General features: G+C 29.0%; 5 protein-coding genes across 5 annotated transcripts; all 5 read right to left on the reverse strand.

Moving 5' to 3' along the window:
* Window positions 1-3,982: 3,982 nt before the first annotated feature.
* LOC129287866 (disease resistance protein RPP4-like) lies at window positions 3,983-5,119 on the reverse strand. The gene is made up of 2 exons (XM_054924128.1): window positions 4,930-5,119; window positions 3,983-4,821 (listed from the first exon to the last, which is right to left on the reverse strand). Exons 1-2 carry the CDS (start codon window positions 4,969-4,971, stop codon window positions 4,462-4,464), a joined length of 402 nt encoding a protein of 133 aa, XP_054780103.1. The 5' UTR covers window positions 4,972-5,119; the 3' UTR covers window positions 3,983-4,461.
* On the reverse strand, window positions 5,107-61,027 carry LOC129287865 (TMV resistance protein N-like). The gene is made up of 3 exons (XM_054924126.1): window positions 60,877-61,027; window positions 6,573-7,056; window positions 5,107-5,237 (listed from the first exon to the last, which is right to left on the reverse strand). Exons 2-3 carry the CDS (start codon window positions 7,046-7,048, stop codon window positions 5,192-5,194), a joined length of 522 nt encoding a protein of 173 aa, XP_054780101.1. The 5' UTR covers window positions 7,049-7,056; window positions 60,877-61,027; the 3' UTR covers window positions 5,107-5,191.
* On the reverse strand, window positions 56,925-59,493 carry LOC129289245 (disease resistance-like protein DSC1). Its single transcript, XM_054926036.1, has 5 exons — window positions 59,326-59,493; window positions 59,011-59,232; window positions 58,421-58,510; window positions 57,598-57,804; window positions 56,925-57,500 (listed from the first exon to the last, which is right to left on the reverse strand). Exons 1-5 carry the CDS (start codon window positions 59,491-59,493, stop codon window positions 56,925-56,927), a joined length of 1,263 nt encoding a protein of 420 aa, XP_054782011.1.
* On the reverse strand, window positions 59,186-61,013 carry LOC129287864 (putative disease resistance protein At4g11170). Its single transcript, XM_054924125.1, has 2 exons — window positions 60,280-61,013; window positions 59,186-60,110 (listed from the first exon to the last, which is right to left on the reverse strand). Exons 1-2 carry the CDS (start codon window positions 60,558-60,560, stop codon window positions 59,705-59,707), a joined length of 687 nt encoding a protein of 228 aa, XP_054780100.1. The 5' UTR covers window positions 60,561-61,013; the 3' UTR covers window positions 59,186-59,704.
* Window positions 61,028-128,188: 67,161 nt separating the features above from the next.
* Window positions 128,189-132,177, reverse strand: LOC129289247 (disease resistance protein RPV1-like). The gene is made up of 6 exons (XM_054926037.1): window positions 132,074-132,177; window positions 131,476-131,959; window positions 130,209-131,304; window positions 129,821-130,129; window positions 129,364-129,708; window positions 128,189-129,259 (listed from the first exon to the last, which is right to left on the reverse strand). The coding sequence occupies exons 2-6, from the start codon at window positions 131,955-131,957 to the stop codon at window positions 128,189-128,191; spliced, it is 3,303 nt and encodes a 1,100-aa protein (XP_054782012.1). The 5' UTR covers window positions 131,958-131,959; window positions 132,074-132,177.
* Between the last annotated feature and the right edge of the window lie 12,002 nt (window positions 132,178-144,179).

Consider the following 144,179-nt stretch of genomic DNA (forward strand, 5'->3'; position numbering starts at 1 on the left):
AATGGTGGCTTGATTTCAAGCTTGATGTAATTTGTGGATGGCCAATTTTAAGGAGAAATGCTACCCAATTTTCTAAAGAATTAAGCAATTATTAGTTAAGCATTTAAGTTTATGAAATATGATTTCGAACCTAGCCTTGAGACACATACATATGAAGCATGAAAATAGCTTGAAAGAAACCATAATTTAAGATCACAAATACCCAGAGTTACTATCAAGGATGGTTCAAAAGGAAAGAGTTAGAATGGTCAAATTTGAACTTAAAAATGAGTTCCTTATGAAAAATTGAATAGGAAAATGTTGGTACAAGAATTTTATGTCAAAGAAAAAATAAAGTGAAAAAATTAAGATAATGAAAGCAATAATTAAATAAGAGTAAGTTGTCATTTATTGACAATGTAATTATTAGCTCTAATAATTATCATAAATATTCTATTGAAAATATTTAGGATCAATGAGTGTCATGGAAAAAAATTGGAGGTTTAATCATGGGGGATCAAATGGAAGCAAGGAAAACAAAGAAGAAATACTAAATCTAAAAGGTAGTAAACTTACCCTTCATTGCATGCTTGGTATTTATGCTTGCATGATGATATGTATGATTAGTTTCTTTGATTCTATGAATTATGAATGAATGTTTGAAACTTTGTTTTTAAGTGTTTCATGGTCCATGTATGATGTATGAGCATGTAACATGTCAATATGTTAGTTATGAAGTCATACAATGCAAATATATGTTATGTATGAAACTTTTACCTTGTATGCTTGAATGATATTATTTACTACTAAAGTTCTCTCGAATCTCACCCCTAATGACTCACCATGTTAGGTTATAAGCCTCCAAAGAAAGAGCTAGAGTAAGAAGCAAATGTAAGTAGAATAGGAAAAATATTTTTCCTATGGCATTACTTTTATAAAAATGAGAAATGTATAAATAAGTCCATAAGCTATGTAAATTTATGATGAGACTTTGGTATGCATAAGTGATATGTGCTGATGTATGATGACCAATATAGAGTCCTAAACTAGCTTTGAAATCATGATTTTAATATGTATGATTGTGATTGTTTAGCTTAAACTCTTTTTAGAGGAGGGTTACTATTTTATTATTTAATGTATAATAACCCATATTCAATGCTCATGAGAATTTTTATGATAAAACTTGATATATATAGATTTCTAAAAAGTCCTAAACCAGATCATTTGGACATGTACAACTTGAGTAATGAATTTTTCAAATTATGGCATAGATTCTGTCAAAGAAATAGAGCAAATTTAAAAAAAAATGAATAAAATGTACTATTTGAAACTAAAAAGGGTTTAAAATGTATTTTTATCACTTAAATGACTTTAATAGCTTTCAAGATATGAATTTTCTAGATTTGGTTATGAACTTTTAAAGTTTAGCAAAAATTCTAAACTTACCAAATAAGCAATAATCCGGTGAATAATTTGTGAATTTTAATTTATGATCTTTAATTTCCGTTTCTCCTGAACCATATCGCTCCCAATTGTATTGGGAAAGTTTTAAAAATTAGGATTTGACAATATATAAATCAAAACGAATCACTGGTTTATTCCATATAAAAGGCTATACAATACCCACATGCAACGGCTAGTTGAGGAAGCGAGATAATGATGTTTCTGCTATAAGGAAATTAAATATAAAATTGTCACAATAATGGTACCCTGTTACATATGATTCACATGTCAAAGACACCTCAATGATCATTAGCAAAAAGACTCTTCACCATTGCATTTTGGACTTGCTCTTGAGACAAGAAGCAACTGCATTGCACAAACAAAATCTATCCATGTCAGGGCTAAAAAACAATTGATGAAATGCACCAGATTTGCCAAGCCACACAAATTGATCAACAAACAAGGATTCAAGGAAGTTGACAGCACTGCATTACTAGACTACAAAAAAAGAGAGGCATTAAATATTATATCAAGGTAAGGATAAGGAGCAAAATAAATATTTTGAAACTTTCTTCATGATAATCAAAGCTGAAGAACAAAAATTGAAGAGATAATAAAATTGTTAATCCATTAAATTTGTCTCTATTATTGATTTAGGCTTTTTAAGTTTTATTTTGATTTATTTATTTTTTTTATATTTTTTAAATTATCATTTTATTAGTTACTTACGTTTTAAAACACAAATTTATTCTGTCAAAACATTAATGAAGTCTATGAACAAGGCGCAGCCCAACAAACTTAAGCCCAAGATAATAACACATGGACCAAAGGGTTGAGCCCACTAGAACTGAGAATCCATTTGATGGTATTCATTTGTTATTGTTCATTATTCATTGTACACATCGCCTCTGTATAAAGCTCTAGGGTTTTCAGTATCTCCTCTATATAAGGAATAATTAGCCTTGGGTTTTGTGAACAATATATTACACTTTCCTTCTTGATATTTTCTCATCCCAAATTAATATATGAAGTATTTTAATAACTCAATATGTATATGTTAGTAAATGAAAATAAGTTAACTTTTAAATTAGTTTAATTTTTATTAATCTAGTACCTCATACAACATTTTGTTCTTTTTTTCTTTAAATTTCTAAGTCTTTTTTTTTCTACCAAAATAATTTCGTTTTTTTAATTTTGTTATTTATGTCAGCAAAGTTTTACATTGTTACCTCCTATTTATACAATAAAGACTAAATCAATAATTAAAACAACTTAATGAACCAAATTCATAAAAATTAAACTTGAAAGATTAAATTGATAATAAAGCAAATTTGAAATATTAAAAATTTCATTATCCCAAAATTAAAACACAATTCTAGTGTTCAAAAAGGGCAGTTTTAGCCCAACAACATTTTAATCCACTTTACACTATGCAAAAGAATAATTAAAATTTCAGGCACATTGAATAGAATGAGCATTTTCACATGTTAGGGGAAAGAGCAAGACAACTTAGCACAAGGACAAAATCTCAATCAGGTCAGAAAATAAAATATTCAAAATATGTTAACTGACAAAAATCATAAAATTTCAGCAGTCATTTACAAACTCTCACTTATAAGTCATGCTCAGACTAACACACCTGTCAAAACAAAGCAAGGCAACAAAATTATACCGTAAAAAAATGATGAGATTTATTTATTAGTCATAAAGGAGACACTGTAAACAAGAAATGATAATGGACAAATTAGTTTAAGGTCAGCCTAGGGTGATCCATTAAGACTTCATATCTTACATAAATTAAAATACTATCAACAAGCTTTGTGTTTTTCTCTTTTACTTCCTCCAATCCTATATACAAGATCTTACCTATAACTTGTTTTTTTTTTTTTTGGCCTGAAAATGCACTTACTATATGTTGATAATATACTAGAGTTTTACGAAATTAAATGCAGCATTTGAATAATCTTTAAAAATACCTTTGTTTATTTCACTTTTGGTTTAACTAACAGATATAATTTGATTAAAGGTAATCTTCAAAAGTTGTAAAAAATTTTCGCATGTAAATAGCTTCATCAATTTCACAAAAGTTTCACATACTATAAATAAACAACAATTTATTTTATTCCAAAAACACACCTATTTTATAATCACACAAATTACGTTAGAATTTGTTATCAGAAGTATATGAAAATTATATAGAACAATTTGGTGATCCAAAAAATATTATCCTCACAAATAAAATGTAAATACAGGATCAATCAATAAATATAAAGTTTAAAACAAAGTAGATAGCAAAAGTACACTCTTAAAAAAAAATTACATCTATCTCCAACAAATATATGTGTGTGTGTTGTTTTGTATGTGTTGTCGGTATAATCTACAATAGTTATTATACACATTAGAGTACTATACTGTATAAAAACTATGTAGAGAAATAATAAACAAAACACACACACACACACACACCACATTAAAGAATTGTTAAAAAAAATTGGACGAAATTTGGAAGCCTCTGTCTGATGTTTATATTCCATCCATTTTGGAACTCTGCTTCCACGTAACAAGCCCCAACATTAGGAAGCCACTTAGCCTTGGCTGAAGTGAAAGAGAAATGAGTTAGTTTCTCAATGAAGCGAAGAGAACACTCATCCAACTTTATACACTCTTGGAAATCAAATCGACACTGATTTTGAACTAGAGAGTCAGACAATACGATCTCCAATGAAGTGCATCCTTCAGCATCTAAATCTTCAAGGAAGGGAGGAAGTCCAAGTATAGACTTAAGCATCTCACAGTCTCTCAGGGAAATGTGTTTTAAGCTTATTAAGGCCTTGATATTGTCAGGGATTTCCAGCAAGTAACTGCATCTTTCCAAACTTAGTATTTTTAAATTACGCCAAGCATCAAAAAGAGAGCTCAGCTCTGTTTTGTGAATCACCTGCTGGAAATCCCAAATTTCAAATGCCTCAAGATTTGTCAAGCCACATAGCTCACTTATCGGAAGGCTCCTTAATCTTTCACCAAAAATCTCAAGATCTCTCAGTTCCGTGAAACCTCCCATTGGTAGCAAATGCAATATTTCAACTCCAGTCCCATCGAAACACAAACTTCCCAATTTCTTTGATGATAAAGAGAATTTCTTGAGGCTTGACAATTATGAACACCAAGATCAGAGAGAGATTCTAAATGAGTCTCACTTTCAAGGCTCTCTAATTCCCTGCAATCAGAGACATCCAATCCAACGAGAGATTGGAGAGATAAAATAGATGGATGAACACTATGTAGACTTTCACAACCCTCGAGATTGACTTCTTCAAGATTGCATGCCATAGAGAAATCAGGCAGCTCCATCAATTGTCTGGACCTCCTCAAATCTAACATCTTTAAATTCACAAGATCCTGTGACAATGGAAACGGAAAAAAATTTTAAGCATAAAAGCCTAATAATTTAATTAAATTGAACACACACACACACACACACATCAATTAGTGTATATATATAAGTACCTGCACTCCATCCCAAAGCTTTTTAATATTGCTGTGTTGCATGCATAGCACAACAAGGTTCTCGAAACAATAGCCTTCTAATGGCAAAAACTCCAATGGATATAGATCCCAATAAAAATACCTTAATTTATTAGGAAAAGAGCCAAGATCAAAGGAAGTTCTACATTATTGTTCCCCTTGGACCAATACCAAGGATGACAAATTTTGAGAATTCTTAAATTTGTCATCTTTGTGAGGGCATTGGGGCTCCATCGTAAATGATTTATTCTATTCCAATCCAATATGATGCCTTCAATTTTATCAGTTCCCTGAAAAAATAATATTAATTATTTAAAAAAGTTATTCCAAAAAGATAAAAAGAAAAAATGATATATATTTCACTTACCTTGTTCCTTTGCAATACCTCACAAATTTCATTTGCATCATTTAATCGGCTACGTAATTCAAGATGTTTTGGATATTCCTCATGAACTATTTGCTTACCCATTTCTTGAAACAAATCATGCACTACAATTTTACCATCATGATTTGTTTTTATGAGAGCTTTATCTGTGAGATTCTCAATTCCACTTATTGCTCTAAAACCACAAGCCTCTAGTGTTTGAGTAACGTGATTTTTTGCCTTCTCCAGTTAAAAAAAATGCAATGTCTAAAAATATTTCCCTATCCATGACATCTAATCCATCATAACTAACCTTCAATATACTTTGTATTCCCGGATGGGGACAAGTTTTGAGTTTGTCAAGCTCACTCCCCCAATATTCTTTACTTCTCAAATGAAAATGGGAACCCAAAACTTCTAAAGCTAGAGGAATGCCTTTAGCATAGGCAACTGTCATTTTCGATAGCTCTTCATATCCAATATTAGGATGAGTTTGATTGAAGGCATGTACACAAAAAAGTTTTAGTGATTCTCCAAAATCCAACTCTTTGACTTCATGTATATATTCGCCATGAATCCCTCCACTCCTAAAAACATGCTTGTCTCTACTTGTAACAATTACTCTGCTGCAAAGCCCCAACTCAAGTTGTTGTATAGCAAGATCTTTTAATTGCTTTGAATTGGACACATCATCAAGCACAATCAAGACTTTTTTCCGTGACAACCTTTCATTGCATTTTTCATATTAATGGGAAGATCTTCAACTTGGTCTAATAGCTTAGAAAGAAGCTTTTGACGCAAATAACTCAAACCATTGATCCTTGTTGATTCCTCTCTCACATTTTCTATGAAGCAACAGCTTTCAAATTGAGAAGAGAATTTGTCAAATGTAGCTTGAGCCAGGGTTGTTTTGCCTATGCCACCAACACCCCAAATACCAATAACTCGAACTTCTTTTGATTTAATTTTCATTAATGATTCAACAATGTCGAGATTGTGATGAAATCCAACAAGCTGGGATTTTGGCATAACTAGGTTGTTATCTTCCAATTTTTTTAGGACATCACGGACTATTGCATTAATGAGCTGTGATTCATTTCTAGCATGTTGAAAATAAAAGAAAACAAAATTACAACCTACTCATGATATAAGAATAATAAATGCATAGACATAATTTGGTATTACCATATTCTAAATCATTTTGGGGGTGACTAAGAAAGGGCTTTTGGAAAACTATAAAATGATGATAACTAAAACTTACTGAAAATTTGATGAATGATAACCAGATAAGTCTGCGGTTTTCTTCAAGACAGATCTCCAATTTTTCAACTCGTTTGAGTTATCCATAAACTTCTGTTCAAGATGTGTAAATGCATCTGCATAAGTTCGTTTTTGACGCCTGACATCTGAAGGATCTACACAATAGAAAACTGGTAACACAATTTGTCCGCTTGCTTCCTTACATTCCATGATTTTGACAAGCTCTTGCAAGCACCACTTTGAAGAAGCATAATCTTTGGAGAATATGACCAACGCAATCATTGATCCTTCTATGGCTTCCTTAAGTGCCAATGATATTTCATCCCCTCTCTCAAGCCTGTCATCCACATAGACATCTATCTGCTTTCCACGCAATGACGTTGTCAAATGGCTGAGAAAACCAAATCTGATGTCTGAACCTCGAAAGCTGATGAAAACATCATATTTCACTCGGGAAGAAGAAGCAGAAGCAAACATAGCCACTGCTGAGGCACCAAAAACAAAAAAACAAAGTTTTATAGGTTGTTGATTTTAAAAAGACAAAGAAAGAAAAGCGTTTAAGTTGTTAGGGAAGGGGGGAGAAAGATCAGATGAATACCTTGGTGGGCGTGACTAAATCAAATCAAAGGTTGAAGACTTGAAGTTGATTGGGCGAATTTGCTAATCCTGGGAATGAGATCGACACAACAGAAAAATGAGTGAGTATGCCGAGCCTTTGTTCAAATTGAAGTTAACAGGGAAATTTCTAGGAAGTAGAAAAATGAGTCAATGAGCCTCGACTAGTGAGGCATTGTTTTTATTGCAAGTTAAAACTGTCGGTGGAAATTTCTTGTTTAAAATAAGAAGAAATTTCCACAAAATAATTTTGGTCCCCAGCTCTTTTTGACTACAAGTCAACAGCCCCTTCCCTTTTAAGTTTTTCTTGTTTAAAGTAATTAAAAAGTTTTAGGAAGTTTTGAAAATAAATTAATTAAAGAAGAAAGTGAGTAGAAATTTCAAAGAAATATGAAAATTTTTCTTTTCCTAATTCTTTTTGACTCAGTCAAAATGTGGTTCTTTCTGTTTTTTTTTGTTTACTTTTTTTTTTTCGTTTTCTAGTTTTCAGACACGGTTTATTGTACTATGAAGTAGGATTTTCCACAAAGGTGTAATAAAAATGGGTCTGTACAAAGATCGTTTATTTGTTTCTCACGTCCAAATAAGAAAAAAATATTTCTTTTTTGTTTGATTTTGAGGGGCTTTACCGCAAAACTTCTAAATTATTGTTCCCTCCAATTATAATATATGCCGTCTGCTAAAAATATTACTATATCTAAAATATAAGACATTAAATATTTTTTATAATTATTTTTAACTATATCCTTACTAATTCATTTATTATTTTTTTTAAAAAAATGATATATTGGAATTTAAATTTCTATTATCAAAACACTTATATATAATATTTAATAAGAATATGATTAAAAATGTAAAATTTTTTTAAGGTTTTACCTTAATTTTTTTGAGAACCATAAAGTAATTACTTATTAATATCTTATATGTGATTAAGAGAAAGTATGTGATGGTAATTAACTATTAACTATTGAGAATATATGACAATTGAATAAGTAAGGCTATAACTTTCTTGAAAAACCAAGGCCTTATCGTGAAATGACAAAATCAATCACAGAAGAATAAGAGTAAAGTTGTACTAGTACATATGATTTAGTACATTTCTAATGCTGTTACACACACACACACACAAAAAATTTAGAAGGCTTAATTTATATTATTTTTTAGAAAAAAATTAATCATTTTGATCTCTGTAATTTTGGCCTAATTATAACTCAATCTCTAAATTTTAACCCATTGTAATTCAGTCTTTATAATTTTAGCTTGGTTATAACTCAGGTTTTGAATTTTGCCTCTTGCAATTTAGTTTCTATAGTTTCAACCACTTAAATATCGATCCTTATATTTTAAAAAATAAAATTATAAAGATTAAAAATATTTTAAAATTTTATTATTTATAATATTTAAAAATTAAAAGATTAAAATTATAATATTTTGAAATTTTAATATTTATAATATTAGTTAAAAAATTATAAGATTATAATTATGTTAAAATTTATTACTAACATTTTAAATTATTAAACCCTTTTAATCTTATAAATATTATAAATATTAAAGGCTTAAAATATTTTTAATATTTTTAATTTTATTTTTAAAATATAAAAATTAATATTTAAGTGGTTAAAACTATATTGACTAATTGTAAAGGGAAAAGTTCAAGAATTGAGTTACAACGAAGTTAAAATTATAAGGATTGACTTAAAATGAGTCAAAATTCAAGAATTGAGTTATAATTGAGCCAAAATTATGTAGACTAAATAATTAATTTTTTTTCTATTTTTATAAGGTACTTATATGTATTTTATGGGTTTTTTATTTTTAAGGTTATTTTTAAGTCAACTAACGTCAAAATTAACTCTTTTAATGACAAGGTGTTCGATGTATTATTTCCAGATTTTGAAAAAGGAATTATACCATATGAATAGTAGAGGAGTAAAATAATCCTTAATCTAATAATAATCATAATAAATTTACATTTAAGAATTCAAACTATAATAAATAAATATGGGTACTATTGAAACATAAAATTAACTAATCTAACTTTAATTTATATTAAGAAAATGAGCTTTTCAAAATTTTCCTTTCATTAAGAACGTAAGAGAATAATCAAGGACTTGTTTAGTTTTTATTCTCACTTTTTGTTTTTAAAAATTATTTTGTAGATCAATTTTTGAAAGTTGTTTTCAAAACAAAAAAAAAGAAGAATATTTAAGTAGCTTAATTTAAAAACAATTTAAAAATAAAAAATTTGCCTAATAATGACAATAATTAGTGCTAATGAGTAATGATGGTAGTTTATGATGATGATTGGTAAAATGATTATAATTTTAAATAATCAAATGTATCTTGAAAAACATGAAAAATAAAATAAAAAATAACTTTAAAATGTTTCTATTTTTTTTAAAAGCAAAAAGTGAAAGTAATTTAGGAAACAATTAAATTTGTAACACTTATTTAAATGAGTTTTAAAATTTATTTTCAAAAATAGAAAAAAATTTTAAAAACAGAACAAATTTTTCAATTTTCTTATTTTATTCAAATGAGTACAAGCCTTTTCTCTTTTGTGTTTCTATTTGTTTAAATTGAACAAAACTTTCTTGTACCAACTGAAAATAAAAAAGGAAGCTACGCAGAAATTTCGACAAAATATGGAAAAAAAAAATCTTCATGATCATAAGCCCTTTTTGACCCGGTCAAAAACTTTTTCTTTTTCCTTGAGAAAATGTTATCCAAGTATCCGTGGAGAGATTTTATATAAGAGAAGGACTTTTTTTTTTTCGGCCAAAAGTAAAAGAGAAGGGCCTGAAAATGTAACTGCATTCCCCAGTGCCTACATGAAAATAAACTTTTTATGAGAAAAGGTCTAAGCATTCTTAAAATTATATAGATGTGTGCATAAATAACCGTTGATTTGAGTTTTGATAAATAATCACACATAATTAATAATAATCTATTTAAAAATAAATAAGTTACAAAATTAAATAACATAATTTTAATTGTACAAGTATTAGTTATACATAAACAAGCATCTATTTAAATTTTAACAAATAAACTTACATATAATTAACAATAATTCATTCAAAATTAATAATTGATTATAATTAATAGTACATATTCAATTATTCATGTGTTGGTCATACATAAACAAACATTTATTTGAGTTTTGATAAATAATTTATTTAAAATTAACAAATGACTATAACTGATAGTACATATTTAATTTATTTAAATGTTAGTAATGTATAAATAAGTTCCATAATATTGAGCCTTTGTTCAAATTAACGTTAACAGGAAAATTTCCAGGAAGTAGAAAAATGAGTCAATGAGCCTCGACTAGTGAGGCATTGTTTTTATTGCAAGTTAAAACTGTCGGTGGAAATTTCTTGTTTAAAATAAGAAGAAATTTCCATGAAATTTTGAAAAACTTGCGTCCCCAGCTGCAAGTCAACATCACTTTCTTTTTTGGGTTTTTCTTGTTTAAAGTAATTAAAAATCCTTAATCTTTATGTCCAAATAAAAAAAAACGCTTCATTTTATTTTTAGTTTGAACTAATTAAAAATTTCCTTTTACCAATAAAGAAAGGAAGTTTGAAAAATGATAATAAAACTCCTTCAAAATATATAGATGATAATTAAATCTCTTAAAATATTATAATTTTTTGAAATCTTTATATACGTTTATGGTATTAATGATTTTAGGTTAAATAATTAAATTATTCTTTGTTTAAAAAAAAGTAACAGGTGTATTTCTATTTTCTAAATCACAACTATTCAATGAATTGTAAAAATTGAATAACTTCCTCATTAAATTTATTTTATGATTAATAAATAAGTTTTAAAAATAATTATTTTTAATTATACCTTTGTTTTTTTACTAACAAAATTATAATTTTCATTTAAACAATCATAAATTTTATTGTAAATTACAAAAATTAAATAAAAAGTCACAATTTTTTAAGTGAAAATTTTTTTATCATTAAAGTTTAAATTTTAAAAATAATGAGTCACAACTTTCATTTTGCGTATCACAAAAATTCAACAAAAAATTGTAACTTTTCATGTGATTTTTTTTATCATTGAAATTTATATTTTAAAAATAATTAATTATAACTTTTGTTTAAACGATCATAATTTTTACTCTATGAATCATAAAATTAAATAAAAAATTATAATTTTCTATGTGAATTCATTATTTTTTTATATTAAATAAGAGATAATAGTTATTTAATCTAAAATTATTAATATAAAAAGATATCTAAAAATTTTTAAATAATTAATTATATTTTGACAAAAAAAACTCAATTATTATTTACATATTTTTAAGAGATTTTATTGACATCTTTTTAAGGAAGTAGAAAATTTTAACGAAATAATGAAAATTTGTCTTTTGCTTACTCTTTTTGACTCAATCAACTGAACTTTTTCTGCATTTTTTTTTAAATTTGCCAACAAAATAACCTTTTCTGCTTTTCAGACGCGGTTCATTGTACAATGAAGTTAAGATTTTCCACGAAGATGTAAAATATTTCTTTTACAAAGATCGTTTATTTGTTTCTCACGTCCAAATAAGAAAAAATATTTCTTTTTTGATTGATTTTAAGGGGCTTTATTTGGCCCCAAAACTACTCAATCATTACTCCCTCAATCATAATACTGCACGTCTTCTAAAAAATTATTTGGCATAAATATGGAATATTATATATTTTTTATAAGTATTTTTAACTATATCCTTACAAATTTATTTATTATTTTTTAAAATAATAAATTGAAATTTCAATTTTATTTATTAAAGAACTTATATAAAATAGTTAAGAAGGGTATAGTTAAAAATATTAAATTATTTTTAAGATATCAAGGTTTTATTTAAACTTTTTTTTAGAATCATGAAGTGATTACTTATTAATATCCCATATTGTGGTTAAGAGAAAATACGTAATATGTAATTAACTATTGAGAATATTAATTAGTTATGACAATTAAATAAGTAAGGCTCTACTATTAGAAAACCAAGTTCTCATCCTGTAGTTACAAAATTAATTACATACGAGTAAAGTTACATTTGTACATATGATTTAGTACATATCTTATCCTGTTTTTTATATATAATTTAGAATACCTAATTTTATTAATTATAGGATATTTATACATAATTTTGTGAATCCTTTTTTATCTTTGAGGTTATTTTTTATAATTTTTAAGTCAATTAATGATTAAAAATAATTTTTTAACTATAAGATGTTCAATACATTATTTCCAAATATTGAAGGAAGAAATTGCACCTATCATATGAAAGTTTAGAATACCAAATGTTTTTAATCAAATAGTTGTGGGAAAAATGCCATTTAACCCAATAATATCATAATAAATATTTATCTAAAGAAATCAAACCATAATAAATAAATATGGGTAATATTGAAACATAAAATTAACTGATCTAACCTCAATTTATATTAAGAAAATAAGCCTCTCAAATTTGCGTTTCATTAACAACGTAAGAAAATGATCATGAGCTTGTATGATTTTTGTTCTCACTTATTGTTTTTCAAGAGTACTCCTTCCACTAAAAAATATAAGGTATTTTTTGAGAATTTAGATGTTTAAAAATGTAAGACATTTTTAGTCGTTTGAGGTGTAATAATTATCTTTTTTCCAAAAATATCCCTATTAATGAATGACTTTATATTTATTATAGGGTATTTAATAGGGATAAATATGAAAGATATGATTAATTTAAAAATAAGTAACTACTTTATTGAAAGGTGAGATTTGATTAAAAATACCTTATATTTTAAAATAGAGGGAGTATTTCGTAAATAAATTTTTCAAAATTGTTTTCAGAACAAAATGAAATAAAAATATATTTAATTATATTAATTTAAAAATAATTTTAGAACTAAAAAATTGACTAATAATAACAATAGTTAGTGGTTAATGATGAAGACTTATAATAATAATTGATTCATAATCGAGTGCAATATATCTTGAACAACATAAAAAATAAAACAAAAATAATTTTAAGATGTTTCTATTTTAAATGCAAGTAATTCAGGAAACAAAAAGAGTCTAGTTGTTTAAAATTAAAAAATACACCCTCCATTTAAAAATGTAAAGTATTTTTTAAGAAGTTAGGCATTTTTAATCTTTCAAAGTATAATTATTGCCATTTTTTAAAAAGTATCACTATTGATAATGATTTTATATTTATTGTATGGTATTTAATAGAGATAAATATAAAAGATAGGTTTAGTTGAAAGTAAGTAAATGCGTTATTATGGGATGAAATTTAATTAAAAAAACCTTATATTTTTAACGGAGGAAGTAAGTGATTTTTACATAGTTTGAAGATCTCATTAAAAAAAAGTTTATTTTATAGAGATTTCATAAAAAGCAGGCATTATTTTATATTTTGATACAATAATAAAAAAATTAATTATTATTTAATTATTTTAAATTTTATAATATCTTTCTTAATTTATATTTTATAAAAATGATCTATTATTTTAAAATTTTGTGATATCTTCTCATATCCTCTCTCCTTAAAAAACATGTTTTTTGTTCATTGTATTAGATTTATTTTAGCTTCTTAAAATAATAAAAAACATACTTTTTTTATTTTAATTGTTTTTAAAAGTTTAGGCAAGCATATAAAAAATTTACAAATATATTTTTTTTTCAAAAATAAATTATTTTTTTATAAAATAAGTTGAAATAAATGGGCATAAATCTATATCACTTACCTAAATGAGTGTGAAAAAAATTAAAAATTTGACAAAATAAGGAAAAATCATTTTCATGAATCATGACCCCTTTTTGACCTATTTTTTTTAGACCCGATCAAAACTGCTTTCTTTTCTTTTTCTTTTTGTGCGCGAAAATATCATCTAAAAATTTTGGAGAGATTTTATATGAAAGAAAGACATTAAAAATAGAAAAAAATTGCATTCAGATTTCATAGAAAAAAGTTTATTATTAAGAGGTCTCATGAATTTTACAAAATACTTTTAAATTTTAAATCTTGCACATTAACAACTTGACTACGAACATGGACAACTGAGCAACGGCCATTCTTGAAAATCTAATAATGGCCATTCTTAAATTACATTAATGGTCATTGCTCAGTTATTAATGCCCTTAATCAAGTTGTCAATATGCAGGATTTGAGACTTGAAAGTATTTTATAAAATTTATGGGACTTTTGGTAACAAACTTCATTATGTGGAATCTAAATGTAATTTCCTCTTAAAAATATGAAATTTTACTGCACTCTCAAATGCCTACTTGAAAATAAAATTTTATGAAAAGAGACCTAATTATCCCTAAGATTCTGTTAATTCATAAATAAGTATCTATTTAAATTTTGACAAATAATCATATGTAATTAGCAACAACTCATTTGAAAATGAACAAGTTATAAAAATCTAATAAACAAGTTTAATTGTACAACGATTAGTCATGCATAAATAAGCATTCATTCGAGTTTTAACAAGTAAACTTACATAATTAATAACAATCCATTGGTAATTAATAAGTAACTATAACTAATAACATAGATTTAATTATACATGTGTTGGTCTTTCATAAATAAATATCTATTCAGTTTTGACAAATAATGATACATAATTAACAATTAATTTAGAATTAATAAATGACTATAACTAATAGCATATGTTTAATTGTATAAATGTTAATCCTTTTTTTATAAAGATATAAATGTTAATCCTGCATAAACAAACATCCATTTGGATTTTGGCAACCAACTATATAGAATTAACAACAATCCATTACGTCATTGAACTTTAGGGGTAATAAAGTATTTTCTCATAAAATCTTATTTTTAGCTAGGTATCAAGTGAATGCAATGAAATTTCATATTTTTAAGGCCTTTTATGATATAAAAATATCTAATGATCTTTAGACGACATTTTCCCCATTTCTTTTAAATAGAGGTCAATGAAGCAATCATATAACAAACAACTAACTAATTTATATAAAAAATAAATGTCCTTAAATTCAATAGGGGCTGTGTTGGTTAAAAAAAAAAAAAATCCAACAGAGGTTGTTAAGAATTATGGTAACCTTGCTACATGATACTCCCTTTATAAAACTGCTCTTATATAATATTTATAATATTTATAGGATCAAGTATTCTTAAAAGCACTCCAATAGGTTACACACGAACACTCTAAGTAAAAGCACTCCTATAGCCTCATTAATTTTTTTAAAAATATTATTACCACAACTTCATAAATTGATTCGCAATATTCTAACATCTGAAAATAATAAAAAATATATTTTCATTTAAAATTAGAAAATATAATATTTTTGTGGATTTAGGAGCTACAATGTTTCGAACATTACATCTAAAAAATAAAATATTATTTACATAACAAAAAACAAAAAGAAGATTGCCACCTAGAATAATGGCAACATGCAAAAATAAGCAAAACAAAATTTTAGACCACAAAAGTCCTAAAAAAAAAAGGAAACAACAAAAATAATATGGAAACAAGTAATGAATAAAAGTGATAATTTTAAACAAAATTTTCTTTGTAACTTTGGAACAGCGAGGAGTTGCTATCATTTTTCACATAAAAAACAAACAACTGGGAGGGAACTCTTCCTCTATACTCCACAGATCCCAAATAATTAGTTTTTTTTTTCTTTAAATTGAGTTATATGTCTACCTAAGCTTAAAAGATGATGTGGCAATAGAAAAGCAAAAATACTTCACCTTTTTTTTTTAAATCTATAACAATACTTCAACTGGCCTCTAATAAAAATAATTACCGTTTAATTGTATCTTGTGGGGAAGGAGAGTAAATTAAGGGGACTTATTAGTTACATGGATTTTAATTCTACGTATGAAAGTGCAAAACCAGCCAATGATTGTTAAAAACATAATTTGTTGCTCAGCATCACTATCACTCATGACTTCAATCAATAGAAAGAAGCATCAAGAGACAGAAAGGAACGCCTCAAGGACAAGGAAGAATATGTTTTAAACATATGATTTACTAAGTATATCACAGGGGGTGCATTAAATAGAGAGCATGATATTCTATTTTTTTTTTTTGTAGAAAGTGCATGATAATCTAAAAGAACTTATGAGAATTGAGATTCAAATAGGCATCATGATGCATTAAAAAGACACTGTTGGCAACCATTTGGTAATTTCTTATATATTGTTGATATATAAGTTGCTTATGCATCTTGCATTTATTTACTATTTGAAAAGGGTCATGCGCAATGAATCTATATATTCACAAGAGCAACAATATAATATCCATTGGTACACAAGACATGCCAAGTGACACCACACCCCTAAAACAAGGCAAACCATTAAATTAGGAAAGGCAATGGTTTCATATTTTTATATCCAGAAAGTTACAGGCTTTAATTAAAAACTTTTTCCAATCAAATGAAAATATATAATATCCCAATTTTGGGCTTTTATCATTTCATAGGACCTTAAAGGGATTAAAATCATTAAGAACACTGCTACTATATGCATTAGAGTGCTGTAGGATTTTCGCTTCAGGACCTGTGTGAAAATTTAGAAAAATTCAATTTGCAAAAAAGCTTAAAATGTCCACTTGGGTAAAAGTAAATGAACCAGTATATTGTTCAAAAGGAATGGAGAAAAATGGTCCCTTGATCATTTCCCAACAGCGTAGAGATGGGGGAAAAAAAACCAAAGTGCACATGAACTGATTCTAAGCAACAGACTAAGCATACCTTACTTCTGTTCCTGAAAGCTCTTTTTCACGAGGGTACAATACCTTTAAGTTTCAATAATGAGTCATCCCCAGGCTTCCCAACCACCTCAGGAGCTGCATTAGCTTGGGAAAATAGGAACGAATATCAGGTAGTTTTACCTCTAACAACCAGAAAATTAAAACTAACAACAAATTAATCTCTTCCATGTACAGTAATTAATTCTTACTATTACTCACTTAATAGAGAAGACCGAAAAAAAAATTCCTCAATATGTCATCACTTACATCAAGATGCAAGTGTCAGAAGAAAGAATCAATATCAAATTAACACTGTTGCATAAATAACAAGGTCTATTTGGCATTTGCGATATTCAAATAGCTTCTCCTAGGATACACACAGTTCCAGGCCATCACCTTTTACTGACTCATGTCCTGTTTCATCGAGTGTAGCTAGAATGAAGAAATACAAATAAGTTCCTAATAATACAGTATGCATGCATATTGCAGACATGCAATAGGCGTGAGAGAAAATAAAGCAACCAACAGAAACAACAATTGATAACAACTAGCCCCAAAATAAATCGTGCCATGTGGCGAGAAAAAGTCTACCTTGGTGTATATCAACTAAAGCTACAAAAATGACAAGGAGTTGCACTGCCAAGAAATAAGTAACATCAGGGGATATCCACTAAAGTAAATTTCAAAAATAACTAATCATTATGTCACAAAAAGAACGAATCAGTCAATGAGTGAAAATGAAATCAATCTCGCAAGAAGAAAATTACAATAACTATTGACCACAGTGGCAACAAATGCCTTCAGGAATAAAATCCTACAAGAAGAAAATAAAAAAAATGTTAATGGCAGGCATTAAAATAAACATTAAACAAAATAATGAGTTAAACCAGAGCATCTAGCACAATGATAAACAATATAAAGAAACACATCAACTCTTAGTAACTTCTACCTGAGAATGGTCCATACTTTTAACTTTATAGGCAATTGACTCTCAATTTTGTCCTACAATAAGTATCCATATATAATTTCTTTGGCTTAAGAATTATTTTACTTCTCAACTTTACTCGAAAGGTTATTAGAGATCTAAATTCAACCATAGGTCAATTCTATCTCTCAACATTAAAGATTCTCTTCTTCATTATCCTGATGTTAAAACCACTTAAAGTTCATTAGTCATCAAGGGTTTCCACTGTTTTTTTAATATTTTTTATTAGGTTAAAGTTTATTTTTACCCTTCAATTTTTATTTGAAAAGTTAGTAGGCACCTTCAACTCAAATATTTTATACTAAAAAAATTAAAAACAAATGTAATGTGAGGCCCATTAACGCAATAAGGGAGGGAATCTTTAAAGGTAAGAGACAGAATTGACCCATAATTGAGTTTAAGGTCCTCAGTGACCTTTTGGGTAAAGTTCAAGGGCAAAAATGACTTTTAACCCAATTTTTTTTTATATAAAATGTACCTTGAGGGACAGACAGAGGTATAAGGTAAGAGTTGGAAGTGGTTAGATGGCGAACTCGATCTAGAGGGAGCAAGCAAAGGGAAGCTTCAAACTTGAAGCAAGCGATAGCTAAGATTTGGAAGCGACATGGTGGTGAACTTAGCACATATTGAAGCACGAGCCATGAACTAGGAGTGAATCTACACAAATCAGACTTCCATGGCTTATATCAAACTTCCAATGGTGCAGATCAATGACAAGATGCGTGATGACTAATGGACTTTAGAAGGTGACTTGAAGAACATTCGATGGTGAGCTGGACAGATGAACTTTGATGGCGATAGAAACAACTAGATGGATGGGCGCTAGTGTTAAGGACTGTGGTTGATTGGTCAATAGTAAGGGAGGGTAATTGAGAGGTTGGGGTTCAAAATAGAAACTGATATGGGGATAGAGGGTTCACAATTTGGTATGAAAGATCTTTAATTGAGACGTACGGGAGCACTTCTCATAAAGCACTCTCGTATCTATACCACTCTAGAGTACTTCCTCCATAAGTGCTTCGGAAGGTCTTTTTTAATTTATTCATTTTTGTTGCTGTGACCTACCGGAGCAATTTCACAAAAGCATTTCAAAAGGATTTTTTTTCTTTTTTTCTACTTAATTTTTCCTTTGACCTTTAGGAGTACTTCCCATTAAGCCCTGCGAAAGGTCCTTCTATCTCTAACTTACAAGAGCACTTTTATGAAAGTGCTTTGGTAGGTCCTAACGTGCCAGAGCACTTCAATTTAAGCGCTTCGATATAGTATATTTCAATATTGTTTCTCTTTTTCCAATTTCATCATAAATTTATTATATCTTATATCTTTATTTTTTAATGGATACTGAAGCATTTTGATAAATAAAAAAAAGCTCCTGTAGGTTGCAGATTGCAGAGTGCTTGGTAGAATAATGGCTCCAAACTGTTCCACATCTATTTTTTGGAGGTCTTTTTATGTAAATGCTCTAAAATGAGCGCTCCGATAAGCCATTTTTGTAATAGTATAGTTCACACATCTACTTTCTTCTCTGAAAACATTGTCTAAGGTGACAATTCAATTCCTCATGATAAAATTGTTAATCTTCTTCATGATGTGAAAAAGATGGTGATCCAATGAATACTCATTATGTATGAGATTGATTGCTTCATAGGAATCACAACAAACATTAATTAGGAGGTATTTCCTATTTCAACATAAATTGAGGCCTTTCAAAATGTTGTAATGTTTAGTTGAGTAGTTGTGCTCAGTTGAAATCCAAGATTTTTCTTGAAACTCTTTTTCCACATTACATGGGCATCTCAAACGATATCTCCACAAGAAGCAACCCCATTAAGATTACCCAAGTTATCCACCACATCCAATCTGAGCCATTCTATTTAGGTGTGAACCATCTAGAATGTATATCTCTTTGTAGAGGTGACAAAACATTTATCTTCACTTCCAACCTAAGATCATTTATAATGTTTTTGGTGTTAGTAAAAGTAATATCTCTTTAAGTGAAGCTATCTTCAAAATATAAGAAGTTGCATCTAGCCTTTCATATGTTCTAGCAGATTTGGACAAATAGTTTTGGCTAGATGATCTTCCTCACACTTGTGCTCCTTATTTTATATTTTGCATTTCATAATATCCAATCCCACATGCAAGTCAAGACAACTATTTTAGGTTTCCTTTAGTGAAACTGACTAAGTAGAAAACTAGGACACTTTCTCACTTCAAATAAAAAATTCTTCTTTTTTATTTTATTTTAAGGAGCTTTTCTTTTCCCCAATGCTTCTTAATAAAAATATGATGATGGAATAATTAAGAGCTTATTTAGTTTTGTTCTCTTTTTTTTTGTTTTTAAAGACTATTTTCTCAATTAATTTAACTAAAAATCCTCTCACTTTATATAAGATTTTAGTTTAGTCACTTGATTTTATAAATATTTTTTTAGTTCTCTAATCCTAACACTATTAGTTTTAAATAATTATTTTTTATTCCAATCATTAATGTCATTTTAAAAGTAAGCACAATATTTACCAAAAAAATTAACTTAATATATTAACACTTGAGTATGTTTTGTCAGTAGAAACTTTTTGTCAATTAAATTAATAATTTTAGAGTTAAAAGATTGAAAAGATACTTGATAAAATCAAAATATAAAACAAAATCTTGTGTAAAGTTAAATGAGTATATTTGCACTTAGTGAATCAATTTTTAAAAATTGTCTTCAAAACACATGAAAATGAAAATTTGTTCGATTGTATTAATTTGAAAATAATTTTAAAGTTAAAAAAAGCCCATAATGGTGGTGTCAATAGTTAATGGTGATAGTATAGTGATTGATTATAGTTGAAAGTAATTTACAATAGTCAAATCTAGCAATATATATATATATATACACAATAGTTAAATATAATGTACTTTAAAAAATAAAAAAATAATTTTAAGACATTTTCATATTTATTTTTGGAAATAAAAAACAAAGAGCAGTTTTTAAAACATTTAAATCCAAAACATTTATCCAATCAATTTTTTATTCTTTTAATTTTAAAAATAGAAAAAAGTTTTTCAACGTATCCTAAATTCTAACTTTATTAAAGCTAGTATGATACCATTGATCAAGTATGTCCTTGCAACTGCAAATATCTATCAGCTATCATATAATAAACTTCTTTTGAAATATTGTAAGATCATTGATTCTCATTGCATAGATTTTTTTTTTGGGAGTTAATGGAGATGGAAAAAGAATGTATTTAACCAACAGAAATATTCTCTTCAAACCAATGTCGAAAGGTGGCTTGGGGATTAGGCCAATTCATCAGGTAAATGTCTCTTTACTTGCCAAACAAATATGGTGACTCAATGAAGCTAGAGAGGGATCACTAGTGGGTAGTACTCTAAAGGTCAAATACATTGACTTATTTAAACCTGATGTGGTTAAAAAGCCTTATAATTCTTCCTGGTACTGGAAGGGAATATGGGAATGTGCTGATATGATTGTACCTAGACTTAAATGGCAGGTAGGGAGAGGTAACAGCATTAGTGTCTCAAATCCTTTGTGGTGGCCTATGGTACACAATCCTAATCTTAGCCAAGGGACCATTTCAAATGTCTCAGACTTAATCAGTGCTACTAATGATCCTTGGGAACCATATAAATGGAATGAAGAATTGGTTAACCAACTCTATGAGCCGGTCATAAGCTCAACAATTTTAGGACAAATCATTCTGGTGTCTGAAATAGAGGATAAGCTTATTTGGGATGGAAATAATAATGGCAATTATTCAGCTCCAGAAGAATTCAAATTAATGTCTCCTTGGTGCAATCCTGCCCATAATAATTATGGTTTTTTCTGGAAACATCTTTGAAAATTAAAGATTCCATTAAAGCATGTGCTTCTAATTTGAAAAATTCTTTATGAAAGCCTCCCTATTGGAGAAACTCTTAGAAAGCACCATCTCAACACATGAATTTTCTGCTCCTATAGATGTGATCAAGAGGAATCTCTAGCACATCTTTTCTTATCATGTCCAATGGCCAAGGTATAGAAGAAGGTTTGAAGTATTGCACATTCAGAACTCTTAGTTTTTTAATGGAAGAGGGCAATATTCATTGGATCAAGAAAATTTCAACAACCCTCAACATTCTTTGGTTAAAGAGAAACCAAATCATTCACCATGGGATTAAAACTTCCCCAAATCAAATAATCTCAGAAGCTCAAGGTATTGTGATTTACCTGGACACATTCTTTGAATCTTGCTAGTCCAACCTTCACTGGTTATCGCATTCAGTCGATTGGAAACATTCACCGTCCAAATCCATCTCTACACAGACGGAAAATTTGGGTTAGGAAAAGGAAAATAGGTAAAATTAAAGAGTGGTATTTTACATTTTTTCTTGGCCAAGAATCGCTATACTCGGTGACGAAGATTCAGGCAAGTTCATATAGATCTATAATTCAATCTCTTGACTGGGTTCGAAATTCACTCAACTGGCTAGCTATTCATGTTGCAAATCATAACTTGCCTCGTGTACCAGTGGAAATCATCTTCTCCAAAAAGATTCCAAGTCCTCTGTCCAATATTTGAGAGAGAGAGAGAGAGAGAGAGAGAGGAATCACATTTTGGAAGATATTAAAAGGATCATCTTTTTTTTTTGGGGAAGACTTTTACTTTTCTTACTTTTTTTTTGAATATATAGACAAGCCACAAGCTTGAAAAAAGTTACGAGAATAGAGCTAGATCAATGCACCTCCAGATTATTGGAGGTACGATTACAAGTAGCCAGGTCATCAAAAAAGAAATTAAAACAGTCCAGCGGGATTTCACAATAAATGGTTGTTCAAACATTTCAAAATGAGCATTTTTAGCCATCTGATCAGCACACTGTATCGTTTCCCTATATTACTTTTCTCACTCAAATTATTGTCCTGTAGTGGGTAATATGCTTGCCGGTGGGTCCATTTTTTAATGGACTCAACTTCTTATATTAAGATCTTTTTATATTAATAAATACTTTTTTTATTTAAAAATATAAGATATTTTTAACTGAATTTCACCCCAATAAAATTATTACCTACTTTCAAGCTAACCGTATTTTTTTATATTTATTCCTATTAAACACCCTATAATAAATACAAAGTCATTATCAATAGGGGCACTTAAAAGAAAAAGCAATGATTATGCCTCGAAAGACTAAAAATACCTTACATTTTTTAACATCCACCTTCCTAAAAAATGCCTTACATTTTTAAACGAAGGGAGTATAATATTGTTGTTCGGACCAAAAAAAAATTGTTGCTGTTAAAAAAAAAAGAAACTTGTATGATACCCCCGCTGGTGTATTTTTTGTAACTTAAAATAAAATGGGAGGATGACAAATAATTTAAGTTATGTTTTAAGTGTCAAACTTGAAAAATTTATAACTCAATCTCTCAATTTTACAAATATATTATGATAAAATTGTAACTTATTTTTTAAATTTTAATATGGTTGAAGAATAAAAAAAATGTATTTTCCTTGTTAAAATTAAAATTTAGAATACAAGTTGTAAATTCATTACAACGGAATTGCAAAATTGAAAGATTAAGTTATAAATTCTTAAAATTTGACATTTGAGACCTAATTTGAATTAATTGATCCTTTTAGGACCTCTCTATCATTCTCCCAAATATAATTATTTTAGAATTTAAGTTGTTAACTAATAAGGTGAGTGTAGAATTATGAAAACAAAGACTAAAGAACTTATCATGAATCTCCAAATACCCAAAATCATGATAACCTCCCTCTCCATACTTTTGCTCTCCTTTCTCCAACTCATTCACCAATCTTCTTCACTTTGTTTTGTTTTCATTCTTGCAAGGAAGCCACCATGATTGATTAGATCTAGTAACCCATAGTTATTGAGAAGGTCACAAGCTAGTGCCATTTCTGTTATGGTCTGTCTTCTTTGTAAACCATAATATAATTTATCATTTTTATTGTGCTGATATTGTGATTTTGATTTTTTTTTTCTTTACCATTCATAGGCATATCTAGTAATTAGATATTTTGTAATGTTTTTTTTCACATACAATCCATGAAAAATTAAGATTATGAGATAAATATAAAATTTGTATGGCACATTGACAAAAAATGAAGTTATATGGCACTACCTTTTCTATTAAATCATGTGAAGGTAGATTAATTTGAAAAAATGACAATAAAATTTTTTTGAATTATATAAATAATAATTTAGTTCGTCAAAATACCATAATTTTACTAAAGTTTCTCAAAAATTTTCTGTCATTTTTAAATTTATATAAATGATCAAATTCCCTTTATTAAAAATAAAATAATTCAAAAGTTTTGTTTAAATAATTATAATTTTTGTTCTTATATTCGTAAATTATAACTTTGCATATTAAATTTCTGATTTGCTATTATATTATTGTGAATATAAAAAAATAAGTAATGATTATTTAAAAAAATTTGTGAATTATTTTATTTTCAACAAGGGTAATTTGATCATTTATATAAATTCATTAATAATAAAAAATTTCTTAAAAACTTTAGTGAAGTTATGACATTTGGAGAAACCAAATTATCATTTATATATTTAAGAGAAATTTTACCGTCACTTTTTGATAAATTTATGAAGTGTTATAATTTTTTATGATTTATAAATATCAACAAATAAACATATTAATATATCTTGAAATCTTAATTTTTAACTGAAACATCAATATTTTCAAATATTATAGTTGAGATATTACAATATTAAATATCATCAAGATCAATACATAAATTTAATGATTGAGTCATCATCTTCAAATACAAATTATATATAAATTAAAAATTTAAATTTTGATTAATTCATTTGATATTTATAATTCAAATAAAAACTAAAAATTAAACATTGATAGACATTATTTAAAATTAAGAAATTCGGATCACTATAAGTAAATTGTTATGAGCATACTTTTCAAAACAAAATTTTACAAAGAGATTCCCAAGAGTCAAGAATATGTAGAGCTGAAGAAAAATTATACTTCGTGTTGATTTAAAAAACTGTAGCAATGTATATCTTCCTCTTCATTCAAAGATAATATACTTGAAGAGTTATAAAATAATTAACAAATTATTATATGATTTACAATAAATATTTCAAAAACAAATAAATTCTATGAAATCATAACTTCGTGAACATAAAGCATAGTAAGTGACTTTCAATTCTATTACTTACGACAGAGAGATTTACAATGATGGAGGAAAATTCAATAAAAAATTATAAAATTCATGATTATATGCAATTACCTAGTATCCATCATAAATGTGAGATCTATGAGAAATTGAATTGCTCTTTTGACATCTACAAAGAACATAACCTCATCACGTTATCAGGAAAGATTATACAATTAAGGGGTGAGGGGGCACTACTAACAAAAGGAGGAGCCGAAGAGGAGAAGGGCTTTGTGATTTTGCTTGTATTGATGAGGGAATGGAGCTATTGAATGGTATTAAGAGTGAAAAAAGAAATATTGTGTGCTTTGTAACTGTTCAATGTGATCATGTGTTTGTGCAATTAGAATTTTAAAACTAACAAAGAAATAGATTATGCAAAGTTATGATGATAGGAGAGTAGGGGAAATAATAGAAGAGAAATGAGGAAAAATAAAAATAAAAATGATTCATTTTAATTTTAAATATAATAATTTTAATACTTAGGAAGATTTGATAGAAAATCTAATATACACAATGATTGTATACATTTGACAATGAGAAAGTTGAGACGCTATTACTTATGATGATAGACAAGGTTGTGGGAGTGAAAATTTAGGGATAAAAGGAAGTGGTTTCTATATTGTAATTTTGATAAAATATCAATGAGTAGTAATTTGGAAGTAAAATTAAGTAATTAAATTATACCTCAAGTGAAAAAGTTTATATATTTGATAGTGATTATTCACTATAATGGAAAAATTGATGGAAATATTACACATGTGATACAAGTTATGTGGTTTAATTGGAAAAAGGCTAAAGTAATTATTTGCGATCGTAAAGTGCCTAATAAACTTAAAGAGAAGTTTTATCAAATTGTCATAAGACTAACAACATTATATAATAGTGAATGTTGGGTTTTAATGAGACAGCAAAACTATAAAGTTGGAATAGTAAAAATGAGAATGTTAAGATAGATGTGCGAACATATACATAACGACAAAATCCGAAATGAGCGCATAGAGAAAAAGTAAGTGTCACACCCATTGAAGGAAAAATGATAGAAAATGATTTAAGGTGTTTTGGACATGTATAAAGAAGACCACAGGAAATACATGTGAAGAGAGTGGAACAGATCATTTTGACCCCCATCAAGTGGGGTAGAGGAAGACCAAAAAGAACACTCTTAAAAGTTATTGATTGAGACCTTTAATTAATAATATTTTTAAAAAATTAATAAATGATAGAGTATAATAACATCGTATAATCCATGTAGCTCATCTCATCTAGTAGGATAAGGCTTGTGTTGACATGAATAGCTTGCAATATTGGCATTTTAACGAATGCAAACATGACAAGCTTAAAGGGCATCATGTAGTTCTACTTTTGTATATAGATATATAAATTTACTTAATTTAAAATATTATGAATAATATATTATTTATCATTCTTATTTCTATCTTGTCGTAAACTCTCAATTTTTAAAATTAAATGTTTAACAATAGAATAAGATTATGGAAGGTTACAATGCTAAGAGAGTAGGAGATATAATTAATGAGATAGGAATGAGGAAAAACCTAATTAAAATAAATTAACTTTCAAAATAAAAATTTGAAATTACACAAATAAATTAACAGAATTAAATGAAGCTAAGATGACGCATTTTATTTGCAATATTTTTTTTTTAAAAAAAGAAAACATGTTAAGCTTAGAAATCCACCTGCGATTCTACTTATATATGTGGATGTACAGATAACCCCCATATACACACACACATATATCCACGTGACCGTCCATTGCTTCAGTTACAAAATTGATGACGCGAGGAAAATGGCGCATGTGATTTACATTTCTTTCTTACGTTGCTGCGTTCATCAAGTTTTTGTTTTTCCTTTTATTTATTTTTCTTACCTGCCTTTTCATTTATGTTTAACATTCGTCAATGTAAAAATTTGGTTGAACCAATATAAAGGTATGAAATGAAAAAGAAAATTAAAATGATCTTAAAAAAAATGATCATGTTTTCATTTAAAAAATAATATAAACGTTAAATGTTAAATAACAATTAAACATAATAAATATTGGAGAAAATATTTTTTTTATGTGCATACATACCATGATGTCAATAAGGACATTCAAATAAAGCAGACACTCCACATGCTTTAATCGAAACTTCCTCTAAACAACGACTATCATCATTCCAACATTTCGCATAGAATTTACATGAAATATTGGCATCATTATCTTTTTCATCACCAAATGAATCCCTTTTCATGTGCCATAGAACAACATGATCCGAATTCATTTCTTCAGGATAATCAATAAAAATGTCGTCGTCACCCAAACCAACGTAAGATGTCCTGTGGAATTTGTTCCTATCATCATAAGAAAAATCACAGAAAAAGTCATAACTATGATGAGGAACAACACAGCAAAACAATAATCGAGGTGATCGTTCAAGATTGCAAGTGAATTCGATAGCATTGGAAGGCTCTGTGATTTGTTTATTTTCAATCCACTCTGGAACTCTGCTTCCTGGGTAACGAGCTCCACCACCATATAACAAATCATCCTTACAGGTTGAAGCCAAAGAGAAATGAGTTAGTAGTTCCTCAATAAAGCGAATCGAATCCTCTTTCAACTTTATGCAATTTTTGAGATCAAATTGGCACCGATTCTGAACTAGAGAGTTGGAGAATACGATCTCCAATGAAGTACATTCTCTGGCATCTAATTCTTGAAGGAAGGGAGGAAGTTCAAGTATAGACTCAAGCCCCTGGCAGTTTCCTAAGAAAATGCATTTCAAGCTTGTTAAGGCCTTGATATTGTCAGGGATTTCTGATAATTTACTCCAACTATCCAAACGTAGTTCTTTTAAATTACTCCAAGCATCAAAAGGGAGTACATCTCCCCTGTGCTAATTTCCTGCTGGAAATATTGTACGGAAAATACCTCAAGATTTGTCAAGCCACATAGCTCTCTTATTGGAAGGCTCCTTAATCTTTCGCCATCTTCAATAACAAGCCTTCTGAGTTTCGTGAAACCTCCCATTGGCAGCACTTGCAATTTTTCGAGCTTCCCGCCATCTACTAAATCTATGCTTTCCAATTTCTTTGATGACAAACAGAATTTCTTGAGGCTATGGCAACCTTTAACATTAAGGGAAGAGAGAGATTCCAAATGAGTCTCACTTTCAAGACTCTCTAATTTCCTGCAATGAGAGACATCCAATACAGCAAGAGATTGGCGAGATAAAATGGATGGATGAACACTACGTAAACTTTCACATTCCAAAATATTTCAAGATGGTGCCTTATAAGAGGGACCAAAAGAGAAAATTTGATTTAATACACTATTTATATTTTTACTAATTTTTTATGAAAATTTTATATGTAAAAAATTATTTAAAAGACAATATAATTATATAAATTTTGAGTTATAAAAATTATATAATTAATTTTAAAGTCATATAATTATTTAATAAAAATATAAAAGTTCTTCATTTTTTTAATGATAATATTAAGGACTTTAATTCTGAATATTAAAAAATTTAATTGATAAAATTATAAGGGCTCAATTAAAATAAAATAAATTACATTGATCTAATTCAAAATTAAGTAAAGTTACAAAAATTGGCAAACATATTTTTCCTAAAAAATCCTACTCTGGTCCAAAATATTAAATAAAGTTAATAAACTTTACATTTATAATAAATGTTAGCTATAATCTTGAAATTGTAAAAAAAAATTATAACTTTTCAATTTTTCCTTTCTTTGTAATTAACTATGGTAAAAAATTGTTGTTTATGAATTCAAATAATAATAAATAAATAAAAGGTAAAATTGGTAAAAAAAACCATTAATCACTCGTTTTATATTTAATTATGTGAGGTCTCTATCTATGGGTTTTAATATTTTTGGGGATATATTTTTTTTACTGCCAACAAAATTTACTTTTTTTTTCTCACCAAAAATACTTTTGTCAATGTGAAAACTTTAATTTAATTTAAATAGGGGTTAATGAACAAAATAGACCATGAACTGTTACTCGAAAAGTACTCTGAATCCTAAACTCTTAAAATGTGCAAAATAAATTCAAAACTTTTAAATTCGTAGCAAATTAAATCCTACCATTATCTTTTTTTAATGTTATTACTGTTCACCACCGTAGGCCCCCAATTAATTAGTGCCCAGAGCCTAAACTATGACAAGAGTAGCATCTTGAATCCTAAACTTTAAAATTTTAAACAAATTACCCCATCTGTATGTATAGAACATTGACTATTATGTAAAAAAATTAGCTTTAGTGTGATTCGTTGCAATGAATGCATTATTGGCCGTGGAAAACAACCCATAATTTTGTGAAATGACATTTTTTGCCCTTTTTGCAATGTTTTTCAAATGATTGGTATTTCATGTTTATATATACTTTACAAGTCTGATTTAGTCTTATTTTAAATAATGTTTATTTATTTAATGGTAAAAACTTGGTCTTCCATTTGAGAATAAGTTTAAGTATCATGGGATTTTACAAGAGATGTATGCAATTGCCAACATTTCATCAACGAAATTAAAACCCAAAGCAACTAGTTAATTAAAATTCTTTGATATTTAAACTTCTTTTCAATGGGATCCAAAGTTTTCACTATTAAATAAATAAAATTATTTAAAATAAGATTAAATCAGAGTTATAGAGTATATGGAAACATGATATACCAATCATTTGAAAAATATTACGAAACAAAAGAAAAAAAATATCATTTCACAAAATTATGAGTTGTTCACATGACCTACAATGTATTCACTAGGGCAAACCACATTGAGATTAATTTGATCTATATAATAGTCAACGTTTTATATATAAACATTGAGAATAATTTACTTAAAATTTTAAAGTTCAGGATCCAAGACACTACTCTTACAATAGTTTAGGATCTATGGCTCTAATTAACTAGGGCCCACAACAAACAGTACCAATGAATACCAATGGCATTAAGAAAGATAAGGATAGGTTTAATTTGCACATTTTAAAACTCTAGGATCCATGACACTTTTTGAGCAAGAGTTCAAGATCTACTTTGCTCATTAATCTTTTAAACAATTTAAAGATACAAAATAAAAATGAAAAGAAACAATGATCACATTGTTATGCTAAGAAAAATACAAGAATTTTAAATATAAATTAAACACTATAAACAGAATAAAAAGTTGGTCCTTTCGAAATCATATAGGTACGGAACTAAGCACCATATTTTACTTGAGAATAATAAAAAATTTAATATTTAAAGTTTGTCCTTTTTATTAATTTGATTTTTCATGTTTAATTATTATTGGTTTGATTCACTAAATTTATTTTAATTATTAATTTGATCTTCATTGTTTAAAAAAAATCTAATAATATTAAAATATATTGAAATGGATAACAGAATATTAATGAAAATAAAAGTCATGTAAATTAATAAAAAATGTAATTGTTTAGATAGGAAAAAAACAGACTCAATTTTTTTTAAAAAAAAACAAAGCTAGTGTAAATGACTATACATTGATAAAAATTATTAAATTGATCTATAAGCTAATTTATTGTTATTTAATTATATATACATGTCAAGTGATCAACATACTTTTCACATTATATTAATTTTAGAGTCAATTTATATTTTAAAAATTGAAGGACTAAGATAATAATTTAATAAATGTAAATAATTAAATTGATAAAAAATAAATTTATAGAATAAATTTGAAATAATGAAATTTTTTTTATTTTTTTTATTTTTTATCATTTAATTGAACTTTGAAACAATCAATTAAACGGTTCAGAAATTTTGACGAAATGATGAAATTTTTTTAAGGAAATTACATCCAACCCCCTCTCAAAGAAATTGATCACAACTAAGAATTAACAATAAATTTCATTTGAAAAAAATAAATCATATTCTCATCTTAATAATAATCTATTTCATATTAATTTTTATTTGTGATTTTTTTTAAGAGGAGCTAGATGTGATTCTCTTAATTTTTTATCACGGTCTTTTTGTGCCCAAGCCAACAAACTCTTTCATTTTTGAACTTTTATTATTTAAAGTGAGTTGAAATTTCTTGGAAGTACGGGAGTTCTTTAACAGTTTCCGACCCCTCTTGATCCTAAATATAAAATTTAATTGTGTGATTTGCTTTGATCTTAGATAAAGAATCTTAATTTTTTTTACCTCGTTTAATTTTTTCCCCATATTATCCTCATCATTTTATTATGTCCCCGTCTCAGCTGTATCTCCCACATTTAATGTACTAATTAAAAGAGGAATTTTAAAACAAAAAGTAACACACTTTTTTACACAATTACAGCAAATACTCCACCAATTATTAATATAAGATAAAGTTAATTAACTTTGTATTTACTAAAAAAATGTTAATTGTATTCTTAAAATTGTAAAATATATATATATATATATATATGTATATAACTTGTCAATTTATCCTTTTTTTAAATCAATAATCATAATAAATTGAAGGCTAAAAATTCAAATTATAATAAATAAACTAGGATAAAATTGAACCATAAAATTAAGGGTTAAAGTTTATGTTATCGTTATACTTTTCTTGAAGGAGCATCGGGCATCTTGTATTAATAAGTAAAATATTTTCTCCTAAACCATTTTTTAGAGGAATAACATTCCTCCTTCATGAGTTAGCTATAAACTCAAATGTGATTTGATGATGTGGCAGTGATAAAGGAGCTCTAACCCCTTTGTTGAAAGCAAGAATAGCTTAGATTCTTCAACTATATTGCCACATGCTTTGTATACTAGATAACTATAGCCATACAAGAGGGTTGACAAAGATTCAGATCCCACTTGTCACTGCCACATTATTAAACAACGTCTAAGTTCACAGCTAACTCACAGAGAGAAGATTTTGCTCCTCTAAAAAATGGTTTAAGGGAAAAAATATTCTACTTACTAGTACAAAGTATCCAGCACTCTTCGAAGGAAAGCATAGTGAAAATGCACTTTAACCCTGGAATTAACTACTCTGACTTTGATTTGTATTAAGAAGGAAGAACAATTTTTTTAAAAAAAAATTCTTACATTAAAAAGAAGGAATGTTGAGGCAATTTAATATCAAACAATGATAATAAATTATGAAATGTCACTGCAAGACTAAGAAATTGATTTGAAAATAATTTTAGATGAGAAAAGATTATAATACCCCTTCTTTTCTTTCCTAATTGACAAGTAGTCATTTGTTAATTAACAAGTATCCATCCATATTTAACAAGAAGTCATTCTCTAATTAACAAATTCAGAAATCTAAAAGAGTTTGGTTGTGAGAGAGGACAAATGTCAATCATATTTGAACAAATAAACATTCGTTAATTAACAATCAACCTTTGCATTTAACAAGAAGTCATACGCTAATTAACATGTCCAATAATCTGAAAGAGCTTAGTTATGGGAAAAGACAAGTTTAAATAATGCTTCAACAAGTAACTATTTATTAATCAACAAGTACTTATTTATATTTAATAAGAAACCATTCGCTAATTGATAATTTAAAAAGAAAAAAAGAAAAAAAAAGGACTAAAGTATATCTTTAGTCATTTAACTTAACATAAGGTTTCATTTGGGTCCCTTAATTTTATAAATTCTCTTTTCAATCCTTTAACCATAAAACTGTTAGTTTTATCATGAAAAAATTTCTACATTTAAGTTTTAAATATTGACAAAACATTCCTAGATATTGGCATATTAAATTTTATTTTTTAAAAATAAAAATTATTGATATAAAAAATAATCATTTAAAACTAACAATATTATGATTAGAGAATTGAAAATATACTTTATAAAATTAAGGGACTAAATTAAAATTTTATATAAAATTAGAGGATCAAAAGTATACTTTAGCCAAAAGAAAAGTAGGGTATTATAGTCTTTTCCTATTTAAAATTGTTTTCAAATCAGTCCTCAAGTCTTACAAAGATATTTCAAAATTTTTTTATCCTTATTTGATATTAAATCCATTATGCTATCCTTATATTAAGGGTGTATTTGATTCAAGAAGAGGGGAGCGGAGGGGAAGGGAACCAATAATAAGTTGACAAATTTATTTTGATAAATTTTAAGTTGATTTTTATTTTTGGGTTAATGAGTAAAATAGACCTTAAACCTTTACTTAAAAAGCGCTCTAGATCTTGAACTGTTAAAATTTATTAAATAAACTCTAAACTTTTAAATTCATCATAAATTAAACTTTACTGTTATCTTTTTTAATGTCATTACTATTCACCATGGGCCCCAGTTAATTAGTGCCACAGACTTTAAACTATTACGCGAATAGCTTCTTGGACCCTAAGTTTTAAAATTTTGAGAAAATGAATCTCATTGTTTATGTATAGAATGTTGACTATTATTTAGATCAAATTAGCCTCAACATTATTTGTCGCTATAAATGCAACATTAGCCATGGCAAACGATTCATAATCTTGTAAAATGACATTTTTTGCCCTTTTTTGCAATGTTTTTCCAAACGATTGGTATTTCATACTTTCATATACTTTATAACTTTAATTTAGTCTTATTTTGAATGATATTTATCTATTTAATGGTGAAAATTTGGGATCTCATTAGAAATTTCTTTCGAATATCAGAGAATTTTAATTAACGGGTCACTTTGGTTTCAAATTTGTTGATGAAATCATCAGCTTTCTCATCCATCATCTGTAAAATCTTATGATACTTAAACTTCTTTTTAAATAGGATCACAAGTTTTCACCATTAAATATTTAAATAATATTTAAAATAAGACTAATTCAGAGTTATAGAGTATATGAAAGCGTAAAATACTAATCGTTTGGAAAATATTGAAAAAAGAGTAAAAAATATCATTTTACAAAATTATGGGTTGTTCATCACGACCAACGATGCATTCACTATAGCGAACGATGCTGAGGCTAATTCAGTCTACATAATAATTAACGTTCTATATATAAATAATGGGGATAATTTGCTCAAAATTTTAAAATTCAGAGTCCAAGATGCTACTCATATAATAGTTTAAAGTTTATGGTGCTAATTAATTAGGGCCCATAATGAACAGTAATGGAGTTAAAAAAAGATAATAAGAGGATTTAATTTGCTATGAATTTAGAAATTTAAGGTTTATTTGCACATTTTAAGAGTTTAAGGTCCAGGGCACTTTTCAAATAAGAGTTCAAAGTCTATTTTGCTCATCAATTCTTTATTTCTTTTTCTGCTTTGATTTATTATTGAAAATAATTATATATTTGTAACTTTATTATTTTAAGGATATGAATTTATATTAATAACATTTTTTAAGAATAAATACATTAATATTATATTTTATCAGTGTATCTAATGAAAAAATAGGAAAAATTACATATAGATCTCATGGAGTAGACTTATTCATAAATAAGTCCTATAAAATTTAAAAATCACAACTATGTCTATTGGGACCTAAGTATAAATTAAAATTGGAATAAAAAGATAATAATGTCCCTATTAAACACACACACACACACTACATCAATCAAATAATTTATAACTACTTTATCAGTAATTTACAGCTATAATTTTAACTTTTTACAACTATAACTTTACATATTTAATAGTTAAACATATTAGTTAAACATATTAGTTTAACTATTAAATATGTGAAATAACAGTTGTAAAAAGTTAAAATTATAATTATAAATTATTAATGAATTAGTTATTAACAATTGGAATTAATGTTAACCTTTGTTAGTAACGTCTGATTGTTTAACTATTGGATATATAAAATTATAATTGTAAAAATTTAAATTTATAGTTGTAAATTGTTGATAAAGTAGTTGTAAATTAATTATTTGATTGATGTAATATATATTTAATAATAGTATTATTATCTTTGCAATTTAATTTTAAATTACACATAGGTCTCAAGGGGCCTAACTGTGGTTTTTGAATTTTACAGAACTTATTTTTGAATAAGTCTGCTTTACAGGACTTATACATAATTTTTCCAAAAAAAATATTAAAATTTTTAGACAATAAAAATTATATATTAATTTTTATAAGGTAATAAAATTTATTTGATTATGAAAGGGAGGGAGAGGGGATGATAATGCATAATTTTTTAATATAAAAAATAGTTGAGAATTTTTAAAATAATAAATAAGTAATTTAGTTATAATTTTCTGTCTCCTCCCTCCAAAAAAATTTCAAATAGCTTCCCTCCCTTTTCCTTCAATTTTTTTAGTCAAACAAGAAGTTTCCTTCCCCTTCCCTTATTACACACCAACTAAGTACGGAAAGAAAGCTACTTCCCTCACCTCTCCTTCCCTTCCTTTTAGAAATCTCCAACCAAAACATACTCTATGATCCGGAACTAGCAAGGAATGATAATCTTTTTCCATTTTTTAATTCTATCCAAATGAGTGCAAACCTCTTCCCTCTTGCACTTTTGGTTTTATTTAAACTAATTGAAAACAAAAGAGGAAGGCCCGCAGAAATAACTTCAACAAAATAGGGAAAATTTATCTTCGCAAATCATGAATTCTTTTTGACCCGGTTAAAACTACCTTTTTTTTTTTTTGGAAATAGAGAAGGTCACGTACGCAACCATACAACAAACAGTCAAACACGCCTTAACTAATTCATCATAAAAAAAGACTTTAGATGTCCTTGCAATAGGGTCATTAAGAATTGTAGTCTTCACGGTACATTGATTTACTGGTGGGTAAGCTAATTTGCACACCTATTTCCTTCGTTCTTACATATAAAAAGTTTTTAAAATTTTTTTTTAAATATAAAAGTTTATCAATATATTTTTTAATAAATAAACTATTATGTCCTTATTATATTGAAAAGGAAAAAGAGAAGTATTCATAAATTTACTTTGAAAAACAGATATTCCTTTTTTATTTATAATAATTAGAAGTAAAACTGAAATATTTTTGTGTTTTTAAGTAGACAACTAATTTTTATTAGTTTGCATGATTCAGGTAAAAATATTTTATATATAAAGATTAAAAGAATATTTCTTTTTTGAAAACATGGTGTAAGGTGATAGTTTAATTCTTCATAATGAGATCTTTAATCCTCTTGATGATATGAAAGAGAAAGTGATCCTATGTCATTATGTATCAGATTAATCATTTCATAAGAATCACAAAAATCATTAATTAGGAGGTGTTTCGCTCTTATTCCAACTTAGATTAAAGCCTTTCAAAATGTTAGAAAGTTTAGTTGTTTATTTAATTGAAATTCAAGATATTTCATTTCATTACAACCTTTCTCCATATTCCTTGGGTATCTTGAATGATACCTTTAGAAGAAGCAAATCCATTAAGATTAGCTGAGCCATCTACATCTAATCAAACCCATCTTGTTGGAGTGTGAACCATTTAGAATGTATATATCTTTGTTAAGGACTTGAAGTGACAAAACATTTATCTTTGCTTCCAACTTAAGGTCATTCATCATGTTTTTGGTGTTCATGAATGCAATAATCTCTCTTTTAAGTGAAGCTATCTTTAAGATATAAGTTGTATCCAGCCTTTTATATATTCCAGTAGACTAGGACAAGTTTGGTTAGGTAATCTTCCTTACACTTGTGCTTTCTATTATATATATATATATATATATATATAATTCATTTTCTGCATTCCATAATATCCAAGTCCACGCATAAGTCAAGACTCCTATTTTGGATTTCTTGAAGTGGAATTGATTTAGTAGGAAATTAGCGTTTACTCCCCGTGCCTCACTTGCATCCAATACTTTTTAAGTTTTTTAATTTGATAGAGTTATTTTACATTACGAAAAAGAAGAATACTTGAACTTTATGAAAGCAATAATGTTTGGATGTTACTGAATAAAGAATAAGCATTATATTAAATAACTGAACTACACAATCATGTCATACTCCAATCAGACATTTCCAGCAGATCTTTCTTGCAGATTCCAAAATATTTCTAGATATATGTTAATTGTTGTATTTTTTATGGTTTTTTTGTCATGCAGAAATATCTTCAATCTATCAATAATTTTAACTCTAAACAAAATAACATAGTTGTTCATGCTTTTGCAATGCTAAAAATAAATTTCAGTAGTTGTCAAATATTATCATACATTTTTGTTAATTAATTAAAATTAAAATAATATAATGAATTACAATCACTAAAACCATGAAGGGAAGTAATATTCTCAAAAAGAATTACGTTGAATGATGAAGAAATGTGTGATTCTTATACATCATGTATATTTCAATACCTCACTTGAAAAAATGTCTTATATTTTTAAATGAAAGGAATATTAATTAATGAAATTCAATAATACAACAGGAGTCCTCCCATATGAAACTCTGTAGAATTGTATAAAATCAACGCAAAACACAACCTTGGATTAGAATAGTTGGACTTGAATATTGGCCCAAACAAAATAGTTGGACTCGAATCTTTATTGCTTACAAATAATGCGAGAAGCACTCCTTGCTTCTCTTTCTTCCCCCTTGAGTTTCTCATCAAAATCAACATCAAGTGCCAGTGTGCCACCCTCTCCTTTTTCAACTTCCAAGCAATCATACCCAATTCTTTTCAAGCTTTATAGGACCAAAAATCGTTTAGCTAATAAAAAAAATAATTCCAAAGCACAAAAGATGTTCCGCGTACCATCCAGCAAAGGCAATAATTCAATGCATCTCTCTTGTCAGAAAAACGAATTGGGTTCCCCCGCATGTCATCATTATTGAAATATTATTGTAACCCAACCTCATCCGATATAAAAGCATTAATATTTCAAGTAATTGTATGAGACTTCTTTGTATGAGAGAGTGACCTGTATATTTGATATTAACATAGCTAGAACTAGAACTCATCCTGAAAAAGAAGAAAAAGCAAAATCAAAGAGGTTATTAATTTATCATTTGATAAGAATATTGCTCAATTTTCATACAATTCTTGCTTTACATAATATATATATATATATATATATAATTAATATGACATCTTTCTCAATCCTTGCTTTAGAATTCTTACCTTGAATATATTTAAAAATTCTCAGCATGATGAAACTTTAGCTTTTACATATTTAGCATGATGACACTTTATAAACTACTCAAAGGTAACTGAGAGGCAAGCACACCAATTACATCATTAGTCCTTCCATTGGAAAACCTTCCAGTCAGTCCATCATATAATTTCTCACTAAAACAATACATTTATTCGTAAGTTGACCAAATAATTTCTCTAATATAAGCACTCATATCATTACAAGCAAATATAAAAAAAGACACTCCTTTTTTCACGATCAATCTTTCAGCAGATTGCAGCTTTCTGTACAATTTAAGACAGCCACAATTTTCCCGTACCCTCTATCCCGCTCCGGACTATAAATTAAGGTTTGAATCATAGCAAGACCCCTCGGGTCAGAGAGGTCGTTCGTATAAAAACCAAAATCCCACGCTATCTCTTCTAAATAGCTACAGCACATAGTATCTGAAATTATATTTCACAAAAATGGCATGATTACATATACCAATGAAATAAATAAAAAAGAAGCTACCTCTCTAATATGAAGCAAAACATGGCAGGTAAAATAAGACGAGAATGAAAAGTTAATGAATCTCTCAACGATTTATACAAGAGTAGTCTGACTTTCATAGGGAGTGAAACAATATAGCATCAAAATGGCATTGGTTGGGAGAAGAGAATGGCATGCAGCACAAGATATGAAAGTTCTCATAACAAAAGTCTACATTATATCATCAAAATCGCATGGAGTCCTAGAAAATCTGACACTACATCTGATACTTGAGAGAGAAGCTGCACCTGTTGCTTTTTTTAGTTAATAATTAGCATACTATCTTTGAAGTTGATGCCTGCATGTCTATCCAAGGACCTCTACAGTTTAGGCATGAAAAAAAGAAGAGCTTTTTATGTCAAAAGTGTTCAAACCCCAATTCTTAGTATAATCACTTTTTTTTTATAGAACATTTTCTTTCAGCCATGAAAAAGACCGCCTATAAAAAGGAAGAGGTCTAATAGCCGTTGCTGAAGCATCTGACAGAAAAGTTTGGACTGCACAAAGGTCAATCTCAATCAGGCATTAATCACTGAGTAAAAATTTTACCTCATGCGATGCACACATTCTAAAGTCTTACATATTTAGCAATAAGTCCTTCAAGATTAAAATCCATCCGTGAATGTTCAGTTGCAAGCTTCATAGACAAAAACTGCCAAAAGAAAAAATAATATTGGGTCAACTTCAATAGGTTCACAGGTGAGGTAATGGAAACACAGCTCGTATATAAAGGATACTGATATATTTAAGACATATTTGTTAGAGTTTATCTTATTCACATTCATAATCTTCCATATTATCTTAATCCGCTCCTTGCAATACCCATGGTTTGTGAATAATGCAACTTCTTATGCATTTAATATTTTATATTAGTATTGACAGTTATCCATGACTTACCAACATAGGATCATATGAATAAGAAAAATCAACCAGTTAGAGGCAAAAAGTTAAAATTTCAATCCAGTAACAATAACACCGTATATTCTTCCTCAGCATCCATCACTTACCAATATAGAGGATCACATGAATAAGAGAAGGAACTGCTTTTCTTACATGAAACAAAACATGGCAGGTCAAATAAAACAATAATAATGGCCTGCATCTTGCGTAGAAAAGTTAATGAACCTCTCAATATTTAATACAATAGCAGTCTGACTTCACATGGTATGGGTTGGTTGAGAGAAGAGAATCACATGCAGTAATAAAACAATGGCTATATATGCTGTTATGTTGGAAGGCACAACATAATTTTGAACATTCTTTTCAAAGATAAGGCAATAAATCAAAACAACAATTCTCGAAGCAAATTGGATCATGAACAATAATCTAAGGAAACTAAATGTACATTGTATATGATGAGTTTGTGATATACCTGGTGGCATACATACTTCAAACACAATTACATAGGATGCCAAAACCTGTGTGATACATGGAACTCTATGATATTGATAAAATAAATAAATAAATATTTATGTTCGTTGTTCAAATCACAGGTCAAGTTCCAAAACTCATTAAAATATATAGGTTAAAATCAGCAGCCTTCAACACCCCCTAACTTTAGTAAACACTTGACATATTCTACCGCCTATAGACTTCAATCAACACTTGACATATTCTACTGCCTATAGATCACACTAAATCGAGAAACATCCACTGGTTTGAACAGAAATGTGAAGACATATCAGCGATCAAAACTCCATTTAGATTCTTTGGTGTTGAGTAATCCTTGAACTCAACACCATGAATGGTCTCGTTTGAATATATATTCAAATTTTGGTGTACCTCTCGGATTTACCAGTGCTACATGTTGTGTGAGTTTTTCTGTGTATATTACTGAAGAAGAATTGAGTACATGTATAGATGTAGGAGGGACTATCAAATCTGATCATATCAGAAAAACAAAAACTGAAATAGGAAAACCCATATATTTGGGGATATAAAACGTAAAGAAAATATTCTAATAATCAACTTACATTAGGAAACTTAGGTCAGACACTTCTAATGGGCCTAAGCAAGCCTACTTCCAACACTCCCCCTCAAGCTAGTGAGTATATATTAATCATTCCCAACTCACTTCTAAATCCTTCGAACTTGTCTTAAGTCAATGATTTTGTCATCACATCAGCAATTTGTTGACCGGAAGGGATATATGCTAAATCAATTATTTTGTCCCCAATTTTTTCCCTTATGAAGTGCCAATCACTCTCTACATGTTTCATTCGATCATGCTGTATAGGATTTTTGGCAATTTTTATGGCTAACATGTTATCACACTAAACCTTCATCGGAGAATTTACATCCATCTTCAACTCTCTTAGAAGTCTAATAAGCCACATTCCTTCACACACCCCTAAGGATAATGCTCGATATTCAGATTCAACTGAGCTTCTTGATACAACGGGGGTTTTTTTTTTTAACTTCTCCATGTCATAAGATTGCCCCACACGCAAGAGCAATAGCCAATAATAGAGCGTCTATCACTTTTTAAACCTCCCCAATCTGCATTAGTGAACATATCTATGCTTTTAGAGTCACCCTTCTTGAAGAACAAGCCTTGTCGTGGCGTTTCCTTTAGGTATATAAGAATCCAATACACAACCGTCATATGTTCAGTTTGAGGACTACTAAAGAACTGACTCACCACGCTTATAGGATAGCATATATCAGGTCTTGTGTGGGACAAATAGATCAATTTTTCCACCAATTTCTGATATCTTTCCTTGTCAATTGCCTCACCATCTAGCCTAATCATCAATTTTTGATTAAGCTCCATAGGTGTATGTGTGGGTCTAGCTCCCAACATTCTCGTTTCCTTTAGTAAATCAATAATGTACTTGTGTTGAGACATTATAATCCCTTTTTCAGTCTTGGCTACATCTATGCCTAAGAAGTATCTTAGATTTCGAAGATCCTTGATGTCAAATTCAGCAGCTAGTTTCTCTTTCAACTTGACAATCTCCTCGGCATCATTTCTTGTAAGGACGATGTCATCCACATATATAATAAGAGCAGTGATTTTTGAACCACAGTGTTTACCATATAGGGTATCATCTGCTTGACATTAAGTATACCCATGTTTCTTTATTGCTTGATTGAATTTGTCAAACTAAGCCCTTGGAGACTATTTTAGTCCATAGAGAGACTTGTAAAGTCGACAAACTTTATTTGAGTTTCCCACATTCCCCAAGCCTAGAGGTAGCTCCATATATCCTTCCTCCTTGAGATCACCATATAGAAAAGCATTTTGAGCATCCAAGTGATGTAATGGCAAATCTAAATTTATAGCAATAGATAACAAAACATTAACAATGTTAAGTTTAGCTTTTTGAGCAAAAGTTTCTTGGTAATCAATGCCATAGATTTGAGTGAACCCTCGAGCAACTAATTGAGCCTTGTATTTATTGATTGTTCCATCTGAGTTATACTTGATTATGAAGACCCACTAACTACTCACAATAGTTTTTCCCTCAGGTAGCTCAGTAAGCTTCCACGTCTTGTTCTTGTGAAGGTCATATAGTTCATCATCAATAGCTTTCCTCCATTTTAGATTTGTCACAGCTTCTTCATAACTATTGGGTATCTTGACCTTCTCAACATTAGCAACAAAGGTTCTTAGATAAGGAGACAGCTTCTTGTATGAAACATACCTGCCAATTGGATGTTAAGTGCATCTCCTTTTTCCTTTTCTCAAGGCAATTGGCTAGTGTAAGTCTTTAAGACTTGGTTTAAGTGCAAACTCCTGACTTTGCCTTGTAGCAATGGACTCATACTCACCAAGTTGCTGTTCAGATGCATTTAAAGGTTTTGCCACCATAGTCTCAGCTGAATTTATTTCAAAAATGAGGTTCAAAGGTTTAAATGGATTAATGTCTTGAAATTTGGACCTAGTGGGTGAAGATTCAGGGTTGGTAGGCAGAGAGTGAGAATTGTCAAGGCTGTTTTCAGAATTTGAAGGTGAATTTGGAGGTGAAGTGTATGGGAAAAACAAGTTTGATTGAAGATGTGGAGGTATAGAAGTATGTGGCTCATGCTGGTCAGAATTAGTGAAATAATCTTGCTCAGTTTCACAAATGATCCATTCATACTTAGACATCTCAAAGGTCATCTCCCTATGAATGGGTGATTTGGGAAAAAATGGCTGATTTTCAAGAAATTTGACATTCATAGTCACATAAACCTAATTATTAGAAGGAGAAAAAAAATTTGTAGCCTTTTTGAGATGAAGAATATCTCAGAAAAATGCATTTTAAAGCACGAGTATCAAGTTTGCCTCCTCCTTCATTGTAAACAAAAGCGGTATAGCCAAAAACCTTAAGAGAAATGGAAGAAATTAAAGGAGAATTAGGGAAATTTTCAAAAAAAATTTGAAGCAGGGAAGGCATACAGTTTATTAAATATGCAATGGTAAGAATAGCATCCCCCCAAAAACGATTAGGCACATTGCTGTGCATCATAAGTGCACAAGCAACTTCAAGAAGGTGCCTATATTTTCTTTTAGAAGCCCCATTTTATTAAGAAGAATATGCACAAGATGTTTGGTGATGTAAGCCATGGAGATTACAAAATTCAGTAAATTGAGAATTCAAATACTCCTTTCTATTATCACTCCTAAGAATCTAGATTTTAGTGTGAAATGGAGTTTTACAAACGTGTAGAATTTTTGAAAAATAGAGAAGACTTCAGACTTATTCCTCATAAGAAAGACCCAAGTTAACTGAGTATGATTATCAATAAAAGAAACAAACTAGCGAGCTTTGGAATAAGTTTTAATTTTAGATGGATCCCATATATCACTATAAATGAGAGTAAATAACTTACTGGGATTGCAAGAATGACTAGGATAAGAATTGTGAGTTTGTTTGGCAAAGTGACAGGTTTCACAATGGAAATCAACAATAATTTTATTACTAATATTAGGAAACAAAGTTTGCAAGTAGCAAAGACTAGGGTGGCCTAACCTAGAATGCCACAATTGAACATCATCCATAGACATAGAGGTAGAGACATGATAAATGCATGCTTTTGGTAAGTTTCCTTGAAGATAGTAGAGTCCATGCCACTCCTTAGCATTTCCAATCATCGCCCCAAAGCCAAATTCTGAAAGTCACACCCAAACTTGTCAAAAATAACAAGACAATTAATCTAATGCACAATTCTATGTACAGATAACAAGCTGCACTTAATTTCTGGAACATAGAAAACATTTCTTAATACTATGTTTGTAAAAATGATCACTATTCCTGTTCCCATAACCTTAGCAAATTGCCCATCAGCTACTTCCACCACATCATGTTCTTTGAATTCAGTAAATTCAAAAAAAAAAAAGATCCTTGTAACCTGTAATGTGGTCTGTAGCACTAGAGTCTACTATCCAGATATTTTTAGAAGAAGTACTACTGAGTGCTTGAGTAAAAGCAATACCTGCTTGTGCTAGAGTAACAGAAAGGGTATGCGTCTCACCAGAAGAAGGAGTAAGTTGATTACCATGTTTGTTTAAGAGTTTTCAAAGAACAAGAAGATCCTTTATGCTTAGAGACCTATTATCTAATAGGGCTGGTCCCATCATCATTCCTTTGCTATCACTTTAAGGTTTCTATTTGGAAAACTTACCATGTAATTTCCAACAAATCTCCCAAGTGTGACGTTTTTTATAGCAATGATCACACCAACGACCAGCTTTATTACCTTTAGAGTCTTCTTATGTTATACGAACAGCCAAGGCCGAGACGTCTAGAGAGGAAGAAATGGAGACCAAAGGAGAACTTATGTGAGTTTTAGTGAGTATCTTCCGACTTTCTTCACATTTAATCATGTTGAAAGCCTCTTCCAGTGTCGACAGTGGTTTAACACTCATAATTAGCCATGAGCATCTTCAAATAAGTCTTTAAGACCCAAAAGAAACTCATAATAGCATTCTCGGTCAACCAGTTGCTTGTAGTATAACTCATCTTTAGTGCATGACCATGTATGGACTTCATACAGATGGATTTGTTGCCACAAGCATTTCAATTTACTAAAAAATTGAGTAGTAGTGATATCACCTTAAAACAATGGCCGTAGTTGATGCTTGAATTGGAATATGGCTGCCGTGTTCTCCTTCACAGGATACGTAGTCTTGACTGAGTCCCATATCTCCTTAGCAGAGGTAGAGAGAAGATAATTTTCACTAATGTTTGGCATCATCGAGTGAATCAACCAAGCCATCACTGAATTATTCTCTACACACCATTTGTCATATGTGGACTCAGTCGAATTTGGTGGAGGAGGAATCCACATTAAGTAATGCTCCTTTTGTCGGCCACGCATGATCACCCACATGCTTCGAGACCACTGGAGATAGTTGTGTTTGTTGAGATAGTGAGAGACGAGGTAAAGAGCAAAATCAGATGAGCCCATCATAGTAGACGTCAAGTTCAATCACGGAGATGAATCTACCTTTGCTGAATTTGATCACAGAGATGATGATCCTCCGCCAGCCAAAGGATCCAAATCTGTAGTAAGGACCCACACCCAAAAACCCAACGCTGAATGATAGTCCATCACGCTACTCGGTGCTCTAATACCATGCTACAAGTTGAGTGAGTTTTTCTGTGCACATTATTGAAGAAGAATTGAGTACATATATAGACGTAGGAGGGATGATCAAATCTGGTCGTATCAAAAAAACAAAAACTAAAATAGGAAAACCTATATATTTGGGGATATAAAACATAAAAGGAAAATATTCTAATAATCAACTTATACTAGGAAACTTAGGTCAAACACTTCTAATGGGCCTAAACAAGCCCACTTCCAACAACCAAGCCAAATTACATTGGGTTTACAGAATTTCTCATGTTGTAGAACATCTTTCACGTCAGGAAAAATATATTCAAATTTTGTATGTAAATATTTATTTTCAACATCAACATGAATATAACAATTATCTACACTCACTAATAAGACTTCAAAGGACAAAAGCCTAAAAGTACAACTTATATTACCAAAAGTAAAAGGTAAAAAGCAGGAGAGTAAAAAAAATTATATACCTATATACAAACTATCCAACCCAGATCTCTCACAAACCTTGCCATAGCCCAAAAGTTATTATTGGGCTTAGGGAGAGATATGGGTCCAATGCAAAGGAGGGGTGTATGGATAGGCAAGGAAGAAGGGTGAAGAGTGTGAAAAATTTTGTGTTGCCTTCTCTCTTTAATATGCTTCGACTCCTCTCCTTTATGTGAAGCTTCTTCCTCTTCTCTCTCTAGTTGCTACAACTTCCCTGTCTTAATTCTCTCCTTCTCATATTCTCCATATTAGAGCTCTTAACTTTTGTGTGATACCATAACAGAGCAAGACAAGTTAGTACAAAGACAAAACCTCACATCACAAAATAGAATATTCAAAACATGTTAAATAACAAAAAGCATGAGAGAGATTTATTTATTAATCATAAAGAAGGCGATATGCTCATGCAAAAGAGGATAATGAACAAAGCACAGCTTGAGCTTCGCTTAGAGCTAGTAGTCCATATTAAGTCTTCATATCTTATATAAATTACAATATCTTCAATCAGCTTTGTATTTTACTCTTTTACTTTTGCCAATCCTATTTACAAGATCTTACCTCTAAGTTATTAATACGAGAATTTTACGAAATTAAATGAAACATTTGAATCATTTTCAAAACTATGCCTTTGTCTATTTCACTTTTGGTTTCACTAACATATTTAATTTGATTAAAGGTAATTTTAGAAAACTAGTGAAAAATTTTCATATGTAATTGGCTTCATTAATTTCACAAAATTTTCATATAATGTAAATAAAAAAAATTTATTGTATTCCGCAAACAACCTATTTTATAATCACACAAATTACTTTTGAATTTATTATTTGGTGTATATGAAAATTATAAACTCTTTTTTCTTAATGTTTTCTTATACAAAAATAAAGAACAAGTCATTAATTCATAATATATTATCCTCACAAATAAATGTAAATTACAGGCTCAATCGACAAAAAGAAAAAAAGAGTAGATAGCAAAAGATTAAAGTACAATCTTGTTAAAAAAAAATTCTATTTCTATCTCCAACGAATAATTTTTTTTTTATTTGTATGAATTGTCGGTATAACTTCCAGTATTTATACATGTGAAAGAACCGTACTGTATGAAAATGATAGAGAAATATTAAATAATAAAAGTATATATTAAAAAAAATATTCAAAAAATAAAAATAATTGGACGAAACTTGGAAAGGGGCATTCTTATTCTTATTTTTTTCAATAGGGTGTAAATATTGAAATAATAAATAGAATATTGTAAAAAAATGAATACTTTAATATTTAGTATATGTGTCATGTAAGCATATTAGAAGAAATATCTAATTATTTTTATCAATTTAGGATTTTTATCTAATTTTACAAAAGTAATTAAGAAGCACAACAATAATCAATAAAATTTATACTCTCTCCATTAAAAAATGTAAAATATTTTTTGAGGAGTTGAATGTTAAAAAATATTTAATATTTTTAATCTTTCAAGACGTAATCATTATTTTTTTTAAAAAAGTGCTCCTATTAAATGAATTAGTTTATATTTATGTTATGGTAAAATATTCTATTAAATATGAGTAAATATAAAAAAGATAGAATTAATTTAAAGATAAATAATTACTTTATTAAAAATAAATTTTAATTAAATATATTTTATATTTCTAACCCGAGAAAGCATAAGATTGCAACAAACTAACATTGAAGTACTTACTGTCACATGTATAGCTGTACTTAGACATTCTTTTGATAAAATACGTGGCACCAATCACTTTGTTCCATAACCGAGGGCGCTGTGGGGTTTGATAAAATACGTGGTCCCACCACAATTTAATGGGCCCCTGAAATTTTTTAGAATTTTTTTTTGTTTTACTTGTAAAATAATATAAAATTAGTGTTGATCCCCATATTTTAAGTAATTTTCAGTTTTTGCTATCCATGTATGTATTGGTTTTTAGATTCATCCTTATCTATAACCATTTTTTTTATCTAAAAATATCATATAATTTAAGATGGATATGGCATCAAATTTCAAATTTTTGAAGCACACATCTTATGAGAGAAATGTTCTAATTGTGAGGATTAGTTTTAATTTTTGAAAGGAAGTGTATCTTGATAATTTTCAAGTATTAATGAAATTTATTGATTATAATTTGAGACACTCATTGAGTAAGTGAACTTAGATCACTTATCAAATCTAAATCCTCTTTTTTAAAAGCTAAGAAATAATTACCAATGCTCTATATTTAAAATAATAATAGTAAAGGTAAGCTTATAATTAAAAAGCAAAGAAGGGAGATATATCTGTAAAGATATCAAAAAACTGTATGAAATGAATGAGGAAAAAAAAAAAAGGAACCATAAAATTCTTGGATACAGAAAATGATCACTTCTGCGATAAGGTAACGTTAGTATTGGCACTAGTTAGATGATATATATATATATATATATATTTAAAAAAGACAGAATTAACGAAAGAAAGCGTTAACTCACAAACTTTGTAATTAATTAACTTTTTGGCACAAAGTAGTCGATAATATCATAGGAAAAATGTTAGTTCATTGAAAAATAGCTTCAAATAATCCCATCAAAAATTTAAATTTTTAGACATTGTTGTGGTTTGTCAATCCCCTCTCTCTTTCACTCACGCGCGCGCTATATGCAGCCCCACACAACACACTCTATAATGCGGGCTTAAATAGAGAACTCTTGGCCCTCAAGGGCTAGCTTATTGAAGCCTTAAATTAAATAGGCTTGAATGAAAAATTTATTATTTCAGGGTTTTATTTGTAATCTTAGTCCTCTTATTGTATGAGTTTAAATGGACTTGCCTGACAGCCTTGACCAATTTTCTTATCTTTGAAAGTAAGTATAGTAGCAATTTTGAAAACCATTACAAACATTGTTGGTAGGTTTAAAACTGCTACAAAATGCTTTTTTTTTTTTAATAGTAATGCAACATTTGATAAGAATACTTTCTACAACTCACAAGATTATATTAGATGTATGGTTAGATATATAGTTTTTTGGGTTGAAGCCCATTTTCCCTCTAAACTATACCCTCAAGGACACTAATATCCTAAACTCAACTTTGATGTATTTTCCCCTATAAATGCTCAGTAAAGGGTCATTCTTGCCCCTACCTATTAACCCCAGTTAAGTTTGATCGTTAAATATAATCTGGTTGACTAGTCTTTGTATGTGGCATACATATATATGGCATCCAGTTCAAAAAAAATTCTAAAAAAAATTATTTCCCTATTCTCATTCTAGATATCACTAAGCCTCATGCTTTCACTAATTGATCTTTGCCCCCTCACTCTTTCGCTTAATATGATCCATGTTGTCAATAAACAAAAGTAATTTGACCTAAAAAAATGAAATTGCAATCAATTATAGAATAAACAAATATACCATCTTCTTTATTTTATTGAAAAAAAAAAAACATCTTCAACTTGTTTGAGGAGGTTGCCGGGGGGAGGGTTGTGGCAAATGTGGGCTCTAGTTGACTTTTGATACAGAATTGGACAATCTCCATGAATTGATAAGGTTAAGCGTTATTTTTTCCCTCAAATTATTCACTTAAAGTTTGTGGGTTCATGAACTCAATTTTTAGTAAAAATGTTTGCAAACATTTAAAAATGCATTCATTTCTACTTACCTTTAATGCGCCTTAACATTTTTTTTACTAAAAATGTACATATGACACTCTACATGGCATCCAAGTGGGTTTTTATTTAGAAATTAATATGGTCACTTTTACCTTAGAAGTATTCACTAAGGGACAAACTAGTGTCTTGAATTTGATTTTAAGTCATTTTTTCCTTAAACTGTAACATTTAAGGGACACTTGGTGTAAACTTGATTTTGGTTCATTTTTTCCCTTAAACATTAAAAAACATCACCAAACATAATGTGCTATATATGAACATTAATTTAAGTTAGTGGATCCTACCCGTGTGTACATGTGGCATCTAAATGAATATTTAGTCAAAAATGAAAAAAATTTCCCTCTTTGATCATTATTAGAAATTAAACTAGGACAAAAAATTCTTCTATATGTACACTTGGCAACCTGACTCAAATTATTTTTAAGAAAAGTTACTCTCCCTCTCTCAATCTTAGCATTTTGCCTTCTTTGCATCACCTCAATCCTAAAACCTAACATAGATGTAGATAAGCAGTTGCCATCTCTCGCAACAATCATAAGCCTTAGTTATTAGGATTAGGGCAACTTGTCAAATATACACATCGATGATTCTTTTTACAAAAATTTGAGTGAGGCTGCCAAGTATACATATGGAAGAATTTTTCTCAAAAAAAAAAAAACGTAAGTCAAGATGCTAACTATACACATAGAGGAATTTTTAAAAATTTATTTTCTGATTGTGATTGGATAGAGGATTGATTTTTAAATTTCTAATTTGGACATACACTTAGATACTACATGTACGCACTCATGGAATTCACTAACTTAAATTAACTTTTTATGAGCTAGTTGTATTACTTTCATTATTGGTTGTTTCATTAGGGTAGAAAATTTTTTTCCCTATTATGGTGCCTTCTCGACACTTCTTCTAATTTTCAATCCTTCCAAATCCTTCCCTTTTCTTTTGGCCTGATGAAAATAATGATTGGTCTTCTTCTACCAGTGATCATATGCTTGTTGATAACAAGAATATCACTTGACTTTATGGATATCTTCAACAAACAATGGCAGATCTAACTATTATTGAATTTGTCGATAGCTTCCCCTTGGAAAACCCTAGAGGAAAGCCCATTCGCTCCTTGCTAATTAAACATCATGAGAGGTGAGAATATCTCTTCTTCTTCATGGTATTTTGGACTTGGCTCGACTAGGGAGCAATTGTACAAACCAAATATATTTGTTAGTGAGAGAAAAGTGAAATCCTTCTACACTCCCAATAAAATTTCAGCAAATCAAATTTATGACCATCATTAAGCACACATTAGGCGGATTGGCATTTCTTCATAGAATTAGTGAAAGAAGGAATTATTTGTATCACAACTTATTCCTAAAAATGCAAAGACCAAGTAGGTTATATATTTTACTAAGAGGCTCATATTAGCATGTGCGTCCCAATTGCTTTCAATGAACCCAATTTTGATATACATTTGTTTTGGTTATTTAAAACTGATTTTTTTTAAAAAAAAATTAGAATATTAATCCATAAAACGTAATTTCTGCAAATGAAAACAAAAGTTGCTTCCAGGAAATTGGACTTCTTAATTATAGCAAGTTTATTTTCCATCCATATGGAACTACCTGGAATTATACATTACTTTGATGCAACCCATGAACTTGTAGACTATAAGGAACAATGTTATTGAATGACCTAATAACAAGAGAAAGAATTAAAAGGTAAAGTGATATATTAGAAGTCCATATCCAACATTTTTCTTTTTTTGATAAACCATATCCAACATATTGAAAGGCCCAAAAACAGTCATTATATGTGCATGGATGAAGTAAATGGGCCTCGTTCTAAAAATGATTAAGAGTAATAACCTATCTGAAGCTACATAGTAATTATTAATGTTCAAAGTTAATTATATGTAATTAAATACAATGAAAGTATTAAAAAGTACCCAAATTTAAAAATGAATAAGACTAAACGTTGAATTCAAAAAGGGTTTAGTGAGATCACAGTAAGATCTCAAGATCACAATTAGATCTTTTAGTTGTAATAGACCTAGTAGAAAGTTACTGAATCATATTGTATATGATAGTTCTCTAGGAAGATGATGGTCTAGGATGAGTTTAAAAGACCAAGACCTCTTAAATTTTAACAACTATTATAGAGAGAGTATTCTTAACTTTTTCTTAAATATCTCAACTACTATTAAAGCTGAGAAAGGAAAGAGAAGAAAAATGATTAAGAGTAATAACCTATCTGAAGCCAAATAGTAATTATTAATGTTTAAAGTTAATTATATGTAATCAAATACAATGAGAGTATTAAAAAGCACCCAAATTTAAAAATGAATAAGACTGAATATTGACCTAAAAATATTAAGCTCAACCAAGGTTAAATGTAATTTCTAAAAATTGAAGGTCTTAAAGTGTAATTACAAAAAATAACCCAAAATTCATGAAGAATTAAAGGAAATCAGTTTATAAAAAGGAATAAATATTTGGATGAATTATGTCAATTTCATTGGTTAGAAATTGCTCAAAAGAATTGCTTTACAATTTAAATTGCATTAGGTTAAGATAATACTAATTTTTCCTATGTCAAATAGTTAATTTTAGCAAGAGCCCATTTTAAGCCCATTTGGAGGGAGTAGTGACGTCAATTTGGATCTGAAATGGAAGAAGAAGTAAGGCATTTTTACATGGTCCAAAATTGATTAAAATATTGGCTAGAATAAAAATGGAAAATTAAATATTTTAAAATTCAAAGATTATCAAAATTGATTCAATCTTCCTCTAAAACACCACCACACCCATTTCTTCTTCCTCATTTCTTCTTCCATGGATTTGCATGAGAGGTTTAGAGAGAGAAAAGGAAAATCAACCAAACTTACCATCAAACCCACATTTCTACCTCAAAGTCTCTTCACAAAAGTTGTTCCTCTCATCAAGAGGAACATTTATATGATTTTAGTTTTTCAAGAGGATGAGTTTGGAGTGGCATAGATGGAGGAAGTAATGAAGAGAGCAAGAATAAGTTAGTATATTGAGAAGAGGTATAGAAGAGCTTCTTTTTAAGCTATTTTTCATAATTTTTGCTTGAGTTTTCATGGTGATGAGATGCTGCCCTGTTTTTTTAAAGATAATAAGGCTTGATATTTTGATGATTAAATGATAAAAAATGGCTTATAAATGATTATAGAGATGATTATTAATGAATGGTGGCTTGATTTCAAGCTTGATGTAATTTTTGGATGGCCAATTTTTAAGGAGAAATGCTACCCAATTTTCTAAAGAATTAAGAAATTATTAGTTAAGCATTTAAGTTTATGAAATATGATTTAGAACCTAGCCTTGAGACACATACATATGAAGCATGAAAATAGCTTGAAAGAAACCATAATTTAAGATCACAAATACCCAAAGTTACTATCAAGGATGGTTCAAAAGGAAGGAGTTAGAATTGGTCAAATTTGAACTTAAAAATGAGTTCCTTATGAAAAATTGAGTAGGAAAATGTTGGTACAAGAATTTTATGTCAAAGGAAAAATAAAGTGAAAAAATTAAGATAACAAAAGCAATAATTAAATAAGAGTAAGTTGTCATTTATTGACAATGTAATTATTAGCTCTAACAATTGTCATAATATTCTATTGAAAATATTTAGAGTCAATGAGTGTCATGGAAAAAAATTGGAGGTTTAATCATGGGGGATCAAATGGAAGCAAGGAAAACAAAGAAGAAATACTAAATCTAAAAGATAGTAAACTTACCTTTCATTGCATGCTTGGTATTTATGCTTGCATGGTGATATGTATGATTAGTTTCTTTGATTCTATGAATTATGAATGAATGTTTGAAACCTTGTTTTTAAGTGTTTCATGGTCCATGTATGATGTATGAGCATGTAACATGTCAATATGTTAGTTATGAAGTCATATAATGCAAGTATATGTTATGTATGAAACTTTTACCTTGTATGCTTGAATGATATTATTTACTACTAAAGTTCTCTCGAATCTCACCCCCAATGACTCACCATGTTAGGTTATAAGCCTCCAAAGAAAGAGCTAGAGTAAGAAGCAAATGTAAGTAGGATAGGAAAAATATTTTTCCTATGGCATTACTTTTATAAAAATGAGAAATGTATAAATAAGTTCATAAGCTATGTAAATTTATGATGAGGCTTTGGTATGCATAAGTGATATGTGCTGATGTATGATGACCAATATAGAGTCCTCAATTAGCCTTGAAATCATGATTTTAATATGTATGATTGTGATTGTTTAGCTTAAACTCTTTTTAGAGGAGGGTTACTATTTTATTATTTAATGTATAATAACCCATATTCAATGCTCATGAGAATTTTTATGATAAAACTTATAGATTTCTAAAAAGTCCTAAACCAGATCATTTGGACATGTACAACTTGAGTTATGAATTTTTCAAATTATGGCATAGATTCTGTCAAAGAAATAGAGCAAATTTAAAAAAAATGAATAAAATGTACTATTTGAAACTAAAAAGGGTTTAAAATGTATTTTTATCACTTAAATGACTTTAATAGCTTTCAAGATATGAATTTTCTAGATTTAGTTATGAACTTTAAAGTTCAACTCCTAAACTTACCAAATAAGCAATAATCCGGTGAATAATTTGTGAATTTTAATTTATGAGCTTCAATTTCCATTTCTCTGAACCATCTCACTCCCAATTATATTGGGAAATTTTTAAAAATTAGGATTTAACAATATATAAATCAAAATGAATCACTGGTTTATTCCATATAAAAGGCTATACAATACTTACCCTGCAACGGCTAGTTGAGGAAGCGAGATAATGATGTTTCTTCCATAAGGAAATTAAATATAAAATTGTCACAATAATGGTACCCTTGTTACATATGATTCACATGTCAAAGACACCTCAATGATCATTAGCAAAAAGACTTTTCACCATTGCATTTTGGACTTGCTCTTGAGACAAGAAGCAACTGCATTGCACAAACAAAATATATCCATGTCAGGGCCAAAAAACAATTGATGAAATGCACCAGATTTGCCAAGCCACACAAATTGATCAACAAACAAGGATTCAAGGAAGTTGACAGCACTGCATTACTGGACTACGAAAAAAGAGAGGCATTAAATATTATATCAAGGTAAGGATAAGGAGCAAAATAAATATTTTGAAACTTTCTTCATGATAATCAAAGCTGAAGAACAAAAATTAAAGAGATAATAAAATTTTTAATCCATTAAATTTGTCTCTATTATTGATTTAGGCTTTTTAAGTTTAATTTTGATTTATTATTTTTTTATATTTTTTAAATTATCATTTTATTAGTTACTTATGTTTTAAAACACAAATTTATTCTATCAAAACATTAATGAAGTCTATGAACAAGGCGCAGCCCAACAAACTTAAGCCCAAGATAATAAACATGGACCAAAGGGTTGAGCCCACTAGAACTGAGAATCCATTTGATGGTATTTATTTGTTATTGTTCATTATTCATTGTACACATGGTCTCTATATAAAGCTCTAGGGTTTCAGTATCTCCTCTATATAAGGAATAATTAGCCTTGGGTTTTGTGAACAATATATTACACTTTCCTTCTTGATATTTTCTCATCCCAAATAATATATGAAGTATTTTAATAACTCAATATGTATACGTTAGTAAATGAAAATAAGTTAACTTTTAAATTAGTTTAATTTTTATTAATCTAGTACCTCACACAACATTTTTGTTCTTTTTTTCTTTAAATTTTTAAGTCTTTTTTTCTACCAAAATAATTTGTTTTTTTAATTTTGTTATTTATGTCAGCAAAGTTTTACATTGTTACCTCCTATTTATACAATAAAGACTAAATCAATAATTAAAACAACTTAATGAACCAAATTCATAAAAATTAAACTTGAAAGACTAAATTGATAATAAAGCAAATTTGAAAATATTAAAAATTTCATTATCCCAAAATTAAAACACAATTCTAGTGTTCAAAAAGGGCAGTTTTAGCCCAACAAACATTTTAATCCACTTTAACACTATGCAAAAGAATAATTAAAATTTCAGGCACATTGAATAGAATGAGCACAAATTTATTTTCACATGTTAGGGGAAAGAGCAAGACAACTTAGCACAAAGACAAAATCTCATCAGGTCACAAAATAAAATATTCAAAATATTAACTGACAAAAATCATAAAATTTCAGCAATCATTTACAAACTCTCAATTATAAGTCATGCTCAGACTAACACACCTGTCAAAACAAAGCAAGGCAACAAAATTATACCATAAAAAATGATGAAGATTTATTTATTAGTCATAAAGGAGACACTGCAAACAAGAAATGATAATGGACAAATTAGTTAAGGTCAGCCTAGGGTGATCCATTAAGACTTCATATCTTACATAAATTGAAATACTATCAACAAGCTTTGTGTTTTTCTCTTTTACTTCCTCCAATCCTATAACGAGATCTTACCTATAACTTGTTTTTTTTTTTTTGGCCTGAAAATGCACTTACTATATGTTGATAATATACTAGAGTTTTACGAAATTAAATGCAGCATTTGAATAATCTTAAAAATACCTTTGTTTATTTCACTTTTGGTTTAACTAACAGATATAATTTGATTAAAGGTAATCTTCAAAAGTTGTAAAAAGTTTTCGCATGTAAATAGCTTCATTAATTTCACAAAAGTTTCAGATACTATAAATAAACAACAATTTATTTTATTCCAAAAACGACCTATTTTATAATCACACAAATTACGTTAGAATTTGTTATCAGAAGTATATGAAAATTATATAGAACAATTTGGTGATTCAAAAAATATTATCCTCACAAATAAAATGTAAATACAGGATCAATCAATAAATAGAAAGTTAAAACAAAGTAGATAGCAAAAGTACACTCTTAAAAAAAAATTACATCTATCTCCAACAAATATATGTGTGTGTGTTGTTTTGTATGTGTTGTTGGTATGATCTACAATAGTTATTATACACATTAGAGTACTATACTGTATAAAAACTATGTAGAGAAATAATAAACAAAACACACACACACACACACACATTAAAGAATTGTTAAAAAAAAATTGGACGAAATTTGGAAAAAGGCATACTTATTTCTTCAATAAGGTGTAAATATTGAAATAATAAATACAATATTGTAAAATAAATCACCACTTTAATTTAGTATATCTAAGCATAGAAGAAATATTTGATTACTTTTTTTTAATCAAGAGTGATTTTAAGATAATAGTAGTGAAGGTGAGCTTATAAATAAAAAGCAAAGAAGGGAGAGACACCTGCAAAGACATATCGAAGAAACTGTATGTGTGGGTGGTGATGCTTTCTTTGCTGTTGCGAATAAATTTCAGTTGCAAGGGGTGACAGGTGAAGTTGTCATGAGATTTGTTGGAGGGAGTCGTTCTTCATCTAAGTCCGACTGTGACTTATATGTCACGTGCACTCCACATGCTTTCATTGGAACTTTCTCTACCTCTCTATTATCTTGATAAACATCATTGCAATATTTCACATAGAATTCACATGAAATCTTGGCAACATTACCTGTTCCAGCGCCAAACGAAGCCCTTCTCAATTCCTTCCCCTTCCAGGTTCCATATGTAAACATGAGACGGCTCCATTTTACACCCACAATATAAAGGAAATGAATTGCAGGACTTGTTGCTATCATTATAAGAGAAATCACAATAGATACTTTGCACGGAAGGTAAGCAGAGATGAGGAGGAACAACGCAGCAACCTAAGATGGTGGGTGATCGTTCGAGATTGCAAATGAATTCGATAGCATTGGAAGCCTCTGTCTGATGTTTATATTCCATCCATTTTGGAACTCTGCTTCCCGCGTAACAAGCCCCAACATTAGGAAGCCACTTAGCCTTGGCTGAAGTGAAAGAGAAATGAGTTAGTTTCTCAATGAAGCGAAGAGAACACTCATCCAACTTTATACACTCCTGGAAATCAAATCGACATGGATTTTGAACTAGAGAGTCAGAAAATATGATCTCCAATGAAGTGCATCCTTCAGCATCTAAATCTTCAAGGAAGGGAGGAAGTCCAAGTATAGACTTAAGCATCTCACAGTCTCTCAGGGAAATGTGTTTCAAGCTTGTTAAGGCCTTGATATTGTCAGGGATTTCCAGCAAGTAACTACAGTCTCTCAGGGAAATTACGCCAAGCATCAAAAAGAAAGCGCAGCGCTATTGTGTGAATCACCTGCTGGAAATCCCAAATTTCAAATGCCTCAAGATTTGTCAAGCTACATAGCTCACTTATCGGAAGGCTCCTTAATCTTTCACCAAAAATCTTAAGATCTTTGAGTTCCGTGAAACCTCCCATTGGTAGCAAATGCAATATTTCAACTCCAGTCCCTCGAAACACAAACTTCCCAATTTCTTTGATGATAAAGAGAATTTCTTGAGGCTTTGACAATCATGAACACCAAGGTCAGAGAGAGATTCTAAATGAGTCTCACTTTCAAGGCTCTCTAATTTCCTGCAATTAGAGACATCTAAGTCAATAAGAGATTGGAGAGATAAAATAGATGGATGAACACTATGTAGACTTTCACAACCCTCGAGATAGACTCCTTCAAGATTACGTGCCATAGAGAAATTAGGCAGCTCCACCAATTGTTTACACCCAAGGCAACCATAATGTCTTTAAATTCACAAGATCCTGTGACAATGAACGGAAAAGTTTTACACATAAAAGCCTAACAATTTAATTAAATTGAAGAGAGAGAGACACACACATACTAATTAGCATGTGTGTACAAGTACCTGCACTCCATCCCAAAGCTTTTTTTAATATTGCTGTGTGCCATACGAATTTCAACAAGGTTCTTAACACAAAAGCCCAACGACAAAGACTCTAGTGGACATTGTTCCCAATAAAAATACCTTAATTTATTAGGAAAAGAGGCATGATCAAGACTCTTTAATTTCCCACAACGAGAGAGATCCAATATAACAAGAGATTGAAGAGATAAAATAGATGGATGGACACTACGTAAACTTTTACATCCCGAGAGATCTACTTTTTCAAGATTATGTGCCCTAGAGAAATCAGGCAGCTCCATCAACTGTTTGGACCCCCTCAAATGTAATATCTTTAAATTCACAAGATCCTGTGACAATGGAAACGGAAAAAATTTTTAAGCATAGAAGCCTAATAATTTAATTAAATTGAACAAACACACACCTCAATTAGTGTATATATATAAGTACCTGCACTCCATCCCAAAGTTTTTTAATATTGCTGCGTTGCATGCGTAGCACACCAAGGTTCTCAAAACAATAGCCTTCTAATGGCAAAGACTCCAATGGATATAGATCCCAATGAAAATAACTTAATTTATTAGGAAAAGAGCCAAGATCAAAAGGAAGCTCTGAATTATTTGCATCATAGTACCGAAACATAGGACAAAAAATTTTGAGAATTCTTAAATTTTTCATCTTTGTGAAGGTATCAGGGCTCAATCATAAATGATTTATTCTATTCCAATCCAATATGATGCCTTCAATTTTATCAGTTCCCTAAAAAAAAGACAAAATAAAAATAATATTAATTATTTAAAAAAGTTATTCCAAAAGGATAAAAATAAAAAATGATATATATTTCACTCACCTTGTTCCTTTGCAATACATTACAAATTTCATCCGCATCATTTAATCGGCTACGTAATGCAGGATCTTTCTTACATTCCACACGAACTATTTGCTCAGCCACTTGTCGTATCAAATCATGCATTTCGATATTTTCATCATGCAACCAACCTGGTTTTATGAGAGATTTATCCATGAGATTTTGGATTCCACTAACTGCTTTGAAACCACAAGATTCTAGCGCCTGAGTAACGCTATCTTTTTCTTCTCCAATGAAAAAAAATGCAATGTCTAAAAATATTTCCTTATCCATGTCATCTAATTCATCATAACTAACTTTCAATATATTTTGAATTTCTGGACGGGGATACTTTCTGAGTTTCTCGAGCTCACTCTCCCAGTATGCCTTATCTCTAGAATGAAAATGGGAACCCAAAACTTCTAAAGCTAGAGGAATGCCTTTAGCATAGGCAACTGTCATTTCTGATAGCTTTTCATATCCCATACTGGGGTGAGTTTGCTTGAAGGCATGTAAACTAAAAAGTTTTAGTGATTCTTCAAAATTCAACTCCTTGACTTCATGTATATATTCATCATGAATCCCTCCACTCCTAAAAACATGCTTGTCTCTACTTGTTACAATTACTCTACTGCCAGATCCCAAGCAAAGTTGTTGTCCAGCTAGATCTTTTAATTGCTTTGAATTGGACACATCATCAAGCACAATCAAGACCTTTTTCCGTGATAGCCTTCTTTGCATAATTCATTTTTATGGGGAGATCTTCATCTTGGTCTAATAGCTTAGAAAGAAGCTTTTGACGCAAATAACGCAAACCATTGATCCTTGTTGATTCCTCTCTCACATTTTCTATGAAGCAGCAACTTTCAAATTGAGAAGAGAATTTGTCAAATGTAGCTCGAGCCAGGGTTGTTTTGCCTATCCCACCAACACCCCAAATACCAAGAACTAGAACTTCTTGTGACGTAATTTTCATTAATGATTCAACAATGGCGAGATTTTGATCAAATCCAACTAGATGGGATTGTGGCGCAACCGGGTTGTTATCTTCCAATTTTTTTAGGACATCTTGGACTATTGCATCAATGAGCTGTGATTCGTTTCTAGCATGTTGAAAATAAAAGAAAAGAAAATTATTACGAGCTACTCATTATATAAGAATAATAAATGCATAGACATAATTTGTATTACCATATTCTAAATCATTTAGGGGTAACTAAGAAAGGGCTTTAGAAACTCTATAAAATGATGTATTAAATAACTAAAACTTACTGAAAATTTGATGAATGATAACCAGATAAGTCTGCGGTTTTCTTCAAGGCAGATCTCCAATTTTTCAACTCGTTTGAGTTATCCTTGAACTTCAGTTCAAGATGTGCAAATGCATCTGCATAAGTTCGTTTTTGACGCCTGACATCTGAAGGATCTACACAATAGAAAACTGGTAACACAATTTGTCCACTTGCTTCCTTACATTCCATGATTTTGACAAGTTCTTGCAAGCACCACTCTGAAGAAGCATAATCTTTGGAGAATATGACCAACGCAATCATTGATCCTTCTATGGCTTCCTTAAGTGCCAATGATATTTCATCCCCTCTCTCAAGCCTGTCATCCACATAGACATCTATCTGCTTTCCACGCAATGCCGTTGTCAAATGGCTGAGAAAACCAAATCTGATGTCTGAACCTCGAAAGCTGATGAAAACATCATATTTCACTCGGGAAGAAGAAGCAGAAGCAAACACAGCATTGCTGAGGCACCAAAAACAAAAGAAACAAAGTTTTATAGGTTGTTGATTTTACAAAGACACAGAAAGAAAAGCGTTCAAGTTGTTAGGGAAGGAGGGAGAAAGATCAGAAGAATACCTTGGTGGGAGTAACTAAATCAAATCAAAGGTTGAAGTCTTGAAGTTGATTGGGCGAATTTGCTTATCCTGCGAATTAGATCGACACAACAGAAAAATGAGTCTGAGTATATTGAGCCTTTGTTCAAATTGAAGTTAACAAGGAAATTTCCAGGAAGTAGACAAATGAGTCAATGAGCCTTGACTGGTGAGGCATTGTTTTTATTGAAAGATAAAACTGTCGGTGGAAATTTCTTGTTTAAAATAAGAAGAAATTTCCAAGAAATAATGAAAAACTTTGGTCCCCAGCTCTTTTTGACTACAAGTCAACAGCCCTTTCTCTTTTGAGTTTTTCTTGTTTAAAGTAATTAAAAACTTTTAGAAAGTCTTGAAAATAAATTAATTAAAGAAGAAAGTGAGTAGCAATTTCAAAGAAATATGAAAATTTATCTTTTCCTGATTCTTTTTGACTCTGTCAAAATGTGTTTTTTTCTGTTTTTTTTTTTGGGTCCGTTTTCTGGTTTTCAGACACGGTTTATTGTACTATGAAGTAGGATTTTCCATGAAGATGTAACAAAAATGGGTCTGTACAAAGATTGTTTATTTGTTTCCCACGTCCAAATAAGAAAAAAATATATTTCTTTTTTGTTTGATTTTAAGGGGCTTTACCGCAAAACTTCTTAATTATTGTTCCCTCCCATTATAATATATGTCATCAGCTAAAAATATTATTTTATCTAAAATATAAGATATTAAATATTTGTTATAATTATTTTTTAACTATATCCTTACTAATTCATTTATTATTTTATAAAAAAATGATATATTGGAATTTAAATTGCCATTATCAAAACACTTATATAGAGTGTTTAATAAGGATATGATTAAAAATGTAATTTTTTTAAGGTTTTACCTAAATTTTTTTGAGAACCTTGAAGTAATTACTTATTAATATCTTATATTGTGATTAAGAGAAAGTATGTGATAGTAATTAACAATTAACTATTGAGAATATATGACAATTGAATAAGTGAGGCTCTAACTTTCTTAAAAAACCAAGGTCTTATCATGAAATTACAAAATTAATCACAGAAGAGTAAGAGTAAAGTTGTACTAGTACATATGATTTAGTACATTTCTTATGCTGTTACACACACACACACACACACACACACACAATTTAGAAGACTTAATTTATGTTATTTTTTAAAAAAATTAATCATTTAATTTTTGTAATTTTAACTTAGTTGTAACTCAATCTCTAAACTTTGATTCGTTATAACTCAGTCTTTATAGTTTTAACTCGGTTGTAACTCAGTTTTTAAACTTTGCCTCTTGCAATTTAGTTCCTATAGTTTCAACTACTTAAATATCGATCCCTATATTTTAAAAAAATAGAATTATAAAGATTAAAAATATTTTGAATCTTTATTATTTATAATATTTAAAAATTAAAAGATTAAAATTATAATATTTTGAAATTTTAATATTTATAATATTAGTAAAAAAATTATAAGATTATAATTATGTTAAAATTTATTACTAATATTTTAAATTATTAAACCCTTTTAATCTTTATAAATATTATAAATATTAAAGGCTTAAAATATTTTTAATCTTTACACTTTTATTTTTAAAATATAAGAATCAATATTTAAGTGGTTAAAACTATAGGGACTAATTGTAAAAGGAAAAGTTCAAGAATTGAGTTACAACCGAGTTAAAACTATAAGAATTGTGTTACAATGAGTCAAAGTTTAGGAATTGGGTTATAATTGAACCAAAATTACATAGACTAAATAATTAATTTTTTCTATTTTTTAGAAGGTATTTATGTGTATTTTATGGATTTTTTTCATTTTTGAAGTTATTTTTAAGTCAACTAATAATCAAAATTAACTCTTTTAATGACCTTGTGTTTAATGTATTATTTCCAAATTTTGAAAGAGGAATTATACCATATGAAAGTTTAAAATATTAGATACTCCTAAATGAATAGCAGAGGGGTAAAAATAATCATTAACTTAATAATAATCATAATAAATTTATATTTAAGAATCCAAACTATAATAAATAAATATGGGTACTATTGAAACATAAAATTAACTAATCTAACTTCAATTATATTAAGAAAATGAGCTTTTCAAAATTTTTCTTTCATTAAGAACGTAAGAGAATAATCAAGGACTTGTTTAGCTTTTATTCTCACTTTTTGTTTTTAAAAATTATTTTGTAAACCAATTTTTGAAAGTTGTTTTCAAAACAAAAAATAGAAGTATATTTAAGTAGCTTAATTTAAAAATAATCTAAAAATAAAATTTTCCTAATAATGACAATAATTAGTGGCTAATGAGTAATGATGGTAGTTTATGATAGTGATTGGTGAAATGATTATAATTTTAAATAATCAAATTTAAAATGTATCTTGTAAAACATGAAAAATAAAATAAAAAATAACCTTAAAATGTTTCTATTTTTTTTAAAGCAAAAAATGAAAGTAATTTAGGAAACAATTAAATTTGTAACACTTATTTAAATGAGTTTTAAAATTTTTTATTTTCAAAAATAGAAAACAAATTTTAAAAACAGAACAACTTTTTCAATTTTCTTATTGTATTCAAATGAGTACAAGCCTTTTCTCTTTTGTGTTTCTAGTTTTGTTTAAATTGAGCAAAACTTTCTTGTACCAACTGAAAATAAAAAAGGAAGGTACGCAGAAATTTCAACATAATATGAAAAAATAATCTTCATGAATCATAAGCCCTTTTTGACCCGGTCAAAAAAGTTTTTTCTTTTTTGGGAGAAAATGTTATCCAAGAATCCGCGGAGAGATTTTATATAAGAGAAGGACCTTTTGTTTTTTTGGCCAAAAGCAAAAGAGAAGGGCCTGAAAAATTTACTGCATTCCCCAATGCCTGCATGACAATAAAATTTTTATGAGAAAAGATCTAAACACTCTTAAAATCTCTTAAAATTATATAGATGTGTGCATAAATAACGGTTCATTTAAGTTTTGACAAATAATCATACATAATTAATAATAATTTATTTAAAAATGAATAAGTTACAAAATCTAATAATATAAGTTTAATTGTACAAGTATTAGTTATCCATAAACAAACATCTATTTAAGTTTTAACAAGTAATCTTACATATAATTAACAATAACTCATTTAAAATTAATAATTAATTATAATTAATAGTACATATTTAATTGTTCATGTGTTGGTCATACATAAACAAGCTTCTATTTGAGTTTTGACAAATAATTCATTTAAAATTAACAAATGACCATAACTGATGCACATATTTAATTTATTTAAGTGTTAGTAATGTATAAATAAGTTCCATAATATTGAGCCTTTGTTCAAATTAACTTAACAGGGAAATTTCCAGGAAGTAGAAAAGTGTGCTAATGATCCTTGTCTAGTGAGTCATTATTCTTATTGCGCGTTAAAACTGTTGGTGGAAATTTCTTGTTTAAAATAAGAAGAAATTTCCATGAAATTTTGAAAAACTTTCGTCCCCAACTGCAAGTCAACATCACCTTCTTTTTTAGGTTTTTCTTGTTTAAAGTAATTAAAAATACTTAACCTTTATGTCCAAATAAAAAAAAACTCTTCATTTTTATTTTTATTTCAAACTAATTAAAAATTTTCTTTTAGCAATGAAGAGAGGAAGTTCAAAAAATGATAATAAAAGCCCATCAAAATATATAAATAATAATTCAATCTCTTAAAATATTATAATTTTTGTAAAATTTTTATATACCTTTTTGATATTAGTAATTTTAGATTAAATAATTAAATTATTATCTGTTTTAAAAAAAAATAACAGGTGTATTTTTATTTTCTCAATCACAACAATTCAGTGAATCGTAAAAATTGAATAACTTGCTCACAAAATTTTTTATAATTAATAAATAAGTTCTAAAAATAATTAATTTTAATTATAAATTTTATTTTTTTACCAATAAAATTATAACTTTTATTTGAACAATCACAACTTTTATTTTAAATTATAAAATTTAAATAAAAAATTATAACTTTTTAAGTAAAATTTTTTTATTATTAAAGTTTAAATTCTAAAAATAATCAATTACAACTTTTATTTTGTGTATCGTAAGAATTCAACAAAAAATTGCAACTTTCCATGTGATTTTTTTATCATTAAATTTATATTTTAAAAATAATTAATTATAATTTTTTGTTTAAACGATCATAATTTTTACTTTGTGAATTATAAAAATTAAATAAAAAATTATAATTTTTTACATGCACCCATTATTTTTTTCTATATTAAACAAGGCATAATAGTTATTTAATCTAAAATTATTCATATAAAAAAGATATCTCAAAATTTAAAAAAATTATGATATTTTAAAAAAATTAATTATATTTTGATCAGAAAAAAATTTAATTATTATTTATATATTTTTGATAGATTTTATTGACATCTTTTCACAAAAGGGCGTAGAAATTTTAACGAAATAATGAAAATTTATCTTTTGCTAACTCTTTTTGACTCAGTCAAATGAACTTTTTCTGCATTTTTTTTTTCCCAATTTGCCACTTTTTCTGCTTTTCAGACGCGGTTCATTGTACGATGAAGTTAAGATTTTCCACGAAGATGCAAAAATATTTCTTTTTTGATTGATTTTAAGGGGCTTTATTTGGCCCCAAAACTTCTTAATCATTACTCCCTCAATCATAGTACTGCACGTCTTCTAAAAAATTTATTTGGCATAGCATATGGAATATTATATATTTTTTATAATTATGTTTTAACCATATCCTTACTAATTTATTTATTATTTTTTAAAATAATACATTGAAATTTCAATTTTCTTTATTAAAGAACTTTTATAAAATATTTAAGAAGGATATAATTAAAAATATTAAATTATTTTTAAGATACCAAGGCTTTATTTAAACTTTTTAAGAATCATGAAGTGATTACTTATTAATATCCCATATTGTGGTTAAGAGAAAATATGTAATATGTAATTAACCATTGAGAATATTAATTAACTATGACAATTAAATAAGTAAGGCTCTAGCTTTATTAGAAAACCAAGTTCTTATCCTGCAGTTACAAAATTAATTACGTACAAGTAAAGTTACACTTATACCTATGATTTAGTACATTTCTTATCATGTTTTTTATATATAATTTAGAATACCTAATTTATATTAATTATAGGATATTTATATGCCATTTTATGAATCTTTTTTTTAATTTTTGAGGTTATATTTTATAATTTTTCAAGTCTAACTATGATTAAAAATAACTTTTTTAACTACAAGATGTTGAATACATTATTTTCAAACATTGAAGGAAGAAATTGCACCTATCATATGAAAGTTTAAAATATCAAATGTTTTTAATCAAATAGTTGAGGGAAAAATGCCATTTGACCCAATAATAATCATAATAAATTTATATATAAAGAAATCAAACCATAATATATAAATATGGATAAAATTGAAACATAAAATTAACTAATCTAACTTCAATTTTTATTAAGAAAATAAGACTCTCAAAATTTGCGTTTCATTAAGAATGTAAGAAAGTAATCATGAGCCTGTATAATTTTTGTTCTCACTTATTGTTTCTTAAAACTATTTCGTAAATAAATTTTTCAAAATTGTTTTCAAAACAAAATGAAATAAAAATATATTTAATTATATTAATTTAAAAATAATTTTAGAACTAAAGAATTGACTAATAATAACAATAGTTAGTGGCTAATGATAAAGATTTATAATAATAATTGATCAAACTGACTATAATTTTCATAATCGAGTGCAATATATCTTGAAAAAAATTAAAAATAAAACAAAAATAATTTTAAGATGTTTCTATTTTAAATGCAAGTAATTCAGGAAACAAATAAGAGTCTAGTTGTTTAAAATTAAAAAATACTTCCTCTATTTAAACATGTAAGATATTTTAGAAAAGTTAGATATTTAAAAATGTAAGGCATTTTTAGTCTTTCGAAGTATAATTATTATCATTTTTACAAAGTGTAACTATTAATAATGATTTTATATTTATTGTAGGATATTTTATAGGGATAAATATAAAAAGATAAAATTAGTTTGAAAGTAGGTAAATACTTTATTGAAAGATGAGATTAAATTAAAAATACCTTACATTTTTTAACAGAGGGAGTAAGTGAATTTTACATAGTTTGAAGATTTCATAAAAAAAACTTTATTTTATAAAGATTTCATAAAAAGTAGGCATTATTTTATGTTTTGATGCAATAATAAAAAAATTAATTATTATTTAATTATTTTTAAATTGTATGATATCTTTCTTCATTTATATTTTATAAAAATGATCTGTTATTCTACTTCCTCCGTTAAAAAATGTAATGCATTTTTTAAGGAGTTAGATGTTTAAAAATATAAAATATTTTTAGTCTTTTAAGGTGAAATTATTGTCTTTTTTTAAAAGTACCCATATTGATAATGACTTTATATTTATTGTAGGTATTTAATAAGAATAAATATAAAAAGATAGAATTAATTAAAAAATAGGTAACTACTTTATTAGAGGGTAAAATTTAATTAAAAATACCTAACATTTTTAAATGAAGAGAGTATTATTTTAAAATTTTATGATATCTTCTCATATAATCTCTCTTTAAAACATATTTTTTATTTATTGTATTAGATTATTTTCAGCTTCTTAAAGTAATAAAAAATATACTTTTTATTTTAATTATTTTCAAAATTTTAATCAAGCATTATAAAAACTTACAAAATATATTTTTTAAAAAAATAAATAATTTTTTATCAAATAACTTGAAATAAATGGGCATAAATCTATAACACTTACCTAAATGAGTTTGAAAAAAAATTAAAAATTTTGACAAAATAAGGAAAAATCATCTTCATGAATCATGACCCTCTTTTTGACTTGGCTTTTTGGACTTGATCAAAACTGTTTTTCTTTATTTTTTCTTTCTTTTTGTGCACAAAAATATCATCTAAAAATTTCGGAGAGATTTTATATGAAAGAAGGACCTTAAAAATAGAGAAAATTACATGCAGATTTCATAGAAAAAAGTTTATTATCAAAAGGTCCTACAAATTTTAAAAAATACTTTCAAATTTTAAATCCTGCACATTAATAACTTAACTAAAGACATTGAAATTGAGCAACGGCCATTCTTGAAAATCTAATAACGGTTGTTTTAAAATTACATTAATGGTTATTGCTTAGTTGTTAATACCCTTTGTCAAATTGTCAATGGCAAGATTTGGGACTTGAAAGTATTTTATAAAATTTATGAAACTTTTCAGTAATAAACTTCTTTCTATAGAATATAAATGTAATTTCCTCTTAAAAATATGAAATTTCATTGCACTCTCAAATGCCTGCTTCAAAATAAAATTTTATGAAAAAAGACCTAATTATCCCTAAAATTCTATTAATTCATAAATAAGCATCTATTTGAATTTTGACAAATAACCATATGTAATTAGCAATAACTCATTCAAAAATGAACAAGTTATAAAATCTAATAATACAAGTTTAATTGTACAAAGGTTAGTCATGCATAAATAAGTACCCATTTAAGTTTTAACAAGTAAACTTACATAATTAATAACAATTCATGGGTAATTACTAAGTGACTATAACTGATAATATAGATTTAATTATACATGTGTTGGTCTTTCATAAATAAATATCTATTCAGATTTTGATAAATAATCATATATAATTAATAATTCATTTATAATTAACAAATGACTATAACTAATAGCATATGTTTAATTGTATAAATATTAATTCTTTTTTATAAAGATATAAATGTTAATCCTTTATAAATAAATATCCATTTGGGTTTTGACAATGAACCATATATAATTAACAACAATCCATTAAATTATTGAACTTTAGGGATAATTAAGTATTTTCTCATAAATTCTTATTTTTAGCTAGGTATCGAGTGAATGCAATAAAATTTCATATTTTTAAGGCCTTTTATGATATAAAAATATCTAATGAACTTTAGATGACCTTTTCCCCCATTTCTTTTAAATACAAGTCAAGGAAGCAATCATATAACAAACAACTAACTAATTCATATAAAAATATAAACGTCCTTAAATTCAATAGGGGTTGTTTTGGTCAAGACAAAAAAAAATCTAAAAGGGTTGTTAAGAATTATGGCCTCCATGCTACATGATACTCCCTTTATAAAAGTGCTCTTATATAATATTTACAGGATCACTTATTCTTAAAAGCACTCCAATAGGTTATATATAGGAACTGTAATGATCTTAAATTTTAAATTAAATTAAATTAATTTTTTCTAAGAATTAATATTTTATTGAACTTAGTTTTATAGTAAGTGGATAGAGGTAGCTGATAGGAACTTATTTTAATAACTTTCTTGAAGATCTAAAGTTAAAATTTTACTAAGCAAAAGTTAGGTTTTATTTATTTTTTTATTTATAGAAAATCTCGTGCCTTTTTGATAATTTTTCCTTGGGCTTTACTTGTAATTTTCCCAATTGTCTTTTTGAATCAATTTATATTCTCCCATCCGAACCTTCACGAAACAGAGCACCCCTTTTTTTTTTTATGTCTCTTCTTTCTCTCTACCGCCAATATGCTCCTGCGGTCTTCACCGTCGACCCATCTCTCTCCAGTCCCCGCTGTTGGTTTTCTCCATCGCCGTCGACTCGTGCTATCCTTACTGTCATGATTGGCTGCTAGAGGTGGTGGAGTCGCCGGATTCTCTTCTTCCGTCGCTGTCTGTTCTTCCAGGAAATTGTGAGCATCATTAGAATTAAAATAAAAAGACAAGAGAAGCAAGCTTTAAAATTTTTTAGAAATTCTCAGGTGAGTGGGTAGTGTCCCAAATAATTGCTTGCAAAACGTTTATAAAATTTTTTTATTTAAATTTTTATAGCATTTCTTTATAAGTTGTATAAATATTCTTGTTAATTGTATTTTTATGATTTATACAATTCTTTTTACTTACCTCACTTTTATATTAATTGGTTTATTATGAAATTTTCTTTAGTTTCATTAAGAATTATGCTATTGTAAAAAAATATTTGAATTTGGTACATTATTGACCGATTATTTATTCTAAACATTTCTTTTGTTTAAATTTTATAATTTATATGACAGTTGTTAATACGGTGATTCGTGCACGGAGAATAATGAAAAGAAAATTTCATAGTTGAATATTATATTTTCAAAGGTATGGTTTTCAATGAATATTTCAACCTCGTGCACGCTTGATTTAATTAGGGGGATTGAGTTCAGAACGCTGAATGTTAACGGCAGTTCTGTTAATCCTTGGCGTGCCATGGTACACCTAACTAGTAGGGTGTTTTGGAGGTGCTAATCCCGTGTGCTGGCCAACACACGCGGAATGGAGGATGTAGTTTCGTGGATATAATCCATGCCTGTTATTCGTGAGCTTTAAGCTTGCGCCTGTTTTCATGGCTTCTTGCCACACCGGATATGTTACTGACCCTCATGGACTTTGTGACCACGCCTGTTAATCGTTCTGATCAAGTCCCATTAAAGAAAGGATTTTGAAACTATTTTCTTTAAATTTGATATTAGGAAGCAAACTGTTATTTTTAATTATATGTGTATTTTATATTGAGTAATATATATATATATATATATACATACATATTTCAAGATGTTTAAACATGTGTAGAAATTTAAGAAATTTGGAATCTGAAACTTTAATAATTTCATTTGTATTTATGTATTCTTGGTTCATATTATTTTTAATTGATTATTTTAGTAAATTTATAATTGACTCATTGATTGCTTTCTATTATTTCTTTAAACTATCAATTGAGATGCTACTCACTGAAAAAAAATTTTTTGGTCTCAGATATTGAAATTGACCCTGCACCTTCTATTGATTGCTAAGGGACACAATTATTTTTGGAACAGTGGAAGTATGTGGTAGTTATTTTTGATGTAAATATATTTTATATTATAAAATTGTAACTTAATACTTCACGTATACCGTAGTTAAATCCTAGTTTTATTTTGCTAATATACAATCTATTGGTGTGAAGCTAGTCTCCTTTGTGATTGGCTTGTTTCACTATTGTAGGAATTTGGGGAGGTCCAAGTTATAAGAAAGATTTTGTCAAAATTTCTACAAAATATTTAAGACTTCACAAACTTTTTAAAAATATATAAAAACTATATATCAAAAATTTAGCTTAACTTATGACTAATTAAGGCTTATGAAATATGAAGTTATCTCATATTCTATGCTAGTCATATCTTTAGTATTGGGGTGTGACAGGAACACTCTAAGTGAAAGCACTTCTGTAGCCTTATTTATTTATTTTTAAATATTATTATTTTTGTTTTACAATGCTACAACTTCATAAATTGATTCGCAATATTCTAACGTATGAAAATAATAAAAAATTATTTTCATTTACAATTAGAAAATATAATATTTTTGTGGATTTAGGAGCCACAATGTTTCGAACATTACATCTAAAAAGTAAAATATTATTTACAGAAAAAATGAAGAAGATTGCCACCTATAATGATGCCAACATGCAAAAATAAGCAAAACAAAAGTTTAGATCACAAAAGTCCTTAAAAAAAAAAAGGAAACAACAAAAATAATATGGAAACAAGTAATGAATAAAAGTGATAATTTTAAACAAAATTTTCTTTGTAACCTTGGAACAACGAGGAGTTGCTATCATTTTTCGCATAAAAAACAAGCAATTGGGAGGGAATTCTTTCTCTATGCTCCACTGATCGCAAATAAATAGTTTTTTTTTTCCCTTTAAATTGAGTTATATATCTACTTAAAGCTTAAAAAGATGTGGCAATAGAAAAGCAAAAATACTTCACCTTTTTTTTTAATCTATAACAACAATACTTCAACTTGCCTCTAATAAAAATAATTACAGTTTAATTGTATCTTGTGGGTAAGGAGAGTAAATTAAGGGAACTTATTAGTTACATAGATTTTAATTCTACATATGAAAGTGCAAAACCAGCCAATGATTGTTGAAAACATAATTTGTTGCTTAGCAACACTAACACTCATGACTTCAATCAATGGAAAGAAGCATCAAGAGACAGAAAGGAACGCCTCAAGGACAAGGAAGAATGTGTTCTAAACATATGATTTACTAAGTATATCACAGGGGGTGCATTAAATAGAGAGCATGATATTCTATTATTTTTTTGGTAGAAAGTGCATGATAATCTAAAAGAACTTGTGAAAATTGAAATTCAAATAGGCATCATGATGCATTAAAAAGACACTGTTGGCAACCATTTGGTAAGTACTTATATATTCTTGGTATATAAGTTGCTTATGCATCTTGCGTTTATTTACTGTTTGAAAAGGGTCATGCGCAATGAATCTATACATTCACAAGAGCAACAATATAATATCCATTGGTACACAAGACATGCCAAGTGTAACCACACTCTAAAACAAGGCAAATCATTAAATTAGGAAGGCAATGGTTTCATATTTTTATATCCAGAAAGTTACTGGCTTTAATTAAAACTTTTTCCAATCAAATGAAAATATATAATGTTCCAATTTTGGGCTTTTATCATTTCATAGGGCCTTAAAGGGATTAAAATCATTGAGAACACTGCTGCTATATGCATTAGAGTGCTGTATGATTTTCGCTTCAGGACCTGTGTGAAAATTTAGAAAAATTCAATTTGCAAAAAGCTTAAAATGTCCACTTTGGGTAAAAAGTAAGTGAACCAGTTTATTGTTCAAAAGGAAAGGAGACAAATGGTCCCTTGATCATTTCCCAACAGCGTAGAGATGGGGGAAAGAAAACCAAAGTGCAAATGAACTGATTCTAAGCAACAGACTAAGCATACCTTACTTCTGTCCCTGAAAGCTCTTTTTCACGAGTGTACAATACTTTAAGTTTCGATAATGAGTTATCCCCAGGCTTCCCAACCAACTCAGGAGCTGCATTAGCTTGGGAAAACAGGAACGAATATCAGGTAGTTTTACCTCTAACAACCAGAAAAGTAAAACTAACAACAAATTAATCTCTTCCATGTACAGTAATTAATTCTTACTATTACTCACTTATTAGAGAAGACCGAAAAAAGAAATCCTTAATATGACATCACTTACATCAAGATGCAAGTGTCAGAAGAAAGAATCAACATCAAATTAACACTGTTGCATAAATAACAAGGTATATTTGGCATTTCCGATATTCAAATACCTTTTACTGACTCATGTCTTGTTTCATCGAGTGTAGCTAGAATGAAGAAGTACAAATAATTTCCAAATAATACAGTATGCATGCATATTGCAGACATGCAATAGGCGTGAGAGAAAATAAAGAACCCAACAGAAACAATAATTGATAACAACTGGCGCCAAAATAAATCGTGCCATGTGGCGAGAAAAAGTCTATCTTGGTGTATATCAACTAAAGCTAACAAAATGACAAGGAGTTGCACTGCCAAGAAATAAGTAACATCAGGGGATATCCATGAAAGTAAATTTCAAAAATAACTGATCAGTATGTCACAAAAAGAACGAATCAGTCAATGAGTGAAAATGAAATCAATCTCGCAAGAAGAAAATTACAATAACTATTAACCACAGTAGCAACAAATGCCTTCAGGAATAAAATCCTACAAGAAGAAAATTAAAAAAAAAAATTTCAATGGCAGGTATTAAAATAAACACTAAACAAAATAGTGAGTTAAACCAGAGCATCCAGCACAATGATAAACAATATGAGAAAACACATCAACTCTTAGTAACTCTAGTAACTTCTGCCTGAGAATGGTCTATACTCATAACTTTTAAGTAATTGACTCTCAATTCTTTCCTGCAATAAGTATCCATATATAATTTCTTTGGCTTAAGAGTTATTTTTACCTCTCAACTTGACTCGAAAGGTTATTAGAAATCTAAATTCAATCATGGATCAATTTTGTCCCTCAACATTAAAAATTCTCTTTTTCATTATCCTGATATTAAAAACACTTAAAGTTTATTAGTCATCAATGGGTTCTACTATTTTTAAATATTTTTTATTGGGTTAAGGTTTATTTTTACCCTTTAACTTCTATTTGAAAGGTCAATAGGCACCCTCAACTCAAATATTTTATACTAAAAAAAATTAAGAAGTTAATGTAAGGCCCATTAATGGTCAACTGGTAATAAGGGAGGAAATCTTTAAAGTTAAGAGACAGAATTGATTCATAATTGAGTTAAGGTCCCTAGTGATGTTTCGGGTAAAGTTCAAGGGCAAAAATAACTTTTAACCTAATTTTTTTTTAATAAAACATACCTTGAGGGACAGACAGAGGTATGAAGTAAGAGTTGGAAGTGGTTAGATGGTAAACTCGATCTGGAGGGAGCAAACAAAGGCTTCAAACTTGAAGCAAGCGATAGCTGAGATTTGGAAGCAATAAGGTTGTGAACTTGGCACATATTGAAGCACGAGACATGAACTAGGAGCGAATCTACACAAATCAGACTTCCAATGGTGGAGATCAATGACAAGATGCGTGATGACTAATGGACTTTAGAAGGTGACTTGAAGAACATTCGATGGCGAGCTAGACAAACGAACTTTGATGGCGACAGAAACAACTGGATGGATGGGCACCAATGTTAAGGACTGTGGTTGATTGGTCAACGCCAAAGGAGGGTAATTGAGAGGTTGGGGTTCAAAATAGAAACTGATATAAGGATAGGGGGTTCACACTTTGGTATAAAAGATCTTTAATTAAGACATATGGGAGCTTCTCATAAAGCACTCTCGTATCTTTACCGTCCTATAGTGCTTCCTCTATAAGCGCTTCGGAAGGTCTTTTCTAATTTAATTTTTTTTTTGCTCTGACCTATCGGAGCATCTTCACAAAAGCACTCTGGAAGGATTTTTTTTTCTTCTTTTTATTTAATTTTTTTCCTTTGACCTTTAGGCACACTTCCCATTAAGCCCTGCAAAAGGTCCTTTTATCTCTAACTTACAAGAGCACTTTTATGAAAGCACTTTGGTAGGTCCTAAGGTGATAGAGCACTTCAGTTTAAGTGCCTCGATATAGTATATTTTAATATTATATTTTCTTTTTCAGTTTCATCTATAGGAGTGCTTTAAGTAAAAGCACTTTGGTAAATTTATTATATCTTATATTTTCATTTTTTAATGGATACTAAAGTATTTTGATAAAAAAAAAAAAAAGCTTCTACTGGTTGCAGACTGCAGAGTACTTGGTAGAATAAGGGCTCCAAAATGTTCCACATCTATTTTTTAGAGCTCTTTTTATGTAAATGCTCTGAAATGAGCGTTCCCATAAGCCATTTTTGTATCTATTTTCTTCTCCAAAAACATTGTCTAAGGCAACAATTCAATTCCTCATAATGAAATTGTTAATCTTCTTGATGATGCAAAAAAGATGGTGATCCAATGAATACTTATTTAGTTTTGTTCTCTTTTTTTGTTTTTAAAGACTATTTTCTCAATTAATTTAACTAAAATATAAATATGGTCCTCTAACTTTATATAAGATTTTAGTTTAGTCACTTGATTTTATAAAGTATCTTTTTAGTTTTCTAATCCTAATACCGTTAGTTTTAAATGATTATTTTTTACTCTAGTCATTAATGTCATTTTAATAATTAAGCACAATATTTACCAAAAAAAATTAACTTAATATATTAACACTTGAGTATGTTTTGTCATAGAAACTTTTTGTCAATTAAATTAATAATGTTAGGGTTAAAAGATTAAAAAGATACTTGATAAAATTAAAATACAAAATGAAATCTTGCATAGAGTTAAATGAGTACATTTGCACTTAGTGAATCAATTTTTAAAAATTGTCTTTCAAAACAAATGAAAATGGAAATTTGTTCGATTGTATTAATTTAAAAATAATTTTAAAGTTAAAAAAAGCCCATGATGATGGTGTCAACAGTTCATGGTGATAGCATATAGTTGGTCATAGTTGAAAGTAATTTACAATGGTTAACTCTAGCAATATATATATACAATAGTTAAATATAATGTACTTTAAAAAATAAAAATTAATTTTAAGACATTTTCATATTTATTTTTAAAAATAAAAAATAAGAGCAGTTTTTAAAACATGTAAATCCAAAATATTTATCCAATCAATTTTTTTATTCTTTTAATTTTAAAAATAGAAAACAGTTTTTCAACGCATCCTAAACTCTAACTTTGTTGAAGCTAGCATGATACCATTGATCAAATATGTCCTTGCAACTGCAAATATCTATTAGCTATCATATAATAAACTTCTTTTGAAATATTGTAAGATCATTGATTCTCATTGCATAGATTTTTTTTGGGAGTTAATAGAGATGGCAAAAGAATGCATTTAACCAACAAAAATATTCTCTTCGGTGGCCTGGGGATTAGGCCAATTCATCAGGTAAGTGTCTCTTTACTTGCCAAACAAATATGGCGAGTCAATGAAGCTAGATAAGGATCACTAGTGGGTAATACTCTAAAGGTCAAATACATTGACTTATCTAAACCTGATGTGATTAAAAAGCCTTATAATTCTTCCTGGTACTAGAAGGGAATATGGGAATGTGCTGATATGATTGTACCCAAACTTAAATGGCAGGTAGGGAGAGGTAACAGCATTAGTGTCTCAAATCCTTTATGGTGGCCTATGGTACACAATCCTAATCTTAGCCAAGGGACTATTTCAAATGTCTCAAACTTAATTAGTGCTACTAATGATCCTTGGGAACCATTTACATGGAATGAAGAATTGGTTAACCAACTCTATGAGCCGGCCATAAGCTCAACAATTTTAAGACAAATCATTATGGTGTCTGAAATAGAGTATAAGCTTATTTGGGATGGAAATAATAATGGCAATTATTCAGCTTGAGAAGGATTCAAATTAATGTCTCCTTAGTGCAATCCTGCCCAGAATAATTATGGTTTGTTCTGGTAACATCTTTGAAAATTAAAGATTCCATTCAAGCATGTAATTCTAATTTGGAAAATTCTTTATGAAAGCCTTGCTATTGGAGAAACTCTTAGAAAGCACCATCTTAACACACAAATTTTCTGCTCCTATGGATGTGATCAAGAGGAATCTCTAGCAAAACTTTTCTTATCATGTCCAATAGCCAAAGTATAGAACAAGGTTTGAAGTATTGGACTTTCAGAACTCTTAGTTTTTTAATGGAAGAGGGCAATATTCATTGGATCAGGAAAATTTCAACAACCCTCAACATTCTTTAGTTGAAGAGAAACAAAATCATTCACCATGGGATTAAAACTTCCCTAAATCAAATAATCTCAGAAGCTCAAGGTATAGTGATTTACCTGGACACATTCTTCGAATCTTGCTAGTCCATCCTTCACTGGTCATCGCATTTAGTTGATTGGAAACATTCACGATCCAAATCCATCTCTACACAGATGGAAATTTTAGGTTTGGAAAAGGAAAAGAGATAAAATTAAAGAGTGGGATTTTACGTTTTTTCTTGGCCAAGAGTCGCTATACTCGGTGATGAAGATTCAGGCAAGTTCATGTAGATCTATAATTCAATCTCTTGACTGGGTTCAAAATTCACTCCACTGGCCTGCTATTCATGTTGCAAATCATAACTTGCCTCGTGTACCAGTGGAAATCATCTTCTCCAAAAAGATTCCAAGTCCTCCGTCTAATGTTTGAGAGATAGAGAGAGAGAGAGAGAAGAATCACATTTTGGAAGATATTAAAAGGGGGAAGACTTTTACTTTTCTTACTTTTTTTTTGAATATAAAGACAAGCCACAAGCTTGAAAAAAGTTACGAGAACAGAGCCAGATCAATGCACCTCCAGATTATTGGAGGTACAACTACAAGTAGCTAGGTCATCAAAAAAAGAAATTAAAACAGTCCAACGGGACTTCCCAATAAATGGTCGTTCAAACATTTCAAAATGAGCATTTTTAGCCATCTGATCAGCACACTGTATTGTTTCCCTGTATTACTTTTCTCACTCAAATTATTATCCTATAGTGGGTAATATGCTTGCCGGTGGGTCTATTTTTTTGATGGACTTAACTTCTTATATCAAGATCTTTTTATATTAATAAATACTCCATCTGTTTAAAAATATAAAATATTTTTAATTAAATCTTACCCTCCAATAAAATTATTACCTACTTTCAAACTATCCCTATCTTTTCATATTTATCCCTATTAAACACCATACAATAAATACAAAGTCATTATCCATAGGGGCACTTTTGAAAAAAGGCAATAATTATATCTCAAAAGACTAAAAATACTTTACATTTTTTAACATCCACCACCTCAAAAAATGTCTTACATTTTTAAACAGGGAAAGCATAATATTGTTGTTCGGACGAAAAAAAGTATTGTTGCTATTAAAAAAGAAAAAGAAAAAGAAACTTGTATGATACGTCTGCTGGTGTATTTTTTGTAACTTAAAATAAAATGGGAGAATGACAAATAATTTAAGTTATATTTTAAGTGTCAAACTTGAAAAATTTACAACTCAATCTCTCAATTTTACAATTGCGTTATGATAAAAGTGTAGCTTATTTTTTAAATTTTAACATGGTTGAAAAATAAAAAAAATGTATTTTCCTTGTTGAAATTAAAATTTAAAAGACAAGTTGCAAATTTATCACAACATAGTTGTAAAATTGAGAGATTTAGTTACAAATTCTTGAAATTTAGCACTTGAGACATAACCTGAATTAATTGATTCTTTTGAGACCTCTCTATCATTTTCCCAAATAAAATTATTTTAGGATTTAAGTTATTAACTAATAAGGTGAGTGTAGAATTATGAAAACAAAGACTAAAGAACTTATCATGAATCCTCAAATACCCAAATCATGGTAACCTTCCTCTCCATACCATTGGCCTTCTTTCTCCAACTCATTCACCAACTTCTTCACTTTGTTTTGTTTTCATTCTTACAAGGAAGCCACCATGGTTGATTAAGTCCAATACCCCATAGTTATTGAGAAGGTCACAAGCTAGCTCCATTTCTGTTATGGTCTGTCTTCTTTGTAAATTATAATATAATTTATTATTTTTATTGTGTTGATGTTGTGATTTTAATTTTTTTTCTTTACCATTCATAGGTCTATCTAATAATTAGATAGTTTGTAATGTTTTTCTCACATACAATCCATGAAAAATTAAGATTATGAGATAAATATAAAATTTGTATGGCACATTGACAAAAATAAAGTTATACGGCACTACCTTTTCTATTAAATCATGTGAAGGTAGATTAATTTAAAAAAATGACAATAAAATCCCTTTGAATTATATAAATAATAATTTAGTCCTTCAAAATGCCATAATTTTATTAAAGTTTTTAGAAACTTTTCTGTCATTTCTAAAGTTATGTAAATGATTAAATTGCCTTTGTTGAAAATAAAATAATTCAAAAATCTTTCTTAAATGATCACAATTTTCATTTTTATATTCACAAATTATAACTTCAAATGTTAAATTTCTGATTTGCTATTGCATTATTGTAAATATAAGAAGTTAATTTATGATTATTTAAACAAAACTTGTGAATCATTTTATTTTCAACAAGGATAATTTGATCATTTACAAAAATTCACTAATGACAGAAAAATTCCTAAAACTTTAGTGAAATTATGGCATTTTGAGAAACCAAATTGTCATTTATATATTTTAGAAGAATTTTACTGTCATTTTTTTTGATAAATTTATGAAGTGTTATAATTTTTATGATTTATAAATATCAACAAATAAACATATTAATATATCTTAAAAACTTAACTTTTAACTGAAACATCAATATTTTCAAATATTATAGTTGAGATATTACAATATTAAATATCATCAAGATCAATACACGAATTTGATGATTGAGTCATCATCTTCAAATACAAATTATATATAAATTAAAAATTAAAAATTTGATTAATTCATTTGATATTTATAATTCAAATAAAAATTAAAAATTAAACATAGATCATTAAGAAGTTATTTAAAATTAAGAAATTTGAATTAGTATAAGTAAATTGTTACGAGCATACCTTTCAAAACAAAATTTTACAAAGAGATTCTCAAGAGTCAAGAATATGTAGAGCAGAAGAAAAATTATACTTCGTGTTGATTTAAAAAACTGTAGCAATGTATATCTTCCTCTTCATCCAAATATAATATACTTGAAGAGTTATAAAATAATTAACAAATTATTATATGATTTACAATAAATATTTCAAAAACGAACAAATTCTATGAAATCATAAGTTCGTGAACATAGAGCATAGTAAGTTATTTTCAATTCTATTACTTACAAAAGAGAGATTTACAATGATGGAGGAAAATTCAATAAAAAATTATAAAATGCATGATTATATGCAATTACCTAGTATCCATCATAAATGTGAGATCTGTGAGAAATTGAATTGCTCTTTTGACATCTACAAAGAACATAACCTCATCGTGTCATCAGGAAAGATTATACAATTAAGGGGTGAGAGGGCATTGCTGACAAAAGGAGGAGCCGAAGAGGAGAAGGATTTTGTGATTTTGCTTATATTGATGAGGGAATGGAGCTACTGAATGGTATTAAGAGTGAAAGAAAATATTATGTGCTTTGTAACTGTTCAATGTGATCATGTGTTTGTGTAATTAGAATTTTAAAACTAACAAAGAAATATATTATGGAAAGTTATGATTATAGGAGAGTAGAAGAAATAATGGGAGAGAAATGAGGAAAAATAAAAAATAAAATGATTCATTTTAATTTTAAATATAATAATTTTAATACTTAGGAAGATTTGATAGGAAATCTAATGTACACAATGATTGTATACATTTGACAATGAGAAAGTTGAGAAGTTATTACTTATATGATAGACGAGGTTGTGGGAGCAAAAATTTAGAGATAAAAGGAAGTGGTTTTTATATTATAATTTTGATAAAACATTAGTGAGTTATAATTTGAAAGTAAAATTGGGTGATTAGATTATATCTCAAGTAAAAAAGTTTAGATATTTGAAGGTGATTATTCAATATAATGGAAAATTGATGGAAATATTACACATGTGATACAAGTTGGGTGATTTAATTGGAGAAAAGTTGAAAGTAATTATTTGCGACTGTAAAGTGTTTAATAAACTTAAAGAGAAGTTTTATCAAATTATTATAAGACCAGCAACATTATATAATAGTGAATGTTGGGCTTTAAGGAATAGCAAAATCATAAAGTTGGAGTAGCAGAGATGAAAATGTTGAGATAATGTGTGAATATATACATAACGACAAAATACAAAATGAGCGCATAGAAAAAAAGTAAGTGTCACACTTATTGAAGGAAAAATGATAGGAAATGATTTGAGGTGTTTTGGACATGTATGAAGAAGGCCACGAGAGACACCTGTGAAGAGAGTGGAACAGATCACTTTGACCTCTATCAAGAGGGGTATAGGAAAATCAAAGAAAACACTTTTAAAAGTTGTTGATTGAGATCTCTTAATTAATAATATTTTTAAAAGATTAATAAATGATAGGGCATAATAATATTATATAATCCATGTAACCCATCCTACCTAGTAGGATAAGGCTCGTATTGACATGAGTAACTTGTAATATTGGCATTTTAACAAATGCAAACATGGCGAGCTCAAAGGGCATCATGCAGTTCTACTTTTGCATATAGATATATAGATTTACTTAATTTAAAATATTATGAATAATATATTATTTATCATTCTTATTTCTATCTTGCCGTAACCTCTCAGTTTTTAAAATTAAATGTTTAACAATAGGAATAAGGTTATGGAAGGTTACAATGCTAAGAGAGTGGGAGAGATAATTAATGATATAGCAATAAGGAAAAACCTAATTGAAATAAATCAATTTTAAAATAAAAAATTGAAATTACACAAATAAATTAATAGAATTAAATGAAGCTAAGATGACGCATTTTATTTGCAATATTTAAAAAAAAAAAAAGAACACATGTTAAGCTTAGAAATCCACCTGCGATTCTACTTATATATATGGATGTACAGATAAACCCCATATATACACGCACATATATCCCCGTGACCGTCTATTCTTGCAGTTACAAAATTGATGACATGAGGAAAATGGCGCATGTGATTTACATTTCTTTCTTACGTTGCTGCGTTCATCAAGTTTTTGTTTTTCCTTTTATTTATTTTTCTTACCTGCCTTTCCATTTTCGTTTAACATTCGCCAATGTAAAAAATTGGTTGAACCAATATAAAGGTATAAAATCAAAAAGAAAATTAAAATGATCTTAAAAACAAAAAAAAAATTGATCGTATTTTCATTTAAAAAATAATATAAATGTTAAATGTTAAATAACAATTAAACATAATAAATATTGGAGAAAATATTTTTTTTTTATGCGCATACATAACCTTGATATCAATAAGGACATTCTAGTAAAGCAATTAAATGTGGGGAAATTTTTAGACAAATCTGGTATACCATGTTATTTATGGTCCATCTAATAATATTGTACTAATTCAATTAAATAAAATTTTATGAGATAAGGATTGGAAAGGAAAAGAGGACAACGGACGTTTCAAATTTAAACCAAGCTTTTATTCTCCCATTTACTATATATTTGCATTATGAGACAAGGGACATTTAAAACTATGAAAACGAAGAATTTGACGTTGAGTTGATTTTTTGAAACCAATCATATTTACAAATGAGTTTAGCAAAAGTGGAGTTAAGTTGGTACAGGTAAATCAATTTCTATCTTTGACAGAGGTTGGTGGTTACCTAGACAGAGATGCAAGGAGGCTTTAAACATTAATAATGTCTGTGATTTGATGATCCGACATCAAAATGCTTGGTGCCCCCATCAACTGGGACAAAAGTTTGGTCAATATTGTTTATGACTATGGCACAACTTCTGAATAAATTTCATGCACACCTATTTCCTATGGTTCCGTAGCAGACAAATTACTATGGGGAAAAGTTTGTTATTCTGTCAAGGAAGGATTTAAATTCCTTTCTTCTGATTCTTCGTGTTCGCCTTTCAGGCATTCCTCGATGTGGGTGAACTTTTTGGAAATTACGTCTATCTTACAAAACTCTTGTTCGTTTAGACTATCATTCATGGGGAGCCATACCCACAGGATACATTCTCAGGGCTAACCACTTTATGCGTTGCTTGATAGTAAGGAATTGAAGAGAGAGAAATGAAAGTGAACCCATAAATTTGTGTGTTTGGTTTATATGAATTGAGTTCTCTAGGGAAGTGGGTTTCATCAAATATGATGGAACTGGATTTCTTGACTAGACTCATAAAACTGAGTTCCTGTCTCACTTCCTCTCCCATTTTCCCTCTTTCCCTCAATCCTTCTCTTGCCATGTTCCATCTCTCCTTGAATAACCAAATTCCTCCCTCATGACAACGACGGTCCGGTGTCAACTGTGACCCCACTACTTCCATCACTGAGCTCCAAGCTTACTTCTTTGGTTCCAATATTGTCACTCAGTTCTCCAATTCCATTCTCTATAGCCTCATCCATCTCTCGTCCAATATTACTACTAAAATCAATAATTCGAGCAGGTTGAATACATTTGAGATGGGACCAAACATATAAAAATGACCAATAACCAAACTTAACTTGAATCTCTTCGCGCTTTGGGTTTATTCTAGCCGGCCCGGATACTCAAATTACCAATTTTTTCTTTTTCTAATTTAATTTTTTACTTTAAAATTAATTATTTTTATTTTATATAAAATGTAAAATATATTTTCTGGGAAACTTAAATGATAGAGAAGACTCAATTTTTTTAAAAAAAATATGTGGCTTTTAAAATTTAAAAATCAATGTTAAAATACATTTTAAATATTATTTTGAGATATTTGATAGATTAAAAATAATGAAAACATGACATTATAAATTTTTTATTTTTTTTTAAAAATATATATAATAATGTACTCAAACATATGTATTTTAGTGTAAAATAACTTAAGACTTAAGGAATTAACTAATATTTAATATATTTATATATTTTAAAAATGTAATTTTTTTGTCCAAATATTTGGGCCAACTCCAACTCAATTGGGCTTGGCCCAAACAAAATATTAAAAAATCATTATTTAATGAGATCCAACTTAAAATTTTTTCATGCTTATTCAAGTTGACGTGCAACTCTAGCATCATTGTCACCAGCACTTCCATTATCTCCTCCTCTATCCAGTTTCTTGGTTCTCTAATTCAAAGATTCATGGGTTTTTATCTTTTATTCCCTTGTTGATTGATTGTTCCTGGATTATTGTTTTTATTAGGAACATTGATTATTAATTGATTGTTGTTGTCGTGCCTGCTGGTTCATGAAAGAGAAAAGAGATGATGTAAGAGATGGAGATAATGGATTTTATTTTCAATCTAGTGCTTTCATGGAAGTGAAGAGATAATGGATTATTGTTGTGGATTGCTGTTTCCATTTGATTGGTATCCATGTGTGGCTGATCCTTTTTGTACAATGTCGGTTTCATAGGTCCTCGCTTGGTGGTTGTTTTTTTTTTTTCCCCCTATGATGGTGGTTCATGATGGTTGTGAATGCTTCTGTGGTGGAAGAGATTTTTTTGTTGGAGGATATTTTTGTATTTTCATATTATAAATACACATTTTAATTAAAAATTATATCCCATTGTCATGTGCACACCAAACATATTTTTTAAAACTCGATTTTTATCTTACTTCCTCTTCTACTTCCACTTAAAAAAAAAAAAAATAACTTCCATGTTGCCAAAATGAAGTATTAATAATTCTAATTATTTTGTTTTTGGCTGTGATAGTTTTGGAGCACATGCATCACATTTTCTGTGACTGTCCTTTTGCAAAGGCAATATGATTTGAGGCTATGTCTATCAAATCCTCAAATGTTGCAGAACGAGGTTTAGCAAACTAACTGGTGCAAACATCAGAACTACAAATCAAAAACAGAAACCTTCAGCTTCTTAAAGGTATTTTCTCTCTTCTTCATACCATTTGTGGTACAAATGCAACAGAGCTTAGCATGAAGGAATAAGGCCTCATCCATATATGGTAATTCCTGAATTCAGTGAATAGTTCAAATTTCTCAAAGAAGTTTGTTTCTGTGAAAATGGGAAACATCAACAGAACCGCCACAACAAGATTTCATTTCAGATCAGAAGGATTCTTTGGGTTTTTCAATAATCAATTCCGAGTCTCACTAGATTTCTTGGCCAAATTTTCAAATCTCAAAGATCTGGCAAGTAACTATCAAGAATTTCAAGAGTAGGAAAAGAATGTACCTAATAGCTAAGATTCATAGAAATTCATCTTATCAGACCCAGCAATACTTTTCCTGAATTGTTTCCAAGAGCATGCATATGGAATACTCTCAATTGGATCATCACTTTTGCTTCAAACTCGACAGAGACTCTATGGGATGGATACATATCTTCCAGCAAGAAGGAAAATTCAGAGGGTCCTTCAAGGACGAAGTCTCCACTGTTTTGAAACAAGACATTTACTGCTTCCTAAGCCGGTTCAGCAGAGCCATTGTAGCTTGGGTTAATAAGAGGGTGACAGTTAGTGGCTACAGCTTTTTTGGTTTAAGAACTTGATATTCATTTATAGTCTTTCTTTTTATTTTTTTTAAATATCTGGTGACTTTTTAATTAAAAAACAGTAAATTCTTTTATCATTGTAGCACATGGGGAAATTCTTTTTGTGAGAATTTCATCTGAGCACAAGAATAATTAGTTTTTTCCAAACTAGGCCCAAAAAATCCTGTAAATACACTGCAAGGTTGGACGCCATAATTGGAATAAACTTTTCATGCAAAATGACCAAATTGTCCTAATACTTAAAAATAAATAACGTTACACACTTAACAAGAAGTAACATCATGAGATTAACAAGTAGTGTTAATAATTTTACAACTTAATAATTTGATAAGTCATGGTGGATGGGTTAAACAAAGGTTAGATAATGTATAAGTAATGTTATGCACTTAACAAGTAATACAAGAAAATTAACATATAATGTTAACAATTTTACAATTAAAGTTTGTGAGAAATGTATAAAACATAGGTTAGATAATAAACAAGTGAGTTATAGATTTAACAAGTAATGTTAGCGAATTTACAAGTACAAGTTAATAATTTAATAAGGCATGAATGGATTTAATACAGGTTAGATAAGGTATAATGTATGATATGGACTTAACAAGTAATGAAAGGAAATTATCATGTAATATTAGAGTTTTTACAAGTGAACCATTCAGTATAAATACATTTTGATCATTTTGCTTCAGCATTTTATTTCATTCCTTAGATGAAATTCTCCTTTTCTTTTTTCTTTTTCCCCTTATAACATACAAGTCAAAAAAGTCCTCTCAACATATACTTACTTCTAAGAAAAATAGCACTCCTTTATCTTGCTAACAAAGAAACAAACGACAAACGAACAAGAAACCAGAGAGAGAACAGGAGGAAGAGAGTAAATGAAGGAAGTAGGAGATAAATTCAGCTTGAAAACCAGAACCACAATGTTTCGCAGAATCAGAGAGCCTCTGTGTTGATTGGAGCATTTTGGTGATAGGCATTGATACGGAAAATTGATAATTCAAAGTAATAGGGATTAAATGTATTACCAATAAATAAAAGTTGAAACAAAAAGAATAATGAGAGCCCAATAACTACCTATATTAACGAAGGGCGTGTGTGCTAGCACATTCATGGAGTTTTTTTCCCCCTAGCCAGAGCTTATCTATGAGTGATAATCTTCATATTCATGGCTTAGAGATTCTTAAGACCAACGACATTTGAAAGATATGGGTTTGTCTGAAAAATATGTTTGGCATGCGTGTGTTCATGATTGGATTGAGCTACCAAGTTAAATGCATATTTTAAAACATCTATATTTTTTCCCCATCTAAATTTTGTTTAGAAAAGTTGATAATAATCCTTAATCATCCTAAACAGAGTGCCTTTATATCGAAACATAAACATGAGACAGAGTGATAATAATTCTTAGGCTTATCCAAGACTAGTGCTTACATTTCAAAAGTGCCAATCATGCGCAACAACTGTGAGGATTTTGGCCTTGTTTGAATTCAGTAGCTCCCAAGCTAACTTCCTCCACTTTTAATCCAACAAATTTTGTTAGCCTTTTTTTTTTTTTGGTACAATGCGCATCCTTGGGCACATCAAAACATAACTATGAGGCAAGGCATAATCCCTGGGCATATTTAAAAAAAAAAACACTATCAGTAAAATCTGTACAATATTGCAATAATATATAACTGAAGTACTTATTGCCACATGTATGACTGTATTTGGGCATCCGAGGAAGATGAGTGAAATTCTTGGAGAAGAACCTGTTGATTAAAGCACAGAAAGAGAATCATGTATACTACACACTAACCTCTTTGTTATTTGAAAACTGTGTAAATGTGCATGAATTCATAAATTATGACTATGATATAAAAGTCATTTAATATAATACTAAAGGTTAGCTTATAAGCGAGTAAGGGAGAGATACGGTTACCTGTAAAGATATGAAAAGAACTGTATTTTTGTGAGGTCCTTTTTTCGTCATGTGTATAAATTTCAATTGCAAGGAGTGATAGATATGAAGTCATTAAGAGCCTGTTTATTTTCTCTTTTTAAAAACTGTTTTCTATTTTAAAAAAAATTTAAAAATTTGTTTGGATAAGTGTTTTTAATTAGTAGTTTCTAAATCTGTCTCCATTTTTTGTTTTTAAAAACAAAAGTAGAAACAATTTTAAGTTCTTTTCATTTTATTTTTCTTTTTCTAAAATACACTACACTTGATTATTAAAAATTATAATTATCTTGATCAATTTTTATTATTAATTACTACTATTAACTACTTATAACTATCATTATTAGTTCATTTTTAAATTTTAAAACTATTTTTTAATTGACATAACCAAACAGATTTTCATTTTAAAAAATGTATTACAAAATAGTTTTTGAAAATAAAAAATAGGAACAAAAACCTAATAGGCTCTAAGACTCCCAATCTGATTCCAACTAAGTTACATGTTAGGTGGACTTCACATAATTTTATCCAGATGACACTACTACATAATTTTAAGAGCAGGTATTTAGGAGCGCTTTTTTAAAAAGCGCTCTAAAATGTGAATGTGAAATTTACCAGAGCGCTTTTCTAAATAAACATTTCTGTATGTCAGGGTTTCTCAATAATATAACGCTCTCAATTAATATAAATAAAATATTGTAAAAAATTTAAAAAGACATTTGGGAGCGCTCGTAGTTAAGCTCTCCGAAAGAAACTATCTTCCGAAGCACTCTTTAATGAGCGCTCTGGAAGATCAACTCTTCCAGAGCGCTCTTTGAATGAGCACTCCAAAAGAGCTCATCTTTCGAAGAACTTTTAGAATAAGCACTCCAAAAGAGAGATCTTCCAGAGTGCTCTTTGACGAGCCCTCTAGAAGACCACCTCTTCCAGAGCGCTCATTTATGAGTGCTTCAAAAGAGGTGGTTTTTTGGTCTTTTATTTCTCTACCTCCCGTCATGAGCGCTCCGAAAGAGGTGGTCTTTTGGTCTTTTATTTCTCTACCTCCCGTCAATTTTCTTTTCCTTATTCATGAGTTTCTTTCAAACCTCTCTCTCATTTGCTGAGGCTATGCATTCCCAACAAGTTCCAAATCATCGCTGTATTAGTCTATCTTTTGCCGCTGTTCACTGTTCCAGATTGTCGTCCGCCGCTATTCGCTATTCCAGATTGTCGTTTGCCACTGTTCGCTGTTCCAGATCATCGTCTGCTACTGTTCACTGTTCCAGATTAGTGTTCGCCATTGTTCGTTTGTTTCTGTGTCATGTCACGCCATCTGTCTCTGTTTTTGTACCGCCATCACCGCCACCACTATCTCCTGCATCACCATTCCAGATCTGCATTACTGTTCCAAATCTATGCCGCTGCTGTACGCCGGAGGAAGCGACGCCATGAAGACCTCTGTTGCAGCCGTATGTCATTATTGTACAGCTGAGGAAGCAATGTCGCAAAGACCTCCACTGCTGTCGTGAAGACTGTTGTTTTCTACTGTGGAGACTACACTGTGAAGGTATTTTTTTAATAATTAATTTATAATGTAATATATTGATATATTTATATATATTTGAGAATAAATTTCATATATATTTTTTTAATAATCAATATTATAGATAATATATGAATTGGAGTTATTTATATTAGAATTATGGAGTATTTATAGTTGATAATTTAGATTAAATTTGAGGAAGCTACTTGAACATTTTTATTTTATTTATGAAAATACTTTTAAGGGAGATTATTGTTATTAATTAAATTACAATTGATTGACAGAATTTAGACGCATTATGCTACTAAATTTTTATTTGGATGAATTTATTTTTTTAGTTTCAATGTATTGTGTTGTGAAATTTAATTGTTTGATCATTTGGGAGGTTCTTCTTTTAAGGAAGATGTTGTTGAATTTTTTTTATAGAAATCTAAGTCTTTTGTTTATTGAATTTTGATAATCATATTAGTGATATGAATTGTAAGTGGATGTCGGCTAATCGATTATCTAGAGAATATTGGGATGGTGTGGATAAATTCATTGAATTTGCATTCTGTTGTGATCAAGACCCCTGTGGAATCATATATCCTTGTTTGAAATGTTGCTATGAAAAAAGAGTAAAACCAATAGAATTGAAAGATCATTTAATATGTAATAGGATTGATCCAACTTATACTTGTTGGACCATGCATGAGGAGATAAGGAATAATGCAAATGGTTGGAGGGATAGTGCGAGCTACTCAACATTTGATCGTGATAGTGGGACATATGATGTTGACCGTCTTGATGAAATGATTCATATATATAACTTCATCACTGAAGTGTTTTAAATTAAGTTAGAAATTATTTCTACCATATTTTGATATGACATCTTTTATTGTTTTATTGGTACCTATACAATTACAAAGTTGGCAGTGTGGATACTATGTTATGAAGTTTATGAGAGAAGTAATCACACAACAAGAGTTGATCATTCCTGAAAATGTAAGTCAAAAGCTTTTAAATTAAGTTGATATAATGTTAATTACTTATATATTGCTTTCATATCTTGTGTAGTATTTTGTTGGAGCAAGATATTTGCATTTTACTATGGAGCAAATAGAAGATTTAGTTGAAGAATTGTCAGAATATATTATTGGCTGTTTATAATAGGAAGTTAGATTTCAATGTTAGAAAAATAACAATAGTTTCATTTGTTAGGCTTGTTAGAAATTAAACTAGGTTAATTAGGAAATTGAAATTGTTGTATCAGTTTCAAGTTCTTTTCTTATATATAAATTTTTATGTTGATATTATTTTTAAATTAATTTTTAATATTATGATTTACCATTGTTAAAGAGACGTAAAAGGAGAAATTTCAAAAAATTTAATCTTAAAAAAATTAAAGTAATATAAGGGAGCGCTCATTTGAAGAGCACTCCTGTGAAGTAACATACGGGAGCGCTCTTCCAAAAAGCGCTCCTATATGAAGGCATACGGGAGCGGTCTTTATAAAAGCGCTTAGGTATGATTGATGTGTGGGACCTCCCTTACGGGAGCGCTTTTCGAAAAGCGCTCCCATATAGGGTACATACAAGAGTGCTTTTTTTAAGCGCTCCTATACATTTCGGAGCGCCCGATACGAGAGCACTTCAAAAGCGCTCCCTAAGGTAAAAAAAAAAGCGCTCCTGTAAACTTATTTTGTAGTAGTATGGGGACTTCTTTTTTTCTTTTTCCCTTCCTTCTTCCTCCTTCTCCACCAGCACCACCACCACCATCAATCCCAAATGTCATAATGAATTCACATGAAATCTTAGCATGATTATCTGTTACTGTAGTAGATGGGCCCTACTACCCCATGTCCCATAGAAAAACATGATCTAAATTCAGTGCATCAGGATACTAGCATATAGGATCAGGATATTTGCTACAGAATTGGTGATTATCATCATAAGAGAAATTACAGTAAAGTTTAAAATTGGATACTTGCTTATAGGTGAAATGAGGAACAACGCAGCAAAGCAATATGTAGGGTGATGGTTCAAGATTGCAAGTGAACTTGATAGCATTGGAGGCCTTTGTCATTTGTTTATATTCCATCCACTCTGGAACTTTGCTTGCTGGGTAACAAGCACTTGCACCCTATACCACATCATCCTTAATGGTTAAAGTTATTGAGAAACAGGTTAATTCCTCAATAAAGCATTGTGAACCCTCATCCAACTTTACACAATTTAGGAAGTCAAACTTACACTGACTATAAACTCGAAGGTCATGAGAAGATACATTCTTCAATGAAGTGCATTCTGTGGCATCTAATTCTTTAAGGAAGGGAGGAAGTCCAAGTATAGACACTTAAAGCCTCTCGCAGCGTATCAAGTAAATGTGTTTCAAGCTAATTGTGATATGGTTGGATGCAAAGCATATATTTTATTTTTACTTACTTTTTAAATTTAGTAAGAGAAAATTATAAGACACTTCCTGCTAATTGTGATACTACTTGATAGAAGATTTGGAAGCTATGAATTCCTCAAAGATGTAATTCTTTTTTATAATTATCTTACCATAACAAGTTGCTTACCAATGCAAGTCGCAAGAAATGAGGAATGCATGCGGAGGATCATTGTGAGATCTGCAAGACAGTAGTGGAAGATATCAAACATACATTTAGAGTGTCCAAACACGAGAAGATTTTGGCTAGATAGGCTAGACCACAGTGATAAAAGGACTTTTTTTTAGTCAACCCATAATAGTGGATTCAAAAGAACATGCAGTCAACATCAACTAACCATGGGGTTCCTTGGAGCTCCTATTTTGAGATAGCCTATTGGCTTATTTGGAGACGAAGGAATGAAATAATTTTTCAATATAAAAATACTTTTAAGCTTCCATTAATGCACAGACAATTGCCATCATTAGTACTTTTATGAAGTATCGAAGTGAGCCTAAAGTCCTTATGTGGAGAGAACAAGATGGGCCTTTACTTAGTGGCTTTTGGAGTTCACCAAGGGATGACTAGTGCAAGCTTAATACGGATGGTGCTTTCTCTACTTATACAAATAAGGTCAGTTGTGGTGGACTAATGTGTAATCGAAAGGATAGTTTGAAGTAGGATTTATGTTTAAAAGGAATGATGGAAATTCACTTTGTGCTAAGCTTTGGGCTTGCTTGTAGGGTCTTAAAATAACTTGGGATCTTGGCTTTAGGAAGCTCATTCTTAAATCTGATTCGTGTGACGCCATCAAGGCGATTAATGGTATTGATCCCCTTGACCATTCAAACACCGATTTTGTTGGTGAAATCAAATTGTTGTTGGCTCAGGATTGGGTAGCTCTTATTCAACAAATTTTAAGGGGCGCTAACGAAGTTATTAATCTTCTTTTCAAATTAGCTTTTTTTTTTTTTGTTAATGAGTTTCACCATGTCATCTCCCTTACCTCTGAGTTAGTTGTTGTTTTGGTGCAAGACACTAGAACCTTTATTTAGTTTCCTTTTCCTTGTTTATCAAAAAAGAAAATTACAAGACATTTTAGAAAAGTAATTACTAGTTCAATATAATAATTTAGAAGTTATGAAGAATTTTTTTTATCATTTAATTGAATACTGTTGGTGGAAATTTAATGTTCAAATTAAGCAAAAATTTCCATGACATACGTTTTAGTCACCAACTTTTTGACCCCAAGTCAACAACGTTCGCCTGTGTAGACTTTTCTTATTTGTATTAATTAGAAACCACCAAAAATAAGGAAAGCGCTTGAGAAATTTACCTGAAGCAAAGAAAGTTTGCCTTCACATACGAACTTCTTTGAGTTTTAACTCAGTCAAAAAAATTGTTTTTTGTTATTGGAAAAAGTATTTTTCATATTCTTATAGTCCTTCTAAATTTTAAATTTGATTTTTATATTTTATTTTTTTTAATCAAACCTTTATAGTTTAATCTATTAAATATATTAATCCTTAAAAATTAAAATTAATAATAAATTGTTAAATTTCTCAAAAAAATACTTTTAGAGCTTATAAAAAATTTAATTTAATAATTTTAGAATTTGATTTTATATACTGTTTAAAATTTTATTAATTTTTTAATGAAAATTCTATAAGTATAAAAAAGGCAACCTAATTATATAAATTTTTAGTTATAAAAATTATGTCATTATTTCTAAAGTTATATAATCATTTAATAAAAATATAAAGGTTTTAAATTTCATTTTGTAAAAGAAAAATTCAAGGATTTTAATTTTTAGGGTTTATAAAATTTAATTGATCAAGTTATAAGAATTCAATTAAAACAAAGTAATAAATTACAAGGACTAAATTTAAAATTGAAAAAAAAAATTATAAGAACTTAGAGATATATTTTTCCTTTGTTATTTTAAGAAGCTTTACTTGGCTCCAAAAGGCTTCTTGACTATTAATTAATTATTGAGAATATTGATTAATTATGACAATTCAATAATTAAGGCTCTACTTTTTTTTTTTTAAAGACCCAAGTCTTATCCAACAGTTACAAAATTAACGACACCAGAGGAAAGTTGTCCATGTGATGTGATGTGATTATTTTTCTTCTTCGCGTTTCATCATTTTTTTTCCCTTTCATTTATATCAAAACTTTTTTTTTGTCAGATATTAAAACTTTATATGCAATATCTTCTGTCAACGTAAAAAATTTATTTGAACAATCCAATGGCATATAAAACTATTAAATAATAATTAAACATAATATTGATTAATTATAACAAAATTAGTGGATTTTAATTTTTTTTAAATTCGATAAGACGTGTTAAGAGTGGTTTATAAATAAAATCTGAAAAATAGCTTACAGGCTTATATAACTACTTTACAAAAATGGAGAATGATGAGACATTGAGTCCTTTTCTTCCATGTTCATGATATCTCTTTAACTTTCTTCCGGCAACAAGAAGCTGACTTGCACAAATTACCAAAATAACATTGTCAATGAAAAACTGAAATATTCCGTACTTAACTAAATTTCAGCGAATTATTAAAAGGGTATGAAAAAATTAACTAAATTTTGATCCTTTTCTATAATTTTTTTGGATCCTTGACTATAATTTTTTGGTACTTTTATGTAATTTTGAGGTCTTTTTTTTATCATTTTCTAACAAATTAATGATTAAAATAAACTGTTGTTAATGATAGGAGCCAAATTATATGGTTTTCAAAAAAATAATAAATTCCAATGACTTATTTTTTTTAAAGAAAAGTAATAAATGAAATAAGGATATAATTGAAAAAATGATTATAAAAGTTACCCTATGTCCTATATTCTAAATTAAAGAAGGCTTCTTAAAGATACTTTATATTGCGGTTCGAAAAGAGTATATGCATCTTTTAGTTATTGTTGGTCTATTTTTCATCCATGTGGAACTATATATATCTATACTATATATGCTTCAATGCAACCATATGTAGATGAACTAATATACGAGGGACCATTTTTCTTATTGCATACATGTATCTTCTTATTAAAAGCAATCCCATTTAAGGTATGATCGAATATTAAATATGGATACCTCTTTCAACAATGATTCAAACATTAGTTTGCCATGTTTTGAGAGATTAACATTTTATACTAAGCTCAACTCGTATTGGTTACTCATTGAAGTACCTAATAACAAGAGAAAGAATCACAAGGCCAAATGATCCATTAAGAGGCCATATCTACAGCATTTAAAGTCCCAAAATACTGATATGATATACACACAGAGGAAGTAAATGGGCCTAAATTCTTACCTAGTCAACCTCAAATGAATATAAGAGGAGCCCAAGGACAGAGAAAGACATGAATAGTAACTTGGAGTGCAATTTTGGACTAATTTAGGGAGACCGAGAAAATGCATTGATAACTCCTTTTTGTTTTTGGCAATTTGTGGCATTGTGCATCAAATTCAAGGCCCTTGTATGTGTACATGATAGAGTTGTGTATTGCTATGATATATAAATATATGAATGAAATACTAGTTTGATCCATATAAAACTACTGCACAATGCTCTCATGCAATCAATGGCTAGTTTGATAAAAGGGACAATGATGTTTCTGCAATAAGGAAATTAAACATAAAAATGTCACAATAATGGTTCTACTACTACATATTATTCACATCAAAGACACTTCAATGATCATCATATTTTGGACTTGCTCTTGGGACACGAAGCAATTGCACTGCACAAACCAAATATATCCACGTTAGGGGCAAAAATAAAAATGATGATGAAATGCTTCCAACTTAGATCACAACAAATTAATAACAAGACCATCACAAAGTCCCTCCATCAGTGTGGATGGAAAATATATGTTCAAAACTTGAGTTCACTTTTCTGAGTAATTAAATTCCTATTTCTATCCTCTAACTCAATTACTAGGTGAAAGCTCCGCATTAATAATTCAAGGAACAAACTCAAACATTAGTGTAGATATCAGATGATCTTCCAAAATGGCTAACAAATCACGATTCAAGGAAGTTGACAACAACGCATTACTGGACTGGGAAATTTAAAAAAAAAAGGCATTAAACAGTATATCAAGGCAAGGATAAGGAGCAAAATAAATGTTTTGAAGCTTTCTTCATGCTAATCAAATCTGGAGAACAAAAATTAAAGGGATGATAAAAAATTTAATCCCTCAAATTTGTTTCAGTTATTACTTTAATTTTTCAAGATAAATTTATATTTCTTTAATCCTTTATATTTTCTTAAATTATCATCTTATTAGTCTCTTACATTTTAACACAAATTTACTTGATATCGGCTGTTCATTACACATTGCTTCTTGGTGTTTTCTAATATCAAATTAATCTAATGTGTAAAGTGTTTTAATAACTTGACATGTATATATAATTAAATTAAAACAAGTTAATTCTTAAATCAATTTAATTTTTATTAATCTAGTTCTTTAAACTGCATTTTTTATTTTATTTTTTAAAAAAATTTAAGTCTTTTTTTTCCATTTAAATAATTATTTTTTTATTTCATTATTCATGTCAGTAGAGTTTTGCATTGTTACCTTCTATTTACACAATAAAGACCAGATCAATAATTAAGACAACTTAATGAACTAAATTCATAAAAATTAAAATTGAAAGACCAAATTGATAATAAGGCAAATTTGAGATGCTAAAAATTTTGTTATCCCAAAACTAGATCACAATTCTAGTGTTCAAAAATGGCAGTTTTAGCTCAACAAAATTTTGATCCACTTTACGATATGTAAAAAAAAAAAAAAAAAAAACCGCTTTATCTGGAAGTTGGTTTATAATGCTCTATCAAAAGGGGAGGTTCTTAAACAGCATCACTTACAGAATCATAATCAGTGCCCTTTTTGGCTGTTAATGTGAAGAGTCATTGGATCATATATTCCTTAATGCCCTGTGACTAAAGCTGTGTGATTTGGAAGAATAGGTCTCAGAATTGAAGGAGCTTTAGAAAAAGGAATTAGAGGTTGGATACCGGATATCCTTCTTAATCTACTTAAAGATAAATAGGCTTGACCTTATGAGGAAAATTATTCCTCCAGTCAATTTTATCTGGTGGAAGAGGAATTAATGCATCCATAAAAAAATCAAGGTTTCGCTCATTCAATCCATTTCAGAGTTTCAAGGCTGGTTTTTTTTCAAGACACAATTGGGAAGACTAAAGAAGTTACTGTTTCTTCAAAACCAAACAATGATGCCTTAGACTTTAATCTGTTGCATGGGGGCTCGACAATATGGATAGCAAAAAGAAAGATTAACAGAGTTCATCGTTGGAGGTTATGCACCAAGCTTTATGGGGACGATCTTCAGATCAATAAAGACTCACTCAACTGTAGGGAAATCCGAAATACTAACCTGATTTCTTCTTTCAGAGCATTGTTAAGTTGGATCTTGACCTTTTAAAAGGTCCTTTTGTGTAATCGTTTTATTCTTTCTTAAATTATATTTTTCCTATTTCAAAAAAAAAACTTTGCAATATGTAAAAGAATGAATGAAATTTCAGGCACATTAAATAGAATGAACACAAATTCATTCTCACATGTTAGGGGAAAGGGCAAGAATAGTTAGCACAAGGACAAAATCTCAATCACGTCACAAAATAGAATATTTAAAACACGTTAAATAAAAAAAATCATAAAATTTCAGAAGTCATTTACAAACTCTCAATCATGCTCAGACTAACAACCATGTCAAAATAGAGCAAGGCAACACAATTACACCATACAAAATGAAGATTTATTTACTAGTCATAAAGGAGCTAATATATATGCTTATAGGAGAGATGATAATGAACAAACCAGCTTGAGCTCAGCTTAGGGTAGTGTGGTTAGCCTTCATATCTTACATAAATTAAAATACCATCAACAAACTTTATGTTTTGCTCTTTTACTTCCTCCAATCCTATTTACAAGATCTTACCTATAAGTTGTTTTTTTTTTTTTTTTTTTGCTTTGGCCTGAAGATGCACTTAGCTATAAATTGTTAATACTAGAATTTTACAGAATTAAATGAAGCATTTGAGTCATATCGTCAAAAATACCTTTGTTTATTTCACTTTTAGTTTAACTAACGGATTTATTTGGATTAAAGGTAATTTTCAAAAGTTGTAAAAAGTTTTCATATGTAAATAGCTTCATATTTCAAAAAGTTTCACATACTATAAATAAACAAAAATTTATTTTATTCCAAAAATAACCTATTTTATAATCACACAAATTAACTCAGAATTAATCATCAGGTGTATATGAAAATTATATACAACAATTTGGTGATTTAGTACATATTATCCTCACAAAAAAAATGTAAATACAGGCTCAATCAATAAATAAAAAAATAAAACAAAGTAGATAGCAAAAGTATACTCTTATAAAAAAATTATATATCTGTCTCCAACAAATATTATATATATATATATATTGTTTTGTATGGGTTGTCGGTATAATTTACAATAGTTATTATACATGTTAATGTACTATACTGAATAAAAATATGTAGAGAAATAATAAATAATATATATATATATATATATATCAAAGAATTATTTAAAAATAAAAAAATTGAACGAAATTTGGAAAAAGGCATACTTATTTTTCCAATAGGGTGTAAATATTGAAATAATAAATACAATATTGTAGAAAAATATAGTATATCTAAGCATAGAAGAAATATCTAATTATTTTATATATCAAGAGTGATTTTAAGATAATAGTAGTAAAGGTGAGCTTATAATTAAAAAACAAAGAAGGGAGAGATACCTGTAAAGATATATCAAAGAAACTGTCTGTATGGGTGGAGGCGCTTTTGTTTGCTTTAAAAATCAGTTGCAAGGGATGACAGATGATGTCATCTTGAGATTAATTTGTTGGATTTAGTTGGCTGGTCAGAAGACACCTGATGTTTTCTGTTTCTTTGTTGGAAGGAGTCTTTCTTCAGTCGAGTCCGACTATGACATATATGTTACGTGCACTCCACATGCTTTAATCGAAACTTCCTCTAAATAATGACTATCATCATTCCAACATTTCGCATAGAATTTACATGAAATATTGGCATCATTACCTTTTTCAGCACCAAATGAATCCCTTTTCATGTGCCATAGAACAACATGATTCGAATTCATTTCTTCAGGATAATCAATAAAAATGTTGTCGTCACCCAAACCAATGTAAGATGTCCTGTGGAATTTGTTCCTATCATCATAAGAAAAATCACAGAAAAAGTCATAACTATGATGAGGAACAACACAGCAAAACAATAATCGGGGTGATCGTTCAAGATTGCAAGTGAATTCGATAGCATTGGAAGGCTCTGTGATTTGTTTATTTTCAATCCACTCTGGAACTCTGCTTCCTGGGTAACGAGCTCTACCACCATATAACAAATCATCCTTACAGGTTGAAGCCAAAGAGAAATGAGTTAGTAGTTCCTCAATAAAGCGAATCGAATCCTCTTTCAACTTTATGCAATTTTTGAAATCAAATTGGCACCGATTCCGAACTAGAGAGTTGGAGAATACGATCTCCAATGAAGTGCATTCTCTGGCATCTAATTCTTGAAGGAAGGGAGGAAGTCCAAGTATAGACTTAAGCCCCTGGCAGTTTCCCAAGGAAATGCGTTTCAAGCTTGTTAAGGCCTTGATATTGTCAGGGATTTCTGACAATTTACTCCAACTATCCAAACGTAGTTCTTTTAAATTACGCCAAGCATCAAAAAAGGAGTGCATCTCCCCTGTGCTAATTTCCTGCTGGAAATATTGTATGGAAAATACCTCAAGATTTGTCAAGCCGCATAGCTCTCTTATTGGAAGGCTCCTTAATCTTTCGCCATCTTCAATAACAAGCCTTTTGAGTTTCGTGAAACCTCCCATTGGCAACACTTGCAATTTTTCGAGTTTCCCGCCATCTACTAAATCTATGCTTTCCAATTTCTCTGATGACAAACAGAATTTCTTGAGGCTATGGCAACCTTTAACATTAAGGGAAGAGAGAGATTTCAAATGAGTCTCACTTTCAAGACTCTCTAATTTCTTGCAATGAGAGACATCCAATACAGCAAGAGATTGGCGAGATAAAATGGATGGATGAATATTACGTAAACTTTCACATTCCAAGAAAAGTACTTTTTTAAGATTATGTGCCCTACAGAAATCAGATAGCTCCATCAATTGTTCGGACCAACTCAAATCTAATCTCTTTAAATTCACAAGATCCTGTGACAATGGAAACGGAAAAATTTTACACATAAAAGCTCAATAATTTAATTAAATTGAAGGGAAAGAGACACACATATTAATTAGTAAAGTACCTGCGCTCCATCCCAAAGCTTTTTAATATTACTGTGTTGCATGCATAGTACAACAAGGTTCTCAAAACAATAGCCTTCTAATGGCAAAGACTCCAATGGATATCGATCCCAATGAAAATACCTTAATTTATTAGGAAAAGAGCCAAGATCAAAAGGAAGCTTCACATTATTTTTCTCCTTGTACAAACAGCAAAATCTAGGAAGAAAAATTTTGAGAATTCTTAAATTTTTTATCTTTGTGAAGGTGTCAGAGCTCAACCGTAAATGTTTTATTCTATTCCAATCTAGGATTATGCCTTCAATTTTATCAGTTCCCTAAAAAAATAATATCAATTATTTAAAAAAGTTGTTCCCAAAAAATAAAAATAAAAAATGATATATATTTCATGTACCATGTTACTTTGTAATACATTACAAATTTCATCTGCATCTTGTAATCGAATGCATAATTCAAAATGTTTCCTACGTCTATCATGAACTATTTGCCTACCTATTTCCTGTATCAAACCATGCATTTTAATTTCACCCATCCAATTTGTTTTTATGAGAGCTTTATCCATGAGATTTTCAATTCCACTAACTGCTTTGAAGCCACAAGCCTCTAGCACTTCTCCCACAAAAAAAAAAAATATATGCAATGTCTAAAAATATTTCCTTATCCATGTCATCTAATCCATCATAACTAACCCTCAATATATCTTGAATTCCTCTATGGGGGCAAGTTTTGAGTTTGTCAAGCTCACTCTTCCAATATACTTCATCTCTAGAATGAAAATGGGAACCCAAAACTTCTAAAGCCAAAGGATTGCCTTTAGCGAAATTATGAACTATCATTTTTGATAGCTCTTCATATCCTACTTTGGGATGATGACTTTGATCAAAAGCATGTGAACTAAAAAGTTCAAGTGATTCATCAAATTCCAATCCCTTAACTGCATGTATATATTTTTCATCAATCGGTCCACTCCTAAGAACATGCTTGTCTCTACTTGTTAACAATGACTCTGCTGCCCAATCCCAAATTAATAAGTATTTGCCTGGCTTCTTTTAGTTGACTTGGATCGTCCACATCGTCAAGCACAATTAAGGCTGTTACTCGTTGCAGCCTTCTCTGTGCATCATTCATATTTTTGTGGAGATCCTTTTCACCAAATAGCTCATAAAGAAGTTTTCCATGCAGACTAGTAATCCCTGTTGATTCTTCTCTCACTTTTTCCAAGAAGCAATGACTTCCAAATTCAGATGAGAATCTGTTATATATCTCTCGAGCAAGGGTTGTTTTGCCTATCTCTCCTATTCCCTTAAAAAGACAAGAAAGAAAGAGTAGCGTATAAGTTGTTAGAAAATGAAGGAGAAAGATCAAATCAATACCTTGGTGGGAGAGGGTAAATCAAATCTAAAGTTGAAGACTTGAAGTTGATTTGGCGAGTTTGCTTATCCTGGGAATTCGATGGACACAACAGAAAAATGAGTCTGAGTATATTGAGCCTTTGTTCAAATTGAAGTCAACAGGGAAATTTCCAGGAGACCAAAAAAAAAAAAAAGGATATTTCCAGGAAGCAGAAGGTATTGTTGGTCATAGGCTGAAATGGTGCTATAGGCTGAAAACTTGGTGGGAATGACAACATCAAATCAAAGGTTGAAGACTTGAAGTTGATTTGAAGAGTTTGCTTATATCGGGAATTAGATCGACACAACAGAAAAATAAGTCTAAAGAGTCCCTTTAAATTTTAGTTGTGTGTAATTAATTATAAAATATGATTAATTTTAATTCTAATTAATTATATTATAACACAATCTGTTTTGATATTAAAATTAATTCAGCTATATAAATTATCATGAAAGACATTTTTTTAAATTAAATTATTAATAAAATTGTAATTAATATTATTAAATTTGTCAAACTTATTTAAGAAATAAAATGTATTATTTAATAGTAAAATTGAATCTATAAACAATCTCAAAAAGTTTATTTCAAAATGTGATTCTAACTCAAATAATCAATTATCAAGACTCTTGCTATTTAGATAATTATTCTAAAAAATAATTATTTAACCTCAATAATCGATTTTTTAGCATTTCAGGCTGTGAGTGTTGAACCTTTGTTCAAATTTATGTTAACACGAAAATTTCCAGGAAGCAGAAAAATGAGCCTGTGAGCCTTGACTAGTGCGCCATTATTTTTATTGCGACTGGCGAATTAAAACTGTCGGCGGAAATTTCTTGTTAAAAATAGGAAGAAATTTCCATGAAATAATGAAAAACTTTCGTTCCCAACTCTTTTTTGACTGCACGTCAACATCACTTCCATTGTGGATTTTTCACTTTTCTTGTTCAAAGTATTTAAAAAATTTTACAAAGTCTTGAAAATTCTTTAAATTCAAATTTTTGTTTGGGGAGTTTTGGTGAGGACGACACAATTTAATTTGTGTCAAAACTTTAAAAATTTTTAAATTTTAGACTAAAATGAAATTAAAAAGTTAATTGAAATGATTTTAATGTCCATGATAAAATCAGGCATATAATAACTCGTATAGAGAAATTGATAACTACTGTTAATGAAAATTGTAAAGTTCACTTACATCAGTTTTTAAATTTTTTATACATCAATCTTTAATTTTTTTATATAAATTATTTATATATTTAACTTCACTAAGAATAACAAAGTCTAGTTAGTTTTTAATTTCATTTCAATCTTTTACATATAATTTTAAAAAAAAGTGTAAATTTTGACTGCCATCAACTCAAATAAAAGATCTTTATTGAAATTTTACTTTTTCCTTCACATCATGCGAACTCTTTACGTCCCAATTGAAACAAAAAAAAAAAATTCTGGTTTAAATTAATTAAAAATTTCCTTTACCAACAAAGAAGAAGGTAAGAAGAAATTTCTACCAAATAATAAATGTGTCGTCTGCAAGCTCTTTTTGACTCAATCAAATGTACTTTTTCTAGTTTTCAGACATGGTTTATTGTTTGAAGAACTTTTCCACGAAGACGTAAGGAAATTGCTTTTGTGCCAAGATCGTTTATTGGTTTCTCACGTCCAAATTTAAAAAAAAAAATTATATTTCTTTTTTATTTTATTTCATGGAACTTTATTTGGCATCAAGGTTTCTTAATTATTAATTTATTACACCTTTAATTTTATTTATAAATTACTTTTAACATTTTCAGTGTTATTAGCACTGGACCAATCGATTCGACTGGTTGAACTGAAAATTGATCCTAAATTTGCTCTGGTTACATCATAGAACTAAAACTAATTCTGCTATTTTGTCACTTTTTTATTTTTTTAAAAATTTTAATCCATGTTTATAAACTATAATTTATACTTGTTTGTACCTAATGAGCATTGACAAATGAAAAAAAAAAAAAGAATAAATATGTAAGAAATAGAGGCAATATTAGTAACCTATTGCCACAACAACAATCTATCTCGTTCCATAGGTGGACCATGAATAAAAGTGATGTACTGGGGTGTTTCATGAGAGCATGAAGATATACTTGTGTAAATCACATTCAGAGAGGAAGATAAAATATTCACAATAAGATCCTGCTTCCACCAAACAGCCAAACCACCACTCTTACCCACCGTATCTACAATCCACTCTTCATCAAAGCCACTTTTCCTCCTAATCTTGTTAACATACCGATGCTTTTGTTTGGTCTACATCAAAAAAAAAAAAATCAATTTGGGGTTTAATTTTCCTACATTCCTCCTCCAAATTTTTAACTGTTAGGAAAACCTCCAACCCCTGACAGTTCAAAGATAAGATTTTTATTTTGAACCGGTGGCGGGTTCATCCCTACCACCGGCATTACATGAAGTGGAGTTAACACACACTTCATCAGGCGTACCTTCAAATCTATGGGTCCAATTCTGAGTTGGAAGCGTAGAAGGGGGGAGATAGTGTTTTAAAGGGAACACGCCTTCCAGAAATAGCATTTGAAGTCCCACGCTCTTTGAATTTGCTTCTTGATTGCTCTGCAATTTATATGATTTTCCAGACTAGGAGAAGCCACCGTCAAACCTGTTCGCAACTCATCACTTTCTTCTATGAACAAGTAGCGTCTTCATTTAGAACATACAGGACTGGTTGCTTCAGATATGGGCCTCTTAAGCACAATTCGAGTTAGCCCGATAGTAACTGAGAAACTGACAACCAGCCCATTATGGCAGTTATTGCCAAGAATGCTTCAATTCTAAGAATTTATAGGACTACATACACTATTTTTCATAATGGTACGAATTAATTAAATTCTAGAGGTAGCCTTTTTCTTAAAAATTCATCATGATCTCAATTCAAGAGTGAGAATGTAAGCCTAAGAACAAACTTTATGAATTTCAAAAAGATAGTTAGGGATTTGTTATGGAAACAATTTAAGGCACAACAGACTAACATTTACAACAATGCGGTGATAATTGAGTTTCACGCAAAGATTATAAATTATAAGTTTTGAGCAGAAATGTTCACATTTTAATTGGAAGAGCGTGGGAATGGGAAAAATTAAGATTTGTTGGCTGGAAGTATGTTGTAGGGAAATGACTATGATGAGTTGGAGGAGGAAAATCATGCAGATTGAGATGTGTTGTAGAAGAATAGAGTTAGTAAAATTTATTACATTGTCCATAAGGGAAATTCTAACAAAAATATGAAAAAAATGTAAAATAAGATATGTAACAGGAACTCATTATAGCCCTGTTAATTAGAGTAGCATAGCAAAAACGTTGCATGTAATTTTATTATAATGTTTCACTTTCCGGTTCAACTTATCAATTGACTAACAAGAAATTGTATGGTGATTTAAATGTTAATTATTGTGAAGAGTATTTTGCAAATATTTTGCGAGAAGTCTGAAATTTTTGGCACTAAATAAATTATCCAATTTTTATAAATATCAAATTTCTATTCTCATGATAAAACGTAGAGGCGAGAAACAAGTTAATGGCTACACAAATGGTGTTAAAAAAATAGGTTAGGGGTTTATAGGGTTGAAGTTTCATTTGAAGATTTGACTAGATAACATTAACCTTTGGAAACAAAATTCTTTAAAGGAAAGGATGTAACATCTAAGGCTTCAACTAGTAAGCAAGAAATTAATTGTAGATTATTTTGAGGATATAAAGAGAATTTGAGGCATAGAAAAATATTGAGAATTTATTGAAAACTAAAAATAATAAATAATTTAAAAAGAAAAATTTGCCCAAAATAAGATATTTATAAGATTTAATTTTTATTACAATAAAATAAAGTAATAAAAGAAGTGCATGCGTGTATATACATATACATGAATAATCGAAAAAATTATATAAATAGGTAAATATTTATAATATTTATAATTTATAATATACACATAATAATAATGCAAGGGGTTGCGGGGCAAAAGGCCCATTCAAACTTCGATTGACCTATGCCCTGCACGCACTCAATGCTACAGTTCATTTTCCTCCATCAGCACTGCACATTGAGAGCAAGAGAAACAGTAGGAGCGTGTCAACGAGAGAGGTTCAAGACGTCAATTTTTTTTTTTTAATCAAAGGCCATAACCTGTGCTAATTAATAAGACGAGTCATGTGAATATAAAAAAGATTATAACAACCAAGCATTGAAATATTAAAAATATGAATATAAAGATTGTTGGTTGAGACTTGAAATAATCAATTTGTACATTTATTTACTTCCCTAAAAATTTGATGAAACATGATTGTCCAATCACAAATGATAAGATCTCTGATTTTGTTAATAGTTATAGAAAGTGAGTGATTAATAGAGAACTGATTGTGATTTAATGAGATAGTTTCTACAGAGTCAAAGTTGATTTTAACTTTGTCAAACTTTTTAATCCAACAAATGAAAGACTTTGATTTTATATACATGTATTTAAAGGTTGATGTGAGGCCTTTTGGAATCATGTCTTGTTCTATCAATCTATCTTAGTTTTAGATTCTTGAGAAGGAAAAATTTATAAAATAATATATTAAGAACTTTTTGTGTATTTTTGCTTATAGGAAATTCTGTAATAATATATCTAGATCTATTTTGAGGTTTCAAAAGATTTGAACTCTACATTATTTGTTTATGAGATTTTGAGGAATTTTAGAGTAAAGTTTGAGACTTAGAGTAAATATTTGAGATGAATAGAGACTTTAAATAAATGATTTTATAAATATAGATAAACTAGTTTGCATAAAGGGATACTAATTTAAAAGAAATTTGAGTTCTCCAAGATAACTTTAAGGTCATAAATAACTTTAAAGTAATAGTAAAGTAACCTTAAAGTAATCTTTTAGTAATTTTAAATGATATGTCAATAGTTTTGTATGTGTGTGACTTCTGTAGACTCACTGAGAGCTCTTATTGCTTAAACTTACTATGTAACTACTTGCAAGCTTAAGGAGATTAGGTAACTCGAGATTTTTTTCATATGTATGCAAACTATATTTGGTGTGATGACTTATGTATAATTTTATCTAATTGATTATGATACCTTAGCCCTATATATAGATCACACACACACACACACACACACACACATATATTATATGATAAATTGTTGAGAAATCATAAAGAATGTGGTTATGGAATTCAATGAGTTACTTTAATCCTTCCTGCATGATTGTGACTTATAACCATGATTCAGTGAGGTATTATGTTTCTTTTAAAGTGTTCTCATAAGTTTTGATTGTTGCATTTGCTCATGACATGCATTGGTGATGGGGTGAGGAGATGACATTGATGTATGTATGTATGATTCAATGATCACGTGATTGCCTTTGCTTTGCACACAATGGTTAGCCTTATTCAGGGTCTCGTTTCTAAATACTTACCTGGCCAGGTATGTAAAAAGGAAATATGAAATAATGACACCTCCTAATTGGGTTCTTTTACGAAGGGGAGCCATAGTTTGGGCTTGGGCGTTATACCTTTGGTCAGGTATTTCTTGAGCATTAGGGATGCATTAGTCAGTCTAATGTGTAGGCTAGACTATGGGTAAGCTTATAGTTATAGTAAGCGGTATAAGATTGGACAGAGCAATAAGGGGATTACCTATTTTGCATTTGATTATGAGTTGCATCTAATGATTATGAATTGTGTCCTTTAAGCTTTTATATTCATATTTGAATAACCATAATGGAATGACATGCATGCTTATGTTATGTTATTTTGTGTGTTTTGTTGGTTGTACATGCATAGTAAAATTTCGGGTTACAATGACGTTAGTGCTCACCCCTTTATTTAACATTTTAGGTGAGTCTAGTGGAGCAAAGGGAAAATGTCTAGAAGCTCGAGGCTTAACTTGAGTAAGCTTTGTGTACCATTTTAGTTTGTAGAATAATCATTTGCTAGTATATGACTTATTTATCATTTGAATTGAGTTTTAAAATTATTTATTATCTATTGATGAATGGAAATGGTATTGTTAGTTGAGGTCTAAGGCCATATAAATTGCATAACAGATCTATTTAGAGTAAATATTTTAATATAAAATTTTAAGTGTTGAGACATTTATTGAAATAAATATTTGAATATTTATGGTAGGATGTGCACGCATGTCTATAGGCTTTAATAAGTATATATTTTTGTTGAATGAAATATTTATTTTTTAAATTTTTTTCTATCTATAATGGCAGATTCTTTTCTACCATGATCGGTATTATTTATAGTTTTAAATAGTAAGGGAAAACTTTTATAAGCTTCATAGCCTTTTTAATTAGTTTAATCATTCTACTAAGGCTAGATTTTAAATATCTAATTAGTAGATAAAATTTTTATAACTATGATAGTTCCCTAAAATATAGATTAACTCTTTTCTACCATGATCATCTTTTCAAAGTAAATTTGAGAATTGACTTTAAATTTTAATACCATGATAATTATTTTTAGTGACTTAAATCTTTTTATTACTGTGTCTGGTTAGTAAAATTAGGATGTTACAAAATGAGCATTTCAAAGCCCTCCAACACTAATGTTGTAAACAAAAAATATTTCTTTAAAAACTGAGTTGAAGTTGATGAGTGCATTAATTGGTATCATTAAAATTTCATAAAATATATATGATCTTAACATCATCAAAATTTAAGGTGAAATAAATAATATTTTAAAAATCAAATCGGACTAGCCAATTCAATCAAGAATCAGCCACTAGTCCAGTCCGACTGATGCAATAGAATTAGTGAATAATCAAACTGATCAACAATCGGGAAAATTGAACAGTTGACCAATCTAAACTGTTCAAGAGATTAAACATTTATATTTTTGAGTTTTCATGATATTTATTTTAATTTTTAAAAATAATCATAATCTCAAAAAAGCATATTTCTAATTATTTTAGAAATCTACATTGAATATTTTCTGAAAGTAATTTAATGCAGTAAATGAGAGAGAATGTTTTAAATAGATGAGACATGTGAAGATATCATAAAATCTTAAAAAATATATAATAAATTATTCTTATAAAATAGAAATCAATGAATATATTATAAAATTTAAAAATAACTAACTAATAATCACTTTTTTATTATTGTAACTAAATATAAAGTAATGTCTATTTTTACAAAATCTCTACAAGATAATTTTTTTTCAAAATTTTTAAATCATTAAAAAATTACTTATTTTTTAATTTTAAATAAATAGATTCTATAAGAAATAATGTTATTGAAGGGCCCAATAACAAGAAAAAGAAGGGAGAATTTCAATAAATTTTTAAAATTTCACTGCAGTCTAAGGATATTGATTTGATATTCAATTTTATTTTGAAAAAATGATAAAATTTCCTTTCATTTAAATTAAGATAAAAATTGTCCTACTTCATTTGTTCATACTTACAGAATGTTGTTAATTATCTTACTTCACTTGTTCATTTTCTAAGAATAAAATCAAGTAAAAGTGTGACAATTAACAAGTAAAGTAGGACAATAAATAACAATTTGTAAGTAAATAAACAACATATAGTATAGGAATTGAGAAGTTGTCTTTAGATGATTTAAACACTTAAAATAAAAACAAGTTAACTAGGGCAATTAACAACTTCTGTAAATAAATTAATAAGTAAAGTAGGACAATGAATAAGTAAAGTAGGAAAATTCTTATATTAATTTAAATGAGGGGTAATTTTGTCATTTCTCCCAAAAATTTAATATTAAATCAAGATCCTTAGATTGCAACATAAGTTCAAAAATTTAGGGGTTTAAAATTTAGATAAATGAGGTTAAGGGATCTTTATAAAATTTTTTTGATAAATAATCAAAAAAGGTTAAATGACCTATGAGAAGTCCGGGACGTATCCATGTTATAGAAAGTGGGGGCAATTGCCCCCAAGAAATTTGCAAAAGATAAACCTTTTTTTTTTGTAAAAATTACATTTGCCCCTACTTAAAAATTGCAGTTGCCCCCATAAAAAATTAATTGTCCCACAATTTTAAAAATTATCAAACACATATATTTAAAAATATTATTTATTCTTGTATTTATTATAAAAATAATTTTATGATATAAATGAAATTAAGATATATTTTAAACTTCTTATATAATTTATTTATATATTATTTTAATTAATATTTAGAATTATATTTTTTTAAAAAAATATAAACATTTATATTTGGCATAAATATTGCCCCCATTACTAAGATTTTCTGGATCCATCACTGGAGAAGTCCATACTCCATATCCACAATATTAGAAGTCCCAGAACACTGATATGATATGCACATGGAGGAAGTAAATGAGCCTCATTCTTACCTAAACTAAAACAACCTCAAATGGGTACATGAAGAGCCCAAGGAGAGAAGAGAATACATGAATAGTAGCTTGGAGTGCAATTGACTAATTTAAGGAGTAAGAAAATGCATCAATAACTCCTTTTTGGCAATTTGTGCATCAAAATTCAAGGTCCTTGCATGTGTACATGATAGGCTTGTGTAGTATAATGCTATGAATATGAATATATGATATGCACATGAAGGAAATGCTAGTTTATTTTTTACATATAAAGAAAGCTACTGTACAATGCTCACATGCAGCCAATGATTAGTAGAGTAAAAGAGTCAATGATGTTTCTGCTATAAGGAAACATAAAAATGTCAAAATATTGGTACTTCATATATATGATTCACAAGTCAAAGACACTTCATTGATCAGAAAATGGCTCTTCGCTGATCACATCCAAAAACACTAACATACAAACTTATAATTTCTCAACAACAATGAGAATGTCTTTTTGTCTTCACTGTATTTTGGACTTGCTCTTGGGATAGGAACAAACTGATTCAAGGAACAAACTCAAACATCAAGGAGACATTTTAATTCTTAACTAGTAGATGCTGGAAGATTTTCCAAGCCACACAAATTGATCAACAAATAAGAAAGTTGACAGCAATGCTGATGGAATATGGATGAGATTCAACTACTTTTATTTAGAATTATTTTATTAATATTGTTTTAATAAGGATATTGAACATCCATTAGATTATTTAGGGTTTATTAGATTTGATTTAGTATATACGGTTTAGTATTATTTGATTTAATATCTATGATTAATTTTTTATATTTAAATAATATCTCAAATAAAATAAGATATATAGACTAGCTAAATACCTTAGTTTTATCTTTTAAATTATGATTTAATTTAGATTTAAATTTTTTATTATTTTATTATTTTTAGAGCTCTGTGGATGGTCTTAAAGTTTCTCTTTTGTATTCAGTTTTTGAATATTATTGAATAAAAGTTTTTGAGAGTTTCAACCTTCTCCTTCCTTCTTTATCTCTCCCTCCTCCTTCTTTTCTCTCTGTTCTTCTCTCCCCTTTTTGTTTTACATCAAACGCATTATTGGACTAGAAATTTAAAAAAGGCATTAAATTAAATAGTATGTCAAGGTAGACAAGTAGCAAATAATGTTTTAAAACTTCCTTCATGCTAATCAAAGCTGTGAAACAAGAATTAAAGCACAACTCTAGTGTTCTATAAGGGCAATAGATTTAGCTCAACAGAATTTTGATTCACTTTACAATATGCAAAAGAATCATTTATACTTCAGGCACATTGAATAGAATGAGCACAACATTTTTTTCTCACCCATGAGGGGAAAGAGCATGTTACAGGCGTCAGAAAAAAATAAAATGGGTTTCTGAGCCAGTAATTCATGGGCCAAACGCTATTATTGGCCTTAGGGAGAGGTATGTGTCCAACGCAAAGAAGAGGGGCATATGGATAGGCAAGGAAGTAGGGTGAAGAGTGAACAATTTTGTGCTGTCTTCTCTGTTTGGTATGCTTCGACTCCTCTCCTTTCCGTGAAGCTTCTTCCTCTTCTCTCTATAGTCGCAGAATCTATTCCCGTCTGAATTCTCTCCTTCTCATATTCTCTATATCAGTGCTCTTAATTTTTGCATGAGACCATAAGAATGATGCTTTCATTGCCCTCCTGCGCTACAACGATGGAAGATGATGCTGAAGTTGAAGCCGTTTACCTTGCTATTCAGTGCAATCACGATCGACTGGAGCCACATCGACGTCATAATTTTCCTCACCTCGACCGTCTTGATACTCGCATTGCTGTTATCAATCATCGCTTAGGCATTGAAAACAATCATTTATCCTCACTGATTGTGGGTTCCACCTCTGCTTCCGCTGCCATCTCTAATGACATTGCTATTGCTCATACTGTCGCTGTTCCTTCCAAGCCTATATCATCTTTATATGACCTCAACCAGATTACTCTTGTTGATTTTCAAATTTCTACCCTTACCAATGTCTCTAAAGCCATTAAAGCATCTTCTGCTTCACTTGCTGTTGAAGACACCACCATTGAAGCATCTTCGACTTCCCTAACTCATGCAGTCGAGTCGATCAATGTCAAGGACTCAGTCGTCAATTCTCTTACTTTGAAGCATTTGCCCGAGTTTGTTCTTGACGTGTCTGCTGATAAAGAATTTGTGCTTGCGATACCACCATCAATGCACCTTTATTTTATGCCTTGTCTTGTTTTGTTTCAACATTCTCCCTTTCTCCTTCAAGAATCAAGATGTCCAGTCAAGTGTTTATCCGCCAGCTGTGTTTCATATATATTCTACAAGGCACGCCAGTATTTATTCTTTTGTCACATTGAACCTCATGCTTAAATTGCTAGATTTCCATCACTGCTCTTATTTTTTATTCGTGTTTGACCCTGGCCCTACTAGTTTTGTTTGGTATCTATATTTCGAGCTCCAGTCCCTCTTCCTCGTAGGTTTTGTTGGGTGTCTCCTTGCCTCAATTAGTCCATTACGCTTTAAATTGGGTCTTGGTGGAATATGTGTAGTGCCTTTAGTTTCTATCATTTTGGTGTTTTTCATTATTTGCAATTTATGGTTGCAAAAACCATTTTCCTTAAAGCAACAGATCTGATTATTTTTTCTTTCCACAAAGGCATATTTGGCCATTGTACACTTAAACCTCCCATCATTGATCATCACCAGATTTTTCAACCTTGCCACTGTGGTATTGCTATGCATCTCCTATGGGTTATTAATTCCATATCACAATCACATGATGCTGTAGCAATTTGGAAATTAGTTTCCATGTATAAATGGTCCCAATTGAATTATTCCATTGTAGTGCTCAATGCTTGGTTTGGCTTTATTTTTCTCAATCTTGGGAGTTTCTTTGATTCATTGGTTAGTTCACACGGGTCCTTTAGCTACTCACTCCTTGACGTTGAGGACGAGGTCATTGTCTGTGGGGCATATAAAGTATTGCATGAGCTTAGCATCATTGAGAATTTGGACTATGAGGAAGGAATTTCTAGGCTGTAAGCATTTGGGAATCACTATCATAGGTCAATTATTTTAATGCAGTTGTTGCAAGTGTTATAATTGTGGATATTAATGATGTTGAAGTTGAGCAACTAATTCTTGCTTGCTCGAGTATTCAGATTTCTTTACTCCTAAATTTGAATTTTTTTTTGCTGTTGTACTGTACTAAGTCAGTGTCAATTTGGTCTTGAGGCAATCGGAAGACACTATCTCTTACATCTCCACTTACTCATGTACTTGTTAATTGTTGCTGTGGAGATGATAAATGACGCCAATAGGGTCGGTAATTTAGGTTAAGCTCGATGGGCTAGCCCGAACCACTTGAAAAAAGTTAAGGCTGGAATTGGCTATATAAATTTTTTTAAGAAGGTAGGATACTTTAAGCTTGATCCAAATAAACTCGACCCAAATTGAGCCCAATTTGAAAAGCTTGACCTCTGAAATTTTTAATTTTATATGTATATAGAATTGATAATTTTGGCTAAGCCTGATGGGCCAACCCGAGCTCAGCAGAAAAAAGTTAAGGTTAGGCTTGGCTATATAGGCTTTTTTAAGAGAGTATGATACTTCAAATCTAATCCAAATAAGCCAACCTGAATTAAACCAAGCCCGAATAAACCTGGCCTACTTGAATTACTGGCTCTAGATGCCATTTGTGATAACTTGTTTCCTACTATTTTCAATTGCATGATTTTCGACAAGTTTTTCATTGTCCAACTCAGATATGAGTCTTAACTTATTGCTTCAATACTAATATTGGGTGGGTCATTGAGTGGGCCAAATCTTAAGTGGAAATTAGATGCTTGCTTAGTTTTTGATCCAGGCAATTTAATACATCATATTATTTGGGTAGTGACTTTGGGTCTCAATGAATTACTTGTGCTCATTTCTTATTACATCAACAACTCTGCTCTAGATTCTTTTGATGCAGATGGAAAATGTTGCTTGACTATGTTGGATATGCTTCAGTATAAAATACTGGCCACTGCCCTTACTACATCACTTCTGAAGACAACCTATGTAGAAAGTTGGCGATAATTACAAAAATATCATCATCGTTACTTTCTACATCATTTGCCTTCCAATTAGTATAGAAAGTGCCATGTAAATGTTGAATTTTGTACTAGTGTGGTTCAGGGAAGAATAAATGACCAAGGAGCTTATAACTGTATCCCAACTATCACACAGTTATTGTTATTTATGAAGTCGTCAAATGGATCACAACAGCAAATCAAAGTTTCCAGAATTTTCTATGGCAAAAGCCAAGCTATCTTGTTGCTAATGTCGAATATTGTAGCACCCAAATAGTAGTATCAATTGTAAATGATTTCTTAGACAACTTGAGAAGTTGAGATTGCTTAAGTATTGTGGTACCATAGTAGAGTTTGGAAACTTAATTGATTGCAAGTTGTAGATTGAATGAGGCTATATCTACTCTAGTTATTCCGACAACTTCCAATGGTAGCTACGGTACTTCTGGATTTATATAAGATGTTTACTATTGGAAACTCAGTGTTTGCTTTTTATGGGATTACTACAAATTAATCTCTTGAAATGGTCTGGGCCCTTTTAGTGATACAACTTAGGATGCTTTTCAAGAAATTTTCTTATGGTTGGACCTTGAGGATAAGGTCTATTTTGATGAGAAAAGGTATGTTATGAACAAGCTTCAGAAAAATATGAAATGAGTTTCTGAGTCAGTAATTCATAGGCCAAAAGCTATTATTGGGCTTAGGGAGAGATATGGGTCTAATTAGGGGTATTCACTGAACGGGACGGGATTGGGACACCCTTGTCCCTTGTCCCATCTCAAGAAAAAAAAAAGACCGAGACTAAATTTTTGTCTTGTATCATATCTCAATCCTATTAGGAATTGGGAGAGGATCGAGATAAGATTGGGACGTCCTGTTATCTCAATAAATCGGATAATATCGAAGAAAGATCTGGATAATAACTTTCATTAATATTTATATAACTTATTAAGTTCAAAATTAAAACAACACAAGTATTAAATCACAATAATTTGAAGTCAATTATTGAATTATTTTAATCATAACTACACATTATAATAGCAATTACAAGTGATCTTTAGGTTATAAGAGCAGCAATAACATGCAAGTCAAGTATAACATGAAATCATTGTTCTTCTACTTTAGTTTATATGTGCTAAGCTAATTACTCTTCCAAAAATAAAGTAAGAAATATGATATAAATGAAAGTTATTAAGTAGATAGATATAAGAATAAATTATATTAATATAATTAATATATTATGAAGAAATATATCAACCTATTTACTCTATGTCATTAAAATTATTAATATAAAAAATTTAGTTTTAAATAAGAATTGCACATATTGAAATTATAATTGATATAATTAATATAAGTATAAATCAAAGTAATATAATTAATATACTTAATGTATATTTTTAAAATAAAAAATTATATATATATATATAATATTCGGGACGGGACGGGACATCCCGATGATAATCCTGTATCCTATCCCAAACTCCTTTTTTATCCAATCCCGCAAAGTCCTATTCTAATTATTTTCGAGCCGAGATGAGACCCGTCCTGATAAACGGGTACAAACTGAGCACCCTAGGTTTAATGGAAAGAAGAGGGGTATATGTATAGGCAAGGAAGAAGGTTGAAGAGTGTGAAGAATTTTTTGTTGTCTTCTCCCTCTGATATGCTTCGACTCCTCTCTTTTCTTTGAAGCTTCTTCCTCTTCTCTCTATAGTTGCTGCAACTTCCCAACCTTAATTCTCTCCTTCTCATACTTTATATATCAGAGCTCTTAACTTTTGTGTGATACCATAATAGAGCAAGACGAGTTAGCACAAGGACTAAACCTCATGTCACAAAATAGAATATTCAAAACATGTTAAATAACAAAAATCATAAAAGAGATTTATTTATTAATCATAAAGAAGATGATATGCTCATACAAGAGACGATAATGAACAAAGCACTGCTTGAGCTTAACTTAGTGCTAGTGGTCTATATTAAAGCCTTCATATCCTACATAAATTAAAACATCTTCAGTCAGCTTTGTATTTTACTCTTTTACTTCTGCCAATTCTATTTACAAGATCTTATCTCTAAGTTATTAATACGAGAATTTTACAGAATTAAATGAAACATTTGAATCATTTTCAAAACTATGCCTTTGACTATTTCACTTTTAGTTTCACTAACATAATTAATTTTATTAAAGTTAATTTTAGAAAAGTGGTGAAAAATTTTCATATGTTCATTAATTTCACAAAATTTTCATATAATGTAAATAAAAAAATTTATTTTATTACACAAACAGCCTATTTTATAATCACACAAATTACTTTAGAATTTGTTATTTGGTGTGTATGAAAATTATAAACTCTTGTTTCTTAATGTTCTTTTTATAAAAAATAAAGAACAAGTCATGAATTCATAATATATTATCCTCACAAATAAATGTAAACTGCAGGCTAAATCGACAAATAGAAAAATAAATAAATAAAAAGCAGACAGCAAAAAATAAAAGCACAATCCTGTAAAAAAAAATAAAATCGTATTTCTATCTCCAACGAATAAATTTTTTTATTTGTATGAATTGTATAACTTCCAACATTTATACACGTTAAAGCACCGTACCGTATGAAAATGATAGGCAAATATTAAATAATAAAAATATATTTATTAAAAAATTATTCAAAAAATAAAAATAATCGGACGAAACTTGGAAAAAGGCATTCTTATTTTTTTTCAATAGGGTGTAAATATTGAAATAATAAATACAATAATGCAACAAATATGAATGAATATTTTAATATTTAGTATATGTGTCATGTAAGCATATTAGAAGAAATATCTAATTTTACAAAAGTAATTAAGAAGGGCAACAATAATCAATAAAATTTATACTCCCTCTATTAAAAAATTTAAAGCATGAAAGGCATTTTTTGAAGGGTTGGGTATTAAAAAATGTAAGGTATTTTTAATCTTTTAAGACGTAATCATTGCCTCTTTTTTAAAAAAGTGGCCCTATTGAATAAATTAGTTTATATTTATATTATGGTGAACACCCTATTAAATATAAATAAATATAAAAAGAGAGAATTAATTTAAAAATAAATAATTATTTTATTAAAATATAAAATTTAATTAAAAATATTTTATATTTTTAAATAAGGAAGCGTAAGATTGCAATAAACTAAAATCGAAGTACATACCGCCAAATGTATAGCTGCGTACTTAGACAATCGACATTATGAGTGAAATCCTAGGAGAAGAATCTTGCCATTGATTAAAACATTGCATGATATATATATATATATATATATATTACATGCCAACCGCTTTGTTTCATTATTATTATTATTCCTTTGATAAAATACGTGGCACCAATCACTTTGTTCCATAACCAGGAGTGTAGTGCAGAGTTGGGAATAAGGGTCAGGCCGATGGGCCGCTAGTTTAAGCTTGTTTTAATAAGAGTTTGGGCTTAAAAATTTGATTTTTTTTAAGATAATTGGGCTTCGAAGCCCGGCCCTTTTGAGCCCTAAAAAAAGGTGCTCGGGCTTGGGTGACCCATCAAGCCTGTTTAACTTTTTTTTTTTTTGCTTCTATGTTGAACTTTGGGGAATGGCTGAATTGGGTTAGACTTTCAACCTCCAAAGAAACCTTACACAGCACACTCATATCTCTCACTCTCTCACTCTTAGACCTATGATAGAGTTAGAAATAACATTTTATTTGTGAATGATGATGAGGGAGATCTTGATTAGAATTGATAATGACTTTTGTCTTTATCTTATTTGGACTTCTAAATCTTGAGTTCATTTTTTAAATTATGTGAGATTTTGGTTTGATATATCTTGAATTTTAGTATATTCTAAGTAAATGAAAATGTTAAATTTTATTTTATTTTTTTTTTCATAAATGGGCTTATGGGCTTAGTCCTGAGCCCTTTGAATAAGGGCTGGGCCTCAACTTTTTGGTAAAATTAGGGTAACTGGGCTTTCGAGTTTAGGCCCATAAAGGTCAGGCCCATATAGGCTAAGCCCGCCTATTTTTTGACTCTAGCGCAGTGGGATTTGATGAAATACGTGGCCCCACAATTTTATTGGTCCCTTGAAATTTTTTAGAAATTTTTTTATTTTACTTGTAAAATAATATAAAAAATAGTGTTGATCCCCAAATTTTAAATAATTTTCAATTTTGGCCCTCCATGTATGTATTGGTTTCTGGATTCATCCTTGTCTATAACCACTTTTTTGGATGAGAAAAAAAATAAAGAAAATAAATATTAGGTTAAAAACAGTTAAAAATAATAAAAGATTTTAATATTTTTCACAGTTTTTCTCCAAATATTTCACCGTGTGTGTAAAAGTAAACAAAGCATGAATTCTTAAATCATGACTATACTATGTACTCCCTCAAAATACAACATAAAATATTTTTTAAGAGTCTTGTTTGATTTAAAATATAAGATGTTAGATAATTTTTATAATTGTGTGTCAATTATATCCTTATTTCATTTATTATTTTTTTTTGCAAAAAAAATAATGCATTGAAATTTCAATTGTCATTATACATTAAGACATTTATATATAAATATTTAATAAGAGTATAAGTGAAAAGATGTAAAAAATTTTAACAGCTTAATGTCTTACCTAACTTTTTTTTTTTACTTGGATTTTATGAGTGGCCTAAGTCCACTTACTCAAAAAGTATCTCATATGGCAAAATAATAGCCATTCGATTTAATTGAATGATCACCATAAGAGATTTTATTATATAATATATATATATATATAGTACTTACCTCCATTTCATATTATAAGAAATTTGGGAGTAGATTTTGAGTTCCAAAATATAAGATATATTAACAAAAATAAGGTTTCATTAATGAGGTTTGTTCACTATTACCCCATTTATTCTCTCTCTCTCCCCCCCTCTCTCTCTCTCTTATATTACTTTACAAATTAAGTATTAAATTGAGGACATTTTTAAAATTACATATTTTTATCTTAGAAAAGTAAGGTTGTCAAGTGTATTTAATAAGTTTTATTGATATGTGTGATTATGTCTAAAAATATCTTATAATTTAGGATGGATGTAGTATCAAATTTTAATTTTTTGAATTGCATATCATATGAGAGAAATGTTCTAATTGTAAGGATTAGTTTCAATTTTTGAAAGGAAATGTATCTTGATAATTTTTAAGTATTGATGAAATCTAATGGTTATAATTTGAAACACTCTTGAGTAAGTGAACTTAGAACACTCACCAAATTCAAATCCTCTTTTTTAAAAGCTAACAAATACTCCTTCTGTTTAAAAATATAAGGCATTTTTAACTGAATCTCACCCTCAATAAAGTTGTTACCTACTTTCAAACTAACCTTATCTTTCTATATTTACCCCTATTAAATACCCTAATATAAAGTCACTATCAATAGGGGCACTTTTAAAAAAGATAATAATTATACCTCAAAAAACTAAAAATATCTTACATTTTTTAACATCCAACTCCTCAAAAAGTGCCTTACATTTTTGAATAAAGGCAGTAATTACCAATATTCTATATTTAAAATAATGATAGTAAAGGTAAGCTTAAAATTAAAAAGTAAAGAAGAGAGATACACCTATAAAGATATAAAAAAAAACTGTATGAAATGAATGAGAAAAAAAGAACTATAAAATGCTTAGATGCAAGAAATGATCGCTTCTGCTATAAGGTAACATAAATATTGGTACTAGTTAGATGATATATATGTATTTTAAAAAAAGACAGAATTAACGAAATAAAGCATTAACTTACAAACTTTGTAATTAATTAACTTTTTGGCACAAAGTAGTCGATAATATCATAGGAAAAATGTTAGTGTATTGAAAAATAGCTACAAATAATCCCATCAAAAATTTACATTTTTAGACATTATAGTGATTTGTCAGTCATTACAAACATATATATGTGTGCACAATACATGCCTTATATGTGTGCTTAAATAGATTGCCCTCAGCCTTTAAGGGCCAACTCATTTAAACCCTAAATTAAATAGGTTTAAATGAGGGATTTACTATTTCAGGGCCTTACTGTAATCTTAGCTCTCCTATTATATGGGTTTAAATGGGCTTGCCTGACAACCTTACCAATTTTCTCATCTATGAAGGTAAGTATACTAACAATTTTGAAAACCATTGCAAACATTGTTGGTAAGTTTAAAACTGCTACAAAATGCTCTTTTTTTTGGTAGTAATGCAACATTTGATAAGAATACTTTCTACAACTCACAAGATTAGATTAGATGTATGGTTAGATATATAATTTTTTGGTTGAAGCCCATTTTCCCTCTAAACTATACCCTCAAGGACACTAATATCCTAAACTCAACTTTGATACATTTTTCCCCTTAAATGCTTAATAAAGGGTCATTCTTGCCCCTACCTGTTAAACCCAGTTAAGTTTGATCGTTAACTATAATTTGGTTGACTAGTCTTTTATGTGACATACATAGATAAGGCATCTAGGTCCAAAAAAAAATTTAAAAAAAAAAATTATTTCCTTCTTCTCATTCCAGATATCACTTAGCCTCATGCTTTCACTAATTGATCCTTGCTCCTTCACTCTCTTGCTTAATATGATCCATGTTGTCAATAAACAAAAGTAATTGACCTAAAGAATGAAATTGCAATCAATTATAGAATAAACAAACAAACAATCTATTTATTTTATTGAAAAAAACATCTTCAACTCGTTTGAGGAGGTTGCCGGGGGGAGGGATGTGGCAGATATGGGCTCTAGTTGACTTTTGAAATGAAGTTGAACGATCATTATGGATTGATAGGGTTAAGGGTTATTTTTACCTTCAAACCATTCACTTAAGGTTTGTGGGTTCATGAACTCAATTTTTGGTAAAAATGTTTGCAAACATTTAAAAATGCATTCATTTTAGTTACCTTTAATGCACCCGTTAACATATTTTCTTATTAAAAAGGTACAATGACACTCCAACTGGCATGTAAGGGGGTGTTCATTTAAAAATTAATATGGTCACTATTACCTTAAAAGTATTCACTTAGGGATAAACTAGTGTCTTGAACTTGATTTTGGATCATTTTCCCCTTAAACCATAACGTTTAAGGGACATTTGATGTCTTAAACTTGATTTTAGTTTATTTTTTTCCTTAAACATTAAAAAACATGACCAAACATAATGCGTTACATATAAACATTAATTTAAGTTAGTAGATCCTACCTATGTGTACATGTGGCATCCCAATAATGTTTAGTCAAAAATGAAAAAAATTCCTCTCTCTGATCATTATTAGAAATTAAATTGAAAAAAAAATCTTCCATATGTACACTTGGCAACCTGACTCAAATTATTTTTAAGAAAAATTACTCTCCCTCTCTCAGTCTTGAATTTTGTTTTCTTTGCATCACCATAATCCTAAAACCTAACTTAGATGTAGATAAGCAATTGCCATCTCTCGCAACAATCATAAGCCTTAGTTATTGGGATTAGGGCAACTTGTCAAGTGCACACATCGATGATTCTTTTTACAAAAATTTGAGTAAGGCTGCCAAGTATACATATGGAAGAATTTTTCTTAAAAAAAAAAACCTAAGTCAGGATGCTAACTTACACATAGAGGAATTTTTTAAAATTTTTTGTGAACTATGATTGGATAGAGGATTGTTTTTTAAATTTCTGATTTGGACATCCACTTAGATACTACGTGTACTCACTTGTGGAATTCACTAACTCAAATTAACTTTTTGAGCTAGTTGTATTACTTTCATTACAGATTGATTCATCAAGGTAGAAAAGTTTTTTCTCTATTATGGTGCCTTTCTTGACACTTTTTATAATTCTCAATCCTTCCAAATCCTCCCCTTTTCTTTTGGCTTGATGAAAATAATGATTCATCTTCTCCTACTGGTGATCATATGCTTGTTGATAGCAAGAAGATCACTTGGCTTTATGGATATCTTCAACAAACAATGGCAGATCAAACTATTATTGGACTTGTCGATGGCTTCCCCTTGAAAAAACCCTAGAGGAGAGCCCATTCGCTCCTTGCTAAATAAACATCATGAGAGGTGAGAATATCTCTTCCTCTTCATGGTATTTTGGACTTGGCTCGACTAGGAAGCAATTGTACAAACCAAATATATTTGTTAATGAGAGAAAAGTGAAATCCTTCTAAACTCCCAATAAAATTTCAGCAAATCAATTTTATGACCATCACTAAGCACACATTAAGGCGGATTGGCATTTCTTCATAGAATAAGTGAAAGAAGGAATTATTTGTATCACAATGTATTCCTAAAAATGCAAAGACCAAGTAGCTCATATATTTTACTAAGAGGCTCATATTAGCATGTGTCCCAATTGCCTTCAATGAACCCAATTTTGATATACATTTTTTGGTTATTTAAAAACTGATTTTTTTGAAAAACTTAGAATATTAATCCACAAAATGTAATTTTTGCAAATGAAACAAAAGTTGCTTCTAGGAAATTAGACTTCTTAATTATAGCGAGTCTATTTTCCATCCGTATGGAACTACCTAGAACTATACATTACTTTGATGCAACCCATGAACTTGTAGACTATAAGGAACGATGTTATTGAATGGCCCAATAACAAGAGAAAGAATTAAAAGGTTAAGTGATCTATTAGAAGTCCATATCCAACATGTTGAAAGGCCTAAAACCAGTCATGATATGCACATGGATGAAGTAAATGGGCCTCATTCTTAACGAGTCAACCTCAAATAGCTACATGAAGAGCCCAAGTAGAGAGGAAGACATGAATAGTAACTAGGAGTGCAATTTTGGACTAATTTAGGGAACAAGAAAATGCATCTATAACTCCTTTTTGGCAATTTGTGCACCAGGTTGAAGGCCGTTTGTATGCATACATGATAGAATTGTGTACTATTATGATATATGTAACATCCTGATTTTTTGACTTAAAAACTCAAGAATATGCTGAAATTCAATAAGCTACTAAGTCCAAGTAATCAAAAGTCCCTAAAGTGACTTAAAAAGAAAGAATGGTTCTTAGGAACTAAATGGTAATTTTAAAGTCTTTCTTGAGCAGAAGTGTAATATTTTTACAGACTTTAAGGAAGTGTCCAAAACAAAGAAATGAGCAAGTTGAAGTCCAAAAATATCTAGGATAAGCTAAAAAGAAATAAATAAGGTCTAAGAGGACAACAGAGATATCTAAGATTAGTCTTAAAGAATAATCAATAAAGTTGCCAAATTAAATAGAGGCAGTGTTATTTGATAACTTTATCCTTGTGTCATAAATCTTTTAGAGAAGAATCATAGTTAGATTCTAAGGATCATAGTAAATTCAAAAAGAGCTTAGTAAGATCATAGTTAGATCTCAAGATCGCAGTTAGATCTTTTGGTCATAATAGATCTAGTAGAAATTTACTGAGTCATAGTGTATGCGATGGTTCTCTAGGAAGATGATGGTCTAAGATGAATTTAAAAGACCAAGACCTCTTAAATTTTGACAACTATTATAAAGAGAGTATCCTTGACTTTTTCTTAGATATCCCAATTACTATTAAGGTTGAGAAAGGAAAGAGAAGAAAAACAACTAAGAGTAATAACCTACCTGAAGCCAAATAGTAATTATAATGTTCAAAGTTAATTATATATAATTAAATACAATGAGAGTATTAAAAAGTACCCTAATTTAAAAATGAATAAGACTGAAGGTTGACTTGAAAATATCAAGTTCAATTGAGGTCAAAATGTAATTTCTAACGATTTGAGGTCTTAAAGTGTAATTACAAAAAATAACCCAAAATTCATGAAGAATTAAAGGAAATCAGTTTATAAAAAGGAATAAATATTTGGATGAATTATGTCAATTTCATTGGTTAGAAATTGCTCAAAATAATTACTTTACAATTTAAATTGTATTAGGTTAAGATAATTCTAATTTTTCCTATGTCAAAAAGTTAATTTTAGCAAGAGCCGATGTTGAGGCCATTTGGAGGGAGTACTGACGTCAATTTGGATCTGAAATGGAAGAAGAAGCAAGGCATTTACATGGTCCAAAATTGATTAAAATATTGGCTAGAATAAAAAATGAGAAATTAGATATTTTGAAATTCAAAGATTATCAAAATTGGTTCAATCTTCCACTAAAACACCACCACACCCATTTCTTCTTCCTCATTTCATCATTTCGGTCAGACCAAAGAGAGAAAAGAGAGAGAATTCGCAAGCTACTTCCATGGATTCGCATGAGAGGTTTAGAGAGAGAAAAGAAAAATCAACCAAACTTACGATCAAAACCACATTTCTACCTCAAAGTCCCTTCACAAAAGTTGTTCCTCTCATCAAGAGGAACATTTCTATGGTTTTATTTTTTCAAGAGGATGAGTTTGGAGTGGCATAGATGGAGGAAGTAGTGAAGAAAGCAATAATAAGTTAGTGCATTAAGAAAAGGTATGGAAGAGCTTCTTTTTGAGCTATTTTTTATAATTTTTGCTTGAGTTTTCATGATGATGAGATGCTGCCCTGTTTTTCTAAAGATAATAAGACTTGATATTTTGATGATTAAATGATATAAAATGGCTTATAAATTATTATAGAAATGATTATTAATGAATGGTAGCTTGATTTCAAGCCTGATGTAATTTTTAGATGGTCAATTTTCAAGGAAAAATGCTACCCAATTTTCTAAAGAATCAAGCAGTTATTAGTTAAGAATTTATGTTTATGAAATATGATTTAGAACCTAGCCTTAAGACACATACATATGAAGCATGAAAATAGCTTGGAAGAAATCATAATTTAAGATTTCAAATACCCATAGTTACTATCAAGGATGGTTCAAAAGGCAGGAGTTAGAATTGGTTAAATTGATTTTAAAAATGACTTCCTTATGAAAAATTGAGTGGGGAAATCTTGGTACAAGAATTTTATGTCAAAGGAAAAAATAAAGTGAAAAATTAAGATAATGAAAGCAAGAATTAAATAAGAGTAAGTTGTCATTTATTGACAATGTGATTATTGGCACCAACAATTGCCATAAATATTTTATGGCAAATATTTAGGGTCAATAAGCATCATGGCAAAAGAATTGGAGATTTAATCATGAGGGATCAAATGGAAGCAAGGAAAATAGAGAAAAAATAGTAAATCCAAGAGGTAGTAAACTTACCCTTCATTGCATGCTTGGTATTTATGCTTGCATGCATGATATGTATGATTAGTTTCTTTAATTTTATGGATCATGAATGAATGTTTGAAACTCTGTTTTTAAGTGTTTCATGGTCCATGTTTGATGTATGAGTATGTAACCTGTCAATATGTTGAAGTCTTGTAATGCAAGTATATATTATGTATGAAACTTTTGCCTTGCATGCTTGAATGATATTGCTTACTACTGAGATTTTCTCAAATCTCACTCTCAATGACTAACCATATTGGGTTACAAGCCTCCAAAGGAAGAGCTAGAGCAAGAAGCAAATGTGAGTAGAATAGGAAAATTTATTTTTCCTATGGCACTACTTTTATAAAAATGAGAAATGTATAAATAAGTCCATAAGCTATGTAAATTTATGATAAGTCTTTGGTGTGCATAAGTGATATGTGCTGATGTATGATGGTTAATATAGAGTCCTAAACTAGCCTTGAAATTATGATTTTAGCATATATGATTGGGATTGTTTAGCTTAAACTCTTTTTAAAAGAGGGTTGCTGTTTTATTATTTAATGTATAATAACCCATATCCAATGCTCATGAGAATTTTTATGATAAAACTTGACATATAGAGATTTTTAAAAAGTCCTAAGTTAGATCATTTGGAAATGCACAACTTGAGTTACGAATTTTTCAAATTATGGCATAGATTGTATTAAAGAAACAGAGCAGATTTGGAAAAATAAATAAAATGTACTATTTGGATCTAAAAAGGGTTTAAAATGTATTTTTATCACTTAAATGAATTTAATAGATTTCAAGATAATTTTAGATTATATTCATATGAATTTTCTAGATTTAGTTATGAATTTTTAAAGTTCAGTGATAATTCTAGACTTACCAAATAAGCAATAACCTAGTGAATAATTGTGACTTTTAATTTATGGGCTTTAATTTTCATTTCTCCTGAACATATCACTCTCAATTATATAGGGAAAGTTTTAAAAATTAGGATTTGGCAATGTATAAATCAGAATGAATTATTGGTTTGTTCCATATAAAAAGACTATACAATACTCACATGCAACTAACGGCTAGTTGAGGAAACGAGATAATGATGTTTCTGTTATAAGAAAATTAAATATAAAAGTGTCACAAAAATGGTACTCTTGTTACATATGATTCACATGTTAAAGACACCTCAATGATCATTGCACAAACCAAATATATCCATGTCAGGGGGCCAAAAAAACAATTGAAGAAATGCACCAGATTTGCCAAGCCACACAAATTGATCAACAAACAAGGATTCAAGGAAGTTGACAGCCATGCATTACTGGACTGCGAAAAAAGAGAGGCATTAAATATTATATCAAGGGAAGGATAAGGAGCAAAATAAATATTTTGAAACTTTCTTCATGATAATCAAAGCTGAAGAACAAAAATTAAAGAGATAATGAAATTTTTAATCTGTCAAATTTTCTCTATTATTGATTTAGTTTGTTAAGTTTAATTTTGATTTATTTATTTTTTTATATTTTTTAAATTATCATTTTATTAGTTACTTACGTTTTAAAACATAAATATATTCTGTCAAAACATTAATGAAGTCTAAGAACAAGGCTCAGCCCAACAAACTTAAACCCAAGATAATAACACATGGACCAAAGGGTTGAGCCCACTAGAAGTGAGAATCCATCTGATTGTATTCATTTGTTATTGTTCATTATTCATTGTACATGTGGCCTCTGTATAAAGCTCTAGAGTTTTCAGTATCTTCTCTATATAAGGAATAATTAGCCTTGGTTTCTGTGAACAACATATTACACCTTCCTTCTTGGTGTTTTCTTATCTCAAATTAATATATGAAGTATTTTAATAACTTAATATGTATATGTAAATAAATGAAAATAAATTAACTTTTAAATTAGTTTAATTTTTATTAATCTAGTCCCTCATACAACAATTTGTTCTTTTATTTTTTTAAAAAAAATTTCTGAGTCTTTTTTTTTCTATCTAAATAATTTTTTTCTATCTAAATAATTTTATACATCAAATAAGAAATGATAATGGACAAACCCGCTTAAGCTCAGCCTAGGGTGGTCTATTAAGATTTCATATCTTACATAAATTGAAATACCATCAACAAGCTTTGCGTTTTGCTCTTTTACTTCCTCCAATCCTATTTACGAGATCTTACCTATACCTTGTTTTTTTTTGGGCATGAAAATGCACTTACCTATGAGTTGATAATATACTAGAGTTTTACGGAATTAAATAAAGCATTTGAATAATCTTAAAAAATACCTTTGTTTATTTCACTTTTGGTTTAACTAACAGATTTAATTTGATTAAAGGTAATCTTCAAAAGTTGTGAAAAGTTTTCATATGTAAATAGCTTCATTAATTTCACAAAATTTTCACATACTATAAATAAACAATTTATTTTTTTCCAAAAAAAACCTATTTTATAATCACACAAATTACTTTAGAATTTGTTATCAGGAGTATATGAAAATTATATAGAACAATTTGGTGATTCAGAAAATATTATCCTCACAAATAAAATGTAAATACAGGCTCAATCAATAAATAGAAAATAAAACAAAGTAGATAGCAAAAGTACACTCCCATAAAAAAATTTACATCTATATCCAACAAATATATATGCACGCCAAATATATATGTGCGCGCGCGTGTTGTTTTGTATGTGTTGTCGGTATAATTTACAATAGTTATTATACATGTTAGAGTACTATACTGTAAAAACTATGTAGAGAAATAATAAATAACATATATGTGTATATATATATATATATTAAAGAATTGTTCAAAAAATAAAAAATTGGACGAAGTTTGGAAAAAGGCATACTTCTTTTTTCAATAAGGTGTAAATATTGAAATAATAAATACAATATTGTAAAAAAATTTACCACTTTAATTTAGTCTATCTAAACATGGAAGAAATATCTAATTACTTTTTTTTTAAATCAAGAGTGATTTTAAGATAATAGTAGTGAAGTTGAGCTTATAATTAAAAAGCGAAGAAGGGAGAGATACCTGTAAAGATATATCAAAGAAACTGTATGTATGGGAGGTGCTTTTGTTTGCTCCTGCCTATAAATTTCAGTTGCAAGGGGTGACAGATGATGTCATCGTCAGATTCGTTGGATTCATTTTGTTTGCTCCTGCCTATACATTTCAGTTGCAAGGGATGACAGATGATGTCATCATGAGATTTGTTCGATTCAGTTGGTTGGAAGATACCTTCATTTTTCTGTTTCTTTGATTGGAGGGAGCCGTTCTTCATCCGAGTCCGACTGTGAGTTATATTTCACGTGCACTCCACATGCTTTCATTGGAACTGCTACCTCTTCATTAAAAAAATCATCATCGCGATAGTCCGCATAGAATTCACATGAAATCTTGGCAACATCACCTGTTCTAGCACTAAGCAAAGCCCTTTGCAATTTCAAGTACCATATGTAAACACGAGTCGACTTCATTTTACGTTTAGAATAATGAACAAATGAACTGCGGAATTTGTTGTTATCATCATGAGAGACATCACAGTAGGCCCGCCCCACGTAAGTAAGCGGGGATGAGGAGGAACAACGCAGCAACACAAGATGGTGGGTGATCGTTTGAGATTGCAAATGAATTCGATAGCATTGGAAGCCTCTGTCTGATTTTTATATTCCATCCATTCTGGAACTCTGCTTCCCGGGTAACAAGCCGAAGAGTCACGGAACATCTCAGCCTCACAGGCTGAAGTCAAAGAGAAATGAGTTAGTTTCTCAATGAAGCGAAGAGAACACTCATCCAAATTTATACAATTCTGGAAATCAAATCGACACTGATTTTGAACTAGAGAGTCAGAGAATATGATCTCCAATGAAGTGCATCCTTCAGCATTAAAATAATTAAGGAAGGGAGGAAGTCCAAGTATAGACTTAAGCCTCTCGCAGTCTTTCAAGATCATGATTTTCAAGCTTGTTAAGGCCTTGATATTGTCAGGGATTTCCAGCAAGTAACTGCATCTTTCCAAACATAGGCGGTGTAAATTACGCCAAGCATCAAAAAGAGAGCGTAGCTCTGTTGTGTGAATCACCTGTTGGAAATCCCAAATGTCAAATCTCTCAAGATTTGTCAAGCAACATAGCTCACTTATCGGAAGGCTCCCTAATCTTTCACCACAAATATTAAGCAATCTGAGTTCCGTGAAACCTTCCATTGGCAATAAATGCAATATTTCAACTCCAGTGCCATAGAAACACAATTCGTCCAATTTCTTTGATGACAAAGAGAATTTCTTGAGGCTTTGACAATCCTTAACACCAAGGTAAGAGAGAGATTCTAAATGAGTCTCACTTTCAAGGCTCTCTAATTCCCTGCAATCAGAGACATTCAATCCAACAAGAGATTGGAGAGATAAAATAGATGGATGAACACTATGTAGACTTTCACAACCCCCGAGATTGACCTCTTCAAGATTACGTGCCATAGAGAAATTAGGCAGCTCCACCAATTGTTTACACCCAGACAAACTTAATGCCTTTAGATTCATAAGATCCTGTGACAATGAACGGAAAAGTTTGACACATAAAAGCCTAACAATTTAATTAAATTGAAGAGAGAGAGACACACACATATTAATTAGTGTGTATGTATAAGTACCTGCACTCCATCCCAAAGCTTTTTAATATTGCTGTCCATTATACAAAGTTCGACAAGGTTCTTAATACAAAGCCCCAACGGCAAAGACTCCAGTGGATATTGCTCCCAAGAAAAATGCCTTAATTTATTAGGAAAAGAGCCATGATAAAGACTCTCTGATTTCTCGCAATGAGATACATCCAATGTAACAAGAGATTGAAGACAAAAAATAGATGGATGAACACTACATAAACTTTCACATCCCGAGAGATATACTCCTTCAAGATTATGTGCCCTAGAGAAATTAGGCAGCTCCATCAATTGTCTAGACCTCCTCAAATCTAACATCTTTAAATTCACAAGATCCTGTGACAATGGAAACGGAAAAAAATTTCAAGCATAGAAGCCTAATAATTTAATTAAATTGCACGCGCGTGCACACACACACGCATCAATTAGTGTATGTTTATATAAGTACCTGCACTCCATCCCAAAGCTTTTTAATATTGCTGTGTTGCATGCGTAGCACAACAAGGTTCTTGAAACAATAGCCTTCTAATGGCAAAAACTCCAATGGATATAGATCCCAATGAAAATACCTTAATTTATTAGGAAAAGAGCCAAGATAATAAAAAAGCTTTGAATTTTTTTTCTCCTCGAACGAATACCAAGGATGACAAATTTTGAGAATTCTTAAATTTGTCATCTTTGTGAAGGTATCGGGGCTCAATCGTAAATGATTTATTCTATTCCAATCCAATATGATGCCTTCAATTTTATCAGTTCCCTGAAAAAAAATAATATTAATTATTTAAAAAAGTTATTCCAAAAAGATAAAAATAAAAAATGATATATATTTCACTTACCATGTTCCTTTGCAGTACATCACAAATTTCATCTGCATCATTTAATCGGCTACGTAATTCAGGATATTTTGAACATTCCTCACGAACTATTTGCTCACCCATTTCTTGAACCAAATCATGCATTACAATTTTACAATCATGATTTGTTTTTATGAGAGCTTTATCCATGAGATTCTCAATTCCACTAATTGCTCTGAAACCACAAGCCTCTAGCACTTGAGTAACGTGATTTTTGCCTTCTCCAATGAAGAAAAAGGCAATGTCTAAAAATATTTCCTTATCCATGTCATCTAATTCATCATAACTAACTTTCAATATATTTTGAATTTTTGGACGGGGATACTTTCTGAGTTTCTTGAGCTCACTCTCCCAGTATGCCTTATCTCTAGAATGAAAATGGGAACCCAAAACTTCTAAAGCTAGAGGAATGCCTTTAGCATAGGCAACTGTCATTTCTGATAGCTTTTCATATCCCATACTGGGGTGAGTTTGTTTGAAGGCATGTAAACTAAAAAGTTTTAGTGATTCTTCAAAATTCAACTCCTTGACTTCATGTATATATTCATCATGAATCTCTCCACTCCTAAAAACATGCTTGTCTCTACTTGTTACAATTACTCTACTGCCAAGTCCCAAGTAAAGTTGCTGTCCAGCTAGATCTTTTAATTGCTTTGAATCGGACACATCATCAAGCACAATCAAGACCTTTTTCCGTGACAGCCTTCTCCTTGCACCATCCTCATCTATGGTGACATCTTTGTCTAGGTGTAATAGCTTAGAAAGAAGCTTTTGACGCAAGCGACCCAAACCATTGATCCCTTTTGATTCCTGTCTCACATTTTTTAAGAAGCAACAGCTTTCAAATTGAGAAGAGAATTTGTCAAATGTAGCTCTAGCCAAGGTGGTTTTGCCTATGCCACCAACACCCCAAATACCAAGAACTCGAACTTCTTGTGACGTAATTTTCATTAATGATTCAACAATGTCGAGATTGTGATCAAATCCAACAAGCTGGGATTTTGGCACAACTAGGTTGTTATCTTTCAATTTTTTTAGGACATCTTGGACTATTGCATCAATGAGCTGTGATTCGTTTCTAGCATGTTGAAAATAAAAGAAAAGAAAATTATTACGAGCTACTCATTATATAAGAATAATAAATGCATAGACATAATTTGGTATTACCATATTCTAAATCATTTTGGGGGCAACTAAGAAAGGGCTTTAGAAACTCTATAAAATGATGTATTGAATAACTAAAACGTACTGAAAATTTGATGAATGATAACCAGATAAGTCTGCGGTTTTCTTCAAGACAGATCTCCAATTTTTCAACTCGTTTGAGTTATCCTTGAACTTCAGTTCAAGATGTGCAAATGCATCTGCATAAGTTCGTTTTTGACGCCTGACATCTGAAGGATCTACACAATAGAAAACTGGTAACACAATTTGTCCGCTTGCTTCCTTGCATTCCATGATTTTGACAAGCTCTTGCAAGCACCACTTTGAAGAAGCATAATCTTTGGAGAATATGACCAACGCAATCATTGATCCTTCTATGGCTTCCTTAAGTGCCAATGATATTCCATCCCCTCTCTCAAGCCTGTCATCCACATAGACATCTATCTGCTTTCCACGCAATGCCGTTGTCAAATGGCTGAGAAAACCAAATCTGGTGTCTGAACCCCGAAAGCTAATGAAAACATCATATTTCACTCGGGAAGAAGAAGCAGAAGCAAACACAGCCATTGCTGAGGCACCAAAAACAAAAGAAACAAAGTTTTATAGGTTGTTGATTTTACAAAGACATAGAAAGAAAAGCGTTCAAGTTGTTAGGGAAGAAGGGAGAAAGATCAGAAGAATACCTTGGTGGGAGTAACTAAATCAAATCAAAGGTTGAAGTCTTGAAGTTGATTGGGCGAATTTGCTTATCCTGCGAATTAGATCGACACAATAGAAAAATGAGTCTCTGAGGATATTGAGCCTTTGTTCAAATTGAAGTTAACAGGGAAATTTCCAGGAAGTAGACAAATGAGTCAATGAGCCTTGACTGGTGAAGCATTGTTTTTATTGAAAGATAAAACTGTCGGTGGAAATTTCTTGTTTAAAATAAGAAGAAATTTCCACGAAATAATGAAAAACTTTGGTCCCCAGCTCTTTTTGACTACAAGTCAACATCCCTTTTTCTTTTGAGTTTTTCTTGTTTAAAGTAATTAAAAACTTTTAGAAAGTCTTGAAAATAAATTAATTAAAGAAGAAAGTGAGTAGCAATTTCAAAGAAATATGAAAATTTATATTTTCCTGATTCTTTTTGACTCAGTCAAAATGTGTTTTTTTTCCGTTTTTTTTTTTGGTTCGTTTTCTGGTTTTCAGACACGGTTTATTGTACTATGAAGTAGGATTTTCCATGAAGATGTAACAAAAATGGGACTGTACAAAGATTGTTTATTTGTTTCCCACGTCCAAATAAGAAAAAAAAATATTTCTTTTTTGTTTGATTTTAAGGGGCTTTACCGCAAAATTTCTTAATTATTGTTCCCTCCCATTATAATATATGTCATCAGCTAAAAATATTATTTTATCTAAAATATAAGATATTAAATATTTGTTATAATTATTTTTTAACTATATCCTTACTAATTCATTTATTATTTTATAAAAAAATGATATATTATAATTTAAATTGCCATTATCAAAACACTTATATAGAGTATTTAATAAGGATATGATTAAAAATGTAATTGTTTTTAAGGTTTTACCTAAATTTTTTTGAGAACCTTGAAGTAATTACTTATTAATATCTTATATTGTGATTAAGAGAAAGTATGTGATAGTAATTAACAATTAACTATTGAGAATATATGACAATTGAATAAGTGAGGCTCTAACTTTCTTAAAAAACCAAGGTCTTATCATGAAATTACAAAATTAATCACAGAAGAGTAAGAGTAAAGTTGTACTAGTACATATGATTTAGTACATTTCTTATGCTGTTACACACACACACAATTTAGAAGACTTAATTTATGTTATTTTTTAAAAAAAATTAATCATTTAATTTTTATAATTTTAACTTAGTTGTAACTCAATCTCTAAACTTTAATTCGTTATAACTCAGTCTTTATAGTTTTACCTCAGTTGTAACTCAGTTTCTAGACTTTGTCTCTTACAATTTAGTTCCTATAATTTCAACCACTTAAATATCGATCCCTATATTTTAAAAAAATAGAATTATAAAGATTAAAAATATTTTGAATCTTTATTATTTATAATATTTAAAAATTAAAATATTAAAATTATAATATTTTGAAATTTTAATATTTATAATATTAGTAAAAAAAATTATAAGATTATAATTATGTTAAAAAATTTTACTAATATTTTAAATTATTAAACCCTTTTAATATTTATAAATATTGTAAATATTAAAGGATTAAAATATTTTTAATCTTTACGCTTTTATTTTTAAAATATAAGAATCAATATTTAAGTGGTTAAAACTATAGGGACTAATTGTAAAAGGAAAAGTTCAAAAATTGAGTTACAACCGAGTTAAAACTATAAGAATTGAGTTACAATGAGTCAAAGTTTAGGAATTGAGTTATAATTGAGCCAAAATTAAATAGACTAAATAATTAATTTTTTCTATTTTTTAGAAGGTATTTATGTGTATTTTATGAATTTTTTCATTTTTGAAGTTATTTTTAAGTCAACTAATAATCAAAATTAACTCTTTTAATGACCTTGTGTTTAATGTATTATTTCCAAATTTTGAAAGAGGAATTATACCATATGAAAGTTTAAAATATTAGATACTCCTAAATGAATAGCAGAGGGGTAAAAATAATCATTAACTTAATAATAATCATAATAAATTTATATTTAAGAATCCAAACTATAATAAATAAATATGGGTACTATTGAAACATAAAATTAACTAATCTAACTTCAATTATATTAAGACAATGAGCTTTTCAAAATTTTTCTTTCATTAAGAACGTAAGAGAATAATCAAGGACTTGTTTAGCTTTTATTCTCACTTTTTGTTTATAAAATTATTTTGTAAACCAATTTTTGAAAGTTGTTTTCAAAAAAAAATAGAAGTATATTTAAGTAGCCTAATTTAAAAACAATCTAAAAATAAAAATTTTCCTAATAATGACAATAATTAGTGGCTAATGAGTAATGATGGTAGTTTATGATAGTGATTGGTGAAATGATTATAATTTTAAATAATCAAATTCAAAATGTATCTTGTAAAACATGAAAAATAAAATAAAAAATAACCTTAAAATGTTTCTATTTTTTTTAAAGAAAAAAATGAAAGTAATTTAGGAAACAATTAAATTTGTAACACTTATTCATATGAGTTTTAAAATTTTTTATTTTCAAAAATAGAAAACAAATTTTAAAAACAGAACAACTTTTTCAATTTTCTTATTGTATTCAAATGAGTACAAGCCTTTCCTCTTTCGTCTTTCTAGTTTTGTTTAAATTGAGCAAAACTTTCTTGTACCAACTGAAAATAAAAAAGGAAGGTACGCAGAAATTTCAACAAAATATGGAAAAATAGTCTTCATGAATCATAAGCCCTTTTTGACCCGGTCAAAAAAATGTTGTCCAGAAATCCGCGGAGAGATTTTCATTTTATACAAGAGAAGAACCTCTTTCGTTTTTTTGTTTTTTTGTTTTTTTGTTTTGTGTGGCCAAAAGCCAAAGAGAAGGGCCTGAAAAATTTACTGCATTCCCCAGTGCCTGCATGAAAATAAAATTTTTATGAGAAAAGATCTAAGCACTCTTAAAATTATATAGATGTGTGCATAAATAACGGTTCATTTGAGTTTTGACAAATAATCATACATAATTAATAATATTTTATTTAAAAATGAATAAGTTACAAAATCTAATAATATAAATTTAATTGTACAAGTATTAGTTATGCATAAACAAGCATCTATTTAAGTTTTAACAAGTAATCTTACATATAATTAACAATAACTTATTTAAAATTAATAATTAATTATAATTAATAGTACATATTTAATTGTTCATGTGTTAGTCATACATAAACAAACTTCTATTTGAGTTTTGACAAATGATTCATTTAAAATTAACAAATAACCATAACTGATGCACATATTTAATTTATTTAAGTATTAGTAATGTATAACTAAGTTCCATAATATTAAGCCTTTGTTCAAATTAACGTTAACAGGGAAATTTTCAGGAAGTAGAAAAATGAGCTCATGATACTTGTCTAGTGAGTCATCGTTCTTATTGCGCGTTAAAATTGTCGGTGGAAATTTCTTGTTTAAAATAAGAAGAAATTTCCATGAAATTTTGAAAAACTTGCGTCCCCAGCTGCAAGTCAACATCACTTTCTTTTTTGGGTTTTTCTTGTTTAAAGTAATTAAAAATCCTAAATCTTTATGTCCAAATAAAAAAAAAGGCTTCATTTTTATGTTTAGTTTCAACTAATTAAAAATTGCCTTTTACCAATGAAGAAAGGAAGTTTGAAAAATGATAATAAAACTCCTTCAAAATATATAGATGATAATTAAATCTCTTAAAATATTACAATTTTTTTGAAATCTTTATATACGTTTATGGTATTAATAATTTTAGGTTAAATAATTAAATTATTCTTTGTTTAAAAAAAGTAACAGGTGTATTTCTATTTTCTAAATCACAACTATTCAGTGAATTGTAAAAATTGAATAACTTCCTAATAAAATTTATTTTATGATTAATAAATAAGTTTTAAAAATAATTAATTTTAATTATAACTTTTGTTTTTTTACTAAAAAAATTATAACTTTCATTTAAACAATCATAAATTTTATTCTAAATTACAAAAATTAAATAAGAAATCATAATTTTTTAAGTGAATTTTTTATCATTAAATTTTAAATTTTGAAAATAATGAGTCACAACTTTCATTCTGTATATCACAAAAATTCAACAAAAAATTGTAACTTTCCATGTGATTTTTTTTTTCATTGAAATTTATATTTTAAAAATAATTAATTATAAATTTTATTTAAACAATCATAATTTTTACTCTATGAATCACAAAATTAAATAAAAAATTATAATTTTCTATGTGAATCCATTATTTTTTTCTATTAAATAAGAGATAATAGTTATTTAATCTAAAATTATTAATATAAAAAAGATATCTAAAAATTTTAAAAGAATTAATTATATTTTGACAAAAAAAACTCAATTATTATTTACATATTTTTAAGAGATTTTATGGACATCTTTTCAAGGAAGTAGAAATTTTAACGAAATAATGAAAATTTGTCTTTTGCTTACTCTTTTTGACTCAATCAACTGAACTTTTTCTGCATTTTTTTTTTAATTTGCCAACAAAACAACCTTTTCTGCTTTTCAGACGCGGTTCATTGTACAATGAAGTTAAGATTTTCCACGAAGATGTAAAAATGTTTCTTTTACAAAGATCGTTTATTTGTTTCTCGCGTCCAAATAAGAAAAAAATATTTCTTTTTTGATTGATTTTAAGGGGCTTTATTTGGCCCCCAAAACTTCTCAATCATTACTCCCTCAATCATAATACTGCACGTCTTCTAAAAAATTTATTTGGCATAAAATATGGAATATTATATATTTTTATAAGTATTTTTTAACTATATCCTTACTAATTTATTTATTATTTTTTAAAATAATACATTTAAATTTCAATTTTATTTATTAAAGAACTTATATAAAATAGTTAAGAAGGGTATAGTTAAAAATATTAAATTATTTTTACGATATCAAGGTTTTATTTAAACTTTTTTAGAATCATGAAGTGATTACTTATTAATATCCCATATTGTGGTTAAGAGAAAATATGTAATATGCAATTAACTATTGAGAATATTAATTAATTATGACAATTACATAAGTAAGGCTCTAACTTTATTAGAAAACCAAGTTCTCATCCTGTAGTTACAAAATTAATTACATACGAGTAAAGTTACATTTATACATATGATTTAATACATATCTTATCCTGTTTTTTATATATAATTTAGAATACCTAATTTATATTAATTATAGGATATTTATATGTAATTTTGTGAATATTTTTTTTATATTTGAGGTTATTTTTTATAATTTTTAAGTCAATTAATGATTAAAAATAATTTTTTAATTATAAGATGTTCAATACATTATTTTCAAATATTGAAGGAAGAAATTGCACCTATCATATGAAAGTTTAGAATACCAAATGTTTTTAATCAAATAGTTGAGGGAAAAATGCCATTTAACCCAATAATAATCATAATAAATATTTATCTAAAGAAATGAAACCATAATAAATAAATATGGGTAATATTGAAACATAAAATTAACTGATCTGACTTCAATTTATATTAAGAAAATGAGCCTCTCAAAATTTGCGTTTCATTAACAACGTAAGAAAATGATCATGAGCTTGTATGATTTTTGTTCTCAAGAGTACTCCCTCCACTAAAAAATATAAGGTATTTTTTGAGAATTTAGATGTTTAAAAATGTAAGACATTTTTAGTCGTTTGAGGTGTAATAATTATCTTTTTTGCAAAAATATCTCTATTAATGAATGACTTTATATTTATTATAGGGTATTTAATAGGGATAAATATAAAAAGATATAATTAGTTTAAAAATAAATAATTACTTTATTGAAATGTGAGATTCGATTAAAAATACCTTACATTTTAAAATGGAGTATTTCATAAATAAATTTTTCAAAATTGTTTTCAGAACAAAATGAAATAAAAATATATTTAATTATATTAATTTAAAAATAATTTTAGAACTAAAAAATTGACTAATAATAACAATAGTTAGTGGCTAATGATGAAGACTTATAATAATAATTGATTCATAATCGAGTGCAATATATCTTGAACAACATAAAAAATAAAACAAAAATAATTTTAAGATGTTTCTATTTTAAATGCAAGTAATTCAGGGAACAAATAAGAGTCTAGTTGTTTAAAATTAAAAAATACTCCCTCTATTTAAAAATGTAAAGTATTTTTTGAGAAGTTAGGCATTTTTAATCTTTTAAAGTATAATCATTGCCATTTTTTAAAAAGTGTCACTATTGATAATAATTTTATATTTATTGTAAGGTATTTAATAAAAATAAATATAAAAAGATAGGTTTAGTTTGAAAGTAAGTAAATACTTTATTACGAGATGAGATTCAATTAAAAATACCTTATATTTTTTAATGGAGGAAGTAAGTGATTTTTACATAGTTTGAAGATCTCATTAAAAAAAAAAGTTATTTTATAGAGATTTCATAAAAAGCAGGCATTATTTTATGTTTTGATACAATAATAAAAAAATTAATTATTATTTAATTATTTTTAAATTTTATAATATCTTTCTTAATTTATATTTTATAAAAATGATCTATTATTTTAAAATTTTATGATATCTTCTCATATCCTCTCTCCTTAAAACATGTTTTTTGTTTATTGTATTAGATTATTTTTAGCTTCTTAAAATTATAAAAAACATACTTTCTTATTTTAATTATCTTTAAAAGTTTAAGCAAGCATTATAAAAAATCACAAAATATATTTTTTTTCAAAAAATAAATAATTTTTTATAAAATAAGTTGAAATAAATGGGCATAAATCTATATCACTTACCTAAATGAGTTTGAAAAAAATTAGAAATTTTGACAAAATAAGGAAAAATCATTTTCATGAATCATGACCCCTATATTTTTTTTCAAAAAATAAATAATTTTTTATAAAATAAGTTGACATAAATGGGCATAAATCTATATCACTTACCTAAATGAGTTTGAAAAAAGTTAGAAATTTGACAAAATAAGGAAAAATCATTTTCATGAATCATGACCCCTTTTTGACCTGCTTTTTTAGACCCAATCAAAACTGTTTTTCTTGTCTTTTTCTTTTTGTGCGCGAAAATATCATCTAAAAATTTTGGAGAGATTTTATATGAAAGAAAGACATTAAAAATAGAAAAAATTACATTCAGATTTCATAGAAAAAAGTTTATTATCAAGAAGTCTCATGAATTTTAATACTTTTAAATTTTAAATCTTGCACATTAACAACTTGACTACGAACATAGACAACTGAGCAATGGCCATTCTTAAAAATCTAATAATGGCCATTCTAAAATTACATTAATGGTCGTTGCTAAATTATTAATGCCCTTAATCAAGTTGTCAATATGCAGGATTTGAGACTTGAAAATATTTTATAAAATTTATGGGACCTTTTGCTAACAAACTTCCTTCTGTGGAATCTAAATGTAATTTCCTCTTAAAAATATGAAATTTTACTGCACTCTCAAATGCCTACTTGAAAATAAAATTTTATGAAAAGAGACCTAATTATCCCTAAGATTCTATTAATTCATAAATAAGCATCTATTTAAATTTTGACAAATAATTATATGTAATTAGCAACAACTCATTCGAAAATGAACTAGTTATAAAAATCTAATAACACAAGTTTAATTGTACAACGATTAGTCATGCATAAATAAGCATTCATTCGAGTTTTAACAAGTAAACTTACATAATTAATAACAATCCATTGGTAATTAATAAGTGACTATAACTAATAACATAGATTTAATTATACATGTGTTGGTCTTTCATAAACAAATATCTATTTAAGTTTTGACAAATAATCATACATAATTAACAATTAATTTAGAATTAATAAATGACTATAACTAATAGCATATGTTTAATTGTATAAATGTTAATTCTTTTTTTATAAAGATATAAATGTTAATCCTGCATAAACAAACATCCATTTGGGTTTTGGCAACCAACTATATAAAATTAACAACAATCCATTAAGTTATTGAATTTTAGGGGTAATAAAGTATTTTCTCATAAAATCTTATTTTTAGCTAGGTATCGAGTGAATGCAATGAAATTTCATATTTTTAAGGCCTTTTATGATATAAAAATATCTAATGATCTTTAGACGACATTTTCCTCATTTCTTTTAAATAGAGGTCAATGAAGCAATCATATAACAAACAACTAGCTAATTTATATAAAAATATAAATGTCCTTAAATTCAATAGGGGTTGTGTTGGTAAAAAAAAAAATCCAATAGAGGTTGTTAAGAATTATGGTAACCTTGCTACATGATACTCCCTTTATAAAAGTTCTCTTATATAATATTTATAGGATCATGTATTCTTAAAAGCACTTCAATAGGTTACATACAGGAACACTCTAAGTAAAAACACTCCTGTAGCCTCATTAATTTTTTTTAAAATATTATTACCACAACTTCATAAATTGATTCACAATATTCTAACGTCTGAAAATAATAAAAAATATATTTTCATTTAAAATTAGAAAATATAATATTTTTGTGGATTTAGGAGCTACAATGTTTCGAACATTACATCTAAGAAATAAAATATAATTTACATAACAAAAAAAAAAAGAAGATTGCCACCTAGAATAATGGCAACATGCAAAAATAAGCAAAACAAAATTTTAGACACAAAAGTCCTAAAAAAAAAAGGAAACAACAAAAATAATATGGAAACAAGTAATGAATAAAAGTGATAATTTTAAACAAAATTTTCTTTGTAACTTTGGAACAGCGAGGAGTTGCTATCATTTTTCACATAAAAAACAAACAACTGGGAGGGAACTCTTCCTCTATACTCCACAGATCACAAATAATTAGTTTTTTTATTTAAATTGAGTTATATATCTATCTAGAGCTTAAAAAGATATGACAATAGAAAAGCAAAAATACTTCACCTTTTTTTTAATCTATAACAACAATACTTCAACTTGCCTCTAACAAAACTAATTACAGTTTAATTGTATCTTGTGGGGAAGGAGAGTAAATTAAGGGGACTTATTAGTTACATGGATTTTAATTCTACATATGAAAGTGCAAAACCAGCCAATGATTGTTGAAAACATAATTTGTTGCTCAGCAACACTAACACTCATGACTTAATCAATGGAAAGAAGCATCAAGAGACAGAAAGGAACGCCTCAAGGACAAGGAAGAATATGTTCTAAACATATGATTTACTAAGTATATCACAGGGGGTGCATTAAATAGAGAGCATGATATTCTAATTTTTTTATTTTGGTAGAAAGTGCATGATAATCTAAAAGAACTTGTGAGAATTGAAATTCAAATAGGCATCATGATGCATTAAAAAGACACTGTTGGCAACCATTTGGTGATTTCTTATATATTGTTGATATATAAGTTGCTTATGCATCTTGCATTTATTTACTGTTTGAAAAGGGTCATGCACAATGAATCTATATATTCACAAGAGCAACAATATAATATCCATTGGTACACAAGACATGCCAAGTGTAACCACACTTTAAAACAAGGCAAATCATTAAATTAGGAAAGGCAATGGTTTCATATTTTTGTACCCAGAAAGTGACAGGCTTTAATTAAAAACTTTTTCTAATCAAATGAAAATATGTAATATCCCAATTTCGGGCTTTTATCATTTCATAGGGCCTTAAAGGGTTTAAAATCATTAAGAACACTGCTACTATACGCATTAGAGTGCTGTAGGATTTTCACTTCAGGACCTGTGTGAAAATTTAGAAAAATCCAATTTGCAAAAAGCTTAAAATGTCCACTTTGGGTAAAAAGTAAGTGAACCAGTTTATTGTTCAGAAGGAAAGGAGACAAATGGTCCCTAGATCATTTCCCAACAGCGTAGAGATGGGGGAAAAAAACCAAAGTGCACATGAACTGATTCTAAGCAACAGGCTAAGCATTATCTTACTTCTGTTCCTGAAAGCTCTTTTTCACGAGTGTACAATAGTCTAGGTTTCGATAATGAGTTTATCCCCAGGCTTCCCAACCACCTCAGGAGCTGCATTAGCTTGGGAAAATAGGAACGAAGATCAGGTAGTTTTACTTCTAACAACCAAAAAATTAAAACTGACAACAAATTAATCTCTTCCATGTACAGTAACTAATTCTTACTATTACTCACTTAATAGAGAAGACCCAAAAAAAAAAAAAACCTTAATGTGACATCACTTACATCAAGATGCAAGTGTCAGAAGAAAGAATCAATATCAAATTAACACTGTTGCATAAATAACATGGTCTATTTGGCATTTGCGATATTCGAATAGCTTCTCCTAGGATACACACAGTTCATGGCTATCACCTTTTACTGACTCATGTCCTGTTTCATCAAGCGTAGCTAGAATGAAGAAATACAAATAATTTCCAGATAATACAGTATGCACGCACATTGCAGACATGCAATAGGCGTGAGAGAAAATAAAGCAACCAACAGAAACAATAATTGATAAGAACTGGCCCCAAAATAAATCGTGCCATGTGGCGAGAAAAAGTCTATCTTGGTGTATATCAACTAAAGCTACAAAAATGACAAGGAGTTGCACTGCCAAGAAATAAGTAACATCAGGGCATATCCATGAAAGTAAATTTCAAAAATAACTAATCAGTATGTCACAAAAAGAACGAATCAGTCAATGAGTGAAAATGAAATCAATCTCGCAAGAAGAAAATTACAATAACTATTGACCACAGTAGCAACAAATGCCTTCAATAATAAAATCCTACAAGAAGAAAATTAAAAAAAAATTGTTAATGGCAGGTATTAAAATAAACACTAAACAAAATAATGAGTTAAACCAGAGCATCCAGCACAATGACAAACAATATCAAGAAATACATCAACTCTTAGTAACTTCTACCTGAGAATGGTCCATACTCATAACTTTATTAGTAATTGACTCTCACTTCTGTCCTACAATAAGTATCTATATATAATTTCTTTAGCTTAAGAGTTATTTTTACCTCTTAACCTTACTCAAAGGGTTATTAGGGATTTAAACTCAACCATGGGTCAATTCTGTCCCTTAACGTTAAAGATTCTCTTCTTCATTACCCTAATATTAAAAACACTTAAAGTTCATTAGCCATCAATGGGTTTTAATATTTTTTTAATATTTTTTATTGGGTTAAGGTTCATTTTTACTCTTCAACTTTTCTTTGAAAGGTTAATAGGCACCATCAACTCAAATATTTAATGCTAAAAAAAATAAAAAATGTAATGTGAGGCCCATTAACGGTCAACTGGTAATAAGGGAGTGAATCTTTAAAGTTAAGTTATAAAATTGATTCATATTTGAGTTTAAGGTCTCTAGTAACCTTTCGGGTAAAGTTCATGGGCAAAAATGACTTTTAACCCAATTTTTTAAAAAAAAAAATGCACCTTGAGGGACAGATAGGTATGAGGTAAGAGTTGGAAGTGGTTAGATGGTGAGCTCGATCTGGAGGGAGCAAGCAAAGGGAAGCTTCAAACTTGAAGCAAGCGATAGCTGAGATTTGGAAGCGACAAGGTGGCAAACTTGGCACATACTGAAGCACGAGACATAAACTAGGAGTGAATCTACACAAATTGAACTTCTACGGCTCATGTCGAACTTCCAATGGTGCAGATCAATGACATGTTGCGTGATGACTAATGGACTTTGGAAGGTGACTTGAAGAACATTCGATGGCGAGCTGGACAGACAAACTTTGATGGCGATAGAAACAACTGGATGGATGGGCACCAGTGTTAAGGACTGTGGTCAATTGGTCAGCAGTAAGGGAGGGTAATTGAAAGGTTGGGGTTCAAAATAGAAACTGATATGGGAATAGGGGGTTCACAATTTGGTATAAAAGATCTTTAGTTGAGACATTCAAGAGCACTTCTCATAAAGCACTCTCGTATCTCTACCATTCTAGAGTGCTTTCTCCATAAGCACTTTGTCTTTTTTATTTTTATTTTTTTTTTGCTGCTTTGACTTACCAAAGCATTTTCACAAAAGCACTTTGAAGGGATTTTTTTTTTCCTTTGTTTACTTAATTTTTTCCTTTGACCTTTAGGAGCACTTCCCATTAAGCCTTGTGAAAGGTCCTTTTATCTCTAACTTACAAGT

This window comes from Prosopis cineraria, unplaced genomic scaffold (genome assembly GCF_029017545.1).
Source record: "Prosopis cineraria cultivar Desert tree isolate PC_DT_omini unplaced genomic scaffold, ASM2901754v1 PC12, whole genome shotgun sequence".
Lineage (NCBI taxonomy): Eukaryota > Viridiplantae > Streptophyta > Magnoliopsida > Fabales > Fabaceae > Prosopis > Prosopis cineraria.

What these genes read in the sequence shown, in the direction of transcription:
- LOC129287866 (XM_054924128.1), bottom strand. Translation starts at nt 4,971, where the DNA reads ATGCAACACAGCAATATTAAAAAGCTTTGGGATGGAGTGCAG. An exon ending in AGCTTTGGGATGGAGTGCAG is followed by an intron (nt 4,822 to 4,929) that starts GTACTTATATAT and finishes CCATTGTCACAG; the next exon opens with GATCTTGTGAATTTAAAGAT.
- LOC129287865 (XM_054924126.1), bottom strand. Translation starts at nt 7,048, where the DNA reads ATGTTTGCTTCTGCTTCTTCTTCCCGAGTGAAATATGATGTTTTCATC. An exon ending in TATCATTCATCAAATTTTCA is followed by an intron (nt 5,238 to 6,572) that starts GTAAGTTTTAGT and finishes TTATTTTTTCAG; the next exon opens with GGAACTGATAAAATTGAAGG.
- LOC129289245 (XM_054926036.1), bottom strand. Translation starts at nt 59,493, where the DNA reads ATGGGATATGAAAAGCTATCAGAAATGACAGTTGCCTATGCTAAAGGC. An exon ending in ATGTATTGCAAAGGAACAAG is followed by an intron (nt 58,511 to 59,010) that starts GTGAGTGAAATA and finishes CCATTGTCACAG; the next exon opens with GATCTTGTGAATTTAAAGAT. An exon ending in AAATTTGGGATTTCCAGCAG is followed by an intron (nt 57,501 to 57,597) that starts GTGATTCACACA and finishes GACAATATCAAG; the next exon opens with GCCTTAACAAGCTTGAAACA.
- LOC129287864 (XM_054924125.1), bottom strand. Translation starts at nt 60,560, where the DNA reads ATGATTGCGTTGGTCATATTCTCCAAAGATTATGCTTCTTCAGAGTGG. An exon ending in TATCATTCATCAAATTTTCA is followed by an intron (nt 60,111 to 60,279) that starts GTAAGTTTTAGT and finishes TCAACATGCTAG; the next exon opens with AAACGAATCACAGCTCATTG.
- LOC129289247 (XM_054926037.1), bottom strand. Translation starts at nt 131,957, where the DNA reads ATGGCTGTGTTTGCTTCTGCTTCTTCTTCCCGAGTGAAATATGATGTT. An exon ending in TATCATTCATCAAATTTTCA is followed by an intron (nt 131,305 to 131,475) that starts GTACGTTTTAGT and finishes TCAACATGCTAG; the next exon opens with AAACGAATCACAGCTCATTG. An exon ending in AGCTTTGGGATGGAGTGCAG is followed by an intron (nt 129,709 to 129,820) that starts GTACTTATATAA and finishes CCATTGTCACAG; the next exon opens with GATCTTGTGAATTTAAAGAT.